General features: G+C 40.5%; 2 protein-coding genes across 2 annotated transcripts in view; both read left to right on the top strand.

Annotated features, from left to right (window-relative positions):
* Positions 1-19,771, top strand: part of CNTNAP2 (contactin associated protein 2) — a 1,236,760-nt gene extending 1,216,989 nt beyond the window's left edge. The window contains exons 22-24 of the mRNA XM_081971635.1: positions 1,898-2,128; positions 16,400-16,468; positions 19,353-19,771. Of these exons, the coding sequence (XP_081827761.1) occupies positions 1,898-2,128; positions 16,400-16,468; positions 19,353-19,552 (500 nt within the window). The 3' untranslated portion in view covers positions 19,553-19,771. The remainder of the gene's footprint in view (positions 1-1,897; positions 2,129-16,399; positions 16,469-19,352) is intronic.
* Positions 19,772-40,523: 20,752 nt separating this feature from the next.
* CUL1 (cullin 1) lies at positions 40,524-133,707 on the top strand. The gene is made up of 22 exons (XM_081933717.1): positions 40,524-40,645; positions 53,501-53,789; positions 62,980-63,154; positions 72,449-72,616; positions 78,974-79,024; positions 86,775-86,865; positions 101,830-101,993; positions 102,546-102,708; positions 105,836-105,966; positions 108,922-109,029; positions 109,114-109,220; positions 110,444-110,492; positions 110,818-110,949; positions 113,521-113,638; positions 116,734-116,810; positions 119,581-119,712; positions 121,843-121,935; positions 122,665-122,712; positions 122,789-122,871; positions 126,235-126,340; positions 131,530-131,643; positions 133,107-133,707. Exons 2-22 carry the CDS (start codon positions 53,650-53,652, stop codon positions 133,185-133,187), a joined length of 2,331 nt encoding a protein of 776 aa, XP_081789843.1. The 5' UTR covers positions 40,524-40,645; positions 53,501-53,649; the 3' UTR covers positions 133,188-133,707.
* The last annotated feature ends 10,472 nt before the right edge of the window (positions 133,708-144,179 follow it).

Below are 144,179 nucleotides of genomic sequence, written 5' to 3'. Positions count from 1 at the left end.
TTCCCTGAAAGACTGCAATTAGAGGCAATAAGAAATATATCACTCACTATGCATGCAAACTTCAATCACAAAATGATACATTCTTCTCCCCATCTTAAAATTTTAGGCAAAATGCAAGGCTGGAAATGTAATAATGATACAATAATGAAGGACTACCTGGTAGGGAGCACCATGCCTATCTGATCCGTGGTGGCACGTTAGTTAGAATGGAGCATTGCAGGGCTAACTCACTGCTCACTCCACAAGTTCAATTCTGAGTGGCTCAAAGTTGATTCAGCCTTCCATTCTTTTGAGGTTGGTAAAATGAGGACTCAGATTGTTGGAAGCAATATCTGTAAACCACTTAAGAGAGACTGTAAAGCACTGTGAATGGTATATAAGTCTAAGTCCTTTTGCTTTGCTATCTGTCACTGCTTCTCTCTGACCAGAAAGCTAAGATATTTTTCTGGGTTGCCTCATTTTGTGCTATTATTTGTTGTATACCTCCTATGTTTGAGATTTAGCACAACTTTTGCTCATAGTCACTGTTATTTCTACTATACTTACTATAACAACATATTTAATTGTATTCCATGTTTTAACACTTTTTAAAATAATTACAACCTATGTACCTTATTATTATGCTTTCTGGCCCAAAATCCATAGCAAAAGGTTTCTTTGATTTTGCATAATAATGAGAGAACAAATATTAGCACAAGTGGCTCCACAAACAGTCCCCAGGACCAAGATGTTTACCAGCTTCTTCAAGGCCATGAAAATGAGAACCATCTTCTCTTCAGGAGCCCTTTCTTAACACATTAATGATAGGTTGGAACCCTTTATATCACACTCTTATCAGTCTGATTCAGTTGGACAGAATCTTACCAGGGTTAAACTAAACAGATTAGGGCATAAACAGAATAGACATCACTATAGTGAATGTTGTGCTGTTAGATTTCTGTTGGCTCAGTACTGATGCGTAGTGTTTTAATTCAACTATGAAGAAGAACGTTTGGATTACAGTTTTGTTTTAATTAAGAATGAATTTATTCTAATGGATTGTTTTTCTTCTCTCTATGTGCTTGATGAGAAAATTCAATTAGCATATTCTTCACTGGATAGAAATGAGAAAAAGACACCAACTTTAGAAGTCTGTGTTATATACAGTTTTCTAATTGTCATGTATATACTCTCTGCTTTTCCCAATTATGAAAATTGAAATTGTTGCTTCATAATGATGCCTGAGGATCCTAAATAAGCTGGACAGTATAGTTTGTTGTATATTTTAAATCTGACTATGCATGATCATTGTAGCAAAAGCAGTCACATCAACTGATTTGCTTTAAGAGTGAAATTATCCTTTGTAAATATATGCATTCAACAAATTTTAAAAATAAAAATGAAGCAAAATTTTGGTTTTTTAAAAAATTGCAGCTTTTTTTCTTGAAGAATAAATACTATAAACATAGAGGAAAATTGCATTTTTTATATATGAAGAAATTGGGAAATGGTCATTTATATAAAGTTCAACAAATTTGAAGACAGTGGTAGTGCCAATTGATTACTATGTAAAGTATTATATTTAAAGTTCCTTTTATTTGTTTTCATGTTTTTAATAATTATTTTTATATTTTGCATTGATCTTGTTTTATAGACGATAAATCTTTCTGCATTTAATATATATATGCTATTTTCAAAAAGAAAAAAATTGGAAGGTAGGTTATCTAAAAGGGAAAAAAATATGAGTTTGTAGAATGATTCATTCTTAGGCTTATAGTAAGGTAAATTCTAAGAGATAAAAAGTATTTTGGTTGCATTCACAAACATTATCTTTGCAAGATCCTATGGCCGTATCAGTGAAGCTTTTGTGCTAGACAAATTTTTATAAACTAATTTCTGTTGTTTGTTTTTTCCTTAGAACTCGGAAAGATTGATCAAGACATCCATAAATATAATACACCAGGATTTTCGGGTTGCTTGTCACGTGTACAGTTCAACCAGATTACTCCACTCAAGGCCGCCTTGAGACAGACCAATATCTCCTCTTACATTTACACAGAAGGAGAACTTGTAGAATCCAATTGCGGAGCAAATCCACAAACCATCCAACCAATGTCTTCTGCAACAGACCCTTGGCATCCAGATTCAGGTACAATGGGAATGAAATGATAGCAGAAACATTCCATATTTTTAAGATCTAAGACTGCTTACAAATATATAGTTTTTCCTCTCTTTTGTTATCAGTTTCCACCAGTTTTTGTAACTATCACATATATCCTTTCATAGCTATTAATAATTATTATTGCTGTTATTTTTTGAATCTTTTGAGTGATAAGAAGTAAGACTACTGCCCCTGATAAACATTTTATGTTTTTATTTTTGTCAAAGGGATGAATAATGCTGACAAAAGAACTGATAGATACCTAAGAATTTTGCCTAAACACGAGCATGTGTAAAATTCAAATCAAGTATACGGGTGACATTTCCATTTCCAATGAAATCCACTATTGAAATTGGAATCAAACTGAATATTATATGAGCACTTTGGAATTCATACACCTTTATTTTATTTGTGAAATGAAAAATAGGAGGGTGTTTTATGTATATTACTAATGAAAATATTTTAGAATTGTTTCCATGCACAGCACTGCTTTGATCGAGAAAGAATCTGTGTTTTCTTGACATTAGAAACAGATATTTGTAGAGTTAACATCTAATCCAAATTATAAAATACTAATTCTATGTCCACATTGTTACTTTGCTGAAATAGCAATTATTTTCCCAAAATATTATCTTGTGTGTTAGCTGTTATTCATTTCATTACTGATAATTTTGCTCTGTTATCATGATGACTTTTCACACTAATGATAGAATAATAAGACAACTCAAAACTCTCTTCACCTTGTTTTCCTTTAAATTTAATTATAAGTTTATCTAGAAGTGGGAATAATGTTAGGAAGAAGAATAACCCTACGAAGAAGAAGATCTAGAAGTTTTTTTATGCAGTCTTTTTATTGCAAAAACTGAGATCAAGGTGGATAATTTCTAGTTGCTTCTAAAATATTTGAATTATTTTGTGTACATCTTAGTTGCTAAGTTTATGTCCATATATTTTCAAAATCAACAATTCTATATGTATTCATTGACTATTTAATGATTCAAAAAGTGCTGGTATGACCTCAAACCAGTGGTGGGTTCCGGATCCCGTTGCAACCGGTACGGTTCATGTCCTCCACATGAAAGTGTGCAGCGCATGCTCACAGTGCGTGCATGCATCTTACCCTCCAGCGACGCCTCCGCAAGCCTCTGTGATGCTCCAGCTGCTCAGTGGAGCATCGCACAGGCACTGTACGCGACATGTGCATGCGCGGAAGCGCTGAAGACTTTAAAGACAGGTAAGGAGGGTGGGTGGGTGGGTCCTCCGGAGCACCATACTGGAACAGTACCCAGTGCTCCAGGCAGGCTCCAGTATGCCCATACCAGGGCGTATCGCCTGCAACCCATCACTGCCTCAAACTATATAAATCTACAATTGGAAAAAACAATGTTTGTCCACTCTTTAACTTGTATTTTGTTGTCTGAATACAGTATAAAGATCTGCTAGATATACTACTTCAGGAAAATCAAAATAAGAAAAAGAAAGGCTGCTAATTATTAAGGAAATAAAATGATCTAATAAATTCCAAATAAATTACAGGTCATCCTCAACTTGGAACAGTTTATTTACAGTGGCCACAGAGAGACTCCATATAACCAGTAAAGCACTTCAACAGAATGAAAGCAATTATACATTGACTCTCTGTTGTAAAACAGATGTGGTATTAATCTTTTAGACTAGACTAGAAAATAAGATGTTTCCTTACACCAAGCCAAACCATCTCCAAGATCTATCTACTTCAAAAAGAACTACCCTTTGATAGTCCCGAGAAATATCCTTTGACATCAATTGCCATGTGATCTTTTAAAACTAGAAATAGAAGTTGAGCCATCATTTTCCTTAGTAGTTATTCCTAAAACCAATGTAGCAGTGATTTACTTCATCACACCCACTGATAAATCTACCTGCTCCAGGAAGAACAAATAGAGGGAAATATGTGGCATTTCTGGCAGCAAAATTCTTTGACCAGCACTGAAAGATATAATATATACAAAGGCAATGATGAAAGCCTTTATTAACATTTATAAAAGAACAGGAAGTATGTAGAAGATCAAAAGCTTTGCAAAAGCTCTTAGGAGGGCACATCATTATTTTTTCTTATTGTCAAGAGCATCACAAATCCAAACATATACTATTGTGACTGATTTCTTCATGAAAACATATATCTAAGCTTCATCTTTTCAATTTATTGTTTGGGGAAAAATGTATGCTGTATTACCTAGTATAGCAGTCCTCAGGACTGTAAATACACAGTTACTCAGTTATGAATTATTTTATTTCTGCATGTCATGAACTGTATGAGAAAGTAGCATTTAGGATAATATTGCTAGTTCTATATGTTTGTGTCTTCCCATCTTTTCATGTTTTCCTTTATATGTCCCTCTTTTTCTTAAAATTTTGATTTTTAATTTACTTTTTTAATGCACATATTTTCTCATTTAGCTGATGAAATGCTCATTACTAAACCGCAATCTGTTATAATTCCTATAATATATTTCCTTTCATCTGTTTTCAACATCTCTTGATGGTTTGTATCTTCCTTTTTATATTCCTTTGTAAAATCTTTCTCTTGGATATTATCAAATTCCTTTTTCCATTGGAACAAACAATTGTTTTTCTCAAATGTATCTTTTGGGTTCCTTTTTTTTTGGCTGATTGGAGTGGTTTTATTCTTTTTTCTGTTACTGTTACTGGTATTTTTCAAGATTCATTTTTGTGCCTCTTTTTATTTACTCTTGCATTTTCCATATTAATCATAAAACTATATAGTGAGAAAATGGGGAAATTGTGTTATTTCCATCTTAAGAATGTCCATCAGATCTAATTATTCTTGATCGATGAGATCAAAAAACAACTGGTTGATGCCCCAGATCAGTATAATAGTTTGAGGAATTTCCTACATCTACTCTTACTTCTTACTCAGGTCCAGACTGCTATATATTTTCCATCAATTTTCTCCCAAAAAATTATCTTGTGTGCCTTTTGCAGAAGTCATTTCGTGTAGATATGTAGGGCATTTTTGGTACCCTAGCCCCAAATGTTGCACTTGCCCCAAATATTGACTTAATCAGCCAAGAAATAAAAAACCTGCTACAAATTCCAAGCTAGATGAAATAGAAGGCTGCTAAAGCAAAAGTTCCTATGTCTCCGTTTCCTGGACATTCATGCTGAAGTTTTCATTCTTTATTCAAAGGCTGCTGGAGAGATGGAAGACTTTGTTCCTTTCTATTCCCTGGACTTCTGCTAAATTCTCCCCAAAATTTTATCTCTCCAGTAAAGAGAAATACTGATGTCTGAGTCTGTAGAAAGCCAAAAGTAATATCTCATTCATGGAAATGCAGATGGTGGAGGGATGTGGAATACCAGATCAAGTCTACAATCTGGCAAGCAAACCATATGCATAAACGCATTTTCTTTATGTTTCCTAATCATTTTACACAAATTGGCCTCTGGATCCATTACTGAATACAGTACAATTTTGTACTTAGATATGGTGAACATGCAACTTTATAACTTCTTTGAGCCCCAAAATGGCTTTCATATTCCCTGCTAATTACCAGCGGTACTAGCTTTTCTTTCTTGTAACAGATAAAACATAAACTTGCTCATAAAACTCTCATGGAGGGAATAACTTAGGCAAACAGAGGCAATAAAGCAGTCGTGTTCTTTGAGGTTACTTAAGGGAGCAAGGGAAGTTGTAACTGCCAAAACAGTTAATAAAAAAGGAAATACAAGCAAACAGTGCAATACAAGCAATCCAGTACTTTCAATCACAATCAAAACTGGAATTTCCATCTCTAAGTGATGAGGTCATAAAGCAATGACTGCATTGCTTACTGACCACAATCTCAACAGTCCCTCTTGCCATTGTTAAACTACAAATGAACTATGAATAGAAATTGGATATTGGACATTGCAATATCTAGAATCAATAGAACATAAGAGAAAGACTGGAGAAAATCACAAAATGAAAAAGCTGTGGCAACAGAGGCAAAGGCATGGTGAGATTGGTATCCAACAAAAGTTGGAAATAGCCCAGGGGGCAGGGGCGAAGTCGTGACGACACGATGTGCGATCTCAATGCTCTGAGATGACAGTTGACACTTTTGCCCCTGGGGGGGGTCCAAACGGATCCAAACTGTCCCAAAGAGACAGTGAACAGGAAGAATACGTCTTGCGGATCTTGGGGATATCGCAAAATCCTCGAAAGAAGCAAGAGAAATTTCTTCAAGCCGGTGACAAAAAACCCAGCCAAGGCTGATGAAGTCGGGGCATCCCCAAAATGGAAGGAATGGAAAGTGAAAGTGTTCCCAGCTGGTGAGGAATCCTTATTGTTTTAAAAGAGAGACTGCCTATAAAAACTTAAAAATTGATTTAAATTGAAGCATAGAAGAATCAAGCAGAGAAATTAAACCTGTAATGGTTCTGGACAGTGGCTATCTTATTTTTTTAAATGCTATCTTCATGGATGGAGCTTTTACAAGCTTTTTAAAATGGACGGATCAAGTCTTCTTTTTCCACCTTTTTTTTCTGTGACTCTCTGTGATTTATAGACCAAAGATTTCCTCTTTCATCGCTGTATTTTTTTTAATTCATTTAAAGATTGGACCTTTTTTTCTAATTTGAAATATAAAATAGATATTAAAAAAAAGAAATATCTTAAAAGCACTACGTGCTAGGAGGTTTTGTTGATTGGAGCTTTGTGTATTCAAGTGGAACCTTTCCCTTTCTTCATGGTTTGTTTTGACGGCTCGTTACAGAGCGATAGGGGTAAGCCAAATGTCCCTTTGAAGCGTGTTTTCAACCAGAGAAGAGGGGAAAAACAGCTTTTGTGAATCCATGTTTTAACTTTAAAAAATCTTCCAAGCGAGAGCGCTATTGTTTAAGATGGCAGAATGTCAAGAAAATACAGAGATTGTAAGCTTGCAGACAATATTTTCAGAATTACTAAAACTAACAAATACATATGAGAGAATTGAACAGCAACTGGAATATTTGGAACAGTTAACAGAAAAATGTGATGAAAAATTTGATGATGTTCACCAAATGCAAAATGAGGGGATTAAAATCCAAAGAATTGAAGTGGAAAAGAAATATAAAGCGATTAAACTTGCTGATATCCGTGACAATTGGTTTGTTTTTGAAAATGCAAAGAATGGAATATTGAAAGAGGAAACAAATGGAGAGGAAATCTATTTCAAAGGGCAAGCTATAGAAGAAGAAGAAAAAAGTAAAGAATTTATGGACTATGAAACTTTATCAGCAAAAATATGGATAACACTGCTGACAATTAAAGACAAGCGGAAAAAGAAACAGAAAGAAGGCATCAGGATTATATGAGAGATCTTACAAGCAATGAGTTGCTAGGAGTAGTCCATACAAAGCTGATTAAGAAGAAGCTCAGAAGATTGATACCACAAATGGCAGAGGACATAAGATTGTATTGTTATTGGAAAGATACAGGTTGATAGATGGAAGAGTATACTTTAAAATTACTAGCTAAACCTAATGAAATTTAGTGATAATAGGTATAGTTAAATAAAAAATTTATAATGATAATACTGTAACAATGTGTAGTGTTATGATAAGCAATAATTGGATATGAATATTGAATGATACCCATGAAGGGAAGGCTAGAAATCCTTTTGGATTATATATAAAGGTCAATAATAATAATAACAATAAAAAAGAACTAAATTAGACACAGTTAAGTTTTGATCATTAGGGGGGAAATGTTATGGTATAGGATATAGTCAAATAAAGAAAGGATAATGATAATAATCTATATAATAATAAATAATAAAATTTATTTCTTAGCTGCACCCTCTCCCGAAGGACTCGGGGCGGCGTACAATAAAACACATAAGAACAGTATGGACAATACACAAACAAAATAAATGAATACATGTACATGGAGGAGGTAGGAAGATGAATAAAAAAACAGTTAAAACACAATTTAAAATCCCCTAATAAAATTCCCAAAGTCACAAAATTAAAAAACCCGTCAGGAGCAGTGTGAACGAACTATGATTGAGCCAGGCCAGCTACTTGAAATAGGTGGGTCTTGAGCTTAATCCGGAAGGCGCGGAGGTCAGAGGTAATCCTAATATCCGGGGGAAGGTCATTCCACAGGGCTGGGCCCGCAACAGAGAAGGCTCTACTCCTAGACGCCGCCCCCCGACATTGTCTGGTGGACGGCACCTGGAGGAGTCCCTCTCTGTGCGAGCGAATTGGTCACAGGGATGTATGGGGCAGGATACGATCCCGCAAGTAGCTAGGTCCTGAGCCATGGAGCGCTTTAAAGATCGTTATCAAGACCTTGAAACGCACCCGGTAGACCACAGGGAGCCAGTGCAGCTCACGCAGGAGAGGTGTCACATGGGAGTACCTTGTACTTCCCATAATTACCCGCGCGGCCGCGTTCTGGACCAACTGTAGTCTACGAGTGCATTTCAAGGGAAGCCCCATGTAGAGAGCGTTACAGTAGTCCAGGCGAGACGTCACCAGCGCATGAGTGACTGTGCGCAAGGCATCCCGGTCCAATAGGGGGCGCAATTGGCGCACCAGGCGAACCTGGTGGAACGCCCCCCTTGCCACGGCCGTCACATGGTCATCCATGGACAGCCGAGCATCAAGGAGGACGCCCAAATTGCACGCCCGCTCCACCGGGGCAAGTTGCACGCCCCCGATGGCCAGAGATGGAATTAACTGGTTGAACCGGGGGGCCGGAACCCACAGCCACTCCGTCTTGGAGGGGTTGAGCTTGAGTCGGTTGTCATCCATCTAGATAATATAAGGAAACTGGATGTAAATTGTAAACAGCGATTTGGAAAGGAGGATTAGAAAACTGTGTTATTAAATATTATGGATGTTTATCTAGAATAGGATATAAAGATTTAATGTTAATGGAGGATTTTATAAATAAGTAAATGAAATGCCAGTATGTGGTTATGTACTAGATTTTGTTATATTTTATGATGAAGGACATTTAAACAATTATAGTCAAATAAAAGTGGAGGTATGATTATGGTAATATGTATAAACATTTGAGTTAAGATATCAGAGTTAATATGAATTATACTTGATGGCGGTAGAAGAGATGCACAAAAACCTTTTGTAACCAACTGATACACTTTCTACAGTATGTAAAGAAGGAGGATTTTATGTTTGTTTTAAAAATTAAAAATAAATTAAAAAGTTTTTGAAAAAAAAGAAAAATAATCTTTTCATTTACATAGTATTCTTACTGGAATGTTCTTAAGTGCTGTTTCATTTGTATTAGCAATCTACAGTATAGTATTAAAATATTGCTATATAAAAAAAAGTTGGAAATAGCCCTGAAGGTCAGTATGGAGATGAGAGACAGCCAAAGTTTATATTCTTTTCCTGTCAATGAGCACAGATTCCACTCCATGTATTAGAGCAGAAGGGCAGAACTGTATCAGGATCTGCTTCAATGCCAAGGGGCACAACAGGGACAAGGGGCTGGCAGGAGGCAGACAGCTGGCTCGGAATCCAATGCAGTGTCAATGGGTGGCATATAAATTAAATAAATAAATTGAAATAGAACAACTGCAAAAAAAAGCAAAGGTATTAGTGCCTTGGGTGCAATTACAAAAGATTTAGAGCATCACTTGAAGATCATTGGTGTTCACAAAATCACATCAATCGATTGCAAAAGGCAGCTTTACTTAGAACAGTTTAAATTCTATGTTAATATCTTTAAAGTAATAAACAAAAATGCGTGCCACTCTCAGGTCCTTGGAAAGGATTTGATAGATGGACTAAAATGTCAGATCCCATCTAAACATCTGGCTGACTATATGACTACTGATGATGATGATGATGATGATGATGATGATGATGATGATGATGATGATGATAGGAGGAAAGGAAGAAGGAAGGAACTGAAGGATTCATTTTTGCTTCCCAAGAATAAGCACTGCAGACCATTATAACAACAACAACAGTAGTAGTAGTAGTAGTAGTAGTAGTAGTAGTAGTAGTAGTAGTAGTAATGGATTATCTGAAGCTGTATGGAAACATTCCACTTGAAATGGAATTGCTGCTCAATACTGTCCACATATATAGCCAAGATATTGCAATGGAGTTTGGATTGGAGAAATGTGCTACACTCATATCGAACAAGGAAAAATAGTGAAAACTGAGGGAATCAAGATGCCCCATGAAAGTAACATTAAGAGCCTGGATGAGGATGATTACTACAAATACCTACGTATCCTTCAAGCTGACAGCATCAAGCATGCTAAAGTCAAAAAAAGGGTTAGAGAGTGAAGAAGATCTTAAAATCCAAATTCAATGGAGGAAATAACATTATTATAACACCTGGGCAATCCCAGTCATTAGATGCACAGAAGGAATAGGGCCGACTCGAGTATAAGCCGAGACCCCTAATTTTACCCCCAAAAACTGGAAAAAGTTATTGACTCGAGTATAAGCCGAGGCTGGGAAATGCAGCAGCTCACGGTAAATTTCAAAAATAAAAATACAGGTAGATAACAATAAAATTGCTAAAAGTGTGTGTGTGTGTGTGTGAGTGAGACAGACAGACAGAGGAACAGAGAGAGGGAGAGAGAGAGGGAATCAGAGAGAGACTGACAGAGACGAATCAGAGACGTACTTTTAACTACCTGGCAGCGGCGTTTTGCCTTGGGGGGCTCCTCAGAACATCCCAAGACTTCGGAGGGAAGTTTACAGCCCTCCCTCAGAACGCGAGTGACAACAAGTTTCCCAGGCTTTAATTTGCCGAGCTGTGCGCACGCGCCTGTTTTCCACGGCGTGGAGCAGCGGCGAGATTCTGCGCGGCGAGCGATGATTCCAGGGGCCATCTGGGAAGATGAGAAACGCAAGGGGGGACCCAGCCCCCCCCACTGATGGCCCCCGGAATCATCGCTCGCCGCCCAGAATCTCGCCGCTGCTCCACGCCGTGGAAAACAGGCGCGCGCGTACAGCTCGGCAAATTACAGCCTGGGAGACTTGTCACTCGCCGGGGTTATGCAGAAGCTTCCCTCCGAAGCCCGAGAGGAGGGAGGGAAGCGGGCGCCCGGCACATAGAAGAGCCCCATTAAAATGTTTAAAGAGCCACATTTTTTTTTTTTTTGTTCACTGGAGTATAAGCCGAAGTGGATTTTTCAGCCCAAAAAGTGGGCTGAAAAATTCAGCTTATACTCAAGTATATACGGTAATTGATAGGAAGACCAGAAAAAAAAATGACAATGAAACATGACCTTCATCCTCGCAGCAACATTGGCAGATAGGTGGGTGTGGAATGTTGCAAGTATATCAGACGGATGATGAAGAAGAAAGGGCTTTGGAAGAATATCTGAAGGACAATGAAGATGTACTGAAGTTAGTATGCAAGGAAGGCCTGCTGACTACTGGAGAGACCAAACTGGCCTACAAGAAAGACCAAATGAAGAACAAAATGGAGGCATGGGAAGACAAAGCACTATATAGCCAGTACATTAAGAAAATAGCAGGGAAAGCAGATAACAACAAGACCTGGCAATGACTAAGAGCAGGAAAGTCAAAGAAAGAGACTGAAGGATTAATTTTGGCTGCACAAGGCCAAGCCTTAAGGACAAATGCATACAAATCCAGAATTGAAAAGAGAACAACAGTCAATAAGTGTCCCCTAGGCAAAGAAGCTGAGGAAACAGGGGACCACCAGGAAAGCTGCTGCAAGAAGATTGCACAGACTGACTACAAGCAAAGGCATGACAAAGTAGCAACAAGTACCGTACCATTAGAACAGTGGTTGTCAACCTTCCCAATGCCGCGATCTTTAATACAATTCCTCATGTTGTGATGACCTCCAACCATACAATTATTTTTGTTGTTACTTCATAACTGGAATTTTGCTACTGTTATGAATCGTAATGTAAATATCTGGTATGCAGGATGTATTTTCACTATTACAAATTGAACATAATTAAAGCATAGTGATTAATCTGCCAATCTTGGTTTGGGAGAAGATCAGGCAGGCTGGGATTTTCCAGGATAAAACGACCTGCCTGCCTGCCTCCAGCAGCAGTTTGTGGTTTACATGAGTTTCACTTTATTAAGTTAACTTTTTTTACATTCCGTTCCCCCACCCACCCACCCACCCACCCAGTTTTTTTTCTTTCTTTTTTCTTTCTTTCTTTCTTTCCATTCCTCCCTCCTTTTTCTTTTCTTTTTTCTTTCCTTACATTCCTCCTTCCCTTTTCTTCTTTCTTTCTTTTTCTTTCCATTCCCCCTCCCTTTTCTTCTTTCTTTCCATTCCTCCCTCCCTTTTCTTCTTTCTTTCTTTCCATTCCTCCCTTTTCTTCTTTCTTTCTTTCCATTCCTCCCTCCCTTTTCTTCTTTCTTTCTTTCCATTCCTCCCTCTCTTTTCTTCTTTCTTACTTTCTTTCCATTCCTCCCTCCCTTTTCTTCTTTCTTTCTTTCCATTCCTCCTTCCCTTTTCTTTTTTTCTTTCCATTCCCCCCTCCCATTTCTTCTTTCTTTCTTTCCATTCCCCCCTCCCTTTTCTTCTTTCTTTCCTTCCATTCCTCCCTCCCTTTTCTTCTTTCTTTCTTTCTTTCCATTCCCCCCTCCCTTTTCTTCTTTCTTTCTTTCCATTCCCTCCTCCCTTTTCTTCTTTCTTTCCTTCCATTCCTCCCTCCCTTTTCTTCTTTCTTTCTTTCTTTCCATTCCCCCCTCCCTTTTCTTCTTTCTTTCTTTCCATTCCTTCTTCCCTTTTCTTCTTTCTTTCTTTCCATTCCCCCTTCCTTTTCTTCTTCCTTTCTTTCCATTCTCTCCTTTCTTCTTTCTTTCTTTCCATTCCCCCTCCCTTTTCTTCTTTCTTTCTTTCCATTCCTCCCTCCCTTTTGGGGATAGTTGCTTTTCACTGTAAAACCATGCCAAAGTTATTGGTATGGCTTGGAAATGAAATGCACAGCCATATAGAAGCGGGCTTACTTTTCTGTAAAGAAATGTCCTACCTTGCAAAATATGTTAACTACTCTTTTTTTTTCTGCAACACTTCAATTTTGTTTGTTGGAACTTATTTTTAGCTGAGATTGTTTCACTGAACTAAAACTGATCAATTTATTTCTGTTAAACAATAAGAAATTGAAATAATTTTGGCATTATATAAATAAAATAATAAGAAACCAAGAAAGATAATGATGGCATTAACTTCGATGGCAGCCCATCAGGCTACTACAAAAGGGACTTAGGACAACAGCAGTTCCCATCTATACATACATAGGTTTACACTTCAGAATTATATTACAAAAATCTGAAAAGTGAACATTTTGGTGTGAGATTCTAATTTCACTGTAAGCTTAAAACATTTTAACAAAACATATTTTAAAATAATTGAATGGAACAAATTTTCTATTATACATTTATCCTACTTAGTTTAATCCTTTATGATGACTCAAAATACCTTCATTAAACTTGCACATGCTAATTGTATGTATAAATGAAATTTAGATATAGTTTCAGTGCAATAGAACAGTAAATTGTCAGAATGATGTGTGAGGCTAATGAGCAACTTGAAACCCCTGCTTCAAGTGGGAAATGTTAGTGAAATTGGCAGTCAGAGCATAATATTCTAGTCTGGAAAGCAGATTCTTAAAGCTGAACAAAGAATAAAGAAAGTAATGACTATTAGTTCTTCCCTCCGTCAATGCTAAATATGTAATTCCAAATGAGCTGATCTTATCTGCAACAAACTTTGGTGAATAGTTTAATAGTGACATGTTTTGTTACTGACCCCAAAAAAAGATTGATTACGTTTGAGTGTGGTATCAATCAAATGGAGCAAAAGAGACAATAATCAAGGAAGAGATAGTAACAGTATTTAGACTTATATACTGCTTCACAATGTTTTACAGCCCTCTCTAAGTGGCTTACAGAGTCAGCATATTGCCCCTAACAACCTGGGTCTTCATTTTACTGACCTTGAAAGGATGGAAGATTGAGTAAACTTTGAGCCTGGTGAGATTTGAACTGTCAAATTTCAGGAAGCAGGCAGTCAGCAAAAGTAGCCTGAAGAATGATTCACAATAAACATCTATTTTTGCTTCACTCTACACCATTGCTGTCAAACTTGTGGCCTGCAGGTCTGTGGGCCAGATGTGCCCACACCCAGTTTACTAAAGGGGGGGAAGTCTAATACATCACATAACACCGCCATGACGACACGAGTTTGACACCCCTGTTCTACACAATCTGTGCTAATGGGTTTGATTTGTTAACAGTGGTATTTAATTCTCTATTTAACTCTTTCTGTTATATTTTACTGGCTAGAATTCTAATTTCCAAAACCCTAAATCATATCATCAAGAGGACAATAAAATAAGGAGGAAAGGTTTTTTTTTAAAAAAAAATGAGAAATAAAATTGTTACTGGAAATAAATACTGTATACAGACATAAGTTTTAAGAATGGGATAATTTTGCAACTTCTTTTTGTGCTATGTCAGTATCTTTCTATGAAAAACAATGAATTATCCTAGTATGGAAACAGCATACATTTGTGAGCCCCCAACAACAACCACCACCATTTATTATAATGTTTGCCTTCCTGTGATAAAATTATTTTGGAGAGAAACATTCACTTTCTATACAATATACTTGCTTCCTGAAGAGCCCAAAAGGCATTCTGTTCCTGTTCTACTGTTATCAGGCCAATAGTTTAAAAAGTCTCACTATAATCTATAGGTACCAATTCTGCTACTATAGCAGTGGACAGGGATGTTCTGGCTAATTTGTGACAAAAGCAAGAAGAGGAGAAAGGATGCACCTTCTCCCAAGCAAAAAAATAGGTTACTGTTTGACACCCAGAGTCACTTCTGGGAAAGAGGACAGCTGTATCAATTTGATAAATAAAATTTAAAAAATAAGAGATAAAACAGAAAATATGTTATCCCAGATTTTCTCTCCATTATGGTCTTCATGTCCTGCCAAGGACAATCTTGACACAAAAGGAACCATTCATTCATTCTAAATACTTTCTTATAGCCACTTTAATTCTCTATCATTCCAATCCCAAAACTTTATATCTTTGCAACCTTTCATTGCGTTTTTTTTTTTGTCTTCTAACTCCTTCAGACGTTTCCTGGTTACCTCCTTTTGCTTAAGAAGTCATGCTGTTTCCTATCAATTCGTTGCTGGAGCTCATTTGGGTTTCTGTAAAAATACTAACCCACTTTCCATTAGTTCAATAATCAAGTTACTGACACACAGAAATAAAGAAAAAGAACAGATATGTTAGTAAAATTCTGTTTTTTATGGAAGCCAGAGAAGAAATTGGTATATCTGAATGGAAGGGTGTAGACCACAGCAGCCAATCTGTCAGGAGATGGCCAATTCCTCAGAAACTACATTTCCAGGCCTTCTTTCTTTGAAGAGATAGCACTACCCTCCAGTCATTTCACCCTGATCACATCCAGTACCCTTTCTCAAAATAAAAATAAAAAGGATCTCAAAAATTAGAAACTAATTTGGGCATATCATATTTCACCTAAGCTGATCCTTCAGCCCAACACCAGGTTTTAATCTATGTGCAATATAATGAAGAATGCTAATAAAATTTTAGAGGCATTCTGCTTCTTTTGTTGTACATGATAAATGTACACATTAGAAATCTAACTATAGAAAAGATGGATAAAGTGTACTGTACGTAGAGCACCAAACAAGGAAGAAAATGTTTAATTAATATAGGGCCTAAGAATAAAGTTCTAAACATATATGAGTATATAGAAACTGACACCAAATCCCATAACTCAATTTTTTTTCTATTGACTCAAGGTCGAGCTTGATACAATACAAATTTGCTTTATGCAAGCTTTTTAAGGAATGTAACTCTAGCATTAAGCAAGGGAGGTATGTACTTTCCAAGAACTAATCTATAATTCAACATTCTCTTATCTATATATTTTTAGTTACTAATGTCTTTCACTGTGCTTGCTGTTAACCTATGGTCTTCCTGCAGTGACTTGGAATAACTGACAGTCCACATGGAAGTAAGGACATTTACTACCCATTAAGTTTATGACAAAATCGAGCCTTTCCCTTTGGGAATTTCCTGTAGATTGACTGAGTCCATTCTGGAATCTAATGCTATACTAGAAACTTTGTCATTTCATATTTCTATTTCCTTTATGCTTCTAATATTAATATTTAAGGATATCTTAATTTTAGTTCTGGCCTAGACTGATACAAACTCTGGAAAAAATAAAATCTAAATGTTATGCTTCACTTTACATCAGGTGCTGATCTTCCTTACAATGGTCAAGTAATAGGAAATGGTGTTAACAGAAATTCAGCAATTATTGGAGGTAAGGAAGCAGTATATATCTATTTCAACTGACAAATAAGTACATTCAGTTAGTTTAATATACTTTTCAGTATTAGTACATAGTTACCTAAGATTGATCAAATTATTTTGGAAAATTTTATAACCTCTTTGAGTTATCATAATATGTAAATATTTTTTCATAATATTCAAGTACAATCTAATAATTAAGATGCTGGGCTAGGATTAGAAACATTTAAATCCATTATCAATTATGTAAATTTACTTAGCGAATTTAGTAAGTTACTATCAGTCACCATGATGTTAGGGAGACTTTCTTCATATAAGGTGCAGATGAACAATTCCTTGTGCTTAAACTGAAAGGTAACAAATTAAATAACATTTTAATGAACTCATTTTGATTACTAAGTAAAGATATAACAGAATGTTTAAGCTCATTCACCAAAAGAATGTAATGTCCACATGGATTAACTTCATGGTTGGTTTTTGATAGCGTGTCTCAAGTTGGAATGTTTTTGCAAAGCAAATTCATCATTAAGCCAATTTCAACCAATAATAAAGTCTAAGATTCAGAATCAGATCCTTACCTTTTCATGCATTGCATTGAGCAAATTTATCTTCATGCTTAAAGAGAAGCTAAATAAACAATGAGCAACAACAAAAAAACAGATGAAGAGCCAGAGATTGTTTTCATTAGGCATACGTAAAATTAATTTGGGAATAAAGCAGTCTTTCCAAACAAAGGAACTGTCTGGAACTAAAATCAATTAAAGAAAAAAATGGAGTACTTAAATCAAGAAGAAGGAATATTGAAACAGATATTGCCTTCCTTCTACAATTTGTAATTCTAGGTTAACAATAATATAATCCAATTTAGGTGGAAAGTCCATCCTATTCTCCCATCTATATGGTGGTTATTTAATGTTTCTCTATTAAGTCCCATTTCTTGATAGTATCCATTTCCCCAGAAAAAACTTCTGGTAGAGTAGATTAAGCTTCATATAACGAATCATCTGCCATGATGAGATGGGATACCATCAGTAGACTAATGACACTCAGTATCATTTATATCTCCATTCCTGGTGACCCAAGAGATGCTGTCACTGCCCAGTCACAGCATCTGAAGGCTATGGAGGTTTGGATGGGTGACAAAGGATTTGGCTGAACTGTGGTAAGACTTTAGTGGCTTGGGACCATGGAGCTTCGGGATCTGGGATTTAATATTTTTAATATCTCCAGACAGAACTGTGGCACAACTTGGGGGTTCTCCTGAATTTGGGATTAGGCATTCCTAATAGCAGTCATGGCTAGGAGACCCTTTGCACAACTTTTTGTTGTGTGCCAGTTACACTTTTTCCTGAATCAGGAGTCCCTGTGCTCAGTCACTCACGCCCTGGTCATCTCCTGCTTCGACTATTCCAAAAGTATTCAGAAGCTATAGCTGGTGCAAAATACAGCCACACAGACCATTTTTGGAGACACTGGGATAGTTAATATTATACCACTGTTCTGCAAGCTGCACTGGTTATGGGTTTACTTCTGGGTCCAAATCAATGGGTTGTTTCTTACCTTTAAATCCCTTCCTGGCATGAATCCAGGCTTTCTGATGAATTATCTTATCCCAATGGTATTGGCCCATGCTACCCATACCAGCAGAAGGTGTGTGCTGGGAACCCAGTTGGTCAAGAAATTCTGGCTGTTGGGGTCCAGAAGAAGAATTATTTTTGTTGTGGCTGCCATCCTCTGAAAACTGGTGCCATCTGAAATGATATCTGTACCCATACTTTTGGTCTTCTGAAAGGGCTTGAAGCTCTGCCAACTGTTGTAAGGTCCTAAGAGGACTTGTCATTCTGGAGGTGGTTAATGGAATAAGATAAGACTCTACCTCTTCCCCATACGCATTTTGTTCCCTTCCTTCCCATCTTGTCAATTCTAACACAATGTTAGTATTAATATTTATTGTGTAATGCTTTAATGTTTTATCTTCTGATTTTTCATAATTGTAAGCTGCATAGATTTTCTTCTAGACAAAATGGGCAGAATATAATGGGCAGAAATAATAAATACAATAGCATTTGTGCAGATATATAAACACAATGTTCCTATCTCATCTGAGATTCTTCTTTCTACTCTCTGAGGTTATAGTTTAGCTCATTAATCACCACAGTCTTTCTTTTTCTCTTCCCCCACACATACACTGATATGTGCATGCATGCATGCATGCAACTTCAAATATATTATCACAATTCATCAAAAGACCTTTCAGATGAGGCAAGCTGACTATGGAGATTTGTATGAGAGACAGCAAAATAGTTGCAATGATGAAATGCAATTTCATCATATCTTTCCCATTATGCCTAATTCTGAATGAGAACTACTCAGAACAATTGGGTCTATTGGTTTCTTGTTGTGGTGACTGCTTGTGGGACTTTCTAGTGCTTTTCTAGACACTATGACAATTTTCAGACTGAGGTTGTTGGGCAGGTAAAATAATTCTTTTCAGCATAATCCATCATCTTTCCTAGAGTACAGGAAGATGGCTAACATGTAAAGAATTGAACTAATTATATCAAAATATTAATATTGCACTTAATGTACATGATTCTCACTGTGTGAAATAAATAAATTATTAAAGTACGTATATGAACCTCAAATTCATACACATTTTGTCTAGTTGCCACTTGATATATTAATTTATTAATAAAAATAATTAAATTTCATTGGTGAGATTTTTCTTACTAAATGAATGATATTATAAGGTGGCTTGACAAAATAAATATTTTAGCAATGTCAAATTTAGCAAAAATGTTTGAAAAACTGCAGGTATGTTTAATTACAATATATTATTGGATGAATATTTCTTCCCCCCTTATTTTTAATTTGTTAAACTCTCACATTTCTCTTAGGTATTATTGCTGTTGTGATCTTCACCATTCTCTGCACCCTGGTGTTCCTCATTCGATACATGTTCCGCCACAAGGGAACCTACCATACCAATGAAGCCAAGGGGGCAGAATCTGCTGAGAGTGCAGATGCCGCTATTATGAACAATGATCCCAATTTTACAGAAACCATTGATGAGAGCAAAAAAGAGTGGCTTATCTAAAATGAAATGGGAGGAGTAAACAGCAGGGGTTGGGGTGGGATTGCAGAACATTTTTTTTCCAACAAGCTCTCTAATGGACTCTTGAGCACATCTAATTTTAAAAAAGAGAAGATCAGCACAACTCAAGGTGCAAGTGACAGACAAACATTGCGATTGCAAACCCAAACAAATAGAAAATAATATTGGTTTATCATGATTGCCCTTTTTATACACATCTAATCCAAGAAAATAATCCAAGCAGTTCAGTAATTTAAGCAGTTCAACATTGCCAGTAAATATTGTTGTCTAAGTGCTTACAGGTGTTTAAAAATACCTATCACTACAGGGATCATTTTGCATTTTTTAAATCCCTCTAGAATATAAATATTTCTCTCCAGACAATATCTGTTTCTGAAGCCTAGGAGCATTCTTGTCTAGCCTTTTAGCATCATGTTCTAAAAAGGATGTGATAATAGTTGAAACATACATTGTCATTTGATTTGATTTGAACATTAAAGGTATCAGACTGCAGGGTACTTTCAAATGGCTTTATAGTCATTTACCCACTCTGGAAAATTCTCAGAATTCTCTGTAATTGTTTGAAAAAGCCAGGAATCCTAAGTGTATCTTCTTCTATTGGTGTAAACATGTCAGTCACTTTTCACATATGAAATCACATACAAAATGTCCATAATCAGCATTGCTCCAATTTCTGAGAATGAGAATATTGGGGTTTCACAGAAAGCTTTTGTCCCACAGAATATTCAACATTGTTGAATTACAAATTTCACAGGAAATGGCACATTTCAGCGGCAGTCAATCTGTGGGGAGCATTCACTGAATTATTCTCTTTACGAGAAGCCATAACTATGAAACTATCTTAAAAACCTACTTATAATAAATGGCCCCTCAGAAAGCAAGAACTCGGGCTTTACGATATTCCTGGATAAAACCAGATTTCTGTGTTTTTGATAGGCCATTAATCTGTTAGCACTTTGAAATCTCCATTTGATTTGGGTATATCATAATATTGTGAAGTTTTATCAATAATACAGACCTGCTGTTGTTTTCATTCTTGTTGTCAGAAAGGCACGCTTTAATGCACAAAAAGTCTTATTAATTTTCTTGCTGAAACTCTGCTACAACTCCTCTGACCTGACATCACCATGTAACATTTCTTCCACTTGTGACATAACTGATTTATATAGATACATATTAGGGCCGTGATGGCGAACCTATCACACTTGTGCCACAGGTGGCACACAGAGCCATATTCGCTGGCACACTAGCCATCAGCTCCAGGGCCCATGGCTGATTTCTGGCCTTCCGGAGGGCAAGGGCAGGCTGTTTTTCACCTTTTCAAGCCTCCGGAAGCTTTCCTGGAGCCTGGGGAGGGCAAAAAACAACCCCAATGGGCCAACCAGAAGTTTGGGGATGAACTTCTGGTTGGCCTGTTGGGCCTGTTTTTCACCCTCCCCAGGCTATGGAGATTTTCTTAAAGCCTGGGGAGGGCGAAAACAGCCCCAACAGGCCAACCAGAAGTTTGGAAACAATCCGTTTCTGGCTTTTTGGGGGCCTGGGAGGCCTCCGAAGCCCGGGGTAGGGTCGTACATGCATATGCAGGGGGGGGGGTTTGTGGGCAGGAAGGATTGAATTGATGTGAGCACATGTGCATGCATGGCAGCGTGTGCATACAAAATTGTGGCATGCTATAAGAAAAAGATTCGCCATCACTGTACTAGGGAATTAGAACCACACTTATATGTTCATTGAAAATGGATTCTCATAAATTCACAACATGATATGAATATTGCTTTTTAAGAAAGAAATTTAATACACAAAACATGCTTTTATTCTTCTTCAAGTCTTTATAAATCCTGGTTTGAAATAGATTTTTGAAACTATTTTTCCTTTTACTGGAAAAGCAAAAATAAAAAGACTTAATAATCCAGAGCTCAGAAGTATACATTCCAAAGCATTTTCTTATAGGCAGGTTTGCTGAATCTGTTATTCAGGGATAAGAGTGACATTGCTGAATTGAATGAACATATCCGTGAAAGAGAAGGCTTTGGAATCAATTCTCAGAAGTCACATGCATCTATGTTTTTGCAGATATATTTATATGAAAGAGTTGACCCACATCTAATATTTGGGCATGAGCTTTTTTATGAATTGAACGTACACTGGACCATTTTGGATTATCAAATTATCACAAAGGACCTTACTTCTATACAACAAATGTTAATCCATTTCTAATTGGTTTTAATCAACAAAACATAATTGCTGATACACAATTGTAATTTTCCAAAAGCAAGTTCACTGAACTACGATTTTCTGAGTTCTTGGAGGAGTTTCATAGCGGTTAAACGGGTATGAATCTGATTCAATGTGGTCATTGTTTTTTTTAAAATGTTGATTGTTGATCAAGAAGGTTCTTCACTGAGACTTTTTGAAGTGTTTATCATATGTGAGAGTTTATTGCTTTGTTACATTAACTCTTTATTAAGTATTCCTCTTCAACAAAAGAAGACTAATGAAGTAATTGCAGCGTGTTATAATAACCCTCAAACCATAATGTCAATGCAAAATACCTTCACATATACAGCCACAGTAATAAAACTTCATACAAGACATACAGCATAAAAAGAAGAGTTTTAGGGCCAATGGTGATGATGATGTTTTTATTTTTCACTTATATCCTGCCTTTTATTATTTTTACAAATAATTCAAGGCGACGAATATATCTAACACATTTTCCTCCTGCCATTTTGCCGATTGCAACAATAACCCCACAAGGTGACTTGGGATGAAAAAGAGTGACTGTCCCAAGTTCACCCAGCTGGTTTTCATTGTTAGGGCAGGACTTGTACTCACAGTCTCTTGCTTTCTAGCCTTGTGCCTTAACCCCTAAACCAAACTGACTCCTAATTATACGGTCATAATTGCATAGTGAATACACCAGATGGAGATCAGTTTGCCTAGAACCCTTTAAGGAGGAATAGCAACAGCTCAAAGGCAATTTTCAGCAGTTGTAACAAAACTACCAAAAGTCAGCTTATCGTAATTGATGTTCAAAAGCAAACATTCACATACCTGAGCTAGAGTAAACATGCTAAATTCCACACTGCTGCTATTTCCAAATTCTTACTTAGTCAATTTTAGTATGTTACAGTGAAGTAAAAGGAGAATTATTGTTCTGGTGATGTGTCCAACTTTTCCTATCTGTGGTTTAGTCTAATAAGTTAGTAGTCCTTGACTTACAACCACAATTGGGCCCAAAATTTCTATTTCTAAGTGAAACATTTGTTAAGTGAATGTTGTCCCATTTTACGACCTTTCAAGCCAAGTTTTAAAGTGAATCACTGATGTTAAATTAGTATACTGGTTGTTAAGTGAAACTGGCTTCTCCATTGACTTTGCTTGTCAGAGAATCACAAAAGGTGATCACATGATCCTGGGACACAGCAAATGTCATAAATATGAACCAGTTGCCAAACATCTGAGTTTTTATCACATGACCATAGGGATGCTACAAAGGTTATAACTGTGAAAATGGGCATAAGTCACTTTTTTCACTGCCATTGTAACTTTGAACAGTCAATAAATGAACTGTTGTAAGTTGAGAACTACCTGTACATGTTTAGTTCCCAGTGAAGCAAGGGTCCAAATTATGTAGTTAGATCTAACATGTCTCTGCCACCAAAATTTACAGATAGCATTAGCATAATCAGCTTTTCCATTATTCACCATACTAGCTCTGAGGTAAAAATTGTCCACAAATAAGTATTATAAATTGACTGTTGCATTACTGTTATTAAAAAGCATTTTGATGAACATCAAGAACTAATAGAATGTTACACGTGGCATTGAAAAATCTAAAATGTACTATTATATCTGCTGGTACCATATTTCAATGTAACACTGGGTTGAAGATGTTCTAATGATGTCTCTGAGGAATGGCATCATTTCTGATGCATTTGAGTTTCTATGTTTTACCATTGCATATGGCTGATGCTGGTAGCTACAGAGAATTAACATCCACTGATACTCTTGCTTACTCACTGACACATTACCTCCTTTTACAATATGATGTGATACAACCAACTTATATGACTAGTTAAGACACACATGTGTCTTCTGCACATAGTTGCTTACATGTCTTTAGAAATTCCAACTGCTTCTGGCTTAGTTATAATACATTTAGGTGACTAATTTTGTTTTTTTCAAGCAGGCACAGAGAATAGTAGATTGAAACAAATTGCACCATTTCTATAAAGCTGTGAATAGGAACTGACTTGGCTTTTCTATCCCTCATTTTAATCCTGAATATCAAAAAGTATAGCTATAATTTTATAACTAAATTAGACATGTATGTGCCTGCTTCACATATTTGAAAGGTCACATCTACCTAGATCCCAAACATTACTAAACTGGACTAATTCATACTAATCCATTTTTATCACATTTTTAAAAATTTACACAAACATTACAGAGTGAGAAGAAAAAGTTTATTTGTGATTGCAAAATATGCTTGATAACAACCATGTATCACCTGTGAAAACCTAGTAAAAGTCAGGAATGATCATAGTGATACTGAACTCTCAGCCTTCTGAGTGGGAGGCGATTAGCTTCACCACTAGGCCACCACACCGCTGTGATCATAGTGATACCTATTAGCACATATCTACTGAGGACACATGGCTGGACTAATGACTTCAGTAGAACAAGAACAAAAAACGATGGAACCAAAAATGAATTAATGCACATGTGGGAGTTATTGCAGTTAGGGCAATAAATGCTTTCTGCAGATTATGTCTTTTAAAAAAATATAGACTGTCCCAGCCTCAACCTAGTAGTCAGTCACGTGACTTTTCTTCCTCTACTTTTTACTTTTTATTAACTTTTTATTATAAACTGTTTTATGGCACTGGCTCACTACAAATATTGCAGGGAAACTAGTCCAGCATTAGAGATTGGGAGGATACAATTAGAAAAAATGAAATCGCCTAGAATTAAATCTCCCAAGCTGATAAATAGAAAATGAATGTAATGCGGACAACTGCAGCAAATACAATAGAGCAGTGCATATTATAATTCTGGTTAAACTATAATAATTACTCCTAAACTTCCATTTATGCTTATAACTTCGCATGTGTACATTTTGTGAATATTTTAGATTCTGAGGAGGGGAAGGATTCCTAAATAACCATTCTTTTATACCATCACAAACCTCTGAGTTTCTTAAGGGAAGGAATGCCTTTTAAATCAGTGGTAACACTTCTAACTCCTTTGAAGAAAAGGAAAAGAAGGGGGAAATGGGCAATTAAGCCTAAAAGGAAAAGAAAAAAATAGGCACTAAGAGTGATAATCACATAGACAATGATTTGTTTCTCTGTAAAACTTGGTATGATCAGGAAACAGAGGTACATTTATAATGATGATTTTATGTAATCAACCACTTCTTTGAAATGACTATGGAAATGGGGGAGAAATACACTGTACTATATTAACATCATGTCCTAACTTAGCAAAGTCACAATGTTCTGGCAAATGGGCTTTTAGGGCCATTGATCTTTTCATATCAAGTGGTATGTGTGTATCATGAGTGCCTGATGCTAAATCTCAGAACCCACTTTGCTTTCAACTTCTGAGAATATCGGTACAGTCAGACACACTATCTGTTCATTTGAAAGTTCAAGATTAACATGCTAATATGTCATTTATTGTCAAAAACAAAGTGAAGGACAGAATAAGAGGAATTTTGATAGCTGAATGAAGAAGAACACTAGGTGAAAATGGGTAGGTCAATACAAAAATAACCCAGACCTGCTGGATCACCAAATAAGACAATCCCTAGTCACCTATTCTAACCTCTCACAAATTGCAGATGGAATGTGATCATAAATTGGGATTTATTTTATTTTTTGTAAATAGCATATCTAATATTCCTTCCCGCTCCTCTTTTCTCCCCAATAGCAACCCTTTGAGGTGGGTTAGGCTGAGAGAAAGAGTGATTGGTGCAAGATCACCCAGCCATCTTTCATGCCTAAGGCGGGTGTAGAACTCAGTCTCCCTGTTTCTAGACTGCAGCTTTAATCATTAGACTAAATTGGAGTTTCATTTATTGAGAAATGAGACAAAGTTTTAGATGTTGAGTTTCTTCAAGTGTAAAACTTAGTGAATAATGGTCAACTCCTGCTGAATGTTTTATGCAACAACAACAAAAAAATCCTTCCAGAAAAGGTGATAATGCATGCCAAACCACTTCACTTCATTCAAAAGTACACTGAAACTTTACTAGGTTTTCTGGTAATGAAAATAATCAGGCAAAGTGTTGGTAGAGAAGGAAGACTGCAAATATGCTGGATTCTGTTTTACTGCTAAATGTATAGATATTTTTATGGAAATGTTTATAAGTGTCCTTTGCATTGTCCTGTTCTAGCTTCTTATTTCGCACAGTGACTAATCATAGTTATTTAGAAGTACAGAATAGCTGCAGTTGTAGATCAGACCATCAATTCTAGGCTACAAGGAAAATATTTCTTATGAGAAGGCAGGCTTGCTCACACACCAGCAATTTGCATGTTCTGATTTTTTCTTTAATCTCAGCTAACTAATTTTAAGTTAGTGCCTTCCTCTCAAACTCAGACTACCTTTCTGAGGAATCCAGAAATAAACCCTATGTCTAGTGCAGAGGTAATGTCACATTCCAGAATTCAAGTGTAGTAGATTCATTATAGAAGCCTTCTCAGCCATTCATTCTATACAGACGCATAATAAAAGTGGGTTCCTTTCCATAATGAATGGGGATTTTGTGAGGCTAAGGTGCTTTTAATCCTTGCTTAGCAACACTAAATATTTGCATAAAATTCTTATGTTTATTGAGGGTGGGTTAAAATGAGCAGTGCTCTATACTTGAAATAAGTATTTTTCTCAATGATTTTTCAGGCAGCAAAGGCTTTCCATTTTAGTAGCCTTTTTTCCTGCCCTCTTTTAGCCTTTTGGTTTTCTCTTTTGTCCAGTATTTACAGAACAATGTTGATATTTTTAGAATTCTTGTCATCTGCTAGCTATAACATGCACTATATATATTAATAAGATCATAATATGTTCAAGTAGATTTGGATCAGTTGTGCCTGGGCTCTCTTAATTCTGATGAATATAGAATGATGGGCACATTTAACACATTAGTTTACTTTTCGTGAAATGTTTGAAATTCAATTGTTTTTTCAATGATACTGCCATGAAGAACTGATAAATAATTTTTAAAAATTAACTAAGATCTGACAGATTTTTTTTTAAATCCCACATTTTCAGAATTCTTCAGTAAAAGATCCAATACATTTATTTCTTTTCTTTAAGGGAATAAATTCACATTGTTCAAAATGTATGCCGTCTTTACCTATCAAAAAGGTTCTCTACCAGAAATGGAATGTGGCCTCTTCATACAACTAGAGTTAAGAATATTAGATATCATGGATTCCTCCAGTTCTAGGCATGTCTTCCTATCAAAGTTTGTTCTGTTATGCTATAATAATCATGCCTACTTCAGTACAGAAAAATAATAAAAACTATCTCTTTTAGGGGAATGGTTTGTAAATTTCTAAAGAGTGTAACTCTGTAAGGTCTTATCTGATATATGTAAAAGTACATTAAAGGAGCCTTGTCAGATTGAGTATATTCTATGGTGTTGTTTTATCTTTTCTTTAAAATGTTCTTAAAATTGCTTGGAATAACATTTTTAAGTTTCAATAAAAAATATGTAATACAGGAAAAACAAAAGTTAAAGAATTAAGAAAAAGAAAGTGAGAACTGCTAAAAGAAAAAAGTTATAACTTTCAATTTTTTTCAGTACCGTACAAAAAAACCCTCAAATACAATCTCAGAAAAATACACCTCAACCTTTTCCTTTACACCTCACAATATTTCAAGCTATTTCTAAAATAACAAAATCATTCTAACTGCCAAAACCTAGAATCAAAATTTCATTTTTTTCAGTATGGAGCAAAAAAGTTCAAAAGCTGTTTCCAAATGGAAACAAAACTAGCTAAGTTCTTTTTAATTAGTTTTGCCATCTCTGCTTTTTTGTGTCTTTAAAACAAACCTTCTTGGGGTAACAACAAAAGATGTATCTTAGAAGAAAGCTTTGTTTTGTATTTAATCCAGACTCTTAACAAAAAATAAAACAAAAGTTTTAAAAATCCATTCAATCGAAAGTATCCAAAGCATAGTGAGGTGCTCATGTGTATCTGTGACAATATGTGTATCCCACAAAGTTTTTAAGATCCACAGATTATTCTAATTTCAATAAACATTGAACTTCCATCTTCAAGTAAATAAGAACTATTGTGGGACTTCTGCCAAAAAGTGATGTCCTGTTTATGCAGGATATCCACAGAGAAGAGCTAAAATATAAAGCATGTGGCTAGTAGCAGAGAGGCCCAACTGACAGTATGACAGCATGGTCTTGTGAAGTCTGGTATCCAGGTTTGGTCCACAACGTCAGAAATAAATAACAGAAGTAATAATTGTAGAGCTCAGCAACTATATGGCCACTTCAGTATATAAGCCATCACTAATTCAGATCAAATGTGATGAATTTAATACATTTAATAAGGATGAAATAAATTTTATTATTGTAGATTTTAATAGTTACAGAAATATCTGGGGGTATGCCAATGATGACAGAAATGGGGATGCTGTTATAAAGTGGGTGGATTTGGCATTATTTTACATGCCAAAAAATTACCAGCTTCATTTAACAGTGGAAGGGGGTGCAGGGGATATAATCCACACTTGATATTTGTAGGCAATTATATAATCCAGCAATGTGTTGAAGTAGTTTATATGAATGCAGTGAACGCAGGCGAGCAGTAAATTACATCTATAACTGAAGATAAGAAAAGCCAAGAGAGAAAGCTGGATTAAAACAATAGAGGAACTGGACATGAGCACCAATAGCCACTCCCTGTAGAGTCCACTCCAACTCATACTATAGATTATGCCAACATAACTGCATGCCAAACAGCTAGTCAGCTTCTTGAGAATGGCAACCCAGATCAAAGGCCACCAAAACACAAGATTAACAGAAATGAGTGTAAACTGACTAATTTATTGTTCCCACTTTATTATGGAAGAACTGAGAGAAGCTATAAGAGTAGGCCACGGAAAGTTGCTCATTTGGATGACATCCATATTGAACAGATAAAGCAATTTGGTCTGAAACCTATTAGAAATGTTTAATGAATTCTTGGAACAAGGTAAGATTTCTACTTTCCGGCGAAAGGCTATTGTTGTAGCAGTTTTAAAAACAGGTAAAGAGGCCAATAAACCTAAGAATTGCCATCCAGTTTCTCTCCTGTGCCATACTATTTGAAAAATGATACAAAATTGCCTCCTGTAGCTGTAGAACCCCTTCTCATACTGCAGTAGGTTGGACTTCACCTTGAAAAAAGTTGCACCACCCAGATTCTGAATTTAATTCAGTATATCGAAGATTAATTCCAAAAGGGCAATATAACAGGAACTCATAGCCAGATATAATACCATCAATCTTAGAAGACTGAAGCAGAAAGTTTATGATATGAGTAAAGATTTTAAACTTAAGAATATCAGCTCTGCTTCAGAACTGTATGTTTTGGTGGAGTTTCAGGGAAGGCGAAGTCGATGGAGGAACCAAAGGAACTGTTTACCACAGGGTAATGTATTAGCTCCAATTCTTTTTAATATTTACATGAGTAACCAGCTCCTCTCTGAAGGCAGTAATAACTATATGTATGCTAATGATTGAGCAATGGCTGTACAGGGCAAAATATTTGAGGAGATGGAACATTTAACTGAAGCCCTGGTAGACCTGGATCGATAATATTGTAATAATCAGTTAAAATCAAATCCAGCAAAAACTCAGGCATGTGCCTTCCAATAAGCAGGAGAGGAACATTGTTAAAATATTGCTACAACCATAAATATTTAGGGCCCTAGATAGGGCCCTAACATATAAACAGCATTGAACAAATACTAAACTGAAGGTCAGTGGATGAAATATTCTCAGAAATTAATGAACTCTATCTGGGGTGCCAGATAGTTCTAGTGCCCTGGATATTGACCTGGGATGCAAAACCAAAGGTCCTTAAGACAACAGCTTTGATTCATTGTTACTCAGCAGACGAATATGCTTGCCCAGTCTTATATAAACCAACATACATGCTTGGAAAATAGATATTGCTATGAATTATTACTGGGCGCCTTAAAACTACCCCTCTAGTAGTTTTAGTTTCACCTAGCCAGCATTGCCACCCCTATTGTTTGCATAGAAGAAGCATACAGAGACAAGTTTAAATCATCTAAATCTAGGCATCATCCCCGCTATGGCCTACAACCAACTCATTAGTGATTAAAATAAAAAAAAAAACCCTTCATTCGATTGAAGGAACACTTCAAAAAATTTGAAAGCAGAATGGACCTATGGAAAGCAACAAAGAACCAACACTGGATGGAACTAATGGAGAAGTTGGCATCTGGGTCTGGTGAAAGCTGGAAAATATGGAAATAATTGAATAGGCTGTGCATGGGTACAACAGATCCAGAGACACTCTGAATAAATGGAACTATCAGGTGTCTTCTGCCCTTTGTGATTGTTGTAACATAACTAGACAACACATATTTATACATGTCCCTTGTATCCTGGTCAGTGTCCATTTGGCAGCATGACAGAACGCAATTAATGTTGCTAGTTTCTGGGCAATATTTATTTAATTTCTACATGTTTTAATCTTGTGTTTTATATTTTAAATTTTATGTTGTATAGTATGCCTTATTTTAATTGTGATGCTTCTGACATGAATAAACTAAACTTAACAAAATTATTCTTAAAATCTGCATTCACTTTGGCTTTATCATACCAAACAAATCTCAAATTATAGTTCTCCAATCTAATAGCCTGTTATTCTTCAAGGTCACTCTTTCTTTCAACCCAAACCAAAAGCAAGTGTGAATACATACGTTTATATCTGATAGACCCAATCTTCTACTCTCTATTGCATCCTGAAACAATTTATATTTGATTCTTGGGTTTTTTAATCATATAAACTTAGAAATATATTTTTGCTATTGTTTAAATGGAACATCTGTGACCAATATGGGTAACATTTGGAATAAGAATATTTTAGATAAAATATACATCTTAGTTATATACATTTTTCCCAACAAAGATATCTGCATCTTAATTTTTGGTTTTTGTTTATCTTAAAAATAACCAGTGCATCAAAATTATTCAGTTTCTTCACTAAATATTCCAATTCATTGTTGGGTCTTATAAAATCAAAATTAAGTTATCATCTATTCATTCAGTTCTGAAAATCTGAGGTGTACAGATCAGAAATGGTTATTTTCACATCAGCAAGGATTAATGCCTTGATGCTGTTACAGGGTGGTATAACAAGATTTCTTATGCTGATTATTTTTCTATATCTTTCAGATCCTCGGTTGAATTAGTAGACTGTGTTTTTTTTATTGCCTCTCTCCATCTCACTTGGCATCTTAAATGAGTGTGGGCTGGTCCAAAACAAAAGTTAAATTAAAAAAATACAGGTCTGCCTTACTCCTCTTTTGATAGTACAGTATATCAAGTTGTGCTGTTGGATATTTTGCTGCTTGAACAAAGTTAACTTTTTTTCCCAGCAACAAAACTATAAGTAGGAAATCAGTTTTTCTGCTTTTGAAATCACTTGAGAAATGTATTATTCATGCAAGGCTTTTATTATATGCTCCACAGTAGTAAATCTATGGCTCTCCTTTTTTGTTTTTGCAACATTTAAGAATGTCAACAGTATACTTGTGATTTTGATTGTACTGCAGATTTCCTTGTTAATGCTTTATTTCATTAGCTGCTGCTCATAAAGATTAAGGAAATAAATGTTACTAGGTTAAAAAAAACACCAATCTTCTATGAGTCTTTTTTACTTACTATTCATAAATCTCAAATGAAAAAATTGTTTTAAATTTAATGTTAATCTTTAAAATTATTTTATATATTTGGATTCAGAATTTTCTAGCTTTTTTGCAAATTCATCATATGGGATAAAAACGACCCTTCATTTTTTTCACATTCCAATGTAACGTCCAAAGGTGCTTTTTCAAGAGGTAACTGAACTTTTTTTTGCTTCTCAAACAAGAAGTTTCTTCAGGTTTAACTGGATGGAGGGGAATAGAAGGATTTATATTCCTTGCAGACACCTGGTCATTTGCATTTTTTAGAGAGTCCTTGATGTCACTTGATGTTTATCTGTGTCCTCAAGGTCATCAGAGTAGGGCAAATGGGTATGGGGCTTTCTTGGAACTGCTGAAAGGACGCACTGTAGGTACTTCCTACAAAATTAATAGATGCAATAAAATTTATAGTTAACTACAAATGTTAAATGTAGTTAAAATTAATGTGCATAGAAAACATTCTATCAACTGTTTTTAACCATTACATTTAGAATTAACATACAGAAATCCAGTTTATTTTTAAATTCAAATGTGTTGAAAGCAGAATTTCAAACTAAGTCATCCTTTGAAACATTTCACTGCCAATTCCTACATGCCATTCTTTTCTGGTTGTATGTATGTATGTATGTATGTATGTATGTATGTATGTATGTATGTATGTATGTATGTTGCTGCTGTCCATCTCATCAGATATCATTCTTATACTTTCTTACAATCAGAAATATAATATTGTAGCAGGAAATCCAACATCTACATGTATTATCTCTGCTTTATTGGAATTCCCTTATTTATTTAGGGGTAAGTTTTATAATTTGGCCAGCAAAAAAATTACTAGACATGTATAGCACACCAGTTTGATTTTTGTTTTACTCAGTATTCTACATAATATTCTGCAATTTTTTCAGGTTTAAAAATTAGAAAAGAACAGTCCTTTTTTTATTCAAATTATATGACACCCAACATTCAACAACTTTCAGTGGCTCACAACATTCAGAACAAAAAAATTACAATAATACCAAGTAAAAAGAAAAAGAAGATAGCAAAAGGACAAAAGGAAGGAAATAAAGCAAAAGTAACAATCTCCCTCATCAAAGAACTTAATGAACAGCCGTGTCTTCAACATTTTTCCAACCAACAGCAGTGTGGAGGTTATCTAGAACTTAGAGGGAATTTAATTCCAGGAGCTGAGCACTGGTATAGAGAAGATGCACTTTTCAGGTTGCCATCAATGATATTGGTTAATCAACAGAAACCAGACTGAATGAACTCTGTGACTAGAGATACTATAGGAGACAGATATTCCACCAAGTAGCCAGGCCCTAAGCCATATAGAACTTTTAAGCATTCCCTGCTCTTAATCACATTCTTTAGAAATAAACTTAGAGGGCACACCAATGGTGGGTTCCTATCAGTTCAGACCAGTTTAGTCGAACCGGTAGTGGTTCAGCAGCCTGGGTTGCTGGAACAGGCAGCGACCCAGGCCTGACACTCCCCAAACTGGTTCCCGGGTCCTCGCCATCGGCAGCGCCATCTTATTTTTTACTTGTACGCATGGGCAGAACAATTTTAATTGCACTGTGCATGCACACATATTGTGCATCAGGCATAGACACTGCGCATCAAGTGCATACAGCACACAGCAAGCACACACAAGAGTGAACCGGCAGTAATACCTTCCAGAATCCATCTCTGGGGCACATCAGGCTTGTCCAAATCAATTACAGACTTGAGTATTGCCTATTTGTTATTTGTTCACCAGAAAACAAAGTACAAGAAATAGCCTTTAAAAAAACAATTGATTTGAATCTGCTCCTCATTATCAGCCACTATTTTGACATATAAATCCCCCTTCTAGGTAAGAAGAATTTGTTGAACACCTTTTGTATAAAATCACTCTGAGTTTTCAGAATTAGAATCATTGCAAGGTGCTAGTCTTATAAGATGCCTAGGGATGTGTCTTGTCAAGTAATTTGGGAGTGATTTGACCTTGCTGGGCCTAAGGAAATGGACAGGATTTTTTGCACTGTCAATGTAACCATCTTCAATTATATCCTTGTCCCTCCTGGCTGGTGAAAGCCTCCAGGATGGTGACCAGCAGGTGGATACATGCAATACTAAATTCCTCATTTCAAGAGAGGATATGCCTGGGACTTTTTTAAAAGGCCCTAGTTTATCCTCACTTGGCTGCACCTACCTGGACAATTTTATCTAATCTTCCATCTCCCCTTTTTGAGGAAATTGGTAGAAAAGGTGGTTGCTCGGTAGCTCCGGGGGATCATCAATGAAAGATTTCCGGGGTGTCGTTCTGTTAGAATTCAGGTCTGGCTATTCAACAGAAACAGCCTTGGTTGCACTCATGTACGATCTCTGGCAGGAACAGCATGAGAGGAGTGCAACCATTCTCACTATCCTTGATCTCTCAGCTGCCTTCAATAACATAAGTCATGGTATCTTTTGGGGCCAATCATGTGAGTTGGGACTGGGTGGCAGAGTTCTGCACTCCAAAATTTGTCCCAAGCAGTGTTGATACGGACTGAGAGATCCAACTCCCAACCACTTGCTGATGGTGTCCCACAGAGTTTCGGACTCTATCCTCTCTACTTTAACATTTTTATGAAGTATTCCATGAGATTATTCATCACCATGGTTGAAATTCATCAAGATACTAATGATACTCAGTTCCATGCCTTTATACAAGTTACACTATCTCTGCCCTCTCACAATGCCTGCTAGATGTCCTTGTAGAGACCTGGTTGAAGAACAAGAGTCAATTGAACACTGGCAAGTGAGTTGCTTTGTGTGCAAGGAGTCTCGGGATCCAGATTTATCATCTCTAATTCAGGATGAGGTTGCCCTACTTGTTCAGACCCAGTTCACAACCTAGGGCTTCTCCTGGACTCACATTTCCTGCTTAAAATGCAGATGGTGGGCATGACCAGAAGAGTTTTTGTACACCTCTGGTTTTTGCACCAGCTGTAACTTTACCTGGATCATGACTCCCTGCACTCAGTTATTCAAAACCTAGTCATTTCTCATCTTGACAACTGCAATGGCTGTACATAGGTTACCCTTGAAATCATTCAAAAGCTTCAGCTTGCGCGAAGTATGGCAGTCTTTGTGGCTCCTAGGATAGCTTCAAGAATTCACTCATTACTGGTCTGTCTCTGAGTGCAATTCAAGGTGTTAAACATTCTTATTGGCTTAGGTCCAGGCTCCCTGATGAACTATCTCATCCAGCTAGGTCAAGCCAGTCCTATTCATGCAGGCAGAGGGCCTCTAGGGATCCCATCAATCAAAGAACTCCAACTATCAGAATCCAGAAGAGGTGCTGCAGTGCCCATTCTTTAGAACAGCCTGCCGTCTAGGGTAGGGGATGTCAAACTGCGGCCTGCAGCCCAGATACAGCAGGCCACGCCCATCTCAGCTCAGCAAAAAAACATGATACACCACATGATGGCAAATTGACACAAGTTTGACACCCATGCTCTAGGCAGGTTCTAAGAACTGCCCTAGCTCTTACCCTAGAACTGCCCCCACCCTCCTACACTTCCATAAGAGCCTGAAAATGTAGCTCTGCCATTGGCCTAGGGACCAAATGGGGGAGCCCCATGCTGGAAGTGGTTAGTGGATTGATGGCAGACTCCACCTACCACCACGACCCTACTTACTACTCTCCACCCATCCATCTTTTTGTCATCATGTATTTTCTTTTTTGTTATTTATTTTATTATTTCATTATTTTGCTTCTGTTTTGTTTACACTCTTCTTTTCTTCCTTTTTAATGTTGTAGACCATCTAGAATAGCCACATGGCAAGATAAGTAGCAAATGAATTTAACAAACACAATCATCCCTTAAACACTATAATGAATCCAAATGCTCTTTGGAAAGTTTTATACATGCATGTATGCATGTGTCTATCTATCTGTGATACAGTTACACATGGTAAATATAGCTATAAATCAGTCCTACTTTGAGAAGAGTATTGTGTGAGTTAAAGCAGGCAAAAGGATAGAAATATACTAAGATTAATATTACTTAAATACTAGCAACACATGATGATGAATGCATACATGAATTTATGATTGATACATGAATGCTTAAATACATTCAAATAAAGATTAAACAATTATGTATTGTTTTAGAAAGGTTTTCAGCTGATAATTACAACAGAATATTGCGAAGTGTTTAAGGAATTTTTGATATTAGATTTAACAATGTAACACTGCCAGATTCTGGGCCTAAGGGTCAGTGGAGTGAAAGAGCTCATAATTAGGGCTGACCTGACCAAACAGGCCAGCCCCGCCTCCCAAGATGAGATGCACAGTGTGAAAAGCACCTGTACTGATTGCGTGGCAAGCCTCCATCCACATCCAGATTATTGCCCTGCCCCTGCCATTCTAGGGATGACTGTTATCAGCCAGAGCGCTCCATAAAAAGGCTAGCCTTCTGCCTGCAGCTTTCCCTACAGAAAAGGGAGGGAGTAAGCCTGAGAAACACATTTCTGGGAGGTAGGGCAGCAGGAGTCTGAGAGAGGTTGGGTGACAGCAAGGATCCTAAGAAAAAAACCTGCTCACCTTGCTTCTATTGGTTCTTAAAGATGTACAGCACTAAGTTGTGCCTAATAGGTAGCAAGAGAAAATGGAGCATTCATTGAAATTATAAAAATCAGGAGAAGGAATGAGCAAGTGTTTGTGCAACTGAGGGAGCACCTCCCTCCTCCTCCTCCCTCTCTCTCTTTCTCAGGTCATCCTAATCCATGGGGTTATTGTTTAGAAAATTATTGTTACCCCCTCCCATCTTTGTAGGGGATGCTGCAGCCAGATTGACAGAGCCCATTCATGGAGCACTCTGGCTGACATCCCAAGCAGTCATCCCTAGAATGGCAGCAGCAGGGTCACAATCTGGACATGGATAGAGGCTCATTGTGGTGCATAGTCCGGGTGCTCACCAGGCTGTGATTCCCATCCTGGAAAGCGGGAAGGCACCTACTGGGGTAAACTAGTCCTAGTTATGAGCTCCACAAACCCACTGCATCTTGGGTCTGGAATGGGACGTGTTTCTTCTGGTGGCAGGAAGTGTCTCCTCCCCTTCCTACTTGGTCTGATTGTTCCTCAGCGATGATTCCCCTCATCACAAATTGTCCTTTTCCCTACATCCCATCAGCTGGCACATGAAGGGTTTCTTCTGGTGGGGTGCCAAGTTGTCCCTATGTCCAATTGGCTGTGGTGACTTGTTCTGTGCTGATTCAGCTGTGCCCACTTGTCTGCGTCCACCATTCATGCCGAGCTGGTTGTGCTGAGTTATCCGTGCAGAGTCATCTGCACTGATCCAGCCACACACTCTCTGTGCAGACTCAGCACACAGCTCACCTGGCCACATTCACCCAGCAATAGTAAGTTGTCCCAGATCCTATGGGAAGGAAAAGCACTGGTTAATAAAGCTACAATTTTTCCTACTGAACGTTATGATAGAAATGAGTCTTATCTTACATTATAAATCAAGATAAAAGAATGTCGGCGTTTACTTGATGCAGAACTTGCTCTTTGTTGACTGTGCATCCTAGAAAAGTTAATTTTGAATTGCAAGGATTGGAAAGCATAATTAGGGAAAAATGAACTTGATGTCGATGAAACTTATGAATAAAGCATGCATTTCTTTTATGTGACAAGTCCGTAAACAGAGAGACACCAACCACTATAAATCTTAGGTCTAAACTGCTCTTTATCATTAAACCTTTCTGTTAACTTTACTATTTACATTTCCAATAAAGCCTTTAAATTACCTCCTCTGTTTACAGATATTCCTGAATCATTTTGGGGTTGCTCCTCTACTAATATTGTATTTTTAAAACCTGCTGAATCCTACCTCAGAGATCCAAAGATTTGACTCTCCAGTGTCACAAAATGGGGTCACCAAGCTTCACCAGCTAAGCTGCAGTCCAGTTTATTTAAATCATTTACTTGGATTATATTATATACCTGAACACAAAAGAACTTTTCACTGCAAGTGTGGATGCTATTTTTCAGTTGCTTCTACCTTCTATCAAACTCTAGGTTACCCCCTTACAAGGAACTCTAGATATATATAAGCTTTGGATAACAACATTTGCCAGGCTGACTAAATATTTTATGACTCTGACTAGTAAAAAAAACAACCTATATCCTACTCTTGGTTCAAAAGGGTGCCTGAGAGTTTTGGCCACTACTAATTTGTCTGTTCTAACATCAATATTCTTTTTAATTAATCTTTTGTTTTCCTCATGAATAAATATTATTCCACTCTTCAAATGTCAAGCTTTAGCCATTTATTAAGTAGAGATTCTGGCTACTTCAAATGTGACACTGAAACAGTGTACAACTATGAATCTTCAACTCTGTTTTCTGATATTACAGAAGTTCAATTTCAATTTTCAATTTTATTTGATTTATAGACCGCCCCCTCCCCCTGAAGTTGCCAAAATAACTGTTTGCAGACCATAAACCTGGTACAGAAACCTTGCACAAATCTAATAAGCCTCTACAAAATCCTGATTTTTGCTAAACAGGCTGCTAAATAAGCTGCTCAATTACCTTTCAGTCTTTGTACCAGTATTTCAGGTTCCCTCTGCTATTGCCTATGAGAATTTTCTTATTAATGTTGGGAGAACAACTTGCAATGTCACTAAAATGCTTCTTGGAATGGTTTCTTCTGGATGGTTTCTAACTGACAATCTCGTGTGCCTCATGTGTTTTTCTTTGTCAGCAACTCCATGTGAATCATGTTACTAAAATTATTATAGATTGTTTTATTCCTATAAACGTGAAAATGTCCAGGAACTTCTTCTAGGCCAAGAATGCACAAAAGAGGTTGTCACTGCCACTTCAGTGCATCCATAGTTGAGAGGAATGAACTAATTACCAAATAGTTTCTATCCTTACAGAAGCACAGCACAGTGAAAGCTCTACAATTCCTGTGAGTAACTAAAATCTTTATTTCCAGCAGCAAAAATGTGTGCTACTTAAAAGTTCTAGCACAAGACTCTTGATCCAACCTAAAAGATCTTTCCAGATTTTTGCTGATTAAGCAAATTCACTGTCCTTATGGAAAGGAAAGGGTCCTTGATTCTTTACAGATAGAGATTGTAGACTCCTGGAACATGCCTAATGAATTTCTAAAAAAATCTGATTACTTGAACTGATTACTTTTAAGGAACTATGACTTCTGTTGGACTTTTGCTTCTGTTGCAAAATTTTCAAGAAATGTTACTTGGCATTATTATTACATTGTACTCATTGTTGGACTTCAATGTTATCCTATGCAATTATTTATTTGTATTTGCCTGCAACAACTTTTTTAGTTTCTGCTCCACAACACACAGATCCTGTGTAGTTTCAAATGCTAACTACACACTTTCTAAATATAATAGTGGTTCAGCAAACTATAAATAATTTTAGAACCAAATGAGGGAATTGTTATCTGGAAGTCTAGGCTTCATTAGTAGCATTTTAAAAGATGATATTAGCACTTTTAACATGACAGTTTTAGGTCTTTATTTTTAACTCCAGGAAATCATGTTTTTTTTCTTCTTTGTCAAGACCATTTCTTTTGGTATGTGAAAACTTACTATTTCAACACTAAACAATAGAGAATGTCCTTGAATAAGCTTTCAAGTTTTAAAATACAAACCCAGCTGGGAAAGAGTAATGTAATCTTTAAACATGACACTCTTGGGGAACACAACCTAGAATCAATATTTTCTATTGTTCAAGTATCACATGTAATCAATGTCTTTTATTGTTTGATCACTTTCTTTCTGATGTATCACATATATCAAATGTACACATCATTTATTTGTGTACCCTATAAAAAGAGATGTCTTAATAAATGATTTTTGCTTTGCCTGAATGATAATTGTAGCAGCTTATATTTTCAGTTGGACAAAGAAACCCCTTTGTTAAGGGTAAAAGTTTTCTCTCAGATTCAGAGTCCAAATTATTATCAGCTATATTCCAAACTCGGAGTTTGTAGACAACATGCACAATAAGAATCTTACAAAAAGGTTTTGGGACAACAATTGAATCAATGTCACCTGTGGATATTTGGATGCTTAATCTTAATAATCCAACAATTGGTAATCTATAACCAATTTAAATTATTTTAAAAACTTTACATTTATTATAAGGCAAGAACAGTGCATGTTATGGTTGTCTGATGTTTATATTTTTCTAGCCCTCGAACCATCGAAATGCAACTGTTTTAAAACAATTTTATATAAAAACATACTACTGCTATGTACTCCCTCCCTGGGAAAAATTCCTATGGGCATCTGCAATGTTTGCTTCAAAAGGTGTCTGAGGATGGTCCTCATTTTCTTAAAAATAAGAGATAATGCGTTACTAAGGAATTGAAGGTCTGGCGTTAGCATGAGCATGTTATATAATGCCTGTACAGTACAGTAGTATTTATTGATCTATTCCCAAAGTATTGCGTTTGAAAATTAATAATTAAAAATACTGGAAGAGTGGGCAATACTTACAAAGAAAATTGTTACAGAAATAGTGTTTTGTTCTATCTTCGCTATTTCAATCAGATTTTTGGACAGGCTATGCTTTAATCGGCTATGCTTTAATCGGCGTAAACGGGGTTGTTTGGTTTACCGTCTCATCTTCAGGAAAGCTCTAATTATTAGATGGTATGGGCCTTATTGGTTTTTTGAAATCGGGTGCCTTATTCCATTTTAAACCGGTTTAATTATTGCTGGGAACATAGAACTAAATGGGCAAAACGAGTTTGAGCATACAAGATGTAAATAGGTGCGCCCACCTCTGGCGGTTCCTCTGGAAAAAAAGAATCTTTCCAATTAAGGGGCGAATTAACTCTTTCCTTATTCGCTTGTTCACTTATGGCAACGGACGTAATCCGGAACAATTAACGATTGGCTGGACGTGGGGAGGGGCGCATGGAAAGTGTCTAAGGAGGGGCCGCCCTCGCGCCCCGTTTAGGAGATAAAGCCGAGCCAGCGAAGGCGGATGACGCTGGTTCTACGGCGGCGGATCCGGAAGAGGCGGGCTCGCCAGGGTGGATGGACGAGGGTGCCGGGGCCTGTCTGGATGATTGTCTGACTGCGGGACGAGCAATGTGGGGGGTGAGCAGGGGCGAGAGGGGCGGGAAACCTCTGGCCCGTCTGGGAAGGGAGGGTACGAAGGCGGTCAGAGAGCCACAGGTTACGAGAAGCCATGGAAGTAGGGCGGCCGTAGCAGGCCCGGTCCCAGGTTGTGGCGCAGCGAGCCTAAACCGGGTCAAGTGAGGTTGATCGTGCCGTCGGGCAGAGCGGTGGGGTGTCGTTTCGGGGTCCTCTGAACCGGCGGAGGGGGGAAAAAGAGGGAGGGGAGCTTAAGAATCGCCTGGCTTTCTCGCGGCCGCATCTCCTGCTCTTTCATTGTAAGGCCCCTCACGAAGGCCGGCGGCGAAATGTGACGGCGTCGTCGTCGTCGTCGTCTTTTGCCGGCAGCCGGCAATTAGCCCCGCATCAACTTCGGCCCGTTTTTCTAGCGCATTAACAAAGCTCCCAAGAGTCACTCAGCAGCATGGCCTCTTCCTTTTTCTTCCTCTGGGCCCTGACCTCAACCCTTTTTTTCCCCTTGCGCGCCGAATGCCGACGCCGCCGTCGCGTTCCTCCTTTGTGCAACGTTTTTTTCACTTCCACCTCGCTGTGCTCTTGCTTGGTTACTCCTCATCCGTAGAGCTTTCCCCAGCTTCCCAGTTGCCGTTGGCCTGGTGTGTTCCGCCTTCGAATGTGCGTCTGCCCTGCCCCTCCCGCTCCCGCAAACCTCATGCGGTGGCCCTTTCCTCGGGGCTTGGGTGGGGGTGGGGTGCCTTGCCTCTCCCGTGTTCGGCAGGCCAGAGATGGATGTTGAAGTGGATATCTGCGTTGTTCAAGTGGGCAAAAAACTGAAGTTTGCTGCCATTTGAGTTATAGATATTTACACTGCTTTAGTTTTTTTCATCCCTTCTGGATTAAAAATAGTGGAGGACCAAGAATGTTTGTTTTTGTCTGGAAAGTAGGCAGGCGCTTTACCTCTGCACCAAATTCCTATTCCATTAGTGAAGCACTTTAACAAGCTCGTCATCCCTTCATTGTACCTGTTCAACTTTTTAACTATTGACATACATATTGTCATCTTTAAGTTTTCTATTTCACTCTTGGCCAACGTAGGTTTTTTTCCCCCCTTGAGTTGTTTCACTACCTAATGACAAATATCATTTTACTTTAGAGAAAAGCATGACAGTTCTAGCTTTTAATTAAATTCTAAGCAACGAAAGCTTTTTTTAAGCAAATTGTTGTGAAAGCCTGTCTTTTGAAGTGCAGTTGAATTTCATCATATGGAAATTATTGTTGGTACTCTATTTGTCTGGGTAGCATAGAAAAGTAGCACAGTAAATTAATGATTAAAAATGTCATTTTAGTTATTATGTTATGTGAAATCTATAGTCATTTCCTACAGCTCTTGGAATGTGAGTGTGGCTTGAGAAAACAATTTTCTTACAAAAATATGTGCATCATAGAATGTATTTGAAAACTTGGGATTCGCAAGTATAGAAATAAAATAAGCCATTGTAGTTTGTTGAATGGTTTTTAGATAAGGGAACTGAGGAAAACAGGATTCAGAGACTTATTTATCCATGATTAGTTGCTGTCTCTAAAGCTAATTCTATTGCCCCAGGTTTATGTTTCAAAGATATGACAATTATAATCTATATTAGTCTAAAATGTTAATATATCAAGATATATTAAGTGGAGAAATAGCAAAAGGCATTACTTAAAAGCTTGTTTTCACTTCTAAAAAATAGAATGACTTGGTGCCCAGAAATAGTTACAATAAGTAGACTTATTTAAACATATAATTTATTATGGCAAGACTATTGGGCTATCTTGGGCTTCTATATTGATTTTTCTGTAAGTTATGCACTTTGGAAAAATCAGGAATCTCCAATAAGAGAGAATTTATAAAAGTGTGTCTATGGTAAAGCAGAAGTTGCCGACTTTGTGCTACTGTGATTAATATATGCAGACTTTTAACCCATGAATAAAATGAATTTTACTGAAGATAATGTTTGGCAACGAATGTTTATATAGTTAAATTTTCATGTATATATTATAAAGATTTTTACACTTTGGTGATCTGTATGTTGAAAGCAGGAGCTGAATTCCAGAGTGAGTTTTCCCATTGTTTAAACTTTGGTGTCCAAGCCTAATCAAGGTGTTTTTTTAAAAAATTCCCATTCCCACAAAGTTGCTTTCAACCCTAGGATGTGCGTTGTCTTGAATCCACAGTTTGTGAATCTATGTTATTAAGAATTTGTTATTTTGAAGCACATCTGTGACAGTACTTTCAACACCAAACAAATTAACCTAATTGTAAACTTGAGTATTATACCATGCCTTAATTAATAAAAGCCGAGCCATCTATTTATGAAAAGGAATATTGTTGTTATATATAAAAACATAACTCTTGAAGTTCACTGTCAGTGAAACTTTTTTTACTCAAAGTTTTCTAAGGGATGTGTTGGTAATATTGTTTATTTTTAACATGAGATTAATAAGACTAATTAAAAATACTATATGCTATTAAAACTCTTGGGTCTGTTTCATTGTTTCTCTATGTCAAAGAATGCTGGCTTCCTTAGGGTACTCACAGGAGATGAGATGGAGACATGCCCCTGTCTTGACATTGTTTCCCTGAAAATAGTAAACTAGGAAATAGTTTGAGCTGCTAGGACTATTATTTCTTGGTAGTTATGTCCTCCATAAATGTATCTAAACTTCCTTTAAAATATCAGAATTACTGATGATTGTCATATTTGTGGATTAATTATGCCTCTGTATGTGGCTTTTCTAAATTTTGTCGTCTTTTCTAAAATGTTCTGGATTTTTTTTTAGTTAAGCTTCATTAAAAGTTCACTATTCTTAATGTTATAACAGAATAAAGCATTTCTTCTCAACCACTTTTTTTATAACCTAAGTAGCCTCAAACCTTCAAGACTTTTTAAAAAATAAGATATTTCAACCTAATCATTTTAATTTCCTGCTTCTGCATTTTTCTAGCTCTGTGATGTCTTTTTTTAAAATTGGCAATCAGAACTGTGACAGCATTTCAGATGAAGATGTACCATAGATCAGAATACCATATTGAAAGTTTTATTTTTAGTTGTATTATTAATGACCCAAGATTGGAATTTGCTATTTTCACAATTGCTGGACAGTGAGTTAGTTTCTTCACTTATCTGTCCATTCTAACTCTAGAACTCTTTTATACTTTTTTTTAGAGAGAGCTGATATCAATGCATATATGAAGTTAGTAGAGAGACATTTTGCCCTATTTTCTAATGGATTGAATATTCCCACATTTCACAAATATTCTTTTGAAACACTCAATTAAAAGTTTTGCCTTTTATCACCTTGAGTAGTTAGCAAAATTTACAAATTTAGCTGGCTCGTTGCCTTATTGATTTCAAGACGGAACTTTAAGAAACTATACTATTTACTCTTATCTATTTAGGAGATTGCCCATTGCATTATGATCTTGACATTTTCATTTTTAATTAGTTAATCTGTAAAAAGCCAAGTCACCTTATTCTATACTGAAGAATCTTTTGGTGAGATATTTTATCAAAGGCCATTTGAAAATCCAGGTTATACAATAGCACTTCGGCTTATATACCACTTCATAGTGCTTTACAGCACTCTCTAAGCAGTTCACAGAGTCCTCATATTGTCTCCAACAATCTGGGCCCTCATTTTACTGACCTCAGAATGATGGAAAGCTGTCAACCTTGATTGATTGAACTCTTGGCAGTGGGCAGAGTTAGCCTGCAATACTGCACTCCAACCACTGTGCCACCATGATTCAATGCTACTTTTACTCATATGTCACTCAAAAGTTGCTCAGTGCCACTTTTACTCATATGCCCATTAATACCTCATTTTTTAGAATTTAGAAATTTTACTGCTGTTAATATTCCCATATCATCTTGCCCTTTTTAAAAAATTGCTGTCACATTGGCCATCTTACAATACTCTGATATTAAGCCTTATTTGAAAAACAAAGCTAGGTATGTATTTGTATACAGTGTTTTTGTTAGGAAGTTTGTAATTTCATATTTATTTTAGAAATTTTGGATGCCCAAAGTGCTGATGATTTATTATTAATTGTAATAAACTAGTAATGAAATACCGGATTCTGCAGTGCTTCACATTTGAAGGAAAAAGAATATTTGGATAGGCAGAGTTATATGTAGCTTCTATCAGTAGCTCCTGAAATCAAACTTATCTTTTCCTAGGATTGTATTGTAGCTGCATAGGAAGTTAGCAAATTCAGAGAAAAGATGAGGCTGTTTTTAGAAGCTGGCAGCATATCCTTGTGCTCTGATATGGCTGCTCAGTAATTTCAAAGATGTACACTTAAGGGAGAAATACAAAGTATTTAGTTTCTGTATTGTCGTTATATGCGCGAGCATTCTTTTCACTATTTTATTATTGTCCAAACCTTCAGTGGCAAATTTTCTGCATTAAGTCTTCATTGAAGAAATATAAAGCTATAATTGTTACTAGCAGAATAATGATTGGCTGATGTGGTTAAGTATTATAAGTTGGTACTAGGGAAATTGGTCCTCTGAATCTAATATTAATTATAATTTACATTGGTTGTGTTATATTGTCTGCTTTTTCTCCTGAATTTTTCCTTAGAATTGGCTTCTAATTTTCTATGTTGCTGAACACTGGAATTATAGTGACCTGTTATGTGTTTGGTATTCTCTGATATAATTACGTAGCCAGCAAGAAAGCACCAGAGTTAAATACAGTCAGCAATGATAGAACAACTTGCAAGTAACAGCAAACAAGATTTTTTAAAAAGGAATATGGATATGATAATAAACTTGTCCCCAAAACATCACTTTATATTAAAACCTATGTGCTGTTTTAGGTGCAAACCTATAATAAATCTTAGAATACAATGTGCATTTATGAAGTCTATATAAAATTTGAAAGAAGAAAATATTACTGTCTAATTTTCATCACTTAGATCTTAGATTCTTTGAAGTAAACAACATAGACTGTATGGTAAAAGTTGGCTATGCATGGATGAAGTTTTGGCAGTAATTAATGCAGGTGACTTTGAACTATATACAGTCCTCAATTTGTAACAATTCATTCACAACCGTTCAAAATGATGACAGTGCAGTACAAAGGGACTTGCACCCTGTGCTCAAAAGTTATGGCCTTTGCATTGCCCATGGGGTCAGGTGATGAAAATTTGGTCACTTGCCTTTTTTTTTTGCCCTTAACCATCAAACACAGAGGTGCTCTCCTCATCCATCTCTCCTCTGCCTAAAATTCCAAGGAGCTCCAAAGACTGGCATGAAGCAGCTCCCCCACCCCCCATTCCCATATAAAAGATCAAATATGGGAAATGGCAGCCCAGCGTTTCTCTAGGGTCGTGGAGCAGTATGCACCATTCCCAGCAATCCTAGACAGAAACCTGCAGGCCACAGCAATGGTGCATGCTCCATTCAGTTCAAAACTCAACTGATATTCATTTACATGCCGTGGAGTTTCAATTCCTGCTATTTTCTTTATTATCATTTCAGTCTCATCTATTTTGGTCATCTTTGTAGTACAGGTACTTTAAATAGCATTTTGGGATTCATTATTTATTTAGTACTATGTTTTCTAGGGACTCTACAAAAAATAAAAAATAAACATCACAGTTCCGCAGGCCTAAAGTCTAAAACTTTGAAAGCAATGGAAGAAACATTAAACAAATATTAGGCACTAATTCTTTGCAAGTGGTTTTTTACATCGGAATATTTATTGAAAGAGGCGGTCCTGAAAAACAAGGTCCCAGCAGCAACTAATGTAATAGAGAGCAAAACTGTAAAAAGTCAGATTTTCCTGTAAACATAAAATATAATAGAATTTTTTAAAATTTTCTTGTTCAAGAATTGCTTCTGGTGGGGAATGGCAGCCTGATACTCTATAAACACTGCAGTTAAAAGCATTATCATGGCATTAGCTGTTATGAATATATATCATTGATGAATTCTTAATGTTGATCCATCGGTGTTTCGATAAAATGGCATATAGCCAGCTAACTTACTGCTATGGATTTACATATTAGTGCTAGGATGCTAAAACTTGCAGGCTTTTAAATGTGAATTGGTTATTTGATACACATCTGTATCAAATTGTACTTTGAAGCATATCTATATGTAAATGTGAAATCCATCAGCGACTTCTTGTGTGTTCCTTGAAAAGATACAACTGATCTCTCAATAGGGGACATGTGAGCAACCCCAGACAATCTGAAGAATCTGAATCTGAAGTTGCACTACCCTAGTTTTATATAAAACTACTGTTAATCTGATTACCACATTTATTCTTTTTGCATTATTTAGCATTCTGACATTCCTGCTTGAGAAAGAAGATCATTAATGTATAGATTGACATGATCAATCCAAAAATGGGGTTTTACGGCCTAGTTTTGATAATTTAGGTGACGACATGACCAAATTTTGGATGCTTAGCAACCTAACCACATGTATATGTTTGCAGCATCCCGCAGTCACATCTGCTTTGCCAAAATGCATCATTTCCAGTTTGCAGCAAAACAGCACTGATTCATTTAATGACTGTGGATTCATTTAACAACCTTGGTGATTTGCTTAATGACGATCACAAAAAAGATTATTTTACAACTGTTATGACTACAACTATTATGGATTACCTCCATTATAGTTGTACGTCGAGGACTACCTGAATATTAGTAACATGACTCTTTGTAGTGCTATAACAATACAGTCAAGTCTTGATTTAACAGATCCTCATTTATTAAACTTTATATTTTGTTTACTTCTGTTTAGTCATGTTCATTTCTCCATTGTTAGTGGAGATAGCATCCAGAATGGGTTAACTCTGTGTGATCCAATAAGGATATTGCATTTTCCCCAATATCCTGCTTCCTGTACTGGCTCCACCCAGTTTTAAACTCAGTCTCCATTGGGACTGGACAAAAAAAAGCTGCTCTCCTCAAAAAGTGTTTTTTTCTTCAGGACAAGTTGATTTTTGGGAGTTAAAAGGAAATTTTTCTGCAGGGCTTGCTCCCTGTTATTGACAGCCACAGGTGGAACAGTCTGAGACATTTCCGGGTCCCCTAGGATTCATTGAGCCGCCAGTTGGCGGCCCCAGCACTCCAATGCCGCAACGAGGCTCCAGATTGCTGTGCCGTGCAACCGCGGAGGTGTGAAAAGCAGCGAGGGAAGGTTTTGGGCCGTCGGGGAGCTGGGGCTTGCTCCCTCGATAGCCATTTTGGGAGTCCTTCTGGGTTCGGCCTCCATTTTGAACTGCGTCTTGGGTGAAAACCTCCGGCCGCCATTTTAGAGCTCCATATTGTGGCCGTTGGCTTCATCAGGTTAGAGAACTTAGTGGAGCGCAATAAAAGGCCCAGAAGAGCCAAACTTTCCTTAGGGCCCAGGCGAGACCGAGTTTCAAAGCGGAGAGGGCCCAGGAGAGCCCAATCCGGCATGCAGCTACCCAGTTGAGGTGTGGAGCTTGCCTGATTGTCCCAGCATGGCTGTGATCGGGACATAGGCCATGGCTGATGCAGAACCACCTGGTGAACCATCAGTGCTGCAAGAGGTGATAGCTAGGCCATCGGGGGTGAAGGCTGGGAGAAAGAGGGCTGCCCCTCCCCAAGTCAGCCAGCAGGATCCTTCTGCTAAAATATCTAAGGCCTCACAGAGGGTGGAGAGCAGGCATCAAAGGGCCCTTGACAGGGAATTTGCAAGGGCCCAGAAGGAGGCAGCTAAGAAAGCAACTGTGCAGCCCCAAAACCAGGGTACTCCATCTCGACCTGAGTTTACCACGGCCCAGGCCTCTCTCTAGCTGGGGGAGATGTCTCCAGACAGTGAGGAGGACATTGCTTTGTCACCTCCTGAGGGCCTGCAGTCAGATTCCCCTTCTGCCTCACTGCCTTCACTTGACCCGGGGTTACCCCTTTCTGCATCCCCTTCACCTGACCCTAGCCCTTCGCAGAGGGTGCAGACACCCTTACCGGATATGGCTACAATAATTTTGGAGGCCATTAAACAGTGCATTGCTGTGGGGCTCCAGCAGAGACATTCTAGTCGCTCTTCAGAAGGCAGCAGGGCCCTTAGGAGGGTCATGACAGACTGCAGGTCAAGATCCCAGTCCACTGCTCCAGTTGATAGGTCACCAAGCAGATCCTCTACCTCTGAGGAGAAAGAGGGCAAAATCCGCAAGGCAGTGAGGGCCTCCATGGCTTCTTCCTTTTTCACTAGGGCCTCTCTTCATTGGTTAAAGTACTTGCAGGATAGGATCCCAGCGTCAGATTCCAGGTCCCATCAGGACTTCAATAAGCTTAAGACGGCCATAGAATTCTTGGCTGACACTTCCTTGAGTGCGGCCTGGTTTGCTGCCAAGGCCATGGGAGCCTCGGTGGTAACCAGATGCCTCTTTTGGCTCCGCCAGTGGCAAGTGGACACCAGGTACAAATGGCGTCTTGCAGCTGGGCCCTTCGACGGAGACAAGCTATTCGGGGGGGGAGCCGGGAGCCCCTGCTGTTTGAGTCTAAAGATAAGAGAAAGATTATCCCGTCTCAATATAAGAAGGCAGAGGGTCGCCCAGCCCCATTCTATCGTAGGTCACCCTTTTGAGGGGCAGACAGGAGTTCAAATTCTCCCATCCTCAACACCAGTTTCAGTCCCATCAGGGTCAACAGCAGGATAGATCAGGCAAGGATATCTAGGAGTACGAGCCCTAGAGGTCCTACAGAGGGGGATCTGATCATTCCTTTCGGCAGCAGAAGTGACTACATTCCAAACCTTCCCATAGGGGGTCGATTGGCTTCTTTGCCTCCTGGTGGGAGGAGACAGCCATGGACATCTGGGTCAGGGAGACAGTCAAATGTGGCCTCTCCCACGAGTTCCTATCCTCCCCCCCCCCCCCCCAATGTCTTTGAGAACATGCCTGGTATCTTGGGATCGGGACAAAAAATGGCTAATAGACTAATCTATTCGGCATCTTCTAGATATAAGGGCAATTCAGCCGGTCGCAAAGGGACAGAGGGGACAGGGGTTTATTCCTTTCTGTTCATCGTTCCAAAGGCCTTGGGGGGGGGGGGGTTGGAGAGCAATTCTTGACTTAAAATGCTTAAACCGCCATATTGTTTACCAGCGGTTCAAGATGCACTCTCTGCTGACCATCGTAGAGTGTGTACGAAGGAACCACTTTCTCACTTTGGTGGACCTCACAGAGGCCTACCTGCACATCCCAATTCATGCGGACCACAGGCAGTTCCTGAGGTTCTGCTATCAGGGGAAACACTTCCAATACAGGGCCCTTCCTTTCAAGCTCTCTTCTACCCCCAGGGTTTTCACAAAGGTCCTAGCCACAGTAGCTGCCTATCTTCGAACTATTACCATCAGGAGCCAGTGCTACCTGGATGATATCCTTCTGATGTCCAGGTCAACGGATCAGGCAAGGCAGACATAGACATGGTGATGGCAGTACTTTTGAGACCACGGCTTTTCCATAAATCTAGAAAAGAGCCACCTTTCCCCTACACACCATCTCCTTCACCTGTGGGTGGTCATGACACGACAAGGGGCAAGGTTTTCTTCTCTCAGGTAGGACAGCATCAGGGCCTTGGCCAGGAATGTAAAGTCCCAGCACAACAGCCAGCTCATCGTGTTGTCACAACTCCTGGGGAAGATGGTTTCCTATTTCTCCATCGTCCCTTGGTCCCGTCTTCACAGCCAGACCCTGCAATAATTCCTGCTCCCACACCAGAAGGCCAACAGGATCTGCTCTTCCATCATGGTGCACCTGCCCTGGGAGGTGACCCAAGTCCCTGAAGTGGTGGACATTCCCTGCCATATGCCAAGCATCGTTGTTAAGGGAGCTCCTCGTCTCACATTGATCACTGACGCCAGTCTGACAGGATGGAGTGCTCACCTGCGATCAAGTATGGCCCAGGGTCTGTGGTCTTGCACAGAAAGCCAATACAGCATCAATTGGCTGGAACTGTGGGCAATATGTTTAGCCCTCATCAAATTCCAACGGGAAGTAGTAAACCACCATGTCTTGATTCTCACTGAGAACATGATGGCCAAGACGCATATCAATCAACATGGAGAGACGCGGTCCAGGTCCCTCATGCAGAAGGCCAACCTGCTAGTTGCTGGGCGGAAAAACGGATACTGCCCATAAGGGCCGAGCACATCTCGGGAGAGTCGAACGTTCAAGCGGACTGGCTCAGCCACTCCCAGATAGACCATGTGGAATGGATGTTGTATCCCGACCTCTTCACAGAGCTGACAGCACATTACGGAAACCCAATCATCTACCTGTTTGTGACGAAGAAGAACAGGCAGGTGAAGCATTTTCTGGCACGTTACACAACCCCGGAGGCGGAGGGCGCAGACACTCTGCAGTGCAAGTGGCCAAAACGCCTTCTCTATGCCTTCCTGCCCACCTGTCATCCAGAGGGTCATCAGGAAGATGCTGGAGGAGGAGGGTGAACTCTCCTTCTGGCCATGTTCTGGCCATGTTGCCCATGGTTTGCGGACCTGATTTCACTGTCAGTGGCATCTCATTGGAGGCTTCCAATGACCCACCACTCCCTCAGCCAAGGCTCCATCACGCACCTGGACCCGCAGTGGATCAAGCTGACCGGTTGGCGGCAAACCCTGAGGGGGACCAATTTGTCCCCCAGTGTCATTACCATCATTCAAGCTGCCTGGCGTCCTTCCACAAACCATATTTACGACGCTACCTGGAAGATGCTATGCCATTGGTGTTTCAGGAGGCTCTTCTTCCCATCACAGTCTCAGATTCACATGGTATTGGATTTTCTTCAAGAGGGGCTAAACAGTGGCCTAGCTTCGAACACGATCAAGAGGCAGATGACTGCTCTTTCATAAGTCATTGTTTGCGGACAGTTTCTTCACCCGGCGCATCATCCTTTGGTCCACTGTTTTCTCCACGATGTTACCAACCTTCGTCCGCTGACTGTTCATCGCTATCCCACTTGGGACTGCCCAAGGTGCTGCTTGCGCTCACGGGAGTCCCGTTTGAACTCTTGAGGAATACTTCTCTATGTTACCTGTCCTTCAAGGTGGTCTTCTTGGTTGCCATACCTCCGCCAGGAGGATTTCTGAGCTAGCAGCCCTGCCAGTGAGGTAAGATTTGTGTATCTTTCATTAGGACAGAGTCATGTTGAGGCTCGACCCTTCCTTTATTCCGAAAATCAACTCCAGATTCCACAGGGCACAGGAGCTTATTTTGCTGAACTTTTGCCTGACTCCAACTCATTGATTGGAACGACATTGGCACCCTGGATGTGTGGAGTGCTCTCTGGATTTATTTGCATTGGCACTTCGGCATTGAGGTGTACAGAGGCACTTTTCATTTCTTATCAACCTACATCTTTGGGGGATGTAAGGCAACATCTTCATTGTTGGGGTGTTGGATCTCAGCATGTATTTCAAAAGCTTATGACCAGCAGTCACAGGGACCTGTCCAGGCCACGGCTTGGTTTATTTGACTAGAGGCGCAGCTACTTCAACAGCTTGAGCCATGCAAGCTTCGCTTGAGGAGGTGTGCAGGGCGGCCACATGGTCATCGCTGTCACAGTTTATCCACCATTATAAGATTGACAGTTTTGCATCAGCGGATGCAGCGTTTGGCAGGCGGGTTCCACAGGTGGTGCACATGATCCAGGAATCAGGGTCATCAGCTCACCCTTAAGGACAGTCCGGGCTTTGGTATGTCCCATTCTGGATGCTATCTCCATTATCAGTGGAGAATGGACATTGGTTCTTACCTGAGACGCCCATTCTCTGGGCAGATGGAGATAGCATCCAGCCCCAACCTGGAATATGGAGTACTAGTCCGCCATCGTGGAGGAGAGATATTGGTTCGAATTCGTCCTTCGTCAATCTGCAGTTTCTACTTCACCTAAAGCAGGGTGGAGCCAATACGGGAAGCAGGATGTTGGAAAAAATGCAGACTCAGTCCCTATTAGATCAAACAGAGTTAACCCATTCTGGATGCCAATTCCTCCTACCCAGAGAACGGGCGTCTCAGGTAAGACCCAATGCCCATTCTCCTGTAAAGGCCCTTCAATTCTGTCAGCAAGGTTTTTAGAAATGGTTTGTCATTATCTTCTTCCTAGGGCTAAGAGAAAGCAACTATTCCAAAGTCACCCAGTTGGTTGTTAACCTAATGCAGGACTAGAACTTGTGTTTTCAAGCAGATGCCCTTGATCATTTAGATCAGACTGTTTCCCTAAACTTTGAATGCAGTGGAATTAATTTACATCAATCCCCTTCCCCCGAAAATATTGATTTCTGCATTAGTATTTTATTCTAATATTTTTATACTTATATGGCTTTTGTCCTGATGCAAGAAAGAAACATCCTTCCTCATCTTCAAAGTGGAAAATTGAAGAAAAGATTCCAACCAAGTGATGCTTTGCATATTCTTAGTATTTCATCACCTCTTGTGTACTTCTTGTTCCTTGCTAGTTGCCACACAAGGACTTTAGATGCTGCTTTTAGCTCCTTAACTTGTTATCTTCATCATCTCCCTTACAAACCATTGAGTAGCATTGCACTTTTTATCCCACCTGTCACATGTTGTTTGGCTGGGAAGGATCTTTTTCTTCCATCCCCTTTTATGTGTCTCTTGCCAGAAAGAAATACTATCCTCCTTCTCCCTCTGCCCAGGTTTATGTATGTGTACGTCTTTAAACATGCATTCATGAATCCATTATCCCAAATAGTCTTTTACTAAGAAAACTTTTGTAAATCTCTCATGGTTTATTCACATATAATATTATGGTTTTACAATGGCTTGTTTTAGCTATTGCTAAATTTCAGTTCTCAATTGAATCTGTTTTCTTTTTTTCCTTCCCTACAGAGGTTATTGTGAGACAATAACAGCCTTCATATAAAAACACTTTTGCTGCGTGACTGATAGAATTTGTAATGTTGATTTATTTCTACCTCTGATGGAGGATTAACTAGATTTCTCACTGCTACACTGGAAGACTTTGCAGAAAATTTAAAATGTCATCAAATAGGAGTCAGAATCCTCATGGACTTAAACAGATTGGTCTTGATCAGATATGGGATGACCTAAGAGCTGGCATTCAACAAGTATATACAAGGCAAAGCATGGCAAAGTCCAGATATATGGAACTCTACACGTATCCTAACAAGTATTCCTAAATAAATGGCTTTAATGGTTTTGTCATCATACTCTTACTCTGTTTCATAAGTGAAGCAATGTGAGGTTTGGGATATTAATTTCTTAAATGCATTACTACTGTCTGATTTTGACTGCCATTGCATGCTTTCTTCAGAATGTTGTGATGAGTAGAGGTTGATGTTGGTATACGTATATGTAGTGTGTTGTTATAGGAGAGACCAATCAGGTTCTTGTGAGGAGAATTCTGTAAAGATACTCTTTGCAGTTAAATTAAGCATGGATGAACTGTAACAACCCATATTCGAAACATTTTTAAAACATTGATGAGAAGCGGAGCGAATGGGAGAGATACACTTTTTTAGTGCAATCCGCTTTTGCCTCCGCTGCAAAATGTGTCATATATGTTTTGTTACCCTTTGTTTTTTGTATATCTAATTAAATTCTATAGTTGTCCATAATACAAAATATAGAATAACTTGTTGGAAGAGACGTTGATGGTGTTCTAGTCCAACCCCATGCTCAGGCAGGAAACCCTATACCATTTCAGACAAATGGTTGTCCAATCTCTTCTTAAAACATTCCAGTTGGAGCATTCACAACTTCTGGAGGCAAGTTGTTCCACTGATTTAATTGTTCTAACTGTCAGGAAATTTCTCCTCAGTTCTAATTTGCTTCTCTCCTTAATTAGTTTCCACCCATTGCTTCTTGTCCTGGCTTCAGGTGCTTTGAGGAATAGGTTGACTCCCTCTTCTTTCTGGCAGCCACTTAGATTTTGGAACACTGCTATCATGTCACCCCCTAGTCCTTCTTTTCATTAAGCTAGGCATACACAATTCCAGCAATCGTTCTTTATATGTTTTAGTCTCCAGTCTGTTGCTTTTCTCTGCACTCTTTCTAGAGTTTCAACATCTTTTTTACATAGTTGCGACCAAAACTGGATTCAGTATTCCAAGTGTGATCTTACCAAGGCATTATACAGTAGAATCAGGACTTCATGTAATCTTGATTCTACTCCTTTGTTAATGCAGCCTAGAACTGTGTTTTTTTTTTTTTGGCAGCTGCAGCATATATTGCTGGTTCATATTTAAGTGATTGTCCACTGGGACTCCCAAGATCCCTCTCACTATTACTACTATTAAGCCAGGTACCACCTATACTATACTTGTGCATTTGGCTTTTCTTGCCTAAATGTAGAACCTTACTTTTTTCAAAGTTGAATTTCATTTTGTTACATAGAGCCCAATGTTCAAGTCTGTCAAAATCCTTCTGTATCTTAAGCCTATCTTTTAGAATGTCATCTATTCCTGCCAGCTGTGTCTTGTCTGCAAATTTGATGAGTTCCCCATCTAACCCCTCATCTAAATCATTGATGAATATATTGAACAGTACTGCGACTAAGAAAGAATTTTGGGATACCCCACTGCGTACTCCCCCCTCCCACGTAGACACAATTCCATTAAAGACTACACGTTGAGTATGGTTCATCATCCAGTTACAAATCCATCTGCTGGTGAGTCTAACCCACATTTTTCTATCTTATCAAGTAATAGATTGTGGTCTACTTTATCAGATGCCTTACTGAAGCCCAAATAAATTATATCCACAGCATTTCACTGGTCCACTAATTTTGTCACTTTGTCAAAGAATGCAATAAGATTTGTCTAATATGATCTGTTTTTGACAAACAGATGCTGGCTTTTGGTTATGACCTTGTTTACCTCTAAGTGTTTGCCAATTGGTTGCTTGATCATGTTCTCCAGAATCTTTTCGGGTATTGATGTAAGACTGATAAGTCTGTAGTTTGCTGGATCCATTTCTTTCCTTTTTTGAAGATGGCAACTACATCAAGTCTTTTCCAGTCCTCTTATAGTTCCCCAATGCTCCAGGATCTTTGAAAGATATAGTTCAGTGGTTCAGAGATCACATCTGCCAGTTCCTTCAGAACCTTGGGATGTAATCCATCTGTCCTGTGATTTGAACTCATCTATGGTGGACAAGTACTTTCTTACCATTTTATTGCCTATGTTAACTCAAATTCCTAATCTGTTTTTTACAGTGCTGTTTTTGATAGGTTGGACTGTTTTTATGTAACATATGCAAAAAATGAATTAAGCAGTTCTGCTTTCTTCTTATTGTTCATCACCTTGCCATTTTCTCCTATTAATGGACCAATCATTCTCCTAGGCTCTGTTTGGAGTGTCCAAGCATGGGTTAACTTCAGCTTGCTGCCCAAGGACTGAGTTTAAATCTTTAGTGTAGTCACGCCTCCTGCTCCTTTTGGAGGTCAGTTTGAAAAACTCAGTCACCGTAAAAGGATGTGTTTGAGATTTTCAATCCTTGAATAGCAAGCTGGATTTCTCCTAATAGCATTAGTGTAGACTTTTTATTGTTTTCTTCCACTGTGGTAGATAGACTTAGGTTTTTTTTTGTTTTACCAATAAACAGAGTTCCCTTTGTCTAATTGCTTCCTCATGCACAGACCAGGCTGCTGGGAGCATTAAAGCCTTCCTCATTTCCACGAGGCTCTGGCAGCACCAGGAGGCTCGTTAGCGGCCGCTGGCGAGCTCTGGGGTCAGATAGGGAAATCAGATACCCCTGCAATCTGTCAGAAGACTCTTCTTAGCTCTGGAGGCTCTACTTGGGTATTCTGGATCTCCGACGGCAGCCCAGTGTAGCTCCAAAATGCATTTTGGGAGGAAAAAAAAGTGCACGCTTTAAATCCAAGCCATTTTTTCCTTTTCTCTCTGCTGCAGCCTGGTCCATTAGCAGATCGCCGCTGGGAGGGGTGCTGGTCAAGTGGCCTTGTTCTGGGTCGCCAGGCAGACCTCCTCCTCTCCCGAAGAGCTTGATTGGCGGCCACAAGGAGTTTGGCTTTCTGGGTCATTCCTTGTCCCTATTAACAGCGCGGATCTGCAGCACCCTGAGGACTTCTCCTATTGGCACTATTTTGTTGCTGCATTCCCTGCCGAGCCGTTGCCTCAGAGACTCATCTCCTATTGGGACTCTTCTTATTCCAAGCAACCTTCTGAATACCGAGGTTTGAGGGCTGAGAGTTCACCATGGCCAGCAAGAGTGTGGAGAAGGCTGCAAGTCAGGCAGGGCCTACCAGTAGCAAGCGCAGCAGGCCTAATCCTGTGGCCAACGGTGCCAGTGCACCATGCCCCACTAATGAGAAGCAGCCTAGAACAAAGAGGGGGTCCAAGACTGAGGAGAGGCTGGCTGAGAGACGCCAGAGAGCCCTAGAAAAGCAATTTCAAAAGGCTCAGGGCAACCAAGGGCTACAACAGGATCTCCCTCCTTCTGCTGAGATTCCTGCTGACCCCCCCCCCATTCTAGATCCTCATCCAGATGAGACCCCATCTATGGTAGAGGAGGGTGAATTTGGGTTCTCCCCCAACCCCTCTAGGGCCTCTCCCAGATCTTTAGCCTCATCCCTAGTGGAGGAGTACTTGGAGGAGGTCGGTTACCTATTGGAGGAGGAAATCCCTCTTTCTGGGCCTGTCGCCAGGGCTTTGCCCCAGGACCAGAATCACACTCCCCGAGCTACCACAGCCATGAAGGAGGTGGTTGCAAGAGCCATATCTCAAGGGATTGCTGATGGTATCCAGCAATTGGACCTTTCTCTATCCCTCCCAAGCCGAACCAAAGCCAAGGCAAGGGTTCCTGATCCCCTGCAGCAAGCTGGCAGGGTTTCCCCTCTGGTCTTCTTGGCCATCAGTGAAGCATCTGACATAGAGGAGGGCGGTCAAGATTCCCCAGATTTGTCGGAGGATGAGAATCCGACCCCTAACATCCCCACATTTTCGGTTTTATTCAAGCCCTCCATGTTCTGGGTATTCTTACTAAGGCTAGGGCCTCTTCTGTCCAGATGGGGCTTCCCGCCCAATCAGATAAAAATTTGACTGATCAGGGCAATAAGCAAACAGAGGGAACTCAGGATCTAAACGAGGACTGTTAAAAGAGACCACTCCCCCCCAGGAGCTGGTTCCAGCTCCCCAGGTTTTCCTGGACATTATTCAGTGCCAGTGGGCCCGGCTGTGTTCCATGGCAAATCCGGATGGGGTGGATAAGAAGCTGTATTTTATGGAAGCCGCCATGGAGGGTATCCTAAGGTTTCTTCAGTTGGACGATCCCATAGTGTCCTTAACCTTAAATTTGTCTCTCCCAGCCAACCTGGAAGGACTTAAGGCTGAGGACAAGAGAGTGGAGAAAGCTTGTCACAAGACTCACATGGCCACTGCGTGGGCCATAAAAGCTTCCTTTTCCTACTTTGGTAGGGTGGCCCTATTTTGGCTGCGCAAATTGCTGTCCACTCTCCCGGCTAGCGACGTTAGGTCGCACCAGGATGTCAACAAAATAATCACGGCAGTCGAGTATTCGGCCAACACTTTGCTTAATGCCACCAAATTCTCAGCCAGGGCTCCAATGTGACCTTGCGCCGTCTGTTGTGGCTTTGTCACTGGCAGACGGACATGAAGGCGAAGTGGAAGCTTGCTTCTGCTCCCTTCAAGGGAAGCAAGCTCTTTGTGGATATCCTGGGCTCCTTTTTAATTGAGTCCAAGGATAAGCGCAAGGTCTTGCTGGTTGTTACAAAGAAGCCGGAACAGAAAGGGCAACAGTTCTTTCATAAGCAGCCCTTTTGTAATGCAGATGCCCCTTCTACATCGGGGGACTATTCTAGACCTTACACCCAGTCACAGGACCGCTCCTACGAGAGGTCCTCCTTCGGGAACAAAAATAGGCAGCAGGGGAATCGCAGGTCATTTCGAGGGGGATATTCCAACCACTCCTTTCGTCAGACTAAGTGACCGGCAACGATTCCCTCCCATTGGGGGCCATCTTCAGTTGTATGTCAACCAATGGGAGGAGACAGCGACGGACGCTTGGGTGCTGAACACGGTCCGTTACGGGCTAAACTTAGAGTTTCTTTCGAAACCTCTACGACGGTTCCTCCATTGTCCCCTTTCCAAATCTCACATCAAACACCAGATGATGCAGGTGGAGATCAGACATTTGCTAGACATAGCGGCCATAGAACAGGTACCCCCATGGCAGGAGAGCAGAGGGTTTTACTTCCTGATTCCCAAGGCATTGGGGGGGGGTGAGGGTGAGGGCAATATTGTACCTCAAGAAGCTCAGCATCTATCTAGCGTACAAGCGCTTCAAGATGCAATCGCTACAGACCATCTTGGGTTGCATCAGGCAGGGCGATCTCATGACATCTATCGACTTGAAGGAGGTGTACCTGCACGTCCCCATTCACCCAGCGCACCGCCAGTTCTTGAGGTTCCAGTATGCAGACCATCATTAACAGTACAAGGCCCTTCCCTTTGGCCTCTCATCGGCACCAAGGACATTCACAAAGCTCCTGGCCGCAATCGCAGCGCATCTCCGGTCTCGTCCTGTTCGTCTCGTTTGTTACGTGGACGACATCCTCCTATTGTCGTCATCTGTTCTACAGGCACATCGGGACCTCAGCCTCACCATTCGCACCCTTGAGCAGCTCGGCTTCTCCGTGAATCTGGAGAAAAGTCACCTGACTCTGAACTCCAGAATTCAGCATCTGGGCACTGTGATCAAGTCCACCATTTGCAAGGTTTTCCTCACAAAACAGCGAGCGGACAGCATAACCTCCCTTGTGCGACGCATCAAGACATCCAGGTCAGTTTCCATTGTGACCCTATTCCAGTTGCTGGGGAAATTAGTCTCGTGCATAGGGGTAGTTCCCTGAGCTCGAATGCACACACGAGAGCTCCAGTGGTTCTTACTCCCGTTCAGTGGCGCAAGGCCAGCAACTCCAAGAGGATGGTCAATGTTCCTCCAAGAGTTATCCGATCATTCAGATGGTGGCAGTCACCGACTCGGCATCAAAATCTCCTCTTCAAGGATCCAGAGCGCCTGTTTGTAACAATGGATGCTAGCCTGTACGGCTGGGGCGCCCACTTTCAGACTCAGGTGACACAGGGCAGATGGTCAACAGCAGAGCTAGCCCACAATATAAATTGGCTGGAGCTCAGGGCGGCCAGGCTGGCACTTCAACAGTTCCACCAGCAGAGAGCCGGCGCACACATCCTAATAATGACGGACAACATTGCCACCAAGGCATACATAAACCATCAGGACGGCACTCGATCGAAGGCCCTGATGCTGGAGGCAGAGGCTATTGGGCGTTGAGCCGAACGCCACCCAGGATCGCTGAGGGTGGATCACATCTTGGGGGAGAACACAACGGCAGACTGGCTAAGCAGAACGACAATCAGCAACTCGGAATGGCGACTCCATCCATCTCTCACCAACGATCCAAGAGATTCGGTCTTCTGATGATAGACCTGTTCGCCAGTCCGTTGAACACACAACTCCCTCGGTTCCTCTCGCGCTACCAGTGCCCCGGAGTGGAGGGGATGGACGCCCTACGATGTCGCTGGCCTCCAGGTCTCCTTTACGCTTCCCCCCCTCTCAGCCTCATTCTTCGGGTGATCAAGAAGATCTTGCGGGAGGGGGCAGAGGTGCTGCTGGTCGCGCCTCATTGGCCGAGAAGATCCTGGTTCACCGACCTTGTCGTGCTGTCCGTGACCAAGTGCTGGCGCATTCCTCAGGAGCAGATCTCCCTCAGCCAGGGGGCCATTCAACACCTCAATGGCTGCAGTTGGCCCTCTGGCACTTGAGGGGGAACTCCTGAGGTGTGACAGTTTCTTGGACAAGGTTATCCACACCATTCAGGCGTCCAGACGTCCCTCCACCATGCACATCTATGATGCTACTTGGACTTCCTTTTCAGCCTGGTGTCTACCGCGTCAAATTGTCGACACGGCCACAACTATACCACAAATCCTTGAATTTCTTCAGGACGGATTGGACAAAGGTCTGGCCCCTAACACCATTCAGAGGCAGACTGCCATCTTGGCAACCATCTTATCCAGAGATGACTCTACACCGCTTAGTAGACACCCCATGGTTCGCAGCTTCCTGAAGGGAACTGCCAACTTACGTCCCCCGACGTCCCCCAATACCCGACTTGTGACCTGACAGTTGTTCTGCAGACATTGACTTCTGCTCCATTCGAACCACTTCGTTCTGTCTCTTTACGCCACTTGTAGTTTAAGACTGCATTTCTCATTGCGATCACTTCAGCTCGCAGAATCTCTGAATTGGTGGCCCTCTCGATCAGGGAGGACCTTTGTGTTGTGCATCCGGACAGGGTCATTCTTCGGCTTGACCCCTCTTTCATCCCTAAAGTCAACACCTTGTTTCACCGGTCACAGACGTGATTCTCTCTGATTTCTGCCCATATCCCAGAGAGCGGGTCTGGCACAAACTCGACGTACAACGGGCTATACGTATATATAAGAAGAGGACAGCCTCCTTTTGCAAGTCCGAATCCTTCTTTATTTGCTTCCAGCCCGCCTCAATGGGCAGGAAGGTTTCTTCTTCAACTATTGGGTGTTGGCTGCGTACTTGCATTAAACTGGCCTATGAACATCAGGCCCTGCCAGTTCCTCCTCGCATCATCGCTCATTCCATGAAGAGTGCTGTGACCTCGGCCGCATGGGCAACCCAGGTGCCCATTGAAGATATATGCAGGGCAGCAACTTGGACCTCACCATCCCCATTTGTTCGTAACTATAAACTGGACTCCTTTGCAGCAGCGGAGGCCTCTTTTGGAAGGAGAGTCCTGCAGAAAGTCTTAGTAGCTCTGGAACAATGGAATTTTTCTGTTTCCCACCCTGGAACTATATAGCTTGGGTATGTCCCATGCTTCGACACTCCAAGCAGCGCCTAGGAGAATGACCGTTGGTTTACCTGAATGGTCGTTCTCTAGGCACTGCGGGAGAGTCCAACCCTGCCCTGGGCTAATCTGGCGGAGCCGAATCACCTCTCCTGAAGAAAGAGTTCACCTTCTTTGGCATCCTTGTGGTCTTCATCTCCTCGTTTTTCAAACTGACCTCCAAAGGGAGCAGGAGGTGTGACTACACTAAAGATTTAAACTCAGTCCTTGGGCAGCAAGCTGAAGTTAACCCATGCTTGGACACTCCTGCAGCACCTAGAGAACGATCATTCAGGTAAGCCAACGATCATTTCCTTGACATTTTCCTTGTTTTGTATATGTTGAAAGAAGCTTTTTTTTTGTTATTTTTTACTTTTGTTGCTAGCCTTAGTTCGTTTTGAGTCTTGGTTTTCCTGACTTCATCTTTGCAGGCTTGGCCTATTTGCTGATATTCTGCTTTAGTTATGTATCTTTCTTCTTTTTACACTTTTTGACTTTCAATTTATTATGGAGTTCTTACTGCAGCCCTGCTGGTTTCTTTTGAGAGCTGTTATTTTTCTTCTTCATTAAAATTGTGCTAAACTGGGCTTTTATAATCACACTTTTCAAAATTCCCCAAGCTTCTTGGGTTGTTTTCCCCTTGAGGATTCTCATCCATGGAATCTTTCCCAAGTTCTTTCTAAGTTTATTGAATTCAGCTCTCTTAAAGTCCAAGACTCTAGTTTGACTTTTTTCTATTGCTTGTGCTTGCATAATGTTGAATTCCAATATTGCATGATCTCTCTTCCCCCCTCCCCCTCATGCCAAGATTCCTATAACTTTAGCATCGTCTATTATTTCATCTCTGTTATCATGTCATCACTTGTCCTACTTGGGCAAGTGACTCTAGGTGATGAACAGTCATGAAAACAATTAAAAACAATTACAAAACTAAATATATATGGCAGTCATACATAGAGATTTTGCTTATTGGTAATCATGCAAAGAGTAGAACTAGAAAGTAATGTAATTGCAAGACAAAAACACCCTTGACATAATGTGATTTCCAATATTATTTGTACAACTTACTGTTAAGAAACTTCTCTCAAATAATCTGTCTAAATTGGCTATATTATAATCTATGATTCAGGAATTCCAGGTTTATACTTCTGCTGTGAATTCTTTTCTGGGCCTTTGTTTATCCTCACCGTTTGCTTTAAATGGTATCAGAATACTGATCTTTTACATAGTAACAATTATAGAAATTATTGGTGAATCCAATGCAGTTCATTAGAAATTAATTGGGCATGAATTAGCTGATTTGGTGATCTAATTTCAGTAATTTTGTATTGAGTGTGTGTGTGAGTGTGTGTAGAAGGTATTCATGCAGTATTAATTTACTGTTTAATTGTAATATATAACATATCCTTAACTCTTCCATCAGTCATGTTTATAACTACTGCACTAGTGTACATCAGTCTAATCAAGCCCGAGGAGCTGGTGTAACCACTTCTAAATCTAAAAAAGGCCAAACACCTGGAGGAGCTCAGTTTGTTGGCTTAGAATTGTACAAACGACTAAAAGAATTTCTGAAGAATTACTTGACAAATCTCCTTAAGGTAAGACAATAATTTTATCTTTTGGAAAAGACATTTTTCATTTTTTGAAAAAAGGACATAAGTCTATAAATTCTATTTTAGAATCTCCATAGATATTTATTTAGCTTATGGCATCTTTAGAAATCATGCAATGACTTACATAAATTTAGTTTAAATAAAGTGTCAGCAAACACACACGTACACACAATGTACAGAATATAAAATATTAAGATAAAACCATAATCCTATAATATGGAGCCATAGAATTGCAATGGGATAGATGTTATAATTTGATATCTATGGAAGCTAACCATCTAATTGCTTCTGGTGTGGCTGCTATAAGATTATCTGAAGTGTCTTTAAATTTCCCGAGGAGACATTCTTGAACTATGTAGAGATTGATAATGATAATTAAACTTCTACGCTGACCAACTCTATAGAAATCAGAAGTTTGAGATTGGAACATTTATTTTATCCATCTTATGCACCTCTAAAGTGCACTTCAGTAAAATAGTCAAGGGAACAAGCAATAAAAATAATAAGCAGTGAGAAATGCTGCTTAAACCTGTGAATGTAAATCTAATTTTGCAAAGTGTATGGAAGCAATTGTAATACCAAATTTAATAGTATTTAACCAATAAACTCCTAAATATCTTGAAGATACTGTGTTTGAAAATGTGCCTCTCTTATACAGGTAATCTATACAGGTAGTCCTTATTTAACAACTGCTTCAGAGTGGGACTATTTTCAATAATGGTACTAATGAAAAAATAACCTTGCAACTAATATTTACAACTCTCACAGAATCAGTCATATATTCACCTTTACAATTAGGATGTTTTGTTTTGTTTTGTTCATGACCTCTTTAATTTAGTATACTTTATTCAGTAAATTTTCTTTGCTGATTTAATTTTGTTATTAGGGTTAAAATGTAATTCTCCAAGAAAAAGAAACTGACACTGCCTGGAAACAGTCTTCAAGAAGAGAGTTAAGCCAAAGTAACATTGTGCTTCCCAATCCCAAAGCTATTCAAGAAGTTTACCATAGTTGATGGTATCAAAAGCAGCTGAGAGATCAAGCAGAGCAGCGATAGACACATAACCTTTTCCCGCTCCGTCTATATATAATAAAAAAGTGGGACCAATGCTATTTTTGCCCCATCTCTGTGCCTGAATCCTGACTGGAAGGGATCCATATAAACTATTTGCTCCAAGATTCTCTGGAACTACAGCATAACTACTTGCTCACTTGTTCTGCAATAAGGACAGATTGAAGATAAAATTATCCATTAGAGTAGGATCTGTCAATGATTTCTACAGGAGACGAACATCAGCTTACAGAAGGGGCAAATTACCCTATTTTCCCCAAAATAAGACCTCCCCAGATAATAAAACCAATCAGGCTTTTGAGTGCATGCGCTAAAATAAGCCTTCCCTGAAAATATTGCAACACAGCAACAGCCCTGAGGTGACTACGCTCGTCGCCTCCTGCACCTCAAAAATAATAAGACCTTCCCTAAAATAAGGCCAAGTCCTTATTTGGGGATCAACAGAAAATAAGACCCTGTCTTATTTTTGGGGAAACACAGTATAATTTCCAGACCCACAGAGATAGACTTGTTGAGCAGACTACTGCCGTAACTTAATCTTTTCTAGAATATTGTTCTGAACAATTTTTGCCAGTCTTAACTGTTAGCCCATTTTATATAATACTGCTTTGTCCACTGACTCTCATGATTAGATAACTGTTTGTTGTTTGGACTACACATTTTGTAATATATAATTACATTATTATGTATACTAACACTGGTTTTTGGACTCATACTTCCTTCTTCCACGCCTTATTTTTAGTTGGGAAAAACAGGAAACAAGACTCTGCATTATGTTGTATGCTTAAATTTAAATTATTGATGATTGGTTTTTTTCCATTAAGTCAACTAACCACATAAATTTGTCCATGACATGACAATCTCTCCCTAATCTGTTCTTTCAGCAGTAGCTTAATTCGAAGATTGGTACAACAAAATTGTATCAAGCATTACTTTGTCCTCCAATAAACATTTTCTCCAAATCAGTATTCATTGTGTCCCATTGTATCAGTTTTCAGCAAACCATGTTTCTAGTGGTCAAGTCTTTAAAAAAATAATTGGGATATATCATAAAATATGAATTATGGAATTTGTTTTCCTTCACCTTATAGGTATTACTTTAGAAGCAGGACAGTGCTAGATAAGAAAGTTGAAGAGTAAATTTTAAAATGTCAATGGTATAGTGTACTAAAATTTCTTGTTCTCCAGTTTATACTGCGGGAGGGGCGAGAAATGGGATATTATCATGTCCTGATTGGTCCAGAGATACTTTTTTCCCCGGCCATGCCTCTAACACTCTCTTGACTCCCGTTTTCAACTCAGTCTGGTCCAAGAGAGATTGTTATTCCTTGGCTCCTGATTGGATGCCATTCCTGGTTCTTACTTCTAAATTGGAAAGCCTTTCTTAAAAATTAATTCTTAAATTGGCTTACTCTAAATTCCAAATTGTGAAATTGATAGGCTGTTGGCTGCTTCAGGGGCCATTTAAAGCTGCCACCTTCCTGGGGCTTCGGAATGCTGGTCTGGCAACTATTTTCCAGCTCCATTTGCCACGTGGAGTCTGAGAAATCCCCGTTCACTGGGGGGTGCCAGGCTCAAGGAGCAACGTTCTCCTTGGCCGGCTGTGGCCTGTTCATCGGGTAACACTAGCACCATTGCATGTGGAGAGAGTGTGCTGAGCGGCAAGCAGGCTGCCATTTTAAAGTGGCCACAAGATCTAAGAGACTCAAGCGATCCATGAGGGCAGAAGTACTCCGGCAAGTGAGGAGGCTCCCCAAAGCAACCGCTGATCTCTTTAACAGTCTCAATGCAAGGCAAGGTGTCGGAAGCAGCTGGGCTGCACAAGGAGACAAAGAATCTACCATTTTAAAGTGGCCACAAGATCTAAGAGACTCCGCAAGCGATCCATGAGAGCAGAAGTACTCTGGCAAGCGAGGAGGCTCCCCAAAGCAGCCGCTGGTCTCTTTAATAATCGCAATGCCTAGGCAAGGTGTCGGAAGCAGCTGGGCTGCAACAAGGAAACAAAGAGTGTGGCAGCAGTGTGAATACTCCATGGCAAAGTCACAAGATGGCGGGCGCCAGGACTGTTGCCGATCCGGAGCCATTAGATCCAGAAAGAGCCCCGGGAGTGGTGGCAGGCTCACCTAGGCCCCATACCATGGCCAAGAAGACCAAGGCGCATATCATACCTGTATATATGTTGTTATCATTATCCCTCCTTTATTTAACTATATCTTGCATCATAACCTTTCCCCCCTAATAATCAAGACTTAACTATATCTAACTTAGTTCTTTTTTATTAACCTTTATATATAGTCCAAAAGGATTTCTAATCTTCCTTTCATGGATACCATTCAATATTCATATCCAATTATTACTTATCATAACACTACACAATGTATACATTATTATCATTATCAATTATTTATTTAACTATATCTATTGTCACTAAATTTCACTAAGTTTAACTAGTTTTAAATTATACTCTTCCATCTATCAACCTGTATCTTTCCAGTAGCAAAACAGTCTCATATCTTCTGCCATTTGTGGTGTCAGTCCTCTAATCATCTCCTTAATCAACTTTGTATGGATTCCTCTTAGCAACTCCTTGCTTATAAAATCTCTCATGTAATTTCGATGCTCTTCTGTTTCCTTAATCAGTTTATCTTTGATTGTCGGTAGTGTTATCAGTGCTATTGCTAATAAAATTCTCTCTTTAAATCCATAAATTCTTTTGTTTTTTCTTCTTCTGTATCTTGCCATCTAGGGTAGATTTCCCCTCCATTAATTCCTCTTTCAGTATTCCACTCTTTCCATTTTCAGAGACAAACCAATCACCATCAATATCAGCAATTTTAATTTCTTTATATTCATTTTCCTCTTCGATTTTTAGGATTTTAACCACCACTTTTTCCATTTGATAAACATCTCCAACTTCTTCATCATATTTTACTGTTAGATACTGTAAGTCTTCCAACTTCTTCTCTATCCTCTCATATGTGTTTGATAATTTCTGTATTTCTGAAAACATCTTTTGCAGACTTAAAATTTCTTTCTGCTGTTGAAATTGTGCCATTATCTCCAGCTAACAAACACTGCTGCTCTAGCTTGGAAGGTTTTAACAATATTAAGCATAACGTTTTATTTATAACGTTTTATTTTCACCTTTCTCTGGTTAAAGATATACTTCAAAGGGACATCTGTATGCTTTTCTTCTTATCACTCTCTATAAACAAACAGTGAGACCTTGGAGTGCCAAGCCAGGATAACCAGTGAGAAAAGTTTGTTTCTTTTTGTTTCTTTTTTGTATTTCAAGTTAAAAAAAATCCGATTCTTGAATGAGTTAGAACACCAACAGTAGTGAAAGAGGAGATTTTTAGTCCATAGGTTACAAAGAATAATAAAAAAAAATAGAAGAAGAAAACTTAATCCATTTGTTTTAAAAGGCTTGCATAAATTTCACCCGTGAAGATAGCATTTAAAAAGTAAGATAACCCACTGTCCAAAACCATTCCAAATTTAATTCCGCCGCTTATTTCTTCTGTTCTCCAATTTAAATTAGTTTTAAGTTTTTTATAGGCAGTCTCTTTTAAAACGGTAAAAATTCTTCACCAGCTGGAAACACTTTCTCTTTCTGTATCCCTCCGTTTTGGAGCCGCCCTGACTTCATCAGCCTAATAGCTGGATTTTTTGTTGCTGGCTTGAAGAACTTCTCTTGGATCAACCAGGGACTTTGCAATGTCCCTGAGATCAGCAAGACGTATTCTTCCTGTTCACCATCTCTGCGGGACGGGTTAGGTCCATTTGGACCACCCAGCGGCAAAAGTATCGATGGCGATTGAGATCACATGTTGTGTCGTCACAACATTGGCTCCTCCTCGCAAGGGCATGTTTTCTAACCCCTTTGGCAGAGAAGGAAGAAGTTCCGGCTTCACCACTATTTTGGGGTTTTTTTAAGAAGCAATGGGCTCAACCGGGGGCTTTTCTCAATCCGGGCGGCAACAACTGCCAGTTTTATAACGGGTTCTCCCTGGCTCCCCAGGTCCCAACCATAGATGCCCTGGTAGCAGCCTTAGCGACCTCTTCTGCCTTAGTCTCTGGAGACGTTACAGACAAAATCAAGGCCGAGGATAACAAGGCCAAACTTACATTGCGCAAGACGTTCCAAGCATCTTTGTGGGCCATTAAATCAGCAGCTGTGGCCTCTTTCTTTAACTGTATCACCTTTTTATGGTTCCATTAATTGCATGATCGCATCCCCCCCTCAAGACACACACCTGCTGCAGGATGTCAACAAGATCATAGCCACCCAGTTCTCCATGGATGCAACTCTTGACTCTGTCAAATATGTCCTGGGTGCTACCTGCTTCTGTAACATCAAGACGCCTTTTGTGGCTGCGAAACTGACAGGCGGATAAGTCTAAATGGCACCTCACTACCGCTCCCTATTCCGGGGGGGGGGCTTGTTTGGGGAATCCTTAGATCCCATCCTTGTAGAAAACAAGGACAAGAAAAAGGTGTTATCAACCACTCCCAAGCATCCCGAGGCGCGACCGGCTCCATATCCCTATGGGGCCCCAGACCCAGATTACCATCAACACAGATACTTTCAGGCAAGTTCTGACAGGCAGAACCCCAGACCCTTCTATCGGGATAGAAATAGGTTCCAAACCCAGCCCAAGCAGCTCTTTTACAGGGCCGGTGGTCGGCCCTATTGCAAGGGGAAGTGACTCGAATCTGAGTCTCCCCATAGGAAATCACCTAGCTCAGTTTGGGGATCAATGGGAGTGAATCACTACCAATGCCTGGGTTCTCAGCACAGTGAGGGAGGGACTCAGACTAAAATGCCTCTCCTTCCCACTGAATTACTTCTGGGCGTTCTTGTCATCAAGAAACCCGGCAAATAACCCGGCAAAGTGAAAGCTCATAGGGTTTGCTATTCAACATCTACTAGAGAGCCAAGCGATTGAACTGGTTCCATTAGTAGAGCAGGGGTTGGGGTTTTACTCCAATCTCTTTGTAGTACCGAAGAGTTCGGTGGGTTAGGGTGGAGAGCAATCCTTGATCTGAAGCTCCTAAACGCTTACCTAGTTTACAGGAGGTTCAAAATGTCCTCCCTGAGATCCATTCTTCAAGGGGTCAAGTGGGGGATCATCTAGTGTCCATAGACCTCACAGAGGCGTACTTACACATTCTGATCCTCCCATCACATTGCAAATTCCTCAAGTTCTCACAGGCAGGGTCCATTATCAGTATCGGGCCCTCCCCTTTGGTCTGGCGTCTGCTCTCAGCACATTCACGAACATCCTGGCAGTGTTGGCAGCTTACCTGCATTCCATCCCGGTGAGACTCCAATGCTACTTGGACGACATTCTGGTTCAAGCCCAGTTACCCACGCAGGCATCCCACAATCTTCATGATTCAGACGTTGCAAGATCTCGGATTTTCAGTAAATTTTCCGAAAAGTCACCTGATACCTATGACGAGGCTCCTGCATTTAGTGGCGATTATAGATTGCAGGACTGGGATAGTCTTCCTGTCGCCGGACCGTCAGTCCAGCCTGCGAAAGTTGGTCCAGCAGGTACACTCCAGGAGGACAGTCCCCATCATCGAACTATCCAGTCTGTTAGGCAAGATGATCTTGTGCATTGGGATAGTGCCCTGGGCGCGCTTACATGCCACGACGTTGCAGTGGGCCTTGATCCTTTACAATAAATGAACAACTCCACCATCTCAATCAGGATGTCAGCACAGGTGTGTCTGTCTCTTCGATGGTGGCTGTCCCCAGTCCTAGCTAGAGGATATGAATTCAGAGAACCAAAAAGAGTTACCATCACGACGGCGTGAGCCTCTTCGGCTGGGGAGCGCTGATGGAATCATGACTGGCGCAGGGTCATTGGTCTGTGTCAGACTTGCGCCACAACAACAATTGGCTCAAACTGAAAACTCAGCTAGCGCTTCACCAATTTCAGGACTCCCTAGTCAACCGGCACTTACTGCTTCTGATGGACAACATCTCCACAAAGACCCACATCAACTATCAGGGGCACGCACTCGGAGGCCTTTTGTATCAAAGCACAGAGATTTGGTGGTTGGGTGGAGAAACATCTGGCCTCAATTGTGACGGATCACATTTCAGGGTCGGCTTACCACCAGGCTGATAGACTCAGCCTAGCCACCATGGACCACGGGGAGTGGCAGTTTCACCAGATTTACCAGCACTTTGGCACCCTAGCAATGGACCTATTTGTGATCCCAGCAAATACCCAGCTCCCTTGGTTCTTCTCACATATCCCAACTCAAGGAACAGAAGGCATGGATGCCCTCTGCAGCAGATGGCCGAGTGGACTCCTTTTCGCCTTTCCTCCCCTCTCATTCCAGAGACCCTGAGAAAGATAGAGTTAGAGAGGGCAGAGGTCGTTCTACTAGCAGCACACTGGCCTAGTAGGCCGTGGTACGCAGATTTAGTGCAGCTGTCAGTGTCTTCCCCCCCCCCCATGGAGGATGCCCCAGGAGGATATCTCCTTGTGCCATGGAGTCTTGTCCCACCTGGAGGCTCAGTGGCTCCACTTGACCACCTGGCACTTGAACGGAGCCTCCTGAGAAATGCCAACTTCTCCCTGCGGGTCATCTTGACCATTGAGGTGTCTAGCCCTCCATCAACAATGAGGATTTACAACTCCATGTGGTTGACGTTCGTCAAATGGTGCGGAACAGCCAACATAGTGTCAGTAGTGACCTCAGCACTACAGTTCTGGAATTTTTGCAAGACGGATTGGAAAAGGGCGTTTCCCACAATACAAGCTGTCGCTAGGTAGCTGTCCACAGTGCTTGTGGGGAGGGACTACTATCGCAACATCCAATTATTAAGTGATTTCTTAAGGGGGTGGTTTACCTCCGAAACTCCCCCCCCCCATCATAAGTTTCCCACGTGGTACCTGCCTGTGATCATCTATGCGCTTTGAGCCCCTGAAAATGGTCAGCCTATAGTTCCTCACTCTCAAGGTCGTGTTTCTGATTGCCACAACATCAGCCAGGCGCATCTCAGAGCTGGGGGCTCTGTCTTCAAAAGGGGACCTGTGTGCTTTTCACCAAGATAGGGTTGTTCTTAGATTAGACCCCACCTTCATTCCAAAGGTGAATACTCCCTTTCACAGGGCGCAGGAGGTTATCCTGCTGGAGTTTTGTCCGGCCCCTTCACGTGATAGGGAATGCCTCTGGCACAGGCTTGATGATCATTGAGCACTCCAGATTTATCTTAGGCGCACAGCTTCGATCTGTGCGACAGAAGCGCTATTTCTTTCCAGACAGTGACACTGGGAGTGAGGGTCACTCCCACGATAATTGGTTGTTGGTTGCGCGGGGGCGATCATCAGAGCTTACAGGAGCGCTGCCACCACAGTGGCATGGGCAACTAGGGCTCCTTTCGAGGATATATGCAGGATAGCCAGTTGGGCAACGCCATTGCCCTTTATCAGACATTACTGTCTGGATGCTTTTGCATCCGCAAAGACGTCCTTCGGCCGCAGGGTACTTTGGCAGGTTGTGGCCACCTCGGCTGCTCCAGTCTAGATAGGCTTCCCCACCCCTTTAGGACGGTAGGTTGGGTACGTCTCATTCCTGGCCCCTCCCGCAATATAACCTCGAGAAGGAACATTGATCCTACCTGAATGTTGTTTCTCAGGATACTGCGGAAAGGGCCAGGTCTCGCCCTACTTAAAGTCTATAACGAGCTAGGGTTGGCCTGGTTGTCTTTCTTGTCATTTCAAATCACTCTCTGTAGCTGCAACCTCATTGAAAACTGGAGCCAAGAGTGAGAGTTAGAGTCGTGACTGGAAAAAAAAGCACTCAGTCTCTGGACCAATCAGGACGTGATAATATCCCATTCCTGGCTCCTCCTGCCGTATTCTGAAAAGCAACGTTCAGAGACCAATGTTCCGTCTTTGTCTGAAAAATTTCAGCCAATATTTCAAAAAGAAAAGACAGTTCAAGTCTAAAAGTTGATTATTGAAAGAAAATGTAGTTATGTTCTTTATATGTCAAGGTGATGTATTGTGCTGCTTCTCTGACACACTGATAAGGGAAAGACAGAGGCCTCTCCAATAAGTCACTAGACTAACAAATGAAGGGTCAGTTAGGTACTATTTTGCTCTTGAAAACAGACGATACTGGAGAAGAAATCCTGCTTGTATTTAGCTTAAATTCTGTTGATGAATTATCTCTTTCAGGATGGTGAAGACTTGATGGATGAGAGCGTGTTGAAATTCTACACTCAACAATGGGAGGATTATCGGTTTTCAAGCAAAGTGTTGAATGGGATTTGTGCCTACCTCAATCGACACTGGGTTCGTCGTGAATGTGATGAGGGCCGGAAGGGAATATATGAAATTTATTCAGTAAGTTGTTATAAAGAGTAGTTATGTTCAATAGAAAAAAATGGCAGTTTTGTTTTGAATGGGAGATAATCTTTTCTGCATATACATGACATATTTTAGTTTCAGATCAAAGCTAAGAAATGGAAAATCCATATTTTAGTTTTAGGTCAAACAGAAGAAAAATAGAGATAAAAACAGATCAAGTTATGAATTAAAAGGTAAAGGTAAAAGATTCCCCTCGCAGATATGTGCTAGTGTTTTCCAACTCTAGAAGGCGATGCTCATCTCCATTTCAAAGCCAAAGAGCCAGCGCTGTCCGAAGATGTCTCCGTGATCATGCAGCTGGCATGACTAAACGCCAACGACGCACGGAACGCTTTTACCTTCCCACCAAAGGTGGCTCCTATTTTTCTACTTGCATTTTTACATGCGTTTGAACTGCTAGATTGGCAGAAGCTGGCACAAGTAACGGGAGTTCACTCAATTACGTAGCGCTAGGGATTCAAACCACCAAATTGCCGACCTTTCTGATCAACAAGCTCAGCGCCTTAGCCAATGAGCCACTGCATCTCTTAGTTATAAATTGAATAGAGCTAAATAGATGCTTGCTGGACCAAGAACTCTGTTTTATTATATGCTATAAAATGAAGAACCTCATATATTTAATTTTAAGTGGAAAGAGAGTACCGTATTTATCGGCGTATAACACGCACTTTCCCCCCCGAAAAATAGGGGGCAAATGATGTATGCGTGTTATACGCCGATATACGCCAGGCACACAGAAAAGGATCGCGGAGCGCTTCGCCCCAAAAGCAGCTGCTTTTCTGTGCGCCTGGCGTTTAAAACATCCGGCTATCTATCTAAACGCCAGGCACACAGAAAAGGATCGCGGAGCGCTTCGCCCCAACAGCAGCCGTTTAGATAGATAGCCGGATGTTTTAAATGCCAGGCGCACAGAAAAGCAGCTGCTGTTGGGGCGAAGCGCTCCGCGATCCTTTTCTGTGCGCCTGACGTTTAGATAGATAGCCGGATGTTTTAAATGCCAGGCACACAGAAAAGCAGCTGCTGTTGGGGCGAAGCGCTCCGCGATCCTTTTCTGTGCGCCTGACGTTTAGATAGATAGCCGGATGTTTTAAATGCCAGGCGCACAGAAAAGCAGCTGCTGTTGGGGCGAAGCGCTCCGCGATCCTTTTCTGTGCGCCTGACGTTTAGATAGATAGCCGGATGTTTTAAATGCCAGGCGCACAGAAAAGCAGCTGCTGTTGGGGCGAAGCGCTCCGCGATCCTTTTCTGTGCGCCTGGCATTTAAAACATCCGGCTATCTATCTAAACGCCAGGCGCACAGAAAAGGATCGCGGAGCGCTACTCAGCGGGGTGTGGGCGAGAGGAGGAGAGAATGGATGAGCCGTCTCTCCTCTCCCCGACACCCAACTAAAAGTTAATAAAAAAAGGAAGGAGGGAAGGATGGAACTGGAAGGGAGGCAGGGAAGGAGGGAGGGAGAAAGGAAGGATAAGAGGATAGGGAAAGAGGAAAGAAGGCAGGCAGGCAGAAGGGAGGGAGGTGCAAGGAAGGAAGGAAGCATAGATAAGCAGGAGGGAAAGAAGGCAGGCAGGCAGGAGGAAAGAGGAAGGAGGGAACTGGAAGGGAGGCAGGAAGGAAGGGAAGGAGGAAGGGAGGGTGGAAGATAGTAGCAGTGAAAGCAGCAGTGTTCATAGTTGCTTTTACTGTCCTTTTACATTATTTACCTTATAAGTGGTAATAATATTAATAAAAAAAGTTCTGAGCTACCCTTATTTTGCTTCAAAGTTCTTTATTTAAAATTTAAATTTTTTTCCTGAAATTTCCCTCTTAAAATGAAGGTGCGTGTTATACGCCTGTGCGTGTTATACGCCGATAAATACGGTACATTTCTTCGAACTTTATATGCTAGATGACTTTTTTCCTTCATAGGGGGTTGAAGAGCTGACTTGTCTTCTGCATTTTTAATGGAATCATTCAAAAAGTATTTGTGACATAATTGGAAGGCTATATTTATTGTTTATTTTCAAAGTGTTGTTTTGTGACTTACTTTCATTTTACATGTATTCTTCACAAATAATCTAGCCCTTATGCCTTTTTAGAATTAGCCGTAAGTCAATTCCATTATTTTACAATGTTTAAAGCAACTTTATTTGGAGAGTGACAGGAAGAACTGGAGGTTAGCTCCCTGAGCATGTTTGCAGTAGCTCCTCTCAGTTTTATTTTATTTTATCAATTTTTAGTACTCCCACTGGGTCCTTTTTATTTAACTAATATTCTTTGGATGAGATAATGGGAAGTCTACAACACAGATAAAGTGTGGTTTTTTTGCATGGGACTGATAAGACATGGGAAAAAGAAAGAAATGCTTAGTACCAGCCCGGGATCTCTCCCACCTTTGAAAAGTGCAGAACAACCAAGAATTTAGGAACACTTTGCTGGAAAGAGAACTGTAAGTAAAACTGAACAACCCCATCTCCAACAAATTTTGAGCTGTTAGAACAGGACCTTTAAAGAGACTTGACAAAACAGCTATTAGACTTTCCCGATCTTGTGGGGGAAGCAAACTAACAGCCAGCTGTTCTCACAAACAGTTAGTCCAATTACATCCTATATGGAGTCTGAGATAAAAGCTAAAAAGGCTAAGAACAACAAGCTAAGTCAGAGTACGGCGAGATTACCATGGGAAAATACAACTGAGTTTATGGCAAAGCAATGCCTTCTCACAGCGCAAACTCTTGTTTCAATATTTGAGCAGCTAATAGCCATACAACATGAGTTGGAGACATCGAGAAAAGATATAGCTGTTTTTCTTCAAGCACAAGTGCTAGGTCCATGCACCTGCACTAAAGACCCTGCAGCAGACTTGGTTAAATCCCATACTCTGAATAAATCTGTGGACAAGGAGCAAAGAGCCAAAGAAATAATCAAAGAACCTGCTGAAAAGCAGCAGCCTACTCAGAAAAATTGGCTTTCTCCTGACAAGGCATTGAGAGGGGGGGGTGTATTAATAGAGAAGTTTCCTTGGAAGCCAGTAAAGCATCCCCCACCCCAATTGCATCAGTTACATCGCTCACTGCAAACACAACAGATTGCTCTTAATTATGGATGCTGCAATACCAAGAGTGCAATACTAAATTCCCTAAGCCAGCGTCTTCACTGCCAATGGGGGCAAATTGATCTCCGTGTTGCAGAGTGACTCCCTGAGGCCCTTAATTGGAAGTGGATACTCCTGTCTTTCAAGCAGCCGACCATACTGTTGATGCTATTTAAGATGAAGGCACACCTAGTCTCCTTTCAAATCTTTCCCATCACAGTTTTCTGTGAGGAAATGGTTAAACCCTTAATTGTTAACATCAAGCTCCCAAGGTTGCTCTCTCTTCCTCATTTTCAACCTTGGGAAAGCGAGAGAAAGAAAGGGAATCAGCCAGCCTTATTCAGTGAAGATGTACTTAACACAGAGAAGCTGGCCTCATTAATGCTTTTGGCTCTCTACCAAGGAAAGAACAAGACAATGTTCTATTCAAGTTAGAAAATGTAAAGCAATCTTTGTTGGTAATAATTGACACAGTTGAGCTGCTTATAGATCTGTCTCCCCAATAATTGAGCCTATTACTTCCCCCCCCCCCCCCCCAGGATAAAGGATTGAATGAATATGAGATCATGGAGAACAAAAGCCAAGATTCACAGGGACCAATAGAGGTCCTGGTAGAGATAGAGAGGCTATCATCCTTATATGAACATCCTATGATACTTTCAGCACCAAACCAAGAGATCAAGAGAAGACCTACGTCATTGCCACCATTTCAGAGTCAAATGCAGCATGCGTTAATAACTCGTTGCCTTACACCTCAAAAGGAGGCACCTGAAAGGCAAGCTCTGTTAGCTGATGTAAAGCCTCTTACTCCGAATAAGTTCCTCAGAAGTCTACACAAGACCCTCCCTTCTTTTAGAGAAGGCCAATTTCATTTGTTACGATATCTCAATCAATTGTAACAACCTTACAACTTCCCTTTGCATAAATCTTATTTCTGGGTGAGCTGCAGATAATCTGGAATATAATGAATTGGTGTCCCATCAAAAGACCAACTCTTTTGACTAAATGGATGTTAGCTCAAGAAACCAAGGAACTACGTACATCTTAAGAAGTAAATTTTAAGGATTATACTTAATGGGGTTTGAAACTTTAACTACAAATTTGAAATCAGTTCTTACCAACAGAACATTGGCTCACTCCAAAAAGCTGGCTTTAAAGAATAAAAATGGTTTGATAGAGATTGTGTGCAACTGAAAAGGATATAACAAGGAGTACAGGAAAAGTAAAAATGCCCCTTCTGAGGATCATACTCACTATTTAAAGCAGTTAAAAGGACAATATAAGGTTAACTGCATCAGTCAAGACAAAAAATACATCCCTTTTTTGGTATATCACTAGAGCCGTGATGGCGAACCTATGGCACGTATGCCACAGGTGGCATGTGGAGGCCTCTCACCGGGTCACATACCCATTGCATTATGGATGTGAGCACGCGCACATGTGCTTTCACATGCAGATACACGTTTTTGCCATGCAAGGACAAAAAGGTTAGTCATCACTGCACTAGAGGATTGGGAAAATTCCCCTTCCCTCCATCTAATCAGGTACCAATTTATGCCTGGAAAGAATATTTAAGAGAGCTATATACAGACCCTGACTATGTATCCAAGGTTAAGGATTAATCATTGATGCAGGTATGTCTCAGATGCAGGTACAAGCCTGTAAGCTAATGATTATTTATTGGCTAAAAATTAATTTCTTCCCAGAGGGACTGACTCCTTTATTGTTGATAGATAACTTCCTCTCCTCCTGGAAACAGGTAATAGACCACAAGCTGAGTTCTTATGGCCCCCCCCCCCCAGCATTTTTAATATCCCTAGGCTTTGACCAAGCTAAGCAATTAGTCAATAATAGAATAAAAGACATGGAGTTCCATTCAGAAACCAATAGTCTCCCCATAGTAAGAATAGAATTACAGGGGATGTGGGAACCTTCAAAATATTTAGAGGCCCTAATCTTCCCAAAACATAGAATAGCATTCTTCAGAGCCAAATTTAACATCCTCCCCTCAGCACTCCTCCAAGGCAGGTATAACAAGACCCCAATAGCGCAACAAGTATGTATAGGTGATAAGTCGAAGATATCACACATGTTTTATTGCACTGTGAATTATACCGAGTTTTTAGGTCAATCCATATTCTCCCCTTATTAGATTACCAAGGAGGGCAGACAATTGTTATGTAGACTATCTTCCCCGGGACTCAAACCTGGCTACCACATGTGCAGTAGCAAAATTCTATGCAGCTGCAACGACCACAAGGAAAATTGATTACAAATTAAAGATGTTTACTGCACCGATTTCTTGTAAATGTCTGTAACAATTTTTAGAGAATCTATATTTACACACATTCTTAGTTACTCTCCAATCATGTAACTAAGGGTAAGAGTTTCATACCATGTATTTTATTATTATTGATGATATTACATTATTATTATTAATTTATTTTAACACTATTATAAACAGTGATAATTGCTGGTCTGTGATTGTAATAAGGTTTTATTATTATTTATTTGGAGAGTTTATTTTTTTACAGCCTTTGATAAAATGTGGTAATCTAGTTGTTGCAGTTCAGTGTATCATTTTTCTTTCTATAACTAAGGAAGTGCCCCACTGTGGAGCCCTGCAATGTTTTTATCAGCATTCTTTTTAGGAATTTGTTTTCTGGTTTCCGGCGCCTGTATATCTTTTTCCTATCCTGAGATACACTTTCTTTGTATTATATCTAGTATACATGCTGCACTGAAAGTCCTAATTTATTATTCTTATACACATTTGACTTTGAATATTAGGGTTATGATTACATTTGTAAGAGAAAATGACACTTAGGAATAGCATCCTTGAACGTTAATGTTAAATTTTCTTAATAGCAAAAGTTGTACTGAAGATTAAACTGTGACATGATTGTCTGCTTAAATTTGTCCAAATTTTATATTAAAAATGTACTTTTGATCTTGAATTTACAGAAATGGACCTGTCTAAAAGAAAGGTTGAAGCTTGCCCTCTTGTGTTCTGGTTCATATCAATGATATTGTAAAATAGAGCAGTTGTGAGATTTAGGACCTCCTTATTAGTGGCTCTAATGAACAATATCCTCTCAGTTCGCTGGTGTCCCATGACAATGTGGTGGTGTGCCTTAATAGACATGAATTTGAGCAGTGTCATTGAAGAAAGGAACTTTTGAAAACCGTAATATGTGCAATGTTATAGATAACCATGAATACAAGAACAAGCATTTATAATATATCTCCTTTTAAATCCTAGCTTGCATTGGTGACCTGGCGGGACTGTTTGTTCAGGCCACTAAATAAGCAGGTAATATTTCTATTGATGTACTGGCATGTGTCTGTCTGTGTAAATATACAAGAACAGTATTAATGGAAAGGGACTGACAAGTAATGTTTAAAAAAATATTCCAAACTCTGTCTAGAAAAAATATGAATAGAATAAAATTTAGTTTATTGTATCACTGTATTCCTGAGCTGTAACTAATTTAAAACCAAATTTGCGAATTTGGTGAATAGTAATATGATGAAAAATACATTATTATTCTGTGTATCTGATATAGTTAGATTTCATAGTATATTTCTTGCCTATGATTTAACACTGCAAATTATTCACAAGTTTTATCTCTATTTTTAAAAATGCATCTAAATAAAAAGTGTAGAAATGGAAAAATAAATTAATCTAGAGATGAAATAATTAAAAAGATTAAGTTTAAATAAGAGAGCCACATAATTGGTGATATTATCTACTGGGAATACAGAATATATTTGTTAGTTTCTAAAACTGCTATAGTGTGGAGTGCATGGGATAGGAGTGGAGAAGGCAATTCTAATTGTTTGTCCCAGGCATCTGATGGAGCTACCAGAAGGTTCTTAGAGAGTTTCCTAGAAGTTCTTAGAAGTTTGGAGAGCAGTTCAATTTAGACTGAACGCAATCTCTAAATCCCTGAAAGTATTGCTTCTGAACAATTCTCTGTTTGATAATCTTAGTGATTCATTGCTTTCCTGAGGAATTCCAGCAGATGAAATGTCACAAGAAATGTCCAGTGCACTTTTGATGAAAGATAGGGGAAATCTTCCAAGACATGGTTATGAATACTAAGTTTGGGCCAGCATCGTGCAAGGGAAACTTTCCTTCCCTTAATGCAGTCATTGAATGCTATATGACAATCCCTTTAAAGATGAATCCAAACCTTATAGATAAGGACAGGCTGCAAATAGTGATACTAAGATACAATGAAATATTAGCTGAATTACTTTTTAGATAAACTCCCCCCTTCATTTTAACTTGGATGGATGGTGTTGAGCTGAGCAAAATGTCCTGAATTATAGCTGTGTGAAAAAGTCCTACATGCTTTCAGTTTTAAGCTGTATGTACATGTTTAATCAATTTTTCACTCATAGAAACCATGCAAAATTAGTACTACAGACTACTGTCTGTAGTCAGATTGAGTTGCATAATTTTTATTAATATAACCAAAGTCTTTTTAAGGTTTTGAATGAGTTTATGTGCTAAAACAAACACAACTTGAATTTTCAAGAATGTTAGGATCGAAAGTAGCCAATCAGCAGTGAGCTTTGGCTGACCAATCAAAATGCACAGAGGCTAAATCTATGAGCCAATCAATGTTGTCATACTCTCTGACTATAAATAGGCATGAAAAACATCGAGAAATTTAATTTAGCTGCGGGCAAGGATGAAGACCTTTGCTTTCACCAGTACTGAGCAGCGGCACCGTATCATTGTGCTTCATGAAGAGGGCTACTCCTGTACAGAAATAGCCAAGAGTGAAATGCCATTGCATCACAGTGAACAGAGTGGTTGAAAAATACCAAATAACTGGTTCAATTGATGACAGGCTCCACTCTGGGAGCCCAAGAAAGTCGACAAAATGGCAAGATCGGGCTCTGCAACGCATTTCGATGGCTGACAGGAAGCTCACCTCACCTCAGATTATAAGAATTTGGGGTGAAACGTGTGATATAAAAGTGTGCACAAGCACATAGACTGCTTGCCAGAGGACTTAAAGGCTGCAGGGCTCGAAGTAAACCTTTTCTCACAGACGCACACCACTCTCGTCAACATGCGTGGGCCAAGGTCATCTTCAGAGAGCAATTTCTACTTGCCTGGGAATCAGTGCAATAAGTATGTCAGAAAATTTCCAATTGAGAACTTGTGGGCCAAGATTGGTTACAAAATAAGCAAGAAGCATCCGAAGACCAAACAGGAGTTGATTGAATCCATTATTGCAGCCTGGCACCAGATTGCCACCAAAGATCACGTGCAAAGGCTTATACATTCTCCAAAGTTGGTGGAGATAGCAGTCATGCATGGGTTAACTCAGCCAGTAACCAATAGAACTGAATCTACTGATTTGACGTCATAGTCTCTGAGGATAGTCCTCATGCTTTTTTAGACTCAGTTCGATTGGGACTGGCTGTGCTAATTGCTATCTCCTCAACTTTTACTTCAAATCACTGGATTGACTATTTAAAACTCTTTATAATTGGCTTACTACTAAAATTTTCAATTGGACCTTACCTAAATTTAACCTTTGAAAGAAAAATTATCGGGGACAGCGTCCCCTGGAGACAGAGTTTTCTAGACCTCAGTTCTTAAGGCTAGGTGCGGCCAGGAGAGTTCCTTTCCTTCGAGGCTTCGCCTGCTGGACTTCTCTCTTGCAGCTTGAAGTGCTGCAGGGCACCGGCCGTTGGAGGCCACGCTTAGCGCTCTCATCTTCGCTGCCTCACTAACGCAGCCGGTGCACACTGCTGCCACCATTAGTGCCGCCGCTACTTCAAAGCGCCGCCACCTCACTCCTGCCGCCGCTACTTGAGCTGCCGCCACTGATCACTGCCACCACTTGCAACGCCACAGCTGCTGCCTACTCGCTGCTGCAGCCTTCGTTAAGGGCCCTCATCGGCCTCATGGCTCCACAGGCCTCTTCCACCTCGTGGCGCCCGGCCCATAGGCTTTCGAGCCTCAGTGGCCATTTTGTTTTGGTGCGAAGTTCTCTGGTGACCATTTTGAGGCTTCATCTTCGGATCACCAGGTCGTGAGTACTGGCCATGGCCTCCTCTCCTCCCCACGAGCCCCAGGCTCTGCCAACTACCCAGGCCCCTAATCCTTCCTCGGCTCTCCAGTGCCCAAATTCAACAGGTACAGGCCTGCCCCTGAGGCTTCAACTAATGAGCCCCCTGCCAAGGTGCCAGGGCCTAGTCGCAGGGCCACTGCTAATTCCCCTTCTCAGCACGAGGGTGACACACAGTAGGCACCTCCTAGGAAGGCCAGGGCCAAGACCAAACACACAGAGCCTCATCCTTTCCAGGCTCAAGGCTGTTGAGCCTAGCCCCCCTCCTGATTTATCGTCAGATTCAGAGGATGATTTATCTTCTGCAGTATCTATAATCCAACCCGAGGAAGCAAGGGTCTCAGGCGACTATGTTTGCAGTGGGGATGAGTCAGATGGGGGCAGGAGCCTTACTCCTGACAAGGAACTCTTATCCCAGGAGAATGCCTCTCCTCCATTCAGGCCCCTGACTTATACACCTGAAATGGCTTCTATCATATCCGACGCCATTGAACAGGGCATAGCAGCGGGTCTTAGGCACAAGTCATCTAACCATTCTACTCCACGCAGGTCCTCTTCTTCGAGTTCCAGACACAGGATTGGTGATCTCTCTGCTTCTTCATCACACGAGCTTCCTGGAACCTCCAGCCAACCTCCGGTTTTTGGAGAGGAGGACTGTCCTGCGCGAGATTCGGACCTATCCGAGGATGAAGGTCTCCCTCCCGACTCTCTTACCTTTATAGGTCTCTTTAAACCGGCTATCTAAAGGCTTAAGTAAACTCTAGTCAAGGACCATCAAGCCTCTGCGTGGGCCATTTGGGCAGTTACCTCTGCATCTTTCTTTAGTCATTCTGCTCTCCTGTAGCTAAGACAACTTCAAAGGAGACTCCCTGCCTAGGATTATGGGTCCTGCAGGGACATTAATAAATTAAAGGTGTACCTAGAATACACCGCTGATGCGGCCTGCTTCGCGTCTCAATTGCCTCCACTGTCTCCTCCCGCCGGCTACTCTGGCTTAAACAATGGTAGGCGGAGGCCTGGGCTAAGTGGAGGTTGGCTTCATCTCCCTATTCTACTTCTCTTCTCTTTGGACCTCCTCTGGAGGCTCTCCTAGTGGAGGGAAAAGATAAAAGGAAGGTTCTGTAACCAGCCACTAAAAAGTAGGAAAGCCAGAATCAATCCTTCTATCGTAGGCAGCTCTTTCAAGGGCAGGACGGGGGTTCCTCTAACTCCCGTCCGCAACGTCAGGCCCCACCCGGACAGAGACCCTCCTTTTCAAATAGGTCAGGCAGAAATAGCCAGAGATTCCAGACTAGAAAATCCTTCAGGGAGAATTCCAACCGTTCCTTCAAGAGACAGAAGTGACTGCCTGGACGATCTCCCAATATGGGGATGTCTAGCGGTCTTCACGGATCATTGGGATGACATCACCAACGATGCGTGGGTCAAGTCCACAATCAGATTCGGCCTTTCCTTGGATCTGCACTCCAGCCCTTCAAACCACTTTGTCACGTGCCCGATTTCCAGGGATCTACACAAGAGGCTCCTTGTGGAACAAGCCATTCTTCATCTGCTTCACATTCGGGCAATCCAACCTGTGCCTCCACACCAGGTGGGACGGGGTTTTTACTCTCATCTCTTTATTGTGCCAAAGTCTTCGGGGGGCTGGAGAGCAATCCTTGATCTCAAATTTCTCAACAAATTCATCAGATACAGGAGAGTCAAAATGCACTCTCTCCTGTCTATTATAGAGAGTGTGCACAAAGACGATCTCCTCAAATCAGTGGACCTCATAGAGGCCTATTTTCATGTGCCCATTCTCAAACAACACAGACAATTCCTCGGTTTCTTCTACGCAGGCAGTCATTTCCAGTATCGGGCCTTCCTCTTCGGGATGTCATCAGCCCCAAGGGTATTTACCAAATTGCTTGCTGTGGTAGCGGCCCACCTTCGAGCCAGACCCATTTGGATATTATGTTACCTGGACGACATTCTTTTGCTTTCCAGGTCGCACAATCAGGCTCTCCAGAACCTTCAGACCACCATGCAGGTGCTTCAGGAACAGGGCTTCTCGATAAATCACAAGAAGAGCTACTTAGTTCCCACCTGCCGGCTAGTTCACTTAAGAGCTCGCATAGATTCCTCTCAGGGGAAGGTCTTTCTGTCTCTAGAGCGTCAGATCAGCCTCAGGGAGTTAGCCAACGAAGTGCACAGGAAACATCTGGTTCTACTTCTCGAAATGTCCCAACTGCTGGGGAAAATGGTCTCATGTTTCTCCATCGTCCCATGGGCACAGCTTCACAGCCGCTGCCTCCAGTGGTTTCTATTACCATACCAGAAGACCAACAGCAGTTGTTCCCTAGTGAAGGTCAAACTGACGCAGGTATTGATCCAGTCTCTGGATTGGTGGGTCTTCCCGGCCATCTCTCAGGAGCCCCTGTTCAGGGATCCTCTGCGACTCATAGTCACGATGGATGTGAGTCTGACGGCATGGGGTGCTCACCTGGAGGATCAGGTGGCTCAAGGACTCTGGTCGGATTCCGATCTTTCTCACAGCATGAATTGGCTGGAGTTAAGGGCCATTCATCTGGCCCTCCTCCACTTCCACCCATCGATTCGCAACTCCCATATACTGATTTGAACAGACAACACAAAAGCCAGGGGGGGACGAGGACTATATCGCTCATGGAATCTGCCTTTCGCCTAGGGATCTGGGCTGAAGTCAATCTTCTATCCCTACATGCCGAACACATATTAGGCACAGACAACACCCGGACAGACTGGCTAAGCCGCACAACGATCGACCCCGCGGAATGGAGCCTGAATCATCTCATCTTCAGACAATTATCCACCAGGTACGGAACTCCATGGCTGGATCTATTTGCAACGAGCTCCAACAAACACCTGCCTAGGTACATCTCTCTTGTTATACGACACCAGGCACAGAAGGGACGGACACCTTAAGGTGCAGGTGGCTTCCCTGGCTCCTATACGCCTTCCCTCCCCCCTGATACAGAGGGTGATTTGCAAAATGCTGGAAGAGGAGGCAGAGCTCATCCTGATTGCCCCTCATCGGCCACGTCGACCCTGGTATGCGAAGCTGATCAACCTATCGGTGGGTCTTCCATGGCAACTTCCCATGATCAGCTCCCTTCTTCAGGGGTCCATTCATCACCCCAACCTCCTCTGGCTCCGCCTGGAGGCTGAGCAGGCAGCCTTGAAAGCGGCTAGTCTCTCTGACAAAGTAATCCGAATGGTCTCGACCATCATCCACTAACAGAATATACGAATCTACGTGGCAAACGTTCATAGCGTGGTGCAGTCCTCGAGGGGCCGTTGCCCTCCAAGCCTCTGTAGCCCATGTCTTGGAGTTTTTGCAACGGGACCTTGACAGGGGACTACTGTGGCAGGTGGCGGCTCTTCAGTTCTCTCTTGACATCATGAAGAACCTCTGTCTCTGCACCCTCATGTCCGTTGCTTCATCAAGGGTGCTTCTAACCTCTGCCCTCCGGTCATCCATCGCTTCCCTTCATGGAATCTTGGCAAAGCCCTTGACTACCTCACAGAATCACCTTTTGAGCCTCTCAGATCGGCCTCTCTGCAACACCTTACACTGAAAACGATCTTCCTGGTTGCTGTCACTTCGGCGCAGCGGGTTTCAGAGCTGGCAGCCCCTCTCTGTCAGGTCTGATCTGTGTGTTTTTCATCCAAACCATGGTCCTTTGCCTCAATCTCACTTTCATCCCTAAGATAAATTCAGTTTTCCACCAGTCTCAAGACCCGATTCTTCCAAATTTCTGTCCCAATCCTACTTATCAACTCGAATGCAAGAGTCACACGCTGGATGTGCGTCGTGCCCTCAAGTTCTATATTGCCAGGATGGCTGACTTCAGACGCACTGAAGCTCTTTCCATCTCTTTCCATCCCACCAAGAAGGGACTCAAAGCTTCTCCATCCATGGTAGGGTGCTGGATCAGATCTGCCATCTCAAGGGTCTATCTTGCTAATCATCTCACTCCCCCTGACCAACATCACAGCTCATTTGACGCGTAGTGCGGCTACCTCGACGGCTTGGACCACACATGCCTTGGTAGAGGAAATCTGCAGGGCGGCTACTTGGACTATTCGGACCCCCTTTATCCGTCACTTCAAGGTGATAGTTACACATCAGCAGATGCAGCCTTCGGAAGGAGGGTGCTCCAGCAATTTCTTCCTTCTTCTGTATCCTAGGCCAGTGTCATGCCCTCCCGGGGACCATCCTAGCTTTGGTACGTCCCATGCATGACTGCTGTCACCGCCAACTTTGGAGAATGGGGTGTTGGTTCTTACCTGATATGCCCCTTCTCTGGGCAAGTGGAGACAGCAGTCATCCCCACCTGCTTTTTTTCTGTGTGGGCCTAGTTTGCAGAAGGGCAGTGATAACCTGGAGAGGTGAATATCGAGAGCAACCTGTTACAGCACAGCAGTCTACTTATCTCCTTCGTCAAAGAAGCGGGAGGACTATCCTCAGAGGCTATGACATCAAATCAGTAGACTCAGTTCTATTGGTTACTGGCTGAGTTAACCCATGCATGACTGCTGTCTCCACCTCCCCAGAGAAGGGGCGTATCAGGTAAGAACCAACGCCCCAGTCTATGCCGAAGCGATGCCGCCTGGTGATAAGCAGTTGGGGCTGGCCAATTTCATATTAGTAACCATGTTTGGTTAGCTAAACGGTCCTTTTCAGGGACACAAACAATAAAAACGTCAACAAAACACTAACATCAGCCTTAGTAATTGCAACATGTATGCCACTGGGTATGTATCAGTTAAACATAATATTTTGGTGCAACTTTTGGAAGGGTTAGGGTTAGGGTCTAGGGATCACATCTGAGGGTTTTGGGCAGTGCATGCCACCCAGGGGCTCAAAGCATTCTATTTGCTACATTAAGATCCATTATATTATTCAAGTGAATAATATGTATATTTGCCCAATTCATATTTTCAAAGGTAACAAATGCTGTGTTGAAGCTGATTGAAAAAGAAAGAAATGGTGAAACTATCAATACAAGACTGATCAGTGGAGTTGTGCAATCTTATGGTAAAATTAATATTAATGATTATTGGTATTTTTTAAGATTGATTAATTTTCAATTAAGATTAATTAAAAATTAATTTTAATTATAAAGATTAAAATTGGTTTATATTCAGTCCATTTTGTTTCTTTTTTTGTATATGTTTTATTGATACATTTCTTTAATAAACATAAAAAACTATATCTGACCAGCATGTTGTATGAGTACAATTAGTTTCGAATAACACAAAGACGATAAGCACAATGGTATCCACAGTATACATATTAATAATAAACACATAGTAATATTAGGATTACTATACTAGAGTTGTGAACAATTAGCACATATGGGTGAGGGGAACCTTTACCTTTAGTACTAGGATTAGCTTATCCATACTAGAACATTTTCATTATATAATTAATCATTCTCTTAATCTTTTTAGTTTCTAACCTCTGTTTCTATTAGTTAACCAGTTGTAAAACAAGTCCCATGTTAAAATGTATTATTTTTCTTCCTTCTTTATTTTTAGTGTTAATCTGCCCATCTCTGTGCATTCTAATATTTTTATGACACTTTCATCTGAAGGGATCTCTTCATTTTTCCACTTTTGTGCAAACACAGTTCTAGCTGCTGTCAACACGTGTAAAATTAGATATGTATTCCCTTTATTATACTGTTCTGGTAAAATACCCAACAAAAATATTTCTGGTTTAAAATCAATATGTTGCTTATTTTTTATAACCATGTATGTATTTTAGTCCAGTATTTTTTTCCCTCTGGACATGTACAAACCTTGTATCTGATTACCGTATTTTTAATATGCACCTTTTTTTCTCTAAAAAGAAGCTGAAAATCTGGGTGCATCTTATACACCGAATACAGCATTTTTGCCTCCTGAAGCCCCGCCCCTTCACCAAAATGGTCATGCATTGCCTTATGGAGGCTTTCAGACAGCTGGGGGCTGGGGAGGGCAGAAATGAGCAAACAATAGGCCGTTTTTTGCCTCCCCCCCCCCCAGTCCCCAGCAGCACTCTATAAGCCTCCATAAGGCTATGCATGCATTTGTTTTGACCAAAAACCGGCCGTTTTTGCGAAAAACAGGCCATTTTTTGCCCCACCTCCCCAGAAGCACTCTGCAAGCCCCCCCCCTCCCCCGGCTATTCATGGCTTTTATTTGAAGAAAAACGGCTGTTTTTCTTTTTTTTCCTTTCGGAAAGCTGTTTCATTAGAGTGATTGTTGAGTTTTAGATATTACAGGTTTTCAGCGATTTCCTTCTCCAGCACATGGATAAATACACCTGGAAACATCTATCTATCTACCTATCTACCTACTCTCTCTCCCTACCTACCAACTGTATTTCTCTCTCTTTCTCTCCCTCTCTATCACTCTATCTACCTACCTACTTTTTTAAAAAAATAGCCTCTTCAAAACCTTGGTGGTCTTATACTCCGGTGCGACTTATACTCCGAAAAATATGGTACATTTTCCAGGGCGCTGCCCTGGAGAGTCCAAGCAAGGGTTAAATACAGCCAAATCTGCCCAGAACGGAATTGAAACTTTAAACCACATTTCTGGTGTTGATTATCTTCAGTTTTTTTCAATTCAGCTAGCCCAGTGGACGGGCTTCAAGTTTCTCTTCAATTCTAGATAGATTGCTTGGACTCTCAATTATATTACAGGGTCCTACAAATGATCCGCATGGGTCTCACCTTGGAATTCCTCTCCCTCCCCCCTCCCCCCACCACTTCATCAGGTGCCCATCCCTTCTTGCCCAATCAAACAGGCTCTCATAGAACAGGAGATCAGGCACCTCAGGGATATCAGGGCCATATAGGCTGTTCCGGCGGGTCAGGAGGGAACAGGATTTTACTCAATCCTGTTCCTGGTCCCCCAAAATTCCAGGGGGGTGGAGGGGAATATTGGACCTAAAAAGGCTAAACTATCTTGTAACCTATCGAAGGTTCAAGATGCAGTCGACGGGAGCAGCGTCTGAGGTGGCTCGGGAGTTCATGGCTTCCATCACAGCCATGGGCCTGACCCAGTTAATTCAGGGCCCCACACACGAAGGTGGCCACACATTGGACCTTGTTTTTGTATCTGAGCAGTGGACGAGTGATCTGGGTATAGGGGACTTTGTTGTTACACCCCTGTCATGGTCAGATCACTCATGTCTCCGGCTGGACTTCCCTGGCGCTACCCCCCACCGCGAGGAGGCGGGACCAGATGGTCCAAGCTGGTACCGCCCCAAGCACCTGATGGAGCCGGATAGGTTCCAGACGGAGCTTGGGCCATTACCTGTAGCCCTGACCCGCGCTCGGTCAGAGGACCTAGCGGCCGCCTGGAATAGGGCGGCGGCTGGGGCCTTGGACCGGGTTGCGCCTTTGCGACCTCTCCTGCGGCAGCGACCCACCCGGGCTCCTTGGTATACTGAGGAGCTGAGGGTGATGAAGCGCCATAGGAGACGTCTAGAGAGCAGGTGGAGGTCCTCACGCTCCGAATCTGATCGAACACAGGTAAGAGCCTACTTACGGACCTACCTTGTGGCATTAAGGGCGGCCAAACGTAGATATTGCGCCGCTCTTATTGCGTCCGCGGATAACCGCCCTGCCGCCCTGTTTAGGGTGACCCGCTCCCTCTTGTCACAGAGGACGCAGGGGGCACCCTTGCAGGGCAGAGCAGAGGAGTTTGGGGAATAACTGCAGGATAAAGTCGCTCAGATCCGGAGCGGATGGGCCCCCCTCAGTGGACCGGACGGGCCGCCAACAGCGAGTCTTGTGAGACCATCCTGGGAGGAGTTTGATTCTGTTGCCCCCGAGGATTTAGATAGGTTGCGTGGACGGCTGCGACCCACCACATGTTTAATGGACCCGTGTCCCTCCTGGTTGGTACTGGCATCTTGGGAGGTGACCCGAGGCTGGCTTCTGGGCCTGGTGAATGCCTCATTGGGTGAGGGATCCTTACCAACCGCCTTGAAGGAGGCGGTGGTGAGGCCCTTACTTAAGAGGCCTTCACTCGACCCAATGGAGCTAGCTAATTATCGTCCAGTCTCCAACCTTCCCTTTCTAGCGAAGGTTGTTGAGAATGTGGTGGCGCAGCAGTTTCCACGACACCTTGACGAATCCGAGTATCTAGACTCACGCCAGTCCGGCTTCCGACCCGGGCACAGCACGGAGACAGCCTTGGTCGCGTTGGTTGATGATCTCTGGAGGGCCAGAGATAGAGGTTGTTCCTCTATCCTGGTCCTATTAGATCTCTCGGCGGCTTTTGATACCATCGACCATGGTATCCTATTGCGCCGGTTGGAGGGGATAGGAGTCGGAGGTACCGTTTTGCGGTGGTTCGGCTCCTACCTCTCCGACCGGAGGCAATGTGTGTTGACAGGGGGACAGAGGTCGACCCCGAGGCCACTCACTTGTGGAGTGCCACAGGGGTCGGTCCTCTCGCCTCTCCTGTTCAACACATATGTGAAGCCGCTGGGTGAGATCATCCGTGGTTTTGGGGTTGAGTATCACCTCTACGCTGATGATACTCAGCTGTATATTTCAACCCCAAACCACCCCAACGAGGCTGTCGAAGTGATGTCCCGGTGTTTGGAAGCCGTCAGGGTCTGGATGGGAGACAACAGACTTAAACTCAACCCCTCCAAGACTGAGTGGCTGTGGCTACCGGCACCTCGGTTCAGCCAGCTGATTCCATCGCTGGCCATAGGGGGCGAACAATTGCCCCCTGTGGAACGGGCGCGCAATTTGGGCGTCGTCCTTGATGCCCGGCTGTCAATGGATGACCATGTGGCAGCCGTGGCGAGGGGGGCGTTCCACCAGGTTCGCCTGGTGCGCCAATTGCGCCCCCTACTGGACCGGGATGCCCTACGCACGGTCACTCATGCGCTGGTGACGTCCCGCCTGGATTACTGCAACGCTCTCTACATGGGGCTGCCCTTGGGACGCGCCCGGAGACTGCAGTTAGTTCAGAACGCAGCCGCGCGGGCTGTGATGGGGAGTACGAGGTACTCCCACGTAACACCTCTCCTGCGCGAGCTGCACTGGCTACCTGTGGTTTTTCGGGTGCGTTTCAAGGTGCTGATTACCATCTTTAAAGCGCTCCATGGCACGGGACCTAGTTACTTGCGGGATCGCATCCTCCCACATACATCCCTGCGGCCAATTCGCTCACACAGGGAGGGACTTCTCCTGGTGCCGTCCACTAGGCAATGCCAACGGGCGACACCAAGGAGTAGGGCCTTCTCTGTGATGGGCCCAACCCTCTGGAATGACCTCCCCCCCCCCTGACATTAGAACCACTTCTGACCTCCGCTCCTTCCGGCAAAAATTGAAGACCCACCTGTTCCGATTAGCAGGCCTGGCATAATTACAACTGTCCCTCCTGGCAAATGTATTATCATCTGGTTATTTTAGGGGTTTTTTAATTTACTGTGTCTATTTTAGGGGTTTAAAACTTATATTTATATTAGCTTTGTACAGTTCTTTTAATTGCATTTTAACCTCCTCCATGCCAACTGTACATATTTAACTTTTTTATTGTATTTTGTTATATTCTGTATGGACTGTACACCGCCCCGAGTCCCTTTTGGGAGAGGGGGCGGTCTAGAAGCATCAAATATAAATAAATATAAATAAATAAGTCTCTCCAGTCCATCCTAGGATGCATCGGGCTGGGAGATATTTTGATATCCATAGACCTCAAAGAGGCCTACCTCCATGTACCCATCCGCAAAGCCCACCGCTGATACCTAAGATTCACTTACGCAGGCCGCCACTACCAGTATCGAGCCTTGCCGTTCGGCCTATCATCGGCCCCCAGGACGTTTACGAAGATCCTCGTGGCGGTGGCAGCCTTCCTCAGATCCCACCCAATAAGACTGCACTGCTACCTGGACAATGTCCTCATTCAGTCATCATCCCACCAACAGGCGACCAGAGACCTGGAATACACCATCCATGTGCTTCAAGACCACGGGTTCTCCATAAACCTGGAGAAAAGTCATCTTCTTCCGACGACCAGACTACAACATCTAGGGGCCATCATCGACATCGTCTCCTGCCGAGTTCTTATCTCCGGAACTGGTGATGAGCCTCAGGGAAAGGGTCGCACAAGTGCAGCGGTCGCCCCTGGCCAAGGTAATTCAGCTGTCTCAGCTTCTAGGCAAAATGATCTCGTGCCTGTCCATCGTGCCATGGGCAAGACTTCAATCCTGCCCACTTCAGTGGCTACTGCTATTACCAAAGGGCCAACGAAAGCAGTTCGATGAGACTAATCCCGGTCTCCCTAGAGGTACGGCATTCCCTCAGGTGGTGGTTGTTCCCTGCCCTGACAAAGGGTTTCCCCCTTCAGGGAACCGGTCCGTCTCACCATCACAACGGATGCCAGCCTTTACGGCTGGGGAGCTCATTGCCACAGTCAACTGGCGCAGGGTAGATGGTCTCCTTCCGAGGCTGCTCACAGCATCAACTGGCTGGAGCTGAGGGCGGTCAGATTGACCCTCCTTCATTTCCAGACCAGCATACAAGGGCGCCACGTGAGGGTACTGACGGACAATGTCGCAACTAAGGCGCACAACAACCGCCAAGGGGACACTCGTTCCAGATCCCTGATGTCAGTGGCCGAAGTCCTAGGGCGGTGGGTGGAGAAACACCTCCTGTCGTTACAGGCAATACACATTTCGGGTACAACCAACACACAGGCGGACTGGCTGAGCAGGGCCACAGTCGATCATCCGGAGCGGCACCTGCATCCACACCTGTTCCAGCAATTATCCCAGAGGTTCGGCCGTCCGCAGGTAGACCTGTTTGCCACCGCATCCAACACACACCTCCCAAGATACTTCACGAGGTTCCATGACCCGCGAGCCGAGGGAGTCAACGCCTTGCACTGCTCTTGACTGCGGGGTCTGCTGTATGCCTTCCCACCGTTACCTCTACTTCCCAGAGTCATCTGGAAGATCCTGTCGGAGGCGGCGGAGATACTGCTGGTGGCACCAGGAGAACCTAGTTCGCGGACCTGGTGAGCCTCTCTGTCGAACCACCTTGGCAGATCCCTTTGCAGGAGATCTCTCTCAGCCAAGGGGCTCTTCAACACCCGGACCCCCAGTGGCTGCAACTAGCTGTCTGGCACTTGAGAGGGGTCTCCTGAACAGAGGCAGCCTCTCGGCCAAGGTGATCTGCACCATCCAAGCGTCCAGACGTCCATCCACGACCCGGATCTATGATGCTACCTGGAGAGCCTTCACCAGCTGATGCACTGCTCGTGGGTCTTCCGCCTCCTCAGCTCGATCCCTGTCATCCTAGACTTCCTACAAGATGGTTTGGACAAGGGCCTGGTGCCTAACACACTACGGCGCCAGGTGGCCACAATTTCGACCATTCTAGCTCCGGACGGGCATTCCTCGCTCGGCCGGCATCCCACCATTCGCAGTTTTCTCAGAGGTGCGACCAACCTGAGACCTCCAGTGGTTCACAGATACCCATCCTGGGACCTCAACGTAGTGCTACATGCCCTCATCGGGCCCCCGTTTGAACCATTCAGGACTGCCAGTCTCAAACATCTGACATTTAAGACAGCCTTTTTGGTCGCCATCACCTCGGCTCGATGCATTTCGGAGCTGGCTGCCCTGTCCATCAGAGAGGACTTATGCTTGATACGACAAGACAGGGTGGTTCTCAGACTGGGCCCGGCGTTCATCCCCAAGATTAATTCCTGGTTCCATCGAGCACAGGAGGTAGTTCTTCCGGACTTTTGTCCGCATCCTAGACACCCAAGGGAGAAACGTTGGCATTTACTGGCTGTGCGCAGGACGCTTCGCAGGTACATCAAGCGCACGGTGGGGTTTCAACGCTCTGAATCACTCTTCATATCATTCCAGACGGCATCCCAGGGCAGGAAGGTGTCCTCCTCTACGATCGGCGGGTGGCTTAGGGCCTGCATCGTCCTTGCCCATGTCCTACAGTCCAAATCTGTGCCTCACCACATAACAGCACACTCGACTAGAAGCGTCGCCACCAATCGGTGCCTGGGCGACCCAGGCACCGATTGAAGAAATTTGCAAGGCGGCTATTTGGACTTCGTTGTCTCCGTTTGTCCGAAATTATAAGTTGGACAGCTTTGCGTCAGCGGAAGGGGCATTCGGGAGGCGAGTTCTTCAAGGCATTCACAACAGCGATGAGACCCTGAATGCTGCTGCTTCCCACCCTAGTGACAATTAGCTTGGGCATGTCCCTTGCTTGGACTCTCCAGAGCAGCGCCCTGGAAAATGACCATTGTCTTACCTGAAGGGTTGTTTTCAGGGCGCTGCGAAGGAGAGTCCACCCTATCCTGGGCTCTGGTTCCGCTGGTGGCAGTTTAAACATTTACGGTTCCAGTTGCTTTGTTTCCTTGTTGGACTTATTTCCATTGTTGGACTTTTCAGCGTGCAACAGTTCCACGTCTTCATTGAAAAAATCTGAAGATAATCAGCACCAGAGGCGTGGTTTAAAGTTTCAATTCAGTTCTGGGCAGATTGGCTGTATTTAACCCTTGCTTGGACTCTCCTTCGCAGCGCCCTGAAAATGACCCTTCAGGTAAGATAATGGTCATTTCCAACATTTGCGGGACATGTTTTCAAACATCTTTGCTAGTCTTGCTGGTGGTAAGTGCCACCTATGAAACATTTTATATAGATTTTCCTTATAGGCAATTGATATTGTTAGTTTATAATTTCACTCTCACAATTTCTGCCATTTATCTAACTATAATATAACCAAAGTTTTTGGCCCATACTATCATTGTTTCTTTCACTTGCTGTTCTTCCATTTTAATGCTCAATAAATAGCTATATGTTTTCTTTCTTAGTTTTTTCATCTGCCTCTAGTAGTATCTGATCTAATTCTGTTATATCTTTATAGAAACCATACATTTTTTCATCTTTCTCCTATCTTGATTGTATTTGCACGTGCGGCCACCTTGCTAAAGCAATCCCTTGATTGTTCAACTCTTGCTTAGATTTAAGTTGCCCCTTTTCATTCAAAATGTCTTTATATCGTATACTTTTTCCCACATTAGCCACATTCGGATATATCAGTGCCTCCATTATGAAGAGCCAGACTGGTATTTTCATATAATATTTTTCATTGATTTTTCCCCATACCAACAGCAAAGGATTTCTAACATAATATCTTTGAAAATATCTATGTATTTTATTTTTACCATACCAGAGAAAGGTGTGCCACCCCAGTTGAAGATCATGCCCCTCCAAAATTAATAGTCTGTTATGCCTCAGATTTATCCATTCTTCCACCATGTAAGTGCAGGGCCTTGTAGTATAGCTTTCAGTCTGGCAACCCCAAAAACGCTTTGTTTTTAGAGTCTTGTAGCATTTTCAATCTTATTCTTGCTCTTTTCCCTTGCCAAATATATTTAACATCATTTTATTTAGCTCCTCAAAAAAAAAATTTTTCTAACTTTATTGGAATTGTTTGGAACAAAAATAATAATCTTGGCAAGATATTCATTGTTATTGTAGCTATTCTTCAATAGCTACAATAATCAACAATTTCAAGTTTTTCAATTTTTCCAAATCTAGTTTGATTTGTTGCAACAATTTAGTATAATTATATTCTTTGATGGTTGCACATCTTGTTTTTAATTGAATTCCTAAGTATTTTACTTTTTTAACTGAATGTCTGTTTTCTTCATCAATTCTTTTTTTCTTTCTTTTTTCTTGTCTATAACATTTTAACTAATATCTTGGTTTTTTCTTTATTTATTTTCAAACGTGCAACTTCTCCATATTCTATCATTTTTATTAGTTTGGGTCCCATTTCTTGCGGTACTTCTAGAATAAATACCAGGTCATCTGCCTGTAATTTATATTTTTCTTTTTTAATTTCCATATCTTTTATTTCTGAGTCTTGTCTAATATTTCTGTTTAACACTTTCAAAGTTAATACAAATAGTAAGGGGGACAAGGGACATCTGTGTCTTGTGCCTTTCCTTATATTAAAGTTCTTTGTCATCTCCCCATTAACCATCACAGTCCCTTCTTACAGTCCCTTCTTGTTTCTATGTAAAGGGATTTGGAATATATAAGAAATGCATTAGTTGCACATATATCTTTTATAAATCCAAACAATAAAACTTCCCAAGTCACTCAACTGATTTATTATTTGTATGTATTCTTTAATTAAGACATTTACTGGTTTCATTTATAGCATCTTTTTCCATATCACCCTTATATTTTGGTATTTTAAATCCGGTTTCAGATCTACATCATCTTTTTCCATATCACTTCTTAAAGAATCCAAATCCACATTTAAATCAGCTTCAGTCTTTGCTTTATTCAGTAAAATGTGTTATTCTTCTGTATCCTCAGATAGTATTAGTTAGGAGAATTTATCACTGCTTTCTTTTTAATTTTTAGGAAACCAAAAATGTATGTACAAATTGTGTTGGATGTTCATAAGAAATACATCCTTACTTTCTTCTGTAGTCAAATAGTATAGATAGTCCTCAACTTAAAACAGTTCATTTAGTGACCGTTCAAATTTACAATGGCACTTAAAAAATTGACATCACTATTTTTCGCACTTATGACCTCTATAGCATCCCCATGATCATGTGAGCAAAGTACTTTAAACACCCCACAGGGTTATTTTCATTCTTTTATGTCCATCTTGTTTCTTAACTTTCTTGTTTTTTCTTATTCCTTAACTAAAATTAACATCTAAGACCATTTTTTTCTGTTTTCCAAAAATTAGGGCTTTAAGACTTTTTCATCCAGGGTTAGAAGATTTCCTCAAACTTAATTAAAGTTTGAGAAAGGTTCAGAAGGTTCTTAACATTTAGAATGTCAATATTAACAGTTTCCTAAAGTGTTTAAGAGAGGAAGTAGATGAACCCAATGTCCAATTTGAAGGTGCTAAACCCTGTGTCAAGGCTCTGACTAATGAACTCAAGCAAATCAGAACTCTGAGACTTGGCTCCTTCTCAAAGGTCCTCTTTAATGAGAATATCACTTTGTGCACAGCTTCAATGGAATTTGAGAAGGAGCCAAGTTTCAAGAGTTTTGATTTGCTTGAGTTCTTTAGTCAGAGCCTTGACATCCTGTCTTAAACAAAATGATTCTCTTCCCCACAGCTCTGAGAACTCTCAAACCTGCTGGTGATTGCTACTTAGTAATAATCCTTGCCTTGTCCTTAATCCAGAATGTGTTTTGAGTAGCCAATCCTTTCATGGACTCCTCTTTCTGCTATAGTCATCAGCTTTGTGAAAGCAGAGATATTTTTAGTACGTTATTGCTGACCCTGGAAGTCCCAATAACAACCTTCTTAATAGCAACTGGGTCATAAAACTTGTTCATTTCTGTATTCAGAGGTAAACAAAAAAAAATGCTGGAAAAAGAAAAAAGCCCTGTTTGTTTTACTACAAAGGTTCCCCCACCCTATATTTAATAAGATAAATAAATATTTAGTAAAACAATAAACAAAGAAAAAAAATGCAAAAATTCTTAGGCATACATATATATACATTCGTAGATTTTCACGGGTGTAGGTATGCTGGTCTTGTATTCGGGTCTTTTCCTGTGTAAGATTGAGATTGTCTTGGCAACGTTTCAGCGAGGTCCCACTCGCCATCTTCAGGCTGGTGTTTTCGGCTTCGTGCTTATGCGAGTAAAGCATGGTCGGAGCTGCTGTCTCTCTATAAATCTTGGTAGGGGGGTGGGGGGTGCTAGTTTTGTTGCTGTAAGTGGATTGATTGGCTGTGTAGTTGTATCCTGATTAGTAGATGAAGTTAATGTTTGTATTGGTCGGCTGTTTCATATCATCCTGTGTAACTGAGGTGCTGGCTGTGTGTCCATTGTTCTTTTGTGTTGTAGCAACCTAGGCAGTGGGTGGGGCTTGTTTGTTGACTAGGGCTGGTTTCCAGATGTCTGGTAGGTGGGAGGTATCGTCACCTTTATTCATGTTGTGGGGGTGTTTTTCTATTTCGAGGGCTTCCATAATTATTCTCTTGAAGTGTTCAGTTTTGGAGATTAATTTGATTCCTTCAAAATCAATTTCATGTCCTGTTGATTTAAGGTGCTGAAAAAGGGACTTTTTTTTTTGACTGCGGATGCGTGCATTTATTCTCCTGTTAGTTTGTCCAATGTATATGGCAGGGCAGATTTTGCATGGTGTTTCGTAGAACAGGACAGGACAACGGCATTGCCCTCCTCCCTTACATCAAAGGCACCACGGATAAAATCAGCAAAATTCTCCACAAGCACAATATCAAGACAGCCTTCAGCACTGACCAAAAAATAGCCAACATCTTAAGAAACCCCAAAGACAATATCCAGCTAGAAAACCAAGGAGTCTACGAAATACCATGCAAAATCTGCCCTGGCATATACATTGGACAAACTAACAGGAGAATAAATGCACGCATCGCAGAACACAAGAACGCAGTCAGAAAAAAAAAACACCTTCCTCCCTTTTCCAGCACCTTAAAGCAACAGAACATTAAATTGATTTTGAAGGAACCAAATTAATCTCCAAAACTGAACACTTCAACAAGAGAATAATTATGGAAGCCATCGAAATAGAAAAACACCCCCACAACATGAATAAACATGATGATACTTCCCACCTACCAGACATTTGGAAACTAGCCCTAGTCAACAAACAAGCTCCACCCACCGCCCAGGTCGTTACAACACAAAAGAACAACGGAGACACAGCCAGCACCTCAGCCACACAGGATGATACAAAACAGCCGACCAATCTGAAAACATCAACTCCATCTACCAATCAAGATGCAACTATACAGCCAATCAACCGACTTACAGCAGCAAAGCCAGCACCCCACACCCTATATATATGTGTGTGTATGTTTGTATGCAGGTCTTGGCGTATTTGGCTCTTCGCCCGTGTAAGATTGGGAGTATCTTGGCGACGTTTCAACGAGGTCCCACTTGCCATCTTCAGGCTGGTGCCTTTGGCTTCGTGCTTGTGCGAGCAAAGCGTGATCGGAGCTGCCATCTTTCTATAAATATTGGGGGGGGGGGTGTGGAGTGTTGGCTTTGTTGCTGTAAGCGGATTGGTTGGCTGTGTTGTTAACATCTTGATTAGTTGATGGAGTCCGACCCACACACAAAGCAAACTGATGCACGCCATGAACACATGGCCAGACCGCAAACTCGGAGCCAAACCAAAGCCCGGGATGTTACATCACAGCCATCTACTCAGGACATTACATCACAGAACTCAGGAGGTTACAACGCAAAGGCTCAGGATGTTACAACACAGCCAACCTCCCAGGATATTGCAGCACAGGACTCAGGATATCACTACACTAGAGCTCAGGATGTCATCACACAGCCCATTACCCAGGTCATTACAACACAATAGACTAATGGGCACATGGCTAGTATTTCAGCCACACAGGATATTACGAAACAGCCGACTAATCTGCAAACATCAACTCCCATCAACTAATCAAGATGTTAACAACACAGCCAACCAATCCACTTACAGCAACAAAGCCAGCACTCCACACACACACACCAATATTTGTAGAAAGACGGCAGCTCCGATCACACTTTGCTCACACAAGCACGAAGCCGAAGGCTCCAGCCTGAAGTTGGCGAGTGGGACCTCGTCGAAACGTCACCAAGATACTCTCAATCTTACATGGGAAAAGACCTGAATATGCCAAGCCCTGCATACCTGTACCCGTGAAAATCTATGAAAACATACATACATGCATACATACATACATACATACATACATACATACATACATATATTCATCATGTTTTAGAATAATTGTCCTTTCATAATCTATTATCTGCAAACAGGTTATTCATAAATCATGAGTAACATCAGTCCACTGGGTAATTGTGGCTATAATTCCCCCCCCCCCCATGTTTCTAGAAATAAGGCCACTGAAAATTCATTTTCATTGTCTATCTGTCAGTTTACATGTAATGATTCAGATGAAAGTGTGCATCTAAAATATTCACCTTTGTATCAAAATCAAGTTAATGTTTCATCTCAGACCTTCTAGATATTATAGAAAATATTTTGGACCCATTACGTTTATGTTGCTTTAGATATAACCAGAGATATAACCAGAAATAATACTTCATTAAAGTACACTTTTTTTTCACTTCTGCTTGTGAACCATCTGTGCAGGAAGATATGGGAAAAAAATCACTTCCTTTGCTTTTTATTCAAGTTTTCCATGAGAAACAGACGTTTAGACCAATACAAACCTTGAATTATCTGAATCAATTAAAACCAGACAGTTCAAAACACCTAGTTTTTGAACTGAAGTATGCAGTTTCTGATTCTCCTTCTCTTTAAGCAAGTGGGGAAAATCATGGGTTTTTTCTGCCTTCTTGATTTCATAAAATTACACAGACTATAACATCTGGTAAGTACCGTGTTTCCCCGAAAATACGACCTGTCCTGAAACTAAAGCCTTGCCACATTTTTCACATGGGCAAAAATATAAGCCCACCCCTGAAAATAAACCCCCTGGACAACCCCCCCCTCCAGCCAGGCAAAGCACCGCTCACCGACATAGCAGTATCCTGAAGGCACCAAGCTGAAGGAGCTGGGGGGAGAAAGGCGCTCACATTGCTTGCCGCCTTCGGAATACCGCTAGGTTGGGGACTGGTGTTCTGCCTGGCCGGAGGGGGGAGTTGCCTGGTGGCTGCTCCTTGCGAACTGGCTCCTGAAGAGTCCGGGCCCAGCTCTCCCTGCAGCAGCCGCCGCCGCTGGGCTCCGAGCATAACATCTTCTCCGGTTCCAAACTCAGCTGTCGAGCCTTCCAGCTCTAGGAGTGCGCTCTGTGGTTGTGGGCTAGCTGCTGTCTTGTGGGAAGACTCTCTGTCTGGAAGACTCTCTTACAGAGAGTTCCAGCAGCCAGCCCACAACCATAGAGCTCACTCTTAGAGCGGCCGCTGCTGGAAGACTCGGCAGCCAGGTTTGGAATCATAGAAGAAGTTATGCTCGGAGCGCAGAGGCAGCTGCTGCAGGGAGAGCTGGGCCCGGACATGTTGAGGCTAGGAGGCATGCCTGCTGGGGGCGGAACAGGCGCTCGCGCAACCCCCTTCTCCAGCCAGGCAGAGCTCCATGCACTGATGTAGGAGGTGTCCCTAATGTGCCAAGCCACAGGAGCTGGGGAGCGGGCAGAGCACCACGTGGCTTGGCGCCTTAGGGATACCCCCTAGGTCAGTGAAAGGCGCTCTGCCCGGCTGGAGAGGGGGTTTGCCAGGCGGTTGCTCGTGAGTTTAGTCACTTCATGGCTGCTTCACCCCTGAGGCTGTGGCCGGCTCTTCAGGAGCCAGTTCGCAAAGGAGCAGCCATCCGGCAACCCCAAAACAATATGCCCTCCCCCATAATAAGCCCAAGGCCACATTTTGTAAGTAAAAAGAAAATAAGACCCTGTCGTATTTTCTGGGAGACACGGTAATTGAGAGAATGAAAATTGAGGATGAGAACTGCCTATCTTCGGTCTAAAGTTTGTAGAAAACTATACTATGTAGTGAGGGTCACATGATGTTTTTCAAAGGATTGAATTTACTCGTATCACTTCTCATAGTTTACTGTTATATTTTCTTTGTTAATGTAGATTTAGATCCTGTATAACAAGTAAAATTTTAATAAACGTCAAAGGTATTTGAAATTTATTTCATCCTAATGATTCCTTTGATAAAACACTTTGATCAAGAATAAATTATATCTGAAACTTATTATAAAGTAAATATACAAGAGAAATATTAGCCACAGTTTTATTTTGTTTTCAGGAAGAAAGACATTTCTTTGTTCTAGCAGCCTTCTCTGCAGTGGTTCAAATTTAACTTTGTGTGTGTGTGTGTGTGTATACATACACACACATACATATACACAATTGTGCATTTAAATAATATCTGCTAATAAAATCTGTGCTTTTAGGTAAATTTACTCTCAAATTAATTTTGTACTTTTTTAAACAATTTGTGTGCTTTCAGTGGAGCTGGGACTGAATGAAGATGATACTTTTGCTAAGGGGCCTACATTGACTGTATATAAAGAGTCTTTTGAATCTCAATTTCTTGCTGACACAGAAAGATTCTATACAAGAGAGAGCACTGAATTTTTGCAACAAAACCCAGTTACAGAATACATGAAAAAGGTACTATGGTTATATTGCAATTTCCTGGATCTAAAAATAATTGGTACTATATTTGAAGTAGGAATTTAAGCCACCTGTTTTGCCTGGTAGTTAATAAACTACAAGTAGGAACTAGCTTCAAAGTTAAACACACATACAGTATGTTTTTTTTTGCCTTGTTTAAGTAAAGTTATGGGATTTAGATCCAATATAGATATTTATTCATAAATAAAGGAACTGAAATAATTTTTTACTGCAAACAGAAGAAAAACATTCTGAAACATATTACAGCTATTTCAAGGATGAAAAAGAACAATAGATAAACATGGAATCTTGAAATGTTTAACATAGTTTTAAAATCTCAAAAACAAGTGTAAATCACAAAATGCTAAAATAAAGAGGTTAAATAATTGAATATTCTTCCCTCACTTCCTTCCTAATAATTTGTTTCTGGATAAAAATAGTGAAATAAAATTACAGAGCTATGACGTAATTACTCTTCAAGTATTTATAGTATATGTTTCTATGTTTTAAATTATTTCGGAATATAGACAGCATGTATTTATTTTATAGGCAGAGGCTCGTCTTTTGGAGGAACAGCGCAGGGTTCAGGTATACCTGCATGAGAGCACACAAGATGAATTAGCACGAAAATGTGAACAAGTGCTAATTGAAAAACACTTAGAAATCTTTCATACAGAATTTCAAAACCTATTGGATGCTGACAAAAATGAAGGTGAGCTCCATGTTTAACTGATAGACAGTTACTTTTGATAAATTATGAAATGAAGGTTGAGCTTGTTTCCACATGATTTACATTCTTGGTATGGAAATAATTTCTCATTATCATTGATCTGCCAAGAGTTAACTGATTGCAGTTGGGTAATATCAAATAAGGAAGTATTTTTGTTTCTCAGTGAACATTTTCATTAATTTGTCAGCAATTAAAGTCATGCAATTTACTTGGATTTTCAGTAAGGCATTTGATAAAGTAGACCATAACCTACTACTTGATAAAATAGAAAAATGTGGGTTAGACAGCATCTCCACCAGATGGATTCATAACTGGCTGACCAACCACACTCAACATGTAGTCCTCAATAGAACTGCATCTACATGGAAGTATGCAATGGGATTCCCTAAGGCTCTGTTTTAGGCCCAGTTCTCTTCAACATCTTCATCAATGATTTGAAATAGGGGATATATGGGAAACTCATCAAATTTTCAGACAACACCAAGCTAGCAGGAATAGCCAACACTCCAGAAGATAGGCTTAAGATACAGAAGGATCTTGACAAACTTGAACATCGGATGCTATCTAACAAAATGAAATTCAATGGTGAAAAAAGTAAGGCTCTACAATTAGTCACAAAGAGACTATTAATCACAAAGAGACAATTAGAGACAAAGGATATGGGCCCTTTAACTCTATTTCATTTGAAGGTTCATTTGAACCTTTCTGAGACTGGTGATTGGAGCTGCTGGATACAAGGGGGGAGTCAGAGAGACAAAAAGGACTAAGGTGGAATATCTATAAACCAAAATAGCAATAATACATTCTGGATTAGTGCGCTTGAGATTGTGATATTATTTTATTTCAAAATGACTGGCTTAGTTCCATGTAATAGCTGTTTTGCACCTATCTTTCACAGTACTCTTTTCAAATTTGGATACTGTCCCCTTTGTAAACAAATTACGTCTACATAGACAGATTACCTATCTAGAATCTCTAATCTCTGCTCTCCAAGCAGAAATTAGGTGTCCAATTTGGCCATTCCACTCTATGGAGATGCCACACTATCGGTCAATCAAAATAGACTCAAATGTCTATACACCAATGGGCAGAGTATGAGGAATAAACAGGATGAATTAGAAATTCAAGTAAATGAGGGCAGATATGACATTGTTGCCATTACAGAAACTTGGTGGGATGAAACCCACAAATGGAACATACAGCTAGAAGGATTTAAATTATTTAAAAGAAATAGACCAAATAAAAGAGGAGGTAGAGTTGCACCATATATAATAAATAATTACATCTCTACCGAAATAGAGCACAACAATGATGAGAACTATCTTGAATGCATTTGGGTTAATATTAAAGGTTGGGGGGGAAATGACATTGCCATAGGTCTATACTACAGGCCACCCAACCGAACAGAGGAAGTAGATGCACTTTTTGCTAGTCAGCTAACTAAGGTATGTAGGAAGCACAGCACAATAGTAATGGGGGATTTTAACTACCATGACATCAACTGGGAAACAAACTCTGCACTAAGTGGAAGATCCAACAGGTTCCTAACGAACCTAGCAGATAACGTTGTTTCCCAAAAAGTAGAGAAGGGAACAAGGGGATTGGCATATTGGACTTAATTCTCACTAACAGAGAGGAAATGATAGAAGGTGTTGAAGCCACAGGAACCCTGGGGGCAAGTGACCATGCAATATTGGCAGTCAACATTATGCAATGACAAGTAGTAGAACAAAGTCAAACTAGAGTCTTGGACTTTAAGAGAGCTAATTTCAATAAACTAGAGCTTGGGAAGAATTCCATGGATGAGAATCCTCAAGGGGAAAACAATTCAAGAAGCTTGGGAAATTTTGAAAAATGAGATTACAAAAGCTCAGTCTAGCACAATACCAATGAAGAAGAAAAATAACAGCTCCCAAAAGAAACCAGCATGGCTGCATAAAGAACTCTCTGACAAATTGAATGACAAAAAAGATAAGTACAAAAAGTGGAAAGAGGGGGGGCATAGCTAAGGCAGAATATCAGCAAATAGCCTGAGCCTGTAAAGATGAAGTGTGGAAAGCTAAGGCTCACAATGAAGAAAGGCTTGCCACAAAAATAAAAAATAACAAAAAAAGCTCCTTCCAACAAGTTAAAAACAAGAAAAAGTTAAGGAAACAATTGGTCCATTGCTGGGAGAAAGTGGCAAGAAGGTGACAAACAGCAGGGAGAAAGCAGAACTATTTAACTCATTTTTTGCATCTGTCTTTACACAAAGGGATAAAACAGTCCAACCTATCAAAACAGCACCACAAAAATCAGGAACACAAGTTGAAATAGGGAAGAAAATGGTAAGTGAGCATCTGTCTACCCTAGACGAGTTCAAAACATCAGGACCGGATGGATTACACCACAGGGTTTTGAAGGAACTGACAGACGAGATCTCAGAACCACTGAACTATATCTTTCAGAGATCCTGGAGCATCGGGGAACTGCCAGAGGACTGGAAAAGAGCTGATGTGGTTCCCGTCTTCAAAAAAGAAAAAAGAAATAGTTCCAGGAAACTATAGACCTATCAACCTAGATCTAAGGAAAAATTTCCTGACAGAACAATTAATCAGTGGAACAACTTGCCTCCAGAAATTGTAATTGCTTCCACACTGGAAGTTTTAAAGAAGAGATTGGATAACCATTTGTCTGAAGCGTATCCTGGTATCCTGCCTAAGCAGGGGGTTGGACTAGAAGACCTCCAAGATCCCCTCCAACTTTGTTATTCTATTCCATTCCATTCCATTCTTTTGAAAACTATTAGTTCTGATTATTATTATTATTCCTCAAGTGCTTTATCATCAAATTGCAAGTTTTTAAAAATAAGTTTTGTATTTTTATATTATCTCTTATTTTTATGTCAGTTTTATGTTAAACTGTATAAAATAAAGTTTAATATTGAAATGAAGATGTTCTCTCTGGCATTTTGCTCTCTGAGACTAGATGCATTGTTTTAAATTTAGAGTTGATTATTTTAGTATATTTTCATATCTTAATCTTTCTAATTCTTGGGTTAATAACTGAGATGGTGACATAAAATATTAATGCAAATTAAAATAAATCTTGTTTCCTTTTTTTCTCCCAGATTTAGGACGCATGTATAATCTTGTGTCTCGAATTCAGGATGGCCTTGGAGAACTGAAAAAACTTTTGGAAACTCACATTCACAATCAGGGTTTAGCTGCCATTGAAAAATGTGGAGAAGCTGCATTAAATGTGAGTATTAGATTGACCATGTGTTTTAAATTCATATTATATTCATTAACTCATGATTTCATCTAAAGAGGCATGTATATACATTATGATATCAAAGTTTTAGGACTGTATATGTAGCAGGCAAGAATGAATCATTCCTCATTCAAAATTTATTGTACCATCTTGCTACTTATAGTCTCTTTTCTATCAAATGATCAATGCTCTGCTTTGAAAATCTGTTAATGTAAACATTTAATCAAGCATGTTCAAATTATTTCAGTAATTCTTTGTGCGACTCAAATTTTTTGCTTTCAAAAATTTGAAAGGAGTTTTCAACTACATTCATTTATAGAAGCAGAACAATAATAATTATTGATAGGAAAGAATATTTGTAGCTCGGGATTCAATTATGGGGTCCTTGATACTCTCTGAAGACAGCAAGATAAGAGATTACTAAGAACTCCACAATAATAATTGTAATAGGGGAATGAAATGTAAAATTGGGGAATGAAATGTAAAATTATTGCATGTCTCAGTTGAAAAGTATATTCTTGATTTTTTTTCCAGAGCATATGTTACATTAGCAATAAACTATTTTCTTTTTTCACTTGGAAGATTAAATAATAGAATAAATAAGTAGTTTTCTTCAATAAGAAAAAATGGAAAATCTTAAATTGATATAAACGTAGCATTTATATTAGAAAACAGGTACATAGCTAGAATTCTAGTCCGTGGTCTTTGCCAAATATATCAAATTTAGGCCAGCTTTTTCTGATGATGGAAGTATCTGCCAATGTTGGTATTTCCTAAATGGGTCCATGCAGGCTACAATGAAGCTATTGCTGTGGCAGCAATAAAAGGAGGAGGAGTCCATATTTAAAGATTGCACATATATGTTTCTTTTAAATTTACACTCTGAAGAAGATAATGTTTCACTTGGAAATAGTTTTTCAAGCCATAATAGCAATAAATACAATAATTGTAAGAGTGGAAGAAAAATATTGCAATTAACAATGAACTAGTGTTATTTCTAGACATGTTTTAAGAAAAGTTCAAAACAGATTGAAGAAATTGTAGCAAAAATTATCAGGGATTTGCAAATCAAGTTCTAATAGCTGTAATTGAGGTAACTGCATACAAGTAATCCTTGGTTAATGATAATAATTGAGACTGGAATTTGTCTTTAGAAGTGACATGGTCATAAAGTGCGATATTACGTGGCCATATCATTTAGAAATGATAATTCCTGCAATTACTGTTAGTGAGGTGCATGGCAGAAGTGCAGGTTATACAGGGTAAGATATATAAGAATCCGTCTGCAGGTGACTCTGTGAGGCAGGGAAAATGCAAAATGTTCTTGTGCAGCATGAGCACAGCAGATGGCTACTGTGGGATGGAAAAGATTACAAAGGTCTGGTGCAGAAAAAAATACAGACCTGCAGTAGCTGCTACCAAATGAAGGAGAACATGCAGTGGTCTGGCATAGTATAAGCAGACCAAGACATAGAGTGGATGCTGCTGGATACGGGAAATTTACTTGAGCAACTTGCAACCTTCCCTGCTTGCTTCCCCATTAACTTTGCTTGTGGGTTTCATTTTTTTCCCATTTTGAGCACAAAGTTCAGAAATGATTTTTCGACTGGAAACAAAATCTTTTTTTAATTAAGACAGTTCTGTCAGCTCCACCAACTGTATTACTTTTACCATCCATTCTTCCATTGTGGGAATTTTATGTCTTTCTCTCTCTGGTCATACAAATTTATTGCTATAATTAACTTATATAATTACAAAATCTCAAATTTTCTTTCAAGGTCTTTTCCATTAGACCCAAAAGGAAAACTATATTCATTTAAACAGTTTTCTGGATTAAAATAAAAATCTGGTGTCAGTATTTATTTGCTTTATCACAAATCAGTTGAGATCCAGTTTGGTCTAGTGAGTAAAGCACCAGACTAGGTGGGTGACTTTGAACCAGCCACTCTCAGCCCAGCTCACCTCACAAGGTTGTTTTTGTGGGGAAAATAGGAGAAGGAAGGAGTGTATTTGCCACCTTGTTATTTATAAAAATAATAAATGCTGAATAAATGAATAAAAATTCCACCAGAGATTATAAAAAGTGCCATTTTTATAATAACATTTTCAGCATATATTTGAATTCCTTTATACCTTTTTAACAATTTCTCAGTCATTAAATATCAACAGTATTAAATCATTGGGGAGGGGGGATTTCTTAATTATACAGTTTTACAACAGAACCAGTTATGCCAGTGAGACAATAGACTTTCCTTTACTCTTAATGAACAAGAAAAACATTCATCTGACAGACTGAATTTGGATTCATACAATGGGTGAAGGTTGGCCTACATGATTCCTTATAACTTGTTTAAATATTCAAACATACCTATTCTGTGTGTTTGTAATAAATCAGTGATTCTCAAACATTTCAGGCCCAGAACCCCTTTACATTATTAAAAGGGATTAAGGATCTCATAGTGGTTTATGTGGATTACATTTATCTCTATTACTATTTTGGAAATTAAAACTTATTAAAGTTTTAATATTTAATTAATATTTATAATAATAACAATTATTAAATATTTGACTTTGTAGAATCCAAGAATTTCAGGAATTTGAAACCATAATTTAAGAACTGCTGAAATGAGTTATTAGAAATGGACAGACTGATTTAATTTGTTTTGATATAATAAAATGTCTGGGCAAGATTTTGTGGAATGAGCATATGTTATTATCCATTAAGATTATAGTTCCTTGGTGGTACTATAATCAGAAGCTTTTTGTTAAAAGAAATACACTAGTATTGGTTTCACTAGAAGTTATATGTCTATGTAAAATGTTAATGCAAACAATCTTTTCTTTACAAGTCAATTTAAATAGATGAATATGAAAAGATTTCTCCAAAGTATGCAGTTAAAAGAAATTAGGAGAGTTTATCACTGCTTTATTTTTAATTTTTAGGATCCAAAAATGTATGTACAAACAGTGTTGGATGTTCATAAGAAATACAATGCACTAGTGATGTCGGCTTTCAACAATGATGCTGGTTTTGTTGCAGCTCTAGACAAGGTAATGTTTAATAAGTACTGTATCTATAACTAGCAAGTGACTGATTTTGGAAATGTCTGAACATTTCACTTATATATTTAACAGGCTTGTGGTCGCTTCATAAATAATAATGCAGTAACAAAAATGGCACAATCATCTAGTAAATCTCCAGAGTTGTTGGCACGTTATTGTGATTCTCTGCTAAAGAAAAGGTACATATTTTGGAGGAAGTTTTATCCTCTGATTTCCTAGATTATTCCCCATTTCACTGATATCTCACTTAAACATTACTGCCTATGTTTTTTTTTTAAAGTTGCCCTGGAAGCTACAGCTATTGTAAAATTTCGGAGACTAGATTTTCATTGCATTGCCTGCCAGCAGCATATTTTTTAGCTAAGTTCAGTGTCCTTGTTTTAGTAAAATGTTATGTAGCACAGAACCTGCATCATTCTGCATTACATTCTTCCTTGTTTACTTGCCAATTTGCTAGAGATTCTCCGTGCAGTAAATTAAATAGGATGTTTCACTACAGACCAAATACTGAGAACTAGGAATTCCTGCCTAGATTAGTGGCAAGATTATTAGCTTTCAGTTATCAAAAACTGAAAGCTTCTTCAACCAGGGATTTTGTTGTATTATACTTCCATGTTTAGTGTGACAGTGTTCTTATTGTCTAAATCTATATTCAGGAATTATTTTTTAAATGAAAAACAATTAAATAGATAAATCGGTGGAATGTAATTTGCTCTTGTGGCAAAAGCCATTGAACATTGTTTTATTTGTTTGTTTATTAAATTTTCATCCTTGCTTTATTACTTTACAAATAACTCTGGACATGAAACATACATAATACTTCTTCCTTCGCCAGTTTTCCCCACACCACCAAGCCTACGAGCTGAATTAGGCTAAAGAGCATGTTCCAAGTCACTCAGCCAGCTTTCATTCTTAAGGAGAGACTAGAATCCACAGTCTCCTGATTTCTAGCCAGCACTTTAATCATTCCCTCAAACTGGCAAACTAGAATACTTATATATTTTTTGGTTTGAGCATAATTTATTAAGAATCAAAGGAGTGCAATGTACTTTTTCTGGTTGCAGATCAAAGTAAGAAAACATTTTGCTAGTGACCACATATTTTATTCTGGAAAAATTTGCTCTTATAAAATAATGCAATGGAGGGCTTGTTTATTTACAAAATGGCTGTTATAGTAGATATGATTAATCACAAAAAAACCTAGTGGATTTGAAGACACTATATACATATACACAAACACACGCACATACATACATACATATATATACATATGCATGCATGCATACATACATACATACATACATACATACATACATACATACATATATATATATATATATATATGAAGTTGAAATAATGGGCTTGCTGGATTACAACAATTTTAATATCCTTTTGACTGTAGCTCAAAGAATCCAGAGGAAGCGGAGCTTGAAGACACACTTAACCAAGTGGTAAGTTTACGTATAATTATGTATACAATGATAATTGGAGCTGGACTCAACATGATTTGCCTTGAATCCTTCTTGTTTCTATAATTAAAGCACTTATTTATATGTAATACTTATACATTATCCATATTACTCTTACTTGATAATTATTTCAAGCTGGAAGTATGCTTTTACAACATACTTAAAATACATGGTAACTTAAAGTATATAGTTATTTTTATGTAAAACAAAATATATAAAAATAATTATCTTTTGCTGAGAAAAATATGAAGTTGGCTGTAAAGGTCTTGTTCTAAAAATAAATACTAAAAATTCATGCTTCTTCTAGATGGTGGTCTTCAAATATATTGAGGACAAAGATGTATTTCAAAAATTCTATGCCAAAATGCTGGCAAAGAGGCTGGTACACCAGAACAGTGCTAGTGATGATGCTGAAGCAAGTATGATTTCCAAATTGAAGGTGTGTTTCTCTTTTGTTTATGTGTCTTTTATTGCTTATATTTGCCAAAACTTCATGTACCAATGATACTCATAAACTATATAAACATGTAGGTATTGATTGAAAACATCTAAAGAAATATGGTAACTAAATGAATATTACATTTAAAATGATTTTCTTTTGTTTATTACAGGTAATCCTCGAGATACGACAGTTCACTTAGTGAGCATTTGTGGTTGCAACATAACCCCACCCACCCAAGTTCTTAAACACTGTCCAAAAATTGTGAAAGTTGCAGCACTACAGCAGTCATTCACCTTTAGGAACGACCACAGAGGCACTGAAACATTCGCCATGCCTATTATCCCCTACCTCCGCCAGGTCTACACAGGCACTGGGTCTGTTGGAGACCCACCTTTGCAAAGATTTAGCAAGCCTTTGCTTGCTTCAGGCGTTCGGTGGCTTCACAGCGAACAGAGGCCTAAAGAAATGCGAGGTCAACAAGATGAATAGCGTGAGATCTTGTGCTATTGATCTTGCATGATCTCATACTATTTTAGGCTTCCTTTCTCTGCAGATTGAGGCTGGATGAGGTCTGTGGCAAAAGGCTTTGCAAATAGAGGGAAGGCTTCAGTTTTTAAGGCCATCCCTTCATTTGCCATTTCCTTGCCACAGCCTGCAGGGGTGAAAGATTGCATCTCTGTAGGCTCTGGTTGTCCTTGCAAAAGCCTTTGCTGGCAAGGATGGAGCCTGGGAGAGGCCGGTTCATCCCTCTTGGGCTCTGTTCTTTCTGGCAAAGGCTTTTTGCAAAGACTTGCCAAAGCCTACAGGGAGATTGCATCCCTGTAGGCTCCAGTCATCTTTGCAAAATGCCTTTGCTAATAAGAATGGAGCCCAGGAGGGACCAGCACCCCCCTCCCAGGCTTTGTTTATGGCAGCAAGGGCTTTTGGCAAAGATGATCGGAGCCTAGGGGGATGCAATCTCTCTCTAGGCTCCTATCGTCTTTGCAAAAAGCCCTTGCTGCTGAAAACGGAGCTGCATTGAAAATGGAGCCTGGAAGGGAGACAACAACGGCTCCGTTTTTGGCGGCAAGGGCTTTCTACAAGGCTCCTATCATGTTCGCTGCCCCGTCCCTCCCAGGCTCCATTTTTGGCAGCAAGGACATTTTGCAAAGACGATTGGAGCCTAGGGGGACATTGAATCCCCCTATATTCCAATCATCTTTGCAAAAAACCCTTGCCGCCAAAAGCACAGCTGCTGTCGCATCCCCTCCTGGGCTCCGTTTTTGTTGAGGCTCCGTTTTTGGCAGCAAGGGTTTCTTGCAAAGATGCTTGAGTCTTGAGGGACACAATCACCCTCTAGACTTCAGCAAGCCTTTGCTCAAGGTGAAATCACGGCAGAAAGGCTGGAGAGGAGGCAGCTCATCGAGATCTTCAAAAGGTAAGTGGACTCATTCAGGCAGGATGTGGGGGGGGGGAGAATCATGAGATATCTCAGTGGGTTGGGGTGGCCTTGGTGATTGGAAACCCTAGGCCCCCCATGTTCTTCCCCAACCTAAGATATCTTGTGCACTTAAGAACCTGCACATTTGATTAGCAAAGGCATGGGCAAAGGCAGTGAATTTTCACGTTCATTTAACTTGATTCATTCCAATGAATCCTCGGGTTACAAATGTAATTGACAGGCTCCATCTCGTAACTCAAGGATTACCTATATAGAATAGTTTTCTTCATGTTTAATCTATCTCCTAATACAAGAAATTGATTCAAAATTGTTCATTATTGTTCATAATAAACATTTATTTTCAAGTATTCCTACGGTAGGCTAAATAATTTTTTATCTTAATACATTCAGATTTTTAATGTTATGTTTGAAAGCTAGATAGTTTTGCACTTTACAAAAATAGTTATTTGTTCACATCCAGGTTTTTGCTTTGTTTTATTTTTTATTCAGAACAGCTGAATAAATGGAACATGAAAATTGAACATGAATACTAATCTATTTAAATCAGTTTTTAGACTATCATTAGTTCTCAAAAATCTCTTAAGCAGAACTTTATATTTTCAAAATGTGTGTTGGCCTCTCATACACAGAATTTAAGAGTGCATATGTTTACATGCTATGAAAGAGCAAACAACCATTTGTTGTTGATAAACATTTATTGTTTTTGGTGAGCTTTTAAATTACCACAAGTGAACAGGTGATTAAAATAATTGTTTTTATGGAGCTTTGGTTGTAATTTCTCCATAAATATATTAAATAATTCAATAATTATAATAATTTAAGATGGACCATTTTATAAGGAATTGCAAGCTGCAGGTAGAAAATGTGTATACCATAGAAATAATTAAACGATGAATTTATGTTGACTTTTGGTGGTCAGATCAAGGCTGAAAATTTTCTGCACTCAGATGCTAAAAGTAATTAAATTGATAAAAAATTCAATTTGTTTATTTAGATCATATTAAATCTCTAGCATAACTTTATTATTATTAAAGTGTTTACATTGTATTAGAAGACTTATAGATCAGATTTTTCATTACTTTATCTCAAAATGTATAACTTCATAATTGTTCTGTGATTCATTATAGCAAGCTTGTGGCTTTGAGTACACATCCAAACTTCAAAGGATGTTCCAAGATATAGGTGTAAGCAAAGACCTGAATGAGCAGTTCAAAAAGCACCTATCCAATTCAGAGCCATTGGATTGTAAGCAAAGTTAAAATTTATTTGTTTTCAAACCTGTAAATTAATATACATTTTTATAGATTGATGAAAGTGAATAGCATGTTAATGAAGGAAGTCATCTTTTTCTATTGCTTACAAATCAACCCAATATTGAAAATTATATAAATGGATTTAAGATTCTATCTATCAGTAAGATGCTTCTCCAAAAACAAAATAAGAAGGGACCAAAGTAGGCATGGGAAAAGAAAATTTGTTTAAAAAGCGTTTTAGGAAACAGCTGATATTGCAAGCAGTGAAAAGGATAAAAAACTACAGCAAATTTTTGTTCTATAAGACAATACTTTATATAACTTTAGGTGATTTGCTTTGAACTATAAGAGATGCCAACTTCAATTTTTAGAAATTGTCTTATCGGTAATTATACTGCTGAGAAAAAGAAATAAGGTTAGGGTGTGGGAAGAGATTAGAATCCAAACATGGACTTTTATGTGCAAAACGGTTCTGATACTTAGGATACAATTTTAACTTAGAAGTCTATTAATTCTAAATGGTTTTACACCTGGCCTCTAGTTAGGAAATCTCAGATATCCAGCAAATGCCAACAAAAAGGGTTTATCCTGTCAGGCTCAGTTCCTAGAACTGTATACACTGTATGCACAATTATTAGACAAGTTGTAATTTTGAGGATTAATTTTATTATTGAACAACTACAGTGCGCTCTGTCAATCCAAAATGTTAATGAATCTCAAACCTGAATATTTCAGGAAGTAAAAGTGAGGTTTTGGTTTTCCTAGGAGAATATCTATGTGTGCACAATTTTTGGGCAATCATTATTATGAATATGATTGTAAAACTTAACTATTATTGCACAAAATATTTGTACCCAGATGACACACTGTTTGTATCAAGATAAAATAAAAAGTTAGAAAAATAATTATTCAGCAACTATTTGTGTGTAGAAGTATTATGTAACTAAATGACAAATTTCCCATCTTACTCATTTATTTTCATCTGTTAAAGGGAGAATAATAAAGCTCAAAATTTACAAACTAACATTTTTGACATTTCAAAAAAAAAAAATCAGTGACCAATATAGCCACCCTTCTTTTCAATAACAGTCATTCCATTCAAGGAGTCTGTCAGTTTCTTGATCTGTTGACGATCAACTTTTTATGCTGCACCAATCACAGGCTCCCAGACACTTTCAGAGAGGTATCACTGTAAATCTCCCATTTAAGAAGGGCCCACAAATTATCAATAGGTCAGGTGGGGAAGGTAGCACATGTCATTATCTTTCATCTTTAAGGCTTTTACTGGTTAGCCACGCAGTAGAATACTTAAATGCATGTGATGCATAAATATTATGGTCATCTTGAAAGATTACTATTGCTTGAAGAAAGTGTCTTCTAAAAAGTGGCAGTAGGTTTGAGAGTTGATTTTGAGTCCATCTTGAACCCGAAAAGGTCATCTTTAATAAAACCAGTCCGTACCTCTTTCCCACCTCCACCTTGCTGGCTCTTGAGTTTTAAGTGGAGGTCTGTGCCTGTTAACTGATTTAGCCACTGACCCATCCATCTGATCCATCAAGAGTCACTCTTGTGTCATCAGTCCATGAAACCTTGAAAAAACAGTCTTCAAATATTTCTTGGCCCAGTCTTGTCATTTCAACATGTGTCTTGTTCAAATGTGGTCAGGTTTCAGCATTCCTTAACTTGGTCATGTCTCTGAGCACTGAGTACTTTGTACCTCTGGGCAGTCCATGTAGGTTACAGTTCTGAAATATGATAGCACTGGAGGTAATGGGTACCAGGTAAATTCATATTTGATTTATCTCAAACCTTTGGTACTTGATGTCTGTCTTTTTTTCTCAACATGTTTTTTGTGATCCTGATGACTATTTGCAATAAAATGTTTGATGTTTCTGTGATCACGCCACAATATCTTAGCAATTTCAAGAGTGCTGCATCCCTTTGAAAGTCTTTTAACCATTTTTGACGTTATCAGAGTCAATTATATCTCTTTTTTGACCCATTTTGCCTAATAATTATGCACACTTGAATATAGGGTATTGATCTCCTTAGGCCACACCTTCCTTTATTACACAACTACATATCACCTGATATGCTTATATCCAATATCTATTCAAATTTAGAGGTGGAAAATATGAGTAAAATGATAATATCGTCAAAGTAGTAATAATTGTGCAGTGTAGATATGCAGGTAGTCCTTGATTTACAACCACAATTGAACCTAAAATTTATGTTATTAAGTGAGAATTTGTTAAGTGAGTTTTGCTCCATTTTATGACATTTCCTGCCATAGTTATTATGTGAATCACTGCAGTTGATAAATTAGTAACCTGGTTGTTAAGTGAATCTGGCCTATCCATCAGAAGGTTGCAGAAAGTGATCACAAGATCCCAGGACGCTGCAACGGTCATAAGTATGAACCAATTGCCAAATATCTGAATTTTGATCACATGATCATGGAGATACTGTGAAGGTTGTAACTGAAAAACAGTCAGTCACTTTTTCAGTGCTGTTGTAACTTTGAACTGTCACTAAATGAACTGTTGTAAATCGAGGACTACCTATACATGTTCAATTTTCTTGACAATTGTCCCTAAATCAGTATTTCTGTTGCTTTTTTATTCTCAATTTTGTCTATAGATCTAGAATTTTGAGGTTGTATCAGTACAAGTATCAATGAGGTCTGATTCTACTTACCTTAGTTTATATGATCTATAAATGTAGCTGGGAGTTATCACACGGCTGAATTAAACATGGATAAGATCTTGCAAAGCTGGAATATATTTAATTAAATATAGGATACCTTGGACGTGGAATTGTGCAGTTAATATTTTTATTAGTTGAATTGATTGAATGATATTTGTAATTTACTTCAATTATTCTTGTGTTTTAAATAATTTCTATGCGATTTTTCTCCAATATATTTTATGATATCTTTGAAAACAAAAGACTCTCCTTATTTTTCTTAAATTTTAACATAACATTTCTACATCTTTTCGTAACCAAATAATTGTTCATTTAATCTGTTTTATTGGTCAGTGACTGAAATAAAATTTGCTGACTTAACTTTTCATGTTTTTATACTAGTGGACTTCAGCATACAAGTACTAAGCTCTGGATCTTGGCCCTTTCAAATGTCTTGTGCATTTGCTCTCCCATCAGAGGTAAGACCATCTTAGTTTCTATATTTTAAGATATAAGGAGACTATAATATTCTGGAAGGCTGATGGCAAGTTCTGGTTGAGGCATCCAGTAAAGTCTTTTTTAAAATGTTTTTTTTTAAATTTGTGACACATACAGATGTGTGTTTTAGTACAGTGAGCTCTATATACTGTGTTTCCCCGAAAATAAGATAGGGTCTTATTTTCTTTTGCCCCACAAAATATGGCTTATTATAGAGGGAGGGCTTATTGTTTTGGGGTTGCCGGGCAGCTTCTCCCTTACGAACTGGCTCCCAAAGAGCCGGGCATAGCCTCAAGGACGAAGCAACCATGGGGTGACCACGCTCATGAGCAGCCGCCCGGCATACCCCCTCTCCAGCCGGGCAGAGCGCCATTCACTGACCTAGGGGGTATCCCTAAGACGCCAAGCTACGTGGCGCTCTGCCCGCCCCTCAGCTCCTGCGGCTTGGCACATTTGGGATACCCCCTAGGTCAGCGCATGGAGCTCTGCCCGGCTGGAGAAGGGGGTTGCGCGAGCACCTGTTCCGGCCCGCTGCGCTCCAAGCATAACTTCTTCTGCGGCTTCCAAACTCCAAAACTTGGCTGCCGAATCTTCCAGCAGCGGCCACTCTAGGAGTGCGGTCTATGGTTGTGGGCAAGCTGCCGGACAGAGAGTCTTCCAGTAGCCGGCCACAACCATAGAGCGCACACCTAGAGTGGCTGCTGCTGGAAGATTCGGCAGCCGAGTTTTGGAGTTTGGAAGCTGGAGAAGAAGTTATGCTTGGAGCGCAGCGGGGCGGAACAGGCACTCACGCAACCCCTTATCCTGACGGGAAGAGCTCCATGCACTTACCTAGGGGGTATCCTGAATTTGCCAAGCCGCGGGAGCTGGGGGGGTGGGCAGAGCACCATGTGTCTTGGCGCCTTAGGGATACTCCCTAGGTCAATGAATGGCGCTCTGTCCGACTGGAGAGGGGGTTTACCGGGCGGCTGCTCGTGATCATGGTCACCTCATTGCTGTTTCACCCCTGAGGCTATGCCCGGCTCTTTGGGAGCCCGCTCGCAAGGGAGCAGCCGCCCAGCAGCTCCCCCTTCTGGCCAGGCAGAACGCCACTCCCCAACCTAGCGGTATCCTGAAGGCACCAAGCAATGTGAGCGCCTTCCCCCCCCCCGGCTCTCGCAGCTTGGCGCCTTCGGGATACCGCTAGGTCGGTGAGTGGTGCTTTGCCTGGCCAGAGTTTGTGTGTCCAGTGGGCTTATATTTTTGCCCACGCAAAAAATGTGGCAATGCATTAGTTTCAGGACAGGTCATATTTTCGGGAAAACACAGTAGTCCCATCTCGTCACATAATGGTCTGTAAGTTATATGACTTATTTGAAGGATGGATTTATTGATTTTGTCAATAGATGTCAGCATAACATTTTATACTTTCTTTTTTTGAGAGAGAGAGGGGGGATCCTTTTTTGTTAAAAAGGAATGAGTATTTTGAGTTTTATTCACTTCAAAGTTTCCATAAGTTTTATAGTTGCAACAGTTATTATGTTGCTGTTCTAAAATTGTATTTCACTATTGTAAACTTATGTATATGTAAGCCCAAAACTGTGGATGAGATAAAATCTGAGATCAAGTACAAAAAAGACTCCTGAGAACTATAAATTTTTGGATTTTTTTTTCTAGTCAGTATATTTTAGATCATTCTGCAACTTATTGTTGCTGGTCTTTAATGGCAGATCAGTCCATAGCAGTCTCTTTGATGTAATCATACATGATTATCCAATTAGGGCTTACCCATCTCTTTCTGCTTGTACCCTTTCACAGCAAACCAGTGATACTGACTACTTTTTGTGTGTGTTCTTTATTTGATGTTGAGTCCAAGAGATAGTTTGGACATTCTCCAGGTGTACTTTCTACTCTGTCTAAGCTGATTGTGTGGTTTCAAGCATGGTCCTATAAAGCAATATATTGATCAGCCCTAAAAGCTATAGAATCAACATCTCCTAATACAATATACCTATATACATGATTTAGCAATATGCTGAAGATCTCTCTCTCAGAATAGGCCAGCAGGTATGGGTCCAAAAATAAGCCTTCTTTGCAGTTGTCCTAACCTTATGGAATAGCTTCTCTCCCTCTCTATCAAAAGTTTCTGAGAAATGGTCAAGATGGTGATCTGCTAAGCTTTAGGAAATAAGGAACAAGGTGAGGTGCAGCTTTTTCTGCTGGTTTTAGTTGCTGATTGTAAATCTTATTTATGGAACTTGTACTTTTTATATTGGATTATAAGTACTGTAGCTCCCATGATAATTGTGAAGTTGCTACATAATTAAGGCCATTCAGTATTGCTAGGCTTTTTGAAAATACCCATTTTCATGTTAAATTTAATATTTTTCACGTACTTTGCTGATGACAGTCCATTTTATGTCATCTATGTCAAGTAGTATGCCACACTGGACTCTGCTAGATTCAGTAATGGATTGTATGATTGTCAATAAATAAAGAAAAAGAACTGTCAGAGTGCTTGTTTTTGTTTAGGAATTAAATGTACAATCTATTGTAGATGGCTCTCCTTAAAAGGGTACAGTACATACTCAGCTGTGTGTTCTCATAGCCAGTTCATGTTCAAGTAGATTAACTGGCACCAAACTTTTCTGACAAACCTTGCTGAATGACATCAACAATAATTGGCTCCAATTATTGCTCCATTTCTCTACTCTGCTTAAGACTGTAAATGTAAATATGATATGGTTTGGTTTGATTTGATTTGAAATGCAGCTGGAGCGCAGTTATCAGAGATTTACTGCTTTCTATGCAAGTCGTCACAGTGGCAGAAAATTAACATGGTTGTATCAGCTATCCAAAGGCGAACTAGTTACCAATTGCTTCAAAAATCGATATACTCTACAGGTAAAGTACACTGTGATTTGGTTAAAAACATATTCAAGTAAGATGTTAAGAAATTTGTTCTTTTCTGATACTATAGCTTGAATTTGGAAATTTTGCTAATATTTCTGCCTTCCCTCCTGCATTTTATTTGCCTTCTCTAATGTATATTTGTTTAAATAAGTACACAAATATATAATAATATATACTAATATTAATATTCACATTAATAATATCATAATATAATCAAATATATATGTTTAAATTGTGTAAATAAGCCACTTATAGATAAAATCCCTTGAATAGTTAGTCTGCATATACAGTGCATTCAGAAAGTATTCAGATCTCCTTCACTTTTGTTATACTGCAGCCTGATTCTGCAATTGTTGAAATTAAAATTCTTCCTCATTAATCTACACTCAGTACCCCATAATGTAAAAACGGAATTTTAGAAATGTCTGTAAATTTATTAAAAAGGAAAAAACTGAAATATCACACGGCATACATATTCAGTTCCTTTGGAATAACCCTTGAAATTTAGGTCAGTGCCTTCCAGTTCTCTTAATTGTTGCTGACCTGTTTCTACACTTTGATTGGAGTTGACCTGTAGTAAATTAAATTGACTGGACATTATTTTGAAAGGTACACACCTCTCTATAGAAGGCTTCATAGCTGACAATGCATACTGTAGCAGAGCAAAAGTCACGAGGTCAAAGGAACTGGCTGCAAAGCTCAGAGACAGGATTATTGCAAGGCACAGATCTGGGGATACAATAAAATTTCTGGTGCACTGATGGTTCCTAAGAGCATAGTGGCCTCCATAATTCTCAAGTGGAAGATGTTTGGTACAACGTTGACTCTTCCAAGAGCTGGTTGCATGGTTAACTGAGCAACCAGGAGAGAAAGGCCTTAGTAAGAGAGGTGAAGACTCCAATGGTCACTCTGACTGAGCTTCAGAGATCCTGTGTGAAGATGGGACAGAGGGTTTCAGTGACAACCATCATTGGAACCCTCCACCAATCTGGGCTTTATGGCAGAGTGGATAAACAGAACCTTCTCCTCAGTGCAAAATGTATAAAAGCCTGCTTGGAATTTGCACCTGACGTGCTTTCAGACTCTGAAGAACAAGATTCTCTGGTCTGATGAAACCAGTTCAGTTTGGCCTCAATTCTAAATGTTTTGGAGGAAACCAGGCACCACTCATTACTGCCCAATATCATCCAAAATCCCTTACCACCCCAACAGTGAAGCGTGGTGGTGGCAGCATCATGCTGTGGGGGTGTTTTTTAGCAACAGGGATTGGGATAATTGGTCAGGGTTGAGGGAAAGCTGAATGGAGCAAAGTACAGGGATATCTTCAATGAAAACCTGTTCCATAGTGTTCAGGACCTCAGATTGGGCCAAAATTCACTTTCCAACATGACAACAATCTTAAGAATACAGACAAGAAAACACAGCAGTGGCTTAGGGACAACTCTGAATGCCCTAGAGTGGCCCAGCCAGAGCCCTGACTTGAACCCTATTGAACATCTGTGGAGGGATCTGAAAAAGGGTGTCCACCAACAATCACCATCCTGACTGAGTTTGGGAGGATTTGCAAAGAATGGCAGAAAATTCCCCAATCCAGGTGTGCAAAGCTCACCACATCATATCTAAAAAGATTTGAGGCTGTAATTGCTGTCAAAAGTACTTCAATAAAAAACTGAGTGAAGGGTCTGAATACCTATGTGATATGCCTATGTGATATTCCAGGATTTTTTTCTTTTTAATTAATTTACAGACATTTGTAAAATTGTGTAGATTAATGAGAAGAAATTAATTTTAACAGCAGCATAACAAAATTGACAAATGTAAGGGGAACTAAATGTTTTCTGAAAGCACTGTATGTATTTAACACTTACAGATCTTAGTGTTTTCGTTTTTGCTTTCTTCTTGGTTGTGTAATCTGAAAACATTCACTGTACATGCAGGATTTGTCTATTATTGAAAATCTGATTAATAGGTATTTTTCAGCTTATATGAAATAACAAACAATACAGAAAGAATTGTTTGGTCTGAAAGATAAGGTTTTATGTTGTTCTATTTGCGCTGATAAATTTATTCATGTGAATTTTGAAATTCATTCAAATAAAAGTTATTTCTTGGCTTTTTAAGGCATCTACATTTCAGATGGCAATCCTGCTGCAGTATAACACAGAAGACGCCTACACAGTCCAACAACTGACTGACAGTACTCAAATAAAAATGGTAAAGCTTCATTTTCTAACAGTGCAGTATTTCTACTATCTTAAACAAATTTAGTTAACTGATCATTAATTCAAAGATACTTATCCATCATTATCAACCAAGATTTTAAAAAAATAATATCCAGTTTAAAAATAAACTGAAACAAAATCTTAAAATAACCAGTCTGTTCCAATACCTCAATTCATTTTTCACAATCCACTCTTTTGTTATTAACTTTTATCTCTATGCACTGTTGCCTCACTAATGTAAGCTTAAAAAATAATAATAAAGTTCCGTATTTCTTCCAGTCTTTTCATCCATCATAACATTAAATTAAATTTGCTTTCAAATTTAAATGTGAAACAGATTTTGGGCCTTTATAATTGAATATTAGTGTTAAAATATTAATTATGATTAACATTCAGAAACATTTATTATAAATAAAGGTGTTTGGGTAGATATCTAGTAACAGTAGAATAGAATTTTAGTATGTTTCATAAAATCCCTGATTTTGTTTCTCAAGTCTAGAAAATTTTAAATATCATATAGCACAATTTCACTTCTTAATATTACATTCAACCGATCAAAGTTTTTTTTTTCTGTTTAAAAGCAGTTTGTTCACATGGTCTTATAAATTGTAAAAACTTTAAACTAAATGCACTGGTTGCATATGTTCTTCACTATCATCTGTAAAACATATTAGAGAATTTAGGCATTGATTAACTTTTTTTTTACCTTTCTGATTTTTAGGATATTTTGGCACAAGTACTCCAGATTTTGTTAAAGTCAAAATTGTTGGTAAGTGTTTTTATTTTGGGAGAGTGGTGAAATAATTTGTTAATATGTTCTGACATTGCTCTGTGATTTTTCGTAGGTTTTAGAAGATGAAAATGCAAATGTTGATGAAGTGGAATTGAAACTGGATACTTTAATAAAATTGTACCTTGGCTACAAAAAGTAAGAATGATAGTTGAATAAAACTACCTAGTCTTAGGATAGTGGATTAAATATCTGAAAAGATCTTTATTTATTAATGATTGCAGTAACATGTTTGCATTTCTGTCAGAGTACTGTTCCAACCAAAACCTCACAATTCTTTATCATTTTCATTCACTTCAAATGAGTAGAATACACACACACACACACGTAGAATAGAGTAGAATATATATAGAGTATATAATGTATGGATTAGCTAAATGGATTTCTCAGCCACATACTGAAATTTGAAGGCAGAATAGGACCTATATGAGATAAATTTGAAATACCCATTGGATTGTTCAAAGCTTCAAGAGGAAAATCAGTTCATGGTAATTGCTTTATATGAATAAAGATTGCAAAAATTTGAGTGACATGCAAGAAAATGTCATTAAATCATTGAAATTCTTCACAAACCTTTTTGCTTACTATACATAGATGGATAGAGAAATGCCAGAGTAAGAGGCAGGTTTCAGAAAAAATAAAGAGGCAAGAGATCAGTCATATAACAGAAGAGATATAAATGAGGAGAGCAGCTATCGTATTTTTAGGACTATAAGATGCACCGGAGTATAAGATGCAGCAAGATTTTGAAGAGGTAATTTTTTTTAAAAAAAGTGTTTGCCCTCCCCGGTCCCCAAGAGCACTCTGCAGGCCTCCCAAACTCTGCACGCCCTGTTTTTTGTGAGGGCAAAAAATGTGATATGGGAGGGTGAGGGTTGGGAGGCAAAAATGGGCCTGTTTTCTCCAAAACCTGGACATGCAGAGGGTATGGGAGGCCTGTAGAATGCTCCTGGGGGCTGGGAAGGGCAAAAAATGAGCAAAAAACAGACATTTTTTTCATGAAAACCGCCCCATCTTTTGCAAAAAACAGGGTGTGCAGAGAGTTTGGAAGGTGTGCAAAGTGCTCCTGGGGGCTTGGGAGGGCAAAAACAGCCCCGTTTTTGTGAAAACGGGCCTATTTTCGCTCGCTTTTCTCCTCCCAGCCCCCAGGAGCAATTTGTAGGCCTCCCAAACCCACCGCATGTCCATTTTTGTGAAAAACGGGATGCGCGGGGTAGGGTTTTGGGAGGCCAAAAATGCTGTATTTAGTGTATAAGACACACCCAGATTTTTACCCTCTTTTGCGGGGGAGGAAGGTGTGACATACGCCGAAAAATATGATATACACCTTTTCTGTTTTGAAAATAGCAAAATAACACTGAATGTAGTAATTTCATTTATACACTAAATATAAGAGTAGCAGGATTAAAAAAAACATTACCGGAAGTCAAAACACTAAACATAACATAACTTGTATATATTAATACAAAACAGTTCTTGTCAGCCAAAAATAAAGGAGACAGTAGAAATTATCACAGTAAAAGTGAAAAAATGTGGAATGCTATTAAATATGAACCTGCAAACTTAATAAAGTAACTTCTGAGAACCAAGAAGTCATGCTTTTTGTTTCTTCATAAATGAAGATGGATAATGTGCTAAAGAAATAAATATCCTTCTCTATCATCTCTATAAAAGTTAATTAGACAGGAAAGTGATCACAAGTTGGGATAAAATTTTGAAAGATAAGGCCATTTTTATGACAAAAATCACAATAATCAAAATATTTGCACAGATATGAGTGGTAATCTATGGTTGTGGAAGCTTAGAGCAAGAAAAAAGATGGATGCCTTTTAATTGAGAGTCTGGACATAGGCTCTAAGTTAGTTAAGGACAATTGAATAGCACCAAACTAACACAAATGAATAGAATATATGTAATTGTAATTCAAAATGTAACTTTTTGAAACATAACTCGGAAAGCAGTATTTTTAAATTATTCAGTGGTTATGACTATTTTTAATCTGTATATAATTAGCATTATTAAAAATAATTTAATTTACTAGATAACGTATTTTTCGGAGTATAAGACGCACCTTTTTTGCTCAAAAAAGAGGCTGAAAATCTGGGTGTGTCTTATACATCGAGTACAGCATTGTTTGACTCTCAAAGCTCCGCCCCTTCATCAAACTGGTTGTACATATCCTTATGAAGGCTTTCAGAATGGTCCTGGGGGCTGGGGAGGGCAGAAATGAGCAAAAAACTGCCCGTTTTTTGCCCCCAGCAGCACTTTATAAGCCTCCATAAGGCTACGCATGCAGGTTTTTTGACAAAAAACAGGCCATTTTTTGCTTGTTTTTGGACCCACCCCAGAAGAACTCTGCAAGCCCCCCCAAGGCTATTCATACCTTTTTGGGGGGGGAACGGGCCCATTTTTGTGAAAAACAGGCCTTTTTTCTCGTTTTTGGGGCCTGCCCCACCCCTGAGGAACACTCTGCAAGCCCCCCCTTCCCCCCCGTCTATTCACCCCTTTAAGAAAAACGGGCCGTTTTTGGGAGGTTTGCAGAGTGCAAAAACTTTATTTTTCCTTTTGGAAAGCTCTTTAACTGATTGATGAGAATTACATTGATGAAGTATCTACTGTATTTCTCTCTATCTCTATTTCTCTCTATATATCCCTCTACCTACCTACCTACCTACCTATACACACACTCTCTCTTCCCCTACCTACTGTGTTTCTCTATCTCTATTTCTCTCTCTCTCTCTATCCCTTTACCTACCTACCTACCTAACTATTCACTCTCTCCCTACTATCTACTGTATTTCTCTCTCTTTCTCCTTCTTCATCCCTCTACCTACTTACCTACACTCTCTCTCTCTCCCTACCTAACTACTATATTTCTATCTATCTATCTCTTTCTATTTCTCTCTCTCTATCCCTTTATCTACTTACTACCTACTCTCTCTCTATTTCTCTATTTTCTCTATTCCTTTATCTACTTACCTACCTACTGTATTTCTCTCTCTTTCTTTCCCTGTCTATCCCTCTACCTACCTATCTACTTTTTTAAAAAATTGCCTCTTCAAAACCTTAGTGCGTCTTATACTCTGGTGCGTCTTATACTCTGAAAAATATGCAGTACATATGCTTGTGGAAATGTTTTTTTCCGTTCAATTTGGTCATAATGTAGGCAGCACAAAGCAATTGAGATATTATCTTCAAAGCTCATTGATTAGTATGCTTGTTTTGTGTTTTAACCAATGCTTAGGAGAGAGTGAGGGTTTAAACAATGGATAGGTCACAGACCAATTTTAAGATATCCTGTTTGCAAGCATTAATTTTAAGTTTTGGGAAATAAGAAAAGATATAACTATGGATTACCTAATGCAGCATTCAACAGAAAAAAGTTTCCTGCCTTTGTTAGATTAATTCTGTTGCCTTTCACAACATGTTTCATCCTAAGGTTTCTATAGATCTTCATTTCTGTTTTGTAGAGCTAATTATTTACCTAAATTTTCTTGGCAGCAAAAAATTACGCGTTAATATAAATGTGCCAATGAAGACTGAACAGAAGCAGGAACAAGAAACAACACACAAAAATATAGAGGAAGATAGGAAACTCCTGATCCAGGTACTCGGGAATTTTCTGTGGCTAACAGTTTATTTAATAATGCTGTTAAATAGAATTTTTCCCACAATGGTAAAGCTATTAGTAACTTTTTATTGCTAGCAGTGTGGTAAATGCCCATTGAAATCTTCACTTCCCAGTCATATACTAAATATGCTGTATCTACAGGTTTGTTTTCTTGGAAAGAATTTAATCTATCTTCGTAAAAATAACTTGACTATGCATATGGTATTTGGATTATTGATACAGCATGGTCTACTTAGGCTAGTTCTTGAGATCCTCTTGTTTTCCTCATATATGCTGTCTGAGATATACTCATTGAACTGCCACTTTTTCGGCATGTTCAATCTTATAACAGCACTGAGTGAGTGTACTTGAGACTCACAGCATCCTCATTGTCATATTTGTAATTACCGCTCCTACAAGCAAAGTCAATGGCAACCACTTGATGTTATTTTTAAGGTGTCACTTAATGATGTCAATTATACTTGATGGAATTTGCATCACTAACTAGCATGGTCACATGACATTGCACTTTACTGATTGAAATTCCGGTCCAAAATATCACTATTGGCTATCAATACATTTGATTAACTATATTAATAGTATTCTTAGCATTCTACGAATAAGTTTTATTCTGTGTTACTCTCCATCTGGGCAGGTCCAGCCAAGTTGTCTAGTGGAGTTTTACCTTGTTGTCTTAAGTTGTTTGAGTTTGAATTTTGAGGAAGTGCACAGTGCTTGAATCTGAGTTTTGAGGAAGTGCAGGTTTTGGGGTGTCTGGTGTCACTGTGTGGCTACCTGTCTGTTAAATTAACATCTATCATGGTTGGTTAAGATTGCCCAGGAAATGACCTGAGAGTTGGTTGAAGTGACAATAAGTTCAACCTGGAGTGATAGGGGTTCTCTTCTGTCTTGAAGGAGGCAGTGGTGCTTTCTTCCTCAGCAACAATCATTGCACTTTTCAACTGATTTCCAATAGTCTGAAAGACTTGTAGAGAAGGTGTTGCAGCTTCAGAATGGAATGTCTTGAAATAAAAAATCCTGGCTTATTAAGGCTGTGTGGGAGGGGTTGTGACCTTGAGTCTGGGTTGTAGTTAATTCATCCTTGAAAGGAGGATTGGCTCTGCTAACTCTAAAAGAGGCAAGGGTGCACCCCTTCTCAAAAGATCATTGTTCAACCCAACCATGTTTTCATTCAATTTCCAATGTTCCCTTTTTAGACAAGGTTATGGAAAGAAGGCCGCAGGGCAACTCCAGAGGACCTGGATGAAGTGGATTGTCTAGCTCTCCTCCAGTCAGGGTTAAGGCCAGGGTTTGAAATTGAAACAGTATTGATCATGGATAACTTCTGGCATGGGTGAAGCGGTACAACACTCCTGACTTTCTTGATCTCTCAGTGAAATTAAAGAAAAAAACAAAAAACCAACCCTGGTGGATCATGAAACCCTTCTGTGCCAGCTCCAGAAGCTGGGGTTCAATGGCACTATGTTGTGCTGGTTCTACTCCTTCCTATAGGATCAATGTCAGTCAATATTGATGGGAACAGAAAGATCAGGTCTCGTTTCTCCTCTCTTATTTAACATCTACATGAGGCCATTAGTTTAGCCTATCCATTTGTTTGGAGTGAGATATCAATGTGTAGATAGCACTCAGCTCCATTTCTCTAGTCAAACATGTAGTCCTCAATGGAACTGCATCTACATGGAGAGAAGTATGCAGTGGAGTACTCCAAGGCTCTGTTTTAGGCCCAGTACTCTTCAACATCTTCATCAATGATTTGGATGAGGGAATAAATGGGGAACTCATCAAATTTGAAGATGACACCAAGCTGCCAGGAATAGCCAACGCTCCAGAAGATAGGCTTAAGATACAGAAGGATCTTGACAAACTTGAACATTGGGTGCTATCGAACAAAATAAAAATCAATGGTGAAAAAAGTAAGGTTCTACATTTAGGCAAGAAAAACGAAATGCACAGGTACAGTATAGGTGGTACCTTGCTCAACAGTAGTAACTGTGAGAGGGATCTTGAAATCCTAGTGAACAACCATTTAAATATCAGCCATCAGTGTGGAGCAGCTTCCCCAAAAGCCAACACAGTTCTAGGCTGCATAAACAGAGGGATAGAATCAAGATCACGTGAAATGTTAATACCACTTTATAATGCCTTGGCAAGGGCCCACTTGGAATACTGCATTCCGTTTTGGAAGCCATGTTGTAAAAAAGATGTGGAGACTCTAGAAAGAGTACAGAGAAGAGCACCAAAGATGACTAGGGGACTGGAGGCTAAAACATACGAAAAAGATTGCAGGAACTGAGTATGTCTAGTTTAATGAAAAGAAGGACAAAGGGACACATGATAGCAGTGTTCCAATAGGGGCTGCCACAAAGAAGAGGGAGTTAAGCTATTCCCCAAAGCACCTGAGGGTAGAACAAGAAACAATGGGTGGAAACTAATCAAGAAGAGAAGCAACTTAGAACTGAGGAGAAATTTCCTGACAATTAGAACAATTAATCAGTGGAACAACTTGCTTCCAGAAGTTGTGGATGCCCCAACACTGGAAGTTTTTAAGAAGAGATTGAACAACCATTTGTCTGAAATGGTATAGGGTTTTCTGCCTCAGCAGGGGGTTGGACTAGAAGACCTCCGAGGTCCCTTCCAACTCTTATTCTAGTTTAGTCAAGCCCCTTTAAGTAATGCTGTGGATGTCCTATTGAATTGAGCTGAACTGATTGGTGATGTGTTTCTGCCTGCAATTCCAGATGCTGGTTATCTTTACAACATTAGATGGCTTGAGACCAGGTTACTGGTGTGAACTTTTTCCAAGAGTCTCTACCTGTGCAATTTGATCCAGCTGATTGGATTGTAGCCTCTGCCTTGTGGAATATTCGCCACACAGAGATTAGATTGGCTCCAACCCTGCTGTCTTTTCGCAGTTTTCGTTAAAAACTTAGAAATGTGCTGCACCTGATTAATAATCCTCATTGCTCTTTGTATTTAATTTCTGGATACTTTTAATGTTTTTAATTGTTTTATAATTTTAGGATTGTAAACAACTCAGAGTTATTTAGTTGAATTGAACAGCTATAGCCGTGATGGCGAACAGCTATAGCCTCTCTGCGGGCACATGAGCCGTCGCTCAGCTCAGCATCACTCATGCGCGCCAGTGGTGGGTTGCAGGCTGTACACCCCGGTACGAGCACCGTTCCGGTACGGTGCTCCGGAGGGCCCACCCGCCTGCCGTCCTTACCTGTATTTGAGCTCTTATGCGCACACGCATAAGCTTCCCATGGGTATAGCTTTCCATGGGTTAAGAAGGCTTAGCTTCCCATGGGTTAAGAAGGCTTCAAGGAGGTCTGCTAGGCCCAAAATGCACACACACACCCTGCGACCCGTTTTTAGTCCCAGGAAGCTTCAGGGAGGCTGGCTAGGCACGCGGGGGGGGGGGGGTTGCACGCATGCCCGGAAGAGCATGGATGGGTCACACACATGTGGGGGGAAAGATGGAGTGTGGGGGTCGTGCATGCATGCGCATGGGGGTGGAGTGCATTGCATTATGAATGTGTGCACACACGATTTTGGTATGTGAGGAGAAAAAGGTTAGCCATCACTGAGCTATAGAAATAGAGCAAACAAATTAATAATTAATCAATCTGGCCAATTTTCAATCAGACTTCAAACCTGGGTATAATGCAGAAATTAAAGTGATCATGCTTGTAGACAATCTTTGCTAGGACCAGGAAATAGATAGTGTAATTTTGTCCTGCTTTATCTCTCTTGATGACAATTGATCATATCCTCCTTCAGTGGACATTGTTGCACTGATACTCCTTTCTCAGAGATCATTTTCTGTTGATGCATATCAGCTTAAGCTTGATATACCTTTGTAGGGTTTTGACACTTCCTGCTCTTCTTTAATGGGGCCAAACATAGGATCATTGCTGTTAAGAATAATGATAATCAGTTTAATATTGTAACCCCTGACTGACCAAATGAAGCTTAAAGGTTATTAAGATCTGGATGGATTGGAAAAGCCTTATAGTCAATCTTAGTAGGCCGAAGGGTTGTGTTTGTGCATGTTCTGTTTCCGGGAACCTTTCAACTGTATTTTTTGATTGAGTTACACTTCCTCAGATGGATACATAATCTAGGGACCCTCCTAGACTTACACTTCTTGCTCGAGCAGTTGGCAGCAATGACCAGAAAGGCTTTTGCACAGTTCTATCCTGTATTTACCATTTATTGAGAGGCCCTACTCACAAATGCTCCAATCTGCCTTTGTTTGAACTGAGTTTAATATATCATTTAAATTATTTTATGAGGTTGTGCTTCTTGTGTTTCTGAGGTTCCTTTTGCTGATTCTTTAAGAAGGATTATTAAGAATAAAGCAAACACAGAGACTCTCCTCCCCTCCCCACGGTCTGTTTGGGGAGCCCCCCCACCCCACCTCTCCAGCCAGAACTTTGGGGGAGCCTGCCCGGATATGCCCCTGCTTTGGGAGGGCAGGCCTGTTTCTCCCCGTCGTCCACCCTCCCCCTGTGAAAACGAGCCAGTTTTTGGGGAGGAGGAAAATTGGGGAGGGGGGGGAAGAGGTCAAGCTGCACTCCTGGATGGGTTGCCAAAATTTTGAGTCACTTCTTCTTTAAATCTTGCAGAATAAAGGCATTGTTTCCTTGGCTACATAAAAAAAAAGAATAAAGCAAACTGAACCAGTTTTGAAACCCTTTTTACCTCTTCATCCTTGGATATTTATAGAAAATGGGGAAAAATACAGTGACACAATTTTAAACCATTTGCACCATTTTAAAATTTCATTTTTCTGACCCAAAGCAGCACCTAATTAATTTGACATTTGTGTAATTCATTTGCATGTATATTCTGATTAAAGTTGTTATTCTCTGCCGTTATAGACCTGTTCCTGGCAGAAAAAATATCAATTTTCTCTACATTCCTTAGTTGGTATATTTGACTCAGAGACAAACTATTATATCTATGTAGAATGTATTTAAATGTGTCAAGATTTAAGCTAGCATAGTTTATTTTTGTTATGAAATGGTCAGTCAAATGACTTGCTAGCATTCATTTATCTTTGAAATAACAATCACCTCTACACCTTTGATGATTATTAGCCTTTGGTAATATTTGTTGCTCAAGGATTTGGCCTTAACTCTAAATTTTGTGTATATTAGGCTGCTATTGTGAGGATTATGAAGATGAGAAAAGTCCTTAAGCATCAGCAGTTGCTTGGAGAAGTGCTTACCCAGCTGTCATCGAGATTCAAACCACGAGTCCCAGTAATAAAGGTTTGTCTAAAGCAGTGGTCTTCAACCTTTTGGCTCTGGAAACTGGCAGAGGCAGCAGGGTGGGGCAGGAGAAGGGATAGTTTTGTGCGCGCCACTTCCACAAATGCAGCTTCATGTGTGTTCATCTACCACTTCCCAATCCTGATTCTGGACTGGACTGGCACTGGGCTGTGGCCCTTGATGCAAAGAATCACCCTATTTTTCAGAGTATAAGACGCACCTTTTTTCCTCCTAAAAGAGGGTGAAAATTTGAGTGCGTCTTATACACTGAATGTAGCCCCCACCCACCACCAGCCCCAACCCTTTGGCCTCTGTCTCCGAGCAATTTATCTCCTTGCAGCAAACAGGGGCTTGTGAAACTGCAATAGGCTATAATAATCCCTGCAGCCTGAAACAGCTGATGATCAGGAGAAATTGAAAGTGAAACTTGCTGGTTTCTCCATGTGGAAAATTGCTGGGAGGCAGATGCAGATTTTTTTTTCTTGTGCTAATCAGGCTCTTTGCTGCAAGGAGGTAAGTCAATAACTATAAATGCCTATAGAATGTTCAAATTATTACTTATTTTTTAAAGACTGCTTTATTATTGTTCTAGACAGCTTAATAAATTGAAGAAGTTTTTTAAAATAAATGCTTGCTCTGAAGAGGCCCAGTACTATTGTATCTTTTTTTAAATAGCAGAGAATAACTATACTTACAGAAAGTACATCAATTTTAACAACATCTGTACAAGTATAGTCTGAAATATAACACTACAAACAGTGTATATTGCCTGTGCTGTTTGTTGCAAGGAGGCAAATGGATGGGAGGCAGAAGTAGATATTTTTCCCTTGTTTTCCTTCCCAAAAGCTAGGTGCGTCTTATACTTCAGAGCATACTCCGAAAAATATCGTATCTAGAAGGCAGAAGTCTTCGCTTGGCAAACATTGATATACTCATTTGCATGAAGATTGTTTAGCAGGAAAACTTTTCTTTTAGCATATTGGAAAATATGTGATATTGCACTAAATTAAACTATTGGAAGAAAGTTACAAGTTAAGAAAAATTTAAGTAACTTCAATTACATGTTTATGTTTAAGTCTTACTGTTTAGAATAGTAGTTACTGTTTTATAATCAAACTCAACTTTTTAGCCATGTTTGTACTTCAATTCCCTTGAAACCCCTCTACCATTTAGATGATAAACTGAATTCTTTATTTTGTAGATGCAATATGTGCACTTTTTAAATTTTTTGCTTTAATTTGATACTGGCAGATTAATGGTTATCTGTTAATACTAATGGTAACTAGCAGTTACCATTTCTTTTGCCCTTTCAGTTTTTTTTAATGTCAGGTAAAGAAAAGTTTTGTTGCTTGTTTCAGTATGTCTTCACTAGTTAAATAATTGTTAAAGCTTGTTAAACACAGAGTCACAGGATAAAAGTGGTTAAAACATCTCAGAATAATTGTTTTTCTTTCTATTTTCAGAAGTGCATTGATATTCTAATAGAGAAGGAATACTTGGAGCGGGTGGATGGTGAAAAGGACACCTACAGTTATTTGGCTTAACAATTTATAGCAGCTTTCAGTGTCACTCTTAAATTGTAACAAGTTTGAAAGAGAATAAAACTTGTTTGTCTGCTGCTGTCTGGATTTCCATTTTTATAATTAAGACCAGAACTACCACCTGCCAGTCCTAGAATTACATCAGACCTGCTCAGGATTGATACATTTCAAGTTTGTAAATATGGACACCAATGCCATTTAATCTAATTTAAGAACAGAATGGAATCTAAAACCTCCACTGGAGGTTGCATGCTACTGCATTTAAATCAATACATTGGCTATACAAAGAAGAGCTGTTTCCCCAGACAGCACTTATACACGTTGGCAGCACTTTTGAGAGAATCTGATTTGGGCACATGTGTAATCTGCTATGAAAAATCATTTGTATAGTGTGTTTCATTTTTTAATGTGCGATAAATAAAACATTAAAAATTTCTGTACAAGTTGCATTTGGTTTATTGTTAAGTTACATGACTTTATCTTTCTTAAATGTAAATAAAAGGAGCAATGAATATGAAAGCCAGATGATCTGGGTAGTGTTTTGCTTTCAGTATTATTATCTCTAGTGCCACCAGGTAAAACTTCACAAAGCTCAAATCGGTCTTGATCCATTTCCTTTGAAATAGAGGGAAGGAAAAATTAAATACAGATAATCCTCAATTTACAATCATAATTGAGCCAAACATTTCGGTTGCTAAATGGGACATTTGGTAAGTTATTTTTGCCCAATTTTGCAATCCTTGTCACAGTTATTAACACAGGTATTAAGTGAATCTGGCTTCCCCACTGACTTTTTTATTAGGTTACAAAAGGTGATCACCCTGGTACACTAACCATTATAAATATGAGCCTGTTGCGAAGTTTCTGAATTTTGATCATGTGACCATGGGGATGTTGCAATGGTTGTAAGCATAAAAATAAGTCTTTTTTTCAGTGCTGTAACTTCGAACAGCCACAATGAATTATTGTAAGTTGAGAACTACCTGTATTCCACATGTAAGAATATTTCTTCTACACTTTATTGCTAAATAGTACTCTTAGTGACAGAAAATTATATTATGTGTGCTCATATTTAATATCTAAAATAGTGGGAATATTGGCACAATCTGCAGGCTTATTCATTAGGAATTCTGTTCTTATGTAATATATCCACATTTCAATACTATTCCGATAGAGCTTCTGCTGTTATTAATTATAAGGATTTTTTTCTACAGCCTATTAAAGAGTGAGGGGAGAGCAGAAGCAGTCATGGTGAACACACATGGTATATTTTTAGAGGAGGAGCCATGTCACGACGAAACAAATTGCGATCTCGACAGTCCGAGACCGCCGTTGATACTTTTCCCGGTGGATGGTCCATTCAGACCTAAACCGTCCCGTAGAGACAGTGAACAGGGAGACAAAGCCTTGCTGGTCTCAGGGACATCGCAAAGTCCCTGATTGACCCAAGGGAAACGCTCCAAGCCGACGGCAAACAGGCAGCCCCAGGCTGACGAAGTCAGAGACTGCTCTGGAAAGAAGGAAGTGAAAGTGAGTCCACCTGGTGAGGTTTTTTCTTTGAGAAAGATAGCTCAAAGATACTTTTTTTAAAAAGATAAATTAGTCCCTTAAGTAAAAGAATAAAGCAGCGAGATTTATTTTTGTTGGACTACCTTGGGAAAAAAATTTTCTTTGTGACGATATTTTTGTGGATTGAAGTGACCATAACGTTTCCTGTTTCTCTTCCTAAGTGAACGGATTGATTTTTTTTTTCTCCTACTCTTTGCTACTTTATTTTCGGATTGAACTAAAACTCTTTTTTTTTAACAATTCTTCCTACTACTTGTTATTAAATTCCATTAAAGACATTTTAAAATCTTTGTTTTCCATAAGCTTGAGACAAGTATGAAAAAGTCGAATCTGCCACTCGGAAGCCAGAGTCTGGGTTTTTTTTAGAGACAATGTATCTTTTGTTCTTTGATCTCACCGACTTTGTAACTGAAGGGTTTGCAACTTGCTTACAGAAACTGATAAAGAGCCAAGGGCACGAATTGTAGCAGGTGCCTTTTGTCAAATAACTTGGCAAGGGAAGGAAAAGAAAAGAAAAAGACAGAATCCTTCTTTTTTGAAGAGTATAAAAGAACTTGTGCTTAAGTCAATTATATATATGCTCCATATATATATATGTTGTAATTGTACTGATAAATAAATAAAGGGAGACTAGGATAGATCTATTTCGAGCTAATTAGCTCTCATCAGCTAGCCATACCCTTACTGGGATTAGAACCCGGGCTGTATATATCTTAGGCAGGAGTCTTAACCACTAAGCCACGGGTTCTCTTCCTTATCTATACACACACACACACACACACACACAACATACAATTCTTGATGTAAAAAAATTAGCATATAATGGTTAAGATGCTGAACCAAAAGCAGGTTCTACCATGTTTTCCTGAAAATAAGACCGACTGAAAATAAGTCCTACTCTAGCTTTTGGAGGGGTGGATCTAATATACGCCCTACCCCAAAAATAAGCCCTAATGAAGCAGCCCTTTCCTTTCCCTGGTCACATCATAGCTGCTAGGCCCCTTAACCGCGGCCTCGTATCAGGTGATCCAGCAAGGGTTGGGAGTTCTGTCTCTCCAGCTGCCAGGAGATATATCCAGCACATTCTTGCCAGCCATAGCCTGGCACACAGTGCCAGGCAACCTTGGAGTCAAGGATCCTGTTCCCCAGCTCACCTTGTACCTATGGAGCAAGCGGCAAGCACGGTTTGCACTCAACCAGGCCTGGAGCTCTGGTGTTACTTAGGCTGCTGCTACAATGAGGCTGTTCTGACCTAGGCTTCCTGAGAAAGCATAAATCACAATCTTAGTCCCAAAAACCCTCTTATTTAAACAGCTGTGAATTATGGTCTTTCAGAGCCCATAATGATTCACAAACACCCTGTAAAGAGTCCGACATGTCTGCTCGAGTTGCTGCAATCCTTCAGGGTAATGTTGATAAGCACCCACCTTTATCTCACTTGAAACGCTGCCAGAGACCTAATTGCCAATTAGTTTTGCAAGGCCAAACATAGCAGTCAAACAGGACTTCTCAGAGCTTGAACCGACTAGATGAACTAATTGCTTCCTGCAAAGGCTCAACTCCGTTTACTCCTTTTTTATGTCTTACGGGAGAGGCAATCATTTCCAAGCCTTACTCCCAAGTCATCCTTTTTGCCTTAACTGTTCTTGCCTTCTGGCAGCTCTGCGCGTGTGCACACTGGGAAAAGGCTTACACTGTTCTTCTGCCTCACTAATGTCATACTCCAGAGGCTTTGGAGGCAGCATATATCTACCAGATGGCTCTGGCCCCCTCTCTGCCTCTGATGCAGAGCCCTCGTTCGAGCCTTCCCCAGACTCCAAAACTTGCCCATGTTCCTCCCCAACCTCCTCATATCCAACTCTGCTGCCAGCTCTGAAGGCCGCCGGCAGACCACAACAGAGGCAGAAAGCCATACGACCCTTCAGAATTAGCTCTCCCACCCCGCCTCTACCCTGCTGCTGCTTGAGAAAAGGACAAGCAACCCAAATAAAATACAATTGAATGGGGGGGGGGGGAAATAATAAAAATAAAAACTGTTAATTTTTGGTGATTAATAAGTAGAACTTTGTAGATGCTTATAGAATGTTTTTGTTTTTAAAATGTTTATTCATTAACAGATAACCCATCATGACAATAATAATGAAATAATAACTCTAACTGGTAAAAACAATTTGGATATCAACTATAATATGGGACCTGGGGAAAAGATTTTTTTATTTTATTAATATTTTTTTGTTTAGATTTTGTTATAAAGATGTAATCTCTCCTGGGTACTTATAAATTCTAGTAATAAATTTTTGTCTAGATTTATTATAATATAAATATAAATGATTCTAGACAAAAGCACGTTTAAACAAATATAGTTAAATGAGAATGATGGTATATTGATGGTATAAAGATTTTTGATTTAAAATGTACAATTCAATATGAATTAAGTATAAAGAATGATTGTAGTAATGCATGAAATTTATTTGTAACCAATCGACATGCTTTCTGGAAGATGTAATGAAGAATGTTTTTGTGTGTGTTTTTTTTGTTTAATTAAAACAATAAAATTATTTTTTAAAAAAAGAGAGAAAAGGACAAGCAATTGTGGAAGATTGAGGGAAGCACCTGCTTATGATAGAAGCAAAGCCCACCTTGTCCCTTTCAAGCGATTAAATCAGAGGTGGTATTCAGCAGGTTCTGACCAGTTCTGCAGAACTGGTAGCGGAAATTTTGAGTAGTTTGGAGAACTGGTAAATACCACCTCTGCCTGCCCCGCCCCTTCTCCATGGTATCGATGGGAGAGTCGATGGGTTGAGTATGGGTTATTCTAGCATGCTAGCTCGTTGACTGAATTGAAAGTCTGAATACACACCTTGGTAATGTTTCTCAATCTTTCAATTCGGTCTCAGCTCACAGGACTGTTTTTCTTGGGCTCTCAACTCAGACTTTGAATTTTTCAATTTCTGCTATAAACTGATATTTTGGACTACAGAGGAACTGTGATCATGCTATGAGTTAGTGCCATAGGCGCCGCTGTGGGGCTCCATTATCCCAAATTATAGCGCTTGCCGCTTTTGCGGGCCTTGGTGCTCCCATATTTTGCCTCATGGATGATTAATGGAGGTTGAGGCTGACTTCTAACTGCTCAAAAAGACCAAGCACATAAATAACCTAGCTCGAGGTCTTTTGGATTGCAGCGCGGCTGCAATTGGTTTATTTAGAGCCAATTTCAGCGAAGTGACAGCCTTTGCTATTTTCAACATTGAATACTCTCGCTGCCTTTCAAACTGGCAGCAGCAGCGGAAGTTTTGGAGCTTGCAAAGCCCCTTTTGACTGCCTTGGCTGGGCGTTTAAAATAGCAGACATGGGGCGTAAAGGGAGTCTTCAGCTTCTAAGCCGTGACATTGGGTGCTGAGGGCTCCATTAATTTGCACGGCCTTAACAGTTTTTCCTGCTTTTTTGGTGCGCAAACAGTTGCCTCAGGTTTCTAATTAAAGTGGTGGCCATTTTGTTTGCTCTGGAAGCCATTTTAACTGCTCTGGTGGCCATTTTGTTGCCCTCTGGTTGCTACTTATTGCATCAGCTGAACAAGACCTTTTTGAATTATATTGGTGCCATTCTACTGTTACACAGTTATCGGACTCTAAATTCGCCACAGGGATCAGGTCATTTCGGCCTAACCCATGGGCTTGCCATTGGCTTACAGGGATTTAGGTCATCTCGGTCTAACCTGTATGGTGAATTGCCTCAGCACGATTGAAGAGTCTACAACTGCCTCAAATCTGCAGAATCACTGATATTCATTAGGGCTATTCCAACTGCCAAAAGATTTTTGCAGAGGGCTTGACAATTGACTATGGCACTTACCTTCCTCCTCTGATAGTTGGTGCTGTTATGGATGAGAACAGTGCTGCTTCGGGCCGAACCCAGACTGATTCTTCACCGCTGGTGTCTGAATCTCATATCAAAGGGCTTAGTAAGCCTAGATGTGCTAGCCTGGCAGCAGCAGCCAAAATTAAGACCAAGGAAGAAGGCTTCTAGAGCTGAGGAGAAGGCAGCCAAATAGAGCCAAAAAGCCTTAGACAGAGAAATTTCAAAGGCCAGTAAACAATCTGGTAGTGGTAAGTGTACGAAAATGAAGACATCAGAGGCTTCTCTAATAGGTATTGGTATGGACAAGCCTTCCAAACAAATAGAACTACATCAGTGGTGGGTTCCTCCCGGATCGCACCGGATCGCGCGCGCTCCCTTTCAGCGCTCCACCTGGCTTGCGCGCTCCCTTTCAGCGCTCCACCTGGCTTGCGCGCTCCCTTTCAGCGCTCCACCTGGCTGTCGCGCTCCCTTCCGGCGCTGAAACCGGAAGTACAGTTTTGCCCGGCCCTGGCGAAGCAACGACGCCTGTCTGCGCTCCACCAGCTTGGCTGGGAACGGAGATGTTTCCTCAGCGGAGCGGAGCGCCTGAAAAATCGCTCCGCTCCGCTGAGGAAACATCTCCGTTCCCAGCCGAGCTGGTGGAGCGCAGGCAGGCGTCGTTGCTTCGCCAGGGGCGGGGCAAGACTGTACTTCCGGTTTCAGCACCGGAAGGGAGCGCGAGAGCCAGGTGGAGCGCTGAAAGGGAGCGCGCAAGCCAGGTGGAGCGCTGAAAGGGAGCGCGCAAGCCAGGTGGAGCGCTGAAAGGGAGCGCGCGCGATCCGGTGCGATCCAGCAGGAACCCACCACTGAACTACATCCTCCAACTAGAGCGTGGTCACCTGAGGCTCTTCCACTAAGGCAGGGACCTGTCCAGTGGACATGGCAGAGCAGGAGATGCCTGCCTATTTTAGGAAGTGGATCTCCCAGGCAATTAGGCAGGAGATGGCTGTATTTCATCAAATTCAGGTGTACTCTGAATTTGGACTCTGCAATTGGACACTTGGAACCATGGGAAGGGGGAATCCCAGAAGTGATCAGGGGACTTGGATTGAGCTATCATCTCCTGGTCCTTTGGCTTGTAGTCCATCTCCCTTGTCTGAAGGAGAAATCCCAGGGAAAGATGAATTTTCTGAGGGAGAAGGTGAACAACTGGCCTTGCCAAATTTTAAGGCCCTATTTAACCTGTCTCTTTTTAAGTCCCTGCTTTCCAAGGCAAAGACAACAGCCCGCCTAGGAAAGGACTCAGCTGTTCTAGACTCCACCCAAGGGTCGGTGGCAGAGGACAACTATTCCCATTCCTGGGATGTTCCTGGATATAATTAAGAGGCAGTGGACTGCTCCAGCTACTCTTTCTAGGCCAAGTACTTCTGAAAACTCTCTGTATGCTGTTGACTCTGACCTTTTGACCCTAGTGCAGGTTCCCAAGGTGGATGCTCCGGTAGCTGCATTGACTTCAACCTCAGTGCAGCCACCTGATGCTGCCTTGAAGGCTGAGGGAAGACGAGAGAAGATGGTCTCTACACAGACCCCATCAGGCTGATTCCTGGGCCATCCAGGCCATGATTGCTGCTTCCTTTTTTGCAAGGGCATCTTTGCATTGGCACCTGCAAGACAGAATTCCAGCAGACGATATCTGTGCATGTCAGGACATCTTGAAGATCATGGCTGCAGCAGAGTTCACCACTGATGCATCACTGAATGTAGCTAAATTTGAGGCTTGAACCATGGCTGTGAATGTTACAGCCCATCATATGTTCTGGTTGCATCATTGGCACATGAACACTAAGCATAAGTGGAAGCTGACTTCTTTTCCACTTGTGGGTGAACAGCTTTTTGGGGATTCCTTGGCACCTTTTCTTATTGAGACCAAGGACAAGAGGAAGGTGCTGCCTACACAGGGCAGAAGGGCAGATTTTCTTCCTTCACTGTACTTTAGACGGCATCCCTTTTGTCAGGGCAAGGTGGGTCTAATTTAACCCGCCAGAAGTGGGCATTTCTTGGGGGCTCCAATTAACAATATGATCGATACCAATCAGATAGATCCGGATTTGGAACTGGGGCCAGAGGTAGACAGCAAACTCAGAGCAAGCGACCATTTTGTGGTGGGGGCAATAAACTCTATCGCCATTAGAAATGACTTGGAGGCATCACTGCCTATAGGGGGTTGGATGGCATTCTTCTCCGACAGATGGGAAGAGATCACAACCAATACCTGGGTACTGGAAACAATATGATCAGGGCTCTTCCTGAAATTTCGTTCCCCCTCTCCGAGGTTCTTTCTCTGCTGTCCCATGTCCAGAGACCCAGAGAAAAGGGGTCTTATGGAAGCAGCAATCCAACATTTGTTGGACATTCGGGCCATACAGCCAGTTCCACTGGAATAGCAAGGACAGGGATTATATTCAATTATTTTTTGTGTTCCCAAAGACTTCGGGTGGGTGAGGGCAATTCTCAATTTATGGGATCTAAACAGGCATCTTGTTTACAGAAAGTTTAAGATGCATTCTCTTCAGTCTATTCTGGTGGGAATCTGGCACGGGGAACTTTTTACTTCAGTGGACATGACGGAGGCTTGCCTCCATATCCCTATCCATCCAAATCACAGACAGTACCTGAGATTCTGTTACGACGACAGGCATTTCCAATATGCAGCCCTTCCATTTGGACTTGCGTCAGCCCGAAACAACATTCACCAAAGTTCTAGCAGCACTGGCTGCCTATCTTCAGACATTGCCCATCCGAATCCAGTGTTATCTAAATGATGTACTGATTCAGGTCTCGTCACACAGACAGGTGGAAAGGGTTAGGGTTCATACTACCATTCAGGTTCTAAGAGAGCATGGGTTTTCTGTGAATCTGAACAAATGTCATTGAGTTCCCTCTATGGGACTGGTGCACTTAGGGGCACTTATAGACACTCTTACCAGGCATGTCTTTCTTTCCCAGCAGCAGCCGAACAGCATCAGGACGATGACAGCCCAGATTCAGACAGACAAGGTGGTTCCGTTGGCGCTGCTGTCTCATCTGCTGGGGAAACTAGTATTTTGCATCTCCCTGGTACCCTGGGCACGATTCCATGCCAGACCACTACAGTGGTTCATGCTGCCCTACCAGAAAGTGCATTACAGTACATCTCCAGTGAAAGTGCGGGTACCACCAAAGGTTTTACACTTGCTGCGCTGTTGGGGGTCCAGAGCTATAACCAAGGGTTGTGTTTTTAGGGAGATGGACAGGTTGACCATCACAACAGATGCCAGTCTACTTGGCTGGGGGGCCCATTTCAGAGACATGGTAGCCCAGGGTCGGTGGCCTCCTCAGGAGTTAACTCACAATATAAACTGGCTAGAACTGAGGGCGGCTCGCCTAGCTCTCAGGGCTTTTCATCAACACATCTCAGGGGGGCCATGTCCTTATTTTAATGGACAATGTGGCCACAAAGGCCCACATCAATTGGCAGGGGGGGACTCCATTGGAGTCCCTCATGACAGAAGCAGACACATTGTGTTGATGGGCAGATGCTCACCTGCTGTTGATCAGGGCAGAACATATCGCAGGGTTGTCCAATGTGCAAACGAACTGGTTGAGCAAGGCCACAGTCGACCATGCAGAGTGGCGTTTGCATCCCAGTCTCTTTGCAAAACTGCCCGACTGCTTCAGTCATCCTGTCCTGGATCTATTTGCCTCTCCAACTAACTCTCACCTTCCAAGGTTTTTATCCAGGTTTCCAGCCCCGGGAGTGGAAGTAGATGCTCTGTGATGTCCTTGGCCCAGGGGGCTGCTATACGTCTTTCCCCAATGCCTCTAATCCCGGCTGTAGTGAGGAAGGTGTTGGAGAGGGCGGAAGTTCTGTTGGTGGCTTCCAATTGGCCCAGACAACTGTGGTTCACTGATCTGGTTGGGCTGTCGGTGGCCAGAACGTGGATCATTCCCCCAGAGAAGATCTCTCTAAGTCAGGGGCCCATCCAAAACCCAGAGCACCAGTGGTTACGCTTGACTGTTTGGTGGTTGAGCGGAATCTGTTGAAAACAGATTGTCTAACAAGATAATTAGGACCATTCAGGTGGCCAGACAGCCTTCCACCATTCTCGTTTACAATGCAACCTGGAAGGTATTCAGTACCTGGTGTCACAGGGGCACATAGCTCCTACTTTGGCCTCTGTGGCGGATGTACTGGAATTTCTGCAGGAAGGTTTAGAAAAAGGACTTTCTTCAAACACACTGACAACAGGCCGCAGCCTTGGCTTCTTGTTGGTATACGGGATTTTAGTTCTCTAGCTTACCATCCTAGGGTTAGAGCTTTTCTTAGGGGTGCCTCTAATTTGCGGCCCCCAATGGTACACCGTTATCCCACCTGAGATTTGCCCAACGGGTTACAGGCACTGACCACAGCACCTTTTGAGCCCTTAAGGGAGGCTAATCTTTGACTCCTCTCTTAAGGCAGCATTCCTAATGGCTACCACGTCTACCAGACGGATATCAGAGTTGACAGCATTGTTGGTGAGAAAGGATCTCTGTGTTTCGTGTGAACAGGGTGGTCCTGTGGGTGGACCATGCCTTTATGCCTAAGGTTAACTCCTTGTTTCACCGAGCACAGGAGTTGGTACTGCCAGACCTCTGTCCTAGGCCTCAACATGCTTTAGAAAGGCAATGACATACATTAGATATACGGAAGGCCCTCCGCATTTATATTTCTAGGACCTCCTCATTCAGAAAGACTGAGACCCTGTTCGTATCTTTTCAGCCATCAACTCTGGGCCACTGGGTGACACCTTCCACAGTGACATTGGCTGAGGGCTTGTATGAGAGCTTATGAGAGCCAGGCTCTCCCAGTACCCCAGGGATCGCAGCTTATTCTACACGAAGTGCGGCTACTACAGCAGCTTGGACTATCCAGGTGTCAGAAGAGATATGTTGGGCGGCGACATGGACATCATCGGTGTCGTTCATCCGCCATTATAGACTTGATGCATACTCCTCAGCAGAAGCAGTTTTTGGTCGGTGTGTGCTTCAGAAGGTGCTTGAGGAGGACAGCATTTTGGGCCAAGACAGATCCCACCCATAGGACTTTCAAAGCTTTGGTATGTCCCATCCTGGACCCTCCCATCAATACCATGGAGAAGGGGCGTTGGTCTTACCTGTGAACGCCCTTTCTCATGACAGTCAACGGGAGAGTCCAGACCTACTTGGTTGACTGCTTGGCCAGTTGCCAGGAGAGGGAAAATTTGGACTAGACCGAGTACAAGATTCCACTCACTTCATCTTCATTGTTCAAGACTGAGGATAGTTACCAAGGAGGCATGTCTTCAGACTTTCAATTCAGTCAATGAGCTAGGAGCTAGAATAACCCATCCTGGACTCTCCCATCGATTGTCATGAGAAAGGATGTTCACAGGTAAGACCAACGCCCCGTCTATTCTCTCGTCCTAGTCCCAGTTGATCGGGTGGGAATGGAGATTTTACACTATACTTCCCCTGGAGTGGGTTGGGAATGGAGACTTTACAGTATCCTTTCCCTGTCACGCCCAC

The sequence above is a fragment of the Natrix helvetica genome (assembly GCF_964273705.1).
Source record: "Natrix helvetica genome assembly, chromosome: Z".
Classification (NCBI taxonomy): domain Eukaryota; kingdom Metazoa; phylum Chordata; class Lepidosauria; order Squamata; family Natricidae; genus Natrix; species Natrix helvetica.
This window is presented reverse-complemented; position numbering and strand designations above follow the sequence as displayed.

Coding starts and splice junctions, on each gene's coding strand:
- CUL1 (XM_081933717.1), top strand. CDS start 53,650: ATGTCATCAAATAGGAGTCAGAATCCTCATGGACTTAAACAGATTGGT. Junction 72,617..78,973: donor GAATATATGAAATTTATTCA/GTAAGTTGTTAT, acceptor TTTAAATCCTAG/CTTGCATTGGTGACCTGGCG. Junction 110,950..113,520: donor GTATGATTTCCAAATTGAAG/GTGTGTTTCTCT, acceptor GATTCATTATAG/CAAGCTTGTGGCTTTGAGTA.